The sequence below is a fragment of the Bos mutus genome, chromosome 22 (assembly GCF_027580195.1).
Source record: "Bos mutus isolate GX-2022 chromosome 22, NWIPB_WYAK_1.1, whole genome shotgun sequence".
NCBI classification, from domain to species: domain Eukaryota; kingdom Metazoa; phylum Chordata; class Mammalia; order Artiodactyla; family Bovidae; genus Bos; species Bos mutus.
Window position 1 is genome coordinate 2,909,598 of NC_091638.1, and position 144,179 is coordinate 3,053,776.

The 144,179-nt window shown below is 41.8% G+C and overlaps 2 protein-coding genes across 4 annotated transcripts; one reads left to right on the plus strand and one right to left on the minus strand.

The window, feature by feature from the left end:
* The first annotated feature begins 17,398 nt into the window (after positions 1-17,398).
* Positions 17,399-93,195, plus strand: CMC1 (C-X9-C motif containing 1). The gene is made up of 4 exons (XM_070360046.1): positions 17,399-17,579; positions 39,312-39,401; positions 89,714-89,804; positions 92,936-93,195. Exons 1-4 carry the CDS (start codon positions 17,561-17,563, stop codon positions 93,054-93,056), a joined length of 321 nt encoding a protein of 106 aa, XP_070216147.1. The 5' UTR covers positions 17,399-17,560; the 3' UTR covers positions 93,057-93,195.
* Positions 93,196-98,060: 4,865 nt separating this feature from the next.
* AZI2 (5-azacytidine induced 2) lies at positions 98,061-139,784 on the minus strand. 3 transcript variants are annotated; one of them, XM_005888954.3, is made up of 8 exons: positions 139,354-139,780; positions 114,259-114,479; positions 112,573-112,698; positions 111,709-111,808; positions 110,420-110,568; positions 106,052-106,110; positions 101,069-101,187; positions 98,061-99,020 (listed from the first exon to the last, which is right to left on the minus strand). In XM_005888954.3, exons 2-8 carry the CDS (start codon positions 114,472-114,474, stop codon positions 98,608-98,610), a joined length of 1,182 nt encoding a protein of 393 aa, XP_005889016.1. In that variant the 5' UTR covers positions 114,475-114,479; positions 139,354-139,780; the 3' UTR covers positions 98,061-98,607. The 3 variants fall into 3 exon arrangements, 2 of the variants coding, with proteins under 2 accessions (XP_005889016.1, XP_070216146.1); XM_070360045.1 differs by having other exon boundaries at positions 98,844-99,020; positions 101,065-101,187; positions 139,354-139,783; XR_011462003.1 differs by lacking the exon at positions 98,061-99,020 and adding an exon at positions 102,389-102,593 and having other exon boundaries at positions 139,354-139,784.
* Positions 139,785-144,179: the final 4,395 nt, after the last annotated feature.

Sequence of the window (144,179 nt, forward strand, 5' to 3'; positions counted from 1 at the left end):
TGTGGGAGAAGGTCTGGTCAGACCTTTCTGTTGTTAGTTCTAATCTTGTAAATTTGAGATATATGTTGTGGGAGTGGGTCTGGTAGAAGTATATAAGGCCTTGATTAGAGTAGTGAGTCGGAGAAGGCAATGGAACCCCACTCCAGTACTCTTGCCGGGAAAATCCCATGGGCGGAGGAGCCTGGTGGGCTGCAGTCCATGGGGTCGCTAGGAGTCGGATACGACTCAGCGACTTCACTTTCACGCATTGGAGAAGGAAATGGCCACCCACTGCAGTGTTCTTGCCTGGAGAATCCCAGGGATGGAGGAGCCTGGAGGGCTGCCGTCTATGGGGTCATACAGAGTTGGACATGACTGAAGCGACTTAGCAGCAGCAGCAGCAGACTAGTGAGTGGGGGCACTCTCTGTCCCCCTTCTCATGTCTATGTCAGAAGCTTTCTCTGGCCCTTTACATACTTAAAAAAAAAAAAAAATCTCTACTACACAAAAGCTCTTAAGTGGTTAAGTCTGGTCCCTGGTCCCAAGGCTAAAATCTTTTTCTTTGGAGATCACGAATCAGACACTGTTCAATGTAAACTATCACTGCCCAGAAAATATGATGACTTATGGCCATTTCTATTTCCTAAGAGTAAACTCTTTGATGCCCACAGTATTTCTGGGATTCAGAGAGTGTTAAAGTAATATTGTAGGACGCTTCAGTTCAGTTCAGTCGCTCAGTTGTGTGCGACTCTTTGCAACTCCATAGACTGCAGCATGCCAGGCCTTCCTGTCCATCACCAACTCCTGGAGTTTACTCAAACTCATGTCCATCAAGTCAGTGATGCCATCCAACCATCTCATCCTCTGTCATCCCCTTCTCAACTTGCCTTCAATCTTTCCCAGCATCAGGGTCTTTTCCAATGAGTCAGTTCTTCACATCAGGTGGCCAAAGGATTGGAGTTTCAGGTTCAGCATCAGTCCTTCCAATGAACAGCCAAGACTGATCTCCTTTAGGATGGACTCCTAAAGGTTGGTTCTCCCTGAAGTCCAAGGGACTCTCAGGAGTCTTCTCCAATACCACAGTTCAGAAGCGTCAATTCTTAGATGCTCAGCTTTCTTTATAGTCCACCTCTCACATCCATACATGACTACTGGAAAAACCATAGAATTGACTAGATGGTCTTTTGTTGGCAAAGTAATATCTCTGCTTTTTAATAAGCTGTCTAGGTTGGTCATAACTTTTCTTCCAAGCAGCAAGTGTCTTTTAATTTCATGGCTGCAATCACCATCTGCAGTGATTTTAGAGTCCAAAAAAATAAAAAATAAAAATAAAGTCAGACATTGTTTCCATTGTTTCCCCATCTATTTGCCATGAAGTGATGGGACCAGATGCCATGATCTCAGTTTTCTAAATATTGAGTTTTAAGCCAACTTTTTCACTCTCCTCTTTCACTTTCATCAAGAGACTCTTCAGTTCTTCTTCACTTTCTGCCATAAAGGTGGTGTCATCTGTATATCTGAGGTTATTGATATTTCTCCCGGAAATCTTGATTCCAGCTTTTGCTTCATCCAGTCCAGCATTTCTCATGATGTACTCTGCATAGAAGTTAAATAAGCAGGGTGACAATATACAGCTTTGACATACTCCTGTCCCGATTTGGAACCAGTCTGTTGTTCCATGTCCAGTTCTAACTGTTGCTTCTTGACCTGCATACAGATTTACCAGAAGGCAGGTAAGGTGGTCTGGTATTCACATCTCTTGAAGAATTTTCCACAGTTTGTTGTGATCCAGATAATCAAAGGCTTTGGTGTAGTCAATAAAGCAGAAGTAGATGTTTTTCTGGAACTCCCTTGCTTTTTCAATGATCCAGTGGTTGTTGGCAATTTGATCTCTGGTTTCTCTGCCTTTTTGAAATCCAGCTTAAACATCTAGAAGTTCACAGTTCATGTACTGTTGAAGCCTTGCTTGGAGAATTTTGAGCATTACTTTGCTAGCGTGTGAGATGAGTGCAATTGTGCAGTAGTTTGAGCATTCTTTGGCATTGCCTTTCTTTGGGATTGGAATGAAAACTGACCTTTTCCAGTCCTGTGGCCACTGCTGAGTTTTCCAAATTTGCTGGCATATTGAGTGCAGCACTTTCACAGCATCATCTTTTAGGATTTGAAAAAACTCAACTGGAATTCCATCACCTCCACTAGCTTTGTTCGTAGTGATGCTAAGGCCCACTTGACTTCACATTCCAGGATGTCTGGCTCTAGGTGAGTGATCACACCATTGTGATTATCTGGGTCATGAAGATCTTTTTTGTTTGATCCTTCTGTGTATTCTTGCCACCTCTTCTTAATATCTTCTGCTTCTGTTAGGTCCATAGCATTTCTGTCCTTTATTGTGACCATCTTTGCATGAAAAGTGCCCTTGGTATCTCTAATTTTCTTGAAGAGATCTCTAATCTCTATTGTAGAACATCTAACATTTACTGACCACCAATTACATGCCATACATTGGCTAGTATTTCCATAATGGTTTCTTTATGTGATATTGACAATACTGCACATTGGACATTGTTGGGAATTATTGTTTCTCATTTTTCAGAGGAGCCTCCTAAGGTTGTTCTATACTCCTTGAAATGGAAGGCATTATCTCCATTCCTTTGAAACTGAAAAAATGGTCTACTCTTGGACCAAAAGATCAAAGAATGAAAGTCAGAAAAGCATCAACACTAGAGAATAATGCTAATCAGGCCGTATATCACCCATTGTTCTTGCTTGTTACCAATAATTATTTGAAACTACAAATTATATGAAATTTCATCTAGTTGCAATAAAAACTGACCTCATTATGTAGTACCATAATTTCTGAGAGTAAGGAATGTTTTGTGCTGTTAATTCCGTTGTCCTGGTTAAAACTTTTAATTTGAAATTTGACATAGTGGCTTAGCTGTCATCTCTTGCATCTAGTTTACAAAAGTTCACAGTTTCCTGTTTTAAACCTATTTAGCTTATGGGAGAAATATACTATAATTCATACTTAAACTCAACCTACAAAACAAAATGAATCTACAAATTCAAGAAGTTGTTTTTGATCCTGAAAGTAAACAGGATATGCACTTTTTCATAATTAATATTTCCTATAGTTGGGATTCTATGTACTTCCGGTATAATTAAGGAAGAGTTGGGTCATTCACATCTTCTGAAAATCTAGCTTATGTTGCCCTCTTAATGGTAAATTGAAGAGACTATCATTAGCAGTATTTCATAGGTAGGTTGTAATTGACTATTTTTTTTTAATTTTTCAGCCCAGAGTTTTTCCCCTTTTATGATTTCTGAGTGTAATAAGAACGAGTTTGAAGCAGAAGTATAGTAGATGATGTCAAAGCCTTTGTCCCAGGCAAACTCTTGAGTTAAAGAATGAATAGAAGAATGAGTTGCGAAATGGTTAAATAATGACTGAAGATCAGTGGGAAGCGTTGACTGGTGAGCACTAGGGAAAAGGGTAGTAGGAGAGGGAGATCAATCAGGATTACAGTCGCCACAGCTGGAAGCGCCTTTTGTCTAGGATTGTAGCCGGGTTCAAGGAGCCAAAAACCAGATTAAGCAAAGTGTCTGAGCTCTTCTGGCAGCAAGTAGAGGCAGCAAGTAAGGAGACAGCTGGAGAACCTAGTCTGAACTTCAAGAAGGAAGTGTGTGAGCCAGAGACTGCTGGAGGGAGCCCCAGCCACAAGCACGATTTTCATTTTATTTAAAATTTTAAAATTTTTATTTGGCTGCTCTGGGTCTTCGTTGCTGCAGGCAGGCTTTTTCTGATTGCAGTGAGCAAGGGCTGCTCTCTAGTTGCAGTGGCTTTTCTTGTGGAGCACGAGATCTGAAGAGCAGGCTCAGTAGTTGTGGCGCTAGGGCTTGGTTGCCCCACAGCAGATGAAATCTTCCCTGACCAGGGATCGAACACATGTCCTCTGCATTGGCAGACAGGCTCCCAACCACTGGACTACCAGGGAAGTCCTATACATTTCATTTTAAAATGCAAATAATGAGAATCGCCCCCTCATCATTTATTTATTCAGCAATTATTTATTGAGCACATGCCAGGTACTAAACAAAAAAATGCTAAGCTCAGAGGCTATAATAGATATTAAAAACAGACAGGGTCCTTCACATTTTGGACCTTATGATGTACAGAGGGGTGGGCAATAATGAAGGAATTGCACATATTTGTGTTGATTTGCAATTACGATGAGTGCTTCTGCTTTTCCCCAAAGAGAGATGCCTCACCCCACCATGCCCTGTCCCAGGGTAGTGAAAAGTGTGTGAAAGTGTAAGTCGCTCAGTCATGTCCGACTCTTTGCGATCCCATGGACTGTAGCCTGCCAGGCTCCTCTATCCATGGAATTGTCCAGGCAAGAATACTGGAGTGGGTTGCCATTCCCTTCTCCAGGAGGTCTTCCTGACCCAGAGATTGAACCCGTGTCTTCTGCATTGCTGGCTGATTCTTCACTAGCAAAGTTTGGTCCATGCAAAAGGACCCTGTCCCTCCAATTCAGGACAATCCAGAAGGGCCATCCCAGCTCAGACCTCATGGAGTTGGTTAAGTCCTTGTTATGCCTACACCTCAGCTCAGTTTCCCCCTCTGCCTAAATCTGTTTCTTTCTCTTCTGCTCCCAAAGTAATGACCACCAGAGCACTCCTGTGTGCTAATCTCCACCTCAGAAATTGCTTCCCAGGGACCCCAGCCATAGGAACAGGTTGTATGAGATAAACATAAACATGCTCTGAAAGCTGGGGTTCTTTAGCTGAACCCGGAAACTGGCTACGAGCTCCACCGCTCATCTGCCTGCTCACACACTAGGAGAGAGCGGGCGTAGAACCAGGATGGACGGCTGATGACCCTGCTCACTGTCCTGACATGGACCACTCACAGATCTCGTCTTGAGCCTTCAGTAAGTCCAGTGTTCAAATGTGCTGAGACATGGCCTGAAATTGGAAGAAATGAAAACATCATTTGCCCCTCTCAAGTTACTGATCCAGAGCTTGAGTCTGTTGAAAATAAGAAGACTATGACAGTCACAGAAATAGACAGAGATGGACAGGATAAATAGCCTAGAAATGGATTCTAGGTTGGAAAGAGCTGAAAAGGAAAAGAGAGATTCTGGGAAAATGGGTTAGTTATTTGGAAAAAGAAGTCAACTTAGATACTCAATTCCTACTGCAATAAGATGAAATAAAGAGGGAGAAAAGAAATAGATGTAAAATAAATATACATTTTTTAACATACAGAAAACAGAAGAAATATAGAGGAGTAAAAGAAAAACAAAAATTATAACAAACAAGTGCCAAAAACCAAACAGAACAAGTCTTTATATAGGAAGATGATAAAATCTATAGAAAAAATAGTAACACCCAACTTTTAAATGTGAAAGAATATGGATAATCCATAGTAAAAAGCCTATCAAGCATACATGTATTTATTATTGTTAATGAGAGTCAATAAGTTGTAACAATATACCTGTTTGTATCAATTTAGCAAATATATTTAAAATGACTATACCTATTGTTCATAATTTATCCATAGCAATTGGCACAACAATTCCCCTACTTTCTAGAAATTATCCTTCAGAAATAAGCAGAGCTAGAGATGAAAGCTTTATTTTTAGAGTGTTTACCTCCATGTTAATTTTAAAAGAAAAACGAGAAACAACCTAAAACTTTGACACTAGATAAGCAGTGAAATAAAGGACGGTATGCACATTCAAGTCATGTAGTGGTAAAAAATTCACATGCCAACGCAGGAGACGCAAGAGACACTGGGTTCCATCCCTGGGTTGGGAAGATCCCAAGAGTAGGAAATGGCAAACTAGTATTCTTGCCTGGAGAATCCCACGGACAGAGGAGCCTGGTGGGCTATAGTCCATGAGGTCACAAAGAGTTGGACACAACTGAGTGCATGCGTACACACACACACACGCACATGTACACACGTGCACACACACACGTGCGTGCACACACACACATAAATTCAGGTCACAACAGGAAAGCGCAGGTAAAGAGTGTGCTAATGACAGTAGTCTGTTTTTTCTGCTTGGATTTTTATGTATTTCTGGTGTCATTTTGCAGTGAGGGAGAATTTGATGCTTTGGGAGAGGGTGACAGATGTTCACACAGCAGCAGAGAAGTTAAGAATGTTAACTCAGGGCCTTTCCTGGTGGTCTAATGGTTAAGAATCTGCCTTGCGACGCAGAGGATGTGGGTTTGATCCCTGGTCGGGGAACTAAGATCCCATATGCCTGGAGCAACTAAGCCTGCCTGAGACGACTAGAGAGTCCCTGAGCCGCATGGAACAGCCCCACGTGACACGATGAAGATCCCCTGTACCACGACTAAGACCTGCTGCAGCCAAATAAATAAATATTTAATGAAGAATATTTTCTAAAAGAAGAATATTTAATATTTAGTAAACTCTGGGTTAGATTTCCATGGGTTCCCATTCAGTTCTGCTGCTTTACAATCTTATTCTGTGGGCAGTGAGGGAACCAATGCTGGCTTCTGTATTAATTAGGACAATGAACTTGAAATAGCTTTAAAAAAAAGTAGGAAGCAATCAGCAAGTGCTTTTGTAGCCTAGTGAAAAAGTGAAAGTGAAAGGCGCTCAGTCGTGTCCAACTCTTTGTGACCCCATGGACTACAGAGTCCATGGAATTCTCTAGGCCAGACTACTGGAGTGGGTAGCCTATACCTTTTCCAGTGGGTTTTCCTGACCAGGAATCAAACCAGGATCTCCTGCATTGCAGGCGGATTCTTTACCAGCTGAGCTATCAGGGAAGCCCTTTCCTAGCCTAGGTCACATGCAAGTGGATTGTCTTGGAGTATAATCCTAGAAGCAGGAGTGAGAGGGAAGAATGGGGCTGGGAAGGGTACTACATGGACCCACACTACAGGTCACTGGGGCTGGATCCCTCAGGGCCTTCAGAACTGTCTGCCCAGGAAATAGGAAGCAGGACATATCACACACTAGATCCCAGCGCTCTCGATCAAGTCGGCCCCCAAGCACTAACTCCTCCTGCACGTCAGGTGGTGTGTGTGACAGCTGAGGGAGCCCTCGGGTACCCACTCCAAGGTGTCAAAGGAGCACATGAGTCACACCTGGTGCACTTAGGTTGCTCCTACGTGGTGATGGTTGAAATCTACAAAGCACTGGTGTCCACATGTAGGGGATAGGGCTCAGAGGGATACCAGACATGCCCCATACATGAGACTTTGGTGACTCAAAGAAGAGCGAGGACCCAGAAAGGCAGGAATAGAGCTGAATCCAATGAAACTAACCAGAAGTTCCAGTCCACCTGGACCTTCTCATTCTCGAATCTCTGTATCTCATTGGCTGAAGAGACATCACTTTTTCTCTGCATGATAGAAAACTTGTCTTTTAACGACTTCTACATTTTGCATCTTACAGTTTCATCCTCAGAAAATAAACTAATAGCATTAGACCCACATCTAAAATGTCCCAGGGCAAAGCATCATTGACCTACTTAAGGTCAGGCATCTTAAAGAAAGGTGTCATGTCAGGACATGAAAGTGAAAGTGTTAATCGCTCAGTCATGTCCAACTCTTTGCGACCCCATGGGCTATAGCCCACCAGGCTCCTCTGTCCATGGGATTCTCCAGGCAAGAATACTGGAGTGGGTTGCCATTTCTTCTCCAGGGAATCTTCCTAACCCAGGGATCAAACCTGGGTCTCCCACATTGCAGGCAGATTCTTTACCACCTGGGGCATAAAGTCCTCAAAATTAAAATTAATTTCTCCCTCCTCCTGGCTCCCACATTGTCTTCTCTCATGTTGGACTGTAATAATTTGCTTATGTGTTTGTCTCTCTCCCTCTGGACTTCAGAGTTCCTTGAGAGTAGGGACTTCATCTTCTTTCTGTTCGTTTTCCCAGGATCCAGCACGGTACATGGCACATAGTAGGTCCTCCGGTTTGGGGGAGAAGCAGATAATGAATTCAGCAAGTTTGTCCTCTGAAAGGCTAAAAGCACAGACATTTGTTGTAGGTCACGAAGGTTCTCACTGCTTATTCCTTGGAAATAAGCAAAGGATCCCAGAGATGTGTCCAGTGCAGCTAACTAGGATGCTGCTGACATTTCAGACTCACTGGACAACAACAAGCTCTACTCTTGTTTGCTTGTCAAGTTTGTCCACTCCTGTAAAAATCTCTATGGAGGATGATAGCATCTGTGGGAGATCGAGGTAAGAGATTTCCAGTGTAAGTCAAGTTGTAGTGTTATCTTTATTATGATCTTTATTATCATCATTTCTTTTAGGAAGAAGAGTCTCTGACCCCGGAGAAAATTGTGGTCTGTCTCATAGGAGGCCACCTGAAAAACAGTACACAGTAAAAACAAAACACAAAATACAGAAAGCCTTCTGCAGAGGTGAGAGGTGATTTTTTCACACTTTTTTTTCTCACCTGATAAGTGATAGGGCACACTGTTAAATCTCCTTTGAAGGGTGTTTCACATAATCTTGATTTAAACATACCATTACCTAGATTTCAGTCCCAAAGGCAGAGTAGTTCTGAGCTACTCTATCAAAAAACAAACAAACAAACAAAAACCAAAAACCAGAATATAGTGCAATAATAGTTCAAAAGAACAGTTTTTTAAAAACTACTTTTCATAGTAACAATAGCTAGAATTCGGGAACAGCCTACTTTGTGCCAGAAAGCATCAGTGACATTTGATACAGGTCATCTAACGCTCACATCAGTCATGTGGGGATGGTGTTATTGAGAAAACTGAGACTCAAGAGAAGAATTATTTATTAAATGGAGATTAGATACAGGAGGGGAGACAGGTAGGTCTTTTCAGCATATGAATGAGTCTCCCAGCTTTCAAGGTGAACAAGAGCCAGATATGAAAGACTTCACATTGTATTATGTCATTGATTAAAATTCAAAAGGCTTTCCCTGGTGCTAAGTTGGTAAAGAAACTGCCTGTAATGCAGGAGACGTGCATTTGATCCCTGGGTCAGGAAGATCCCCTGAAGAAGGAAATGGCAACCCACTCCAGTATTCTTGCCTGGGAAATCCCATGGACAGAGGAGCCTGGTGGGCTATAGCCCATGGGGTCACCGAGAGTCAGACATGACTTAGTGACTAAACAACAACAACAGAGTTCAAAAGCAGGCAAAACTAATAAATCCTCATAGAAGTCATGAGAGTAGTTACCTTTGTGGGGTGAGTCTGGATACGAAGGGTTATCAGGGAACCCTCTAGATGACTACAAGTGTTTTATATCTTGACGTGGATGGTGGTTCAAAAGCATGGACACATGTTAAAAAGTCATTCATCTGCACAAGTATCTGTGCCCTTTTCTATATATAAGTTGTACGTCTTAAAACGTTAAAAAGAGAAGGGGGAAAGGAATTAGAGTTCAGCTCTGTTTAGTTCCAAAGGCTCTCTTTTTCCACTATACACTATTTCCACAATGTTTCAAAAGTTTATGTTCAACATAGACTGTGGGATATTGCACAGAAAAGTCTCACAGATACTTTAATAAACTATTGCAAATAAGCTTATGTGACAGAAATTGCAGAGTACAGGAGTGGTTGTGATAGGATAATACAGCAGCTAGGACTGGTTTAGAAAGAGTTTTGTGAGCCTTGTTCAAGCAAAGTGTTTTATTTATATGGGGAACCACTGAGGAATTTGATATGACAAGCTTTATGATCATATTGCCATTGTTGGTGAGATGGATGAGAGACGAAGGATGGAGGGGTGCAGGAAAGGTCAGGGAGCAGAGAGTGGGTTGGAAAGCTATGGTCATTGTCTCTGTTGTTGGACTGCGAATGGCAACGGTGTGGTTTAGAAGAAACAAACTTCCTTTTAGCGGACATTGTGAGTGACTGGATGTGGGCAATGAAGTTTCCCAATGGCTCAGTGGTAAAAAATCCTCCTGCAATGCACGAGACACAGGAGACATGGGTTGGATCTGTGGCTTGGGAACATCGAGGAAGGGCATGCCAACCCACTCCAGTATTCTTGCCTGGAGAATTCCATGGACAGAGGAGCCTGGTGGGCTACAGTCCCTTGAGTGGCAGAGTTGGTCATGACCGAAACAACTGAACAGAACACACAACACAAAGATGGGGTGGACAGGAGCTCTGGTATGACTTGGTGGGCTAATTCCAAGTAAAGGGGGCTCTACTCACCTAGAGCCAGACATCCTGGAATGTGAAGTCAAGTGGGCCTGAAAAAGCATCACTACAAACAAAACTAGGGGAGGTGATGGAATTCTAGCTGAGCTATTTCATATCCTAAAGATGATGCTGTGATAGTGCTTCACTCAATATGCCAGCAAATTTGGAAAGCTCAGCAGTGGCCACAGGACTGGAAAAGGTCAGTTTTCATTCCAATCCCAAAGAAAGGCAAAGCCAAAGAATGTCCAAACTACCACACAATTGCACTCATTCCACATGCTAGCAAAGTAATGCTCAAAACCCTTTAAGTTACGCTTCAATAGTACGTGAACTGAGAACTTTCAGATGTACAAGCTGGATTTAGAAAAGGCAGAGGAACCAGAGATCAAATTGCCAATATCCACTGGATCATAGAAAAAGCTAAAGAATTCCAGTAAAACATCTACTTCTGCTTCATTGACTATGCTTCATTGACTGTGTGAATCACAACAAACTGTGGAAAATTCTCAAAGAGATGGGAATACCAGACCACCTTAACCACCTCCCATGAAACCTGTATGTAGGTTAGGAACCAACAGTTAGAACTGGACATGGAACAGCGGACTGGTTCCAAATTGGGAAGGAAGTATACAAAGCTGTATATTATCATCCTGCTTATTTAACTTATATGCAGAGTACATCATAAGGAACACTGGGCTGGATGAAGCACAAGCTGGAATCAAGATTGTGGGGGAGAAATATCAATAACCTCAGATATGTAGATGACACAACCCTTATGGCAGAAAGTGAAGAGGAACTAAAGAGCCTTTTGATGAAAGTGAAAGAAGAGAATGAAAAACCAGGCTTAAAACTCAACATTAAAAAAATGAAGATCATGGCATCCAGTCACATCACTGTATGGCAAATAGATGGGGAAACGGTGGAAACAGTGACAGACTATTTTTTGGGGGCTCCAAAATCACTGTGGATGGTGACTGCAGCCATGAAATTAAAAGACGCTTGCTCCTTGGAAGAAAAGGTATGACAAACCTAGAGAGAGTATTAAAAAGCAGAGACATTGCTTGGTTGACAAAGGTCTGTATGGTCAAAGCTATGGTTTTTCCAGTAGTCATGTATGGATGTGAGAGCCGGACAATAAAAAAGGCTGAAGAATTGATGCCTTCGAACTGTGGTATTGGAAAAGACTCTTGAGAGTCCCTTGGATAGCAAGGAGATCAAACCAGTCAGTTCTAAAGGAAATCAACCTGAATATTCACTGAAAGAACTTTTGCTGAAACTGAAGCTCCAATACTTTGGCCACCTCATGCAAAGAGCCAACACAGGAAAGACTGTGATGCTGGGAAAGACTGAAGGCAGGAGAAGGGGACAACAGAGTATAAAATGGTTGGATGGCATTACCAATTCAATGGACATGAGTTTGAACAAGTTTCAGGAGATGATGAAGGTCAGGGAAGCCTGGCATGCTGCAGTCCATGGGGTCACAAAGAGTCGGACACAGCTGAGCGACTGAACACCAACAGTGACGAGTAACCATCAGGGAGACAGGGACAAAGTGCAGTCCTCTGGGCAGAGGCTGAGGCTTGACAGCTTGTTGAGGCTCCAGGCAAGTAACTTGGGGTTCAGGGAAGAGCTAGAATGTTGTCATGGGCTTAATAGTGTATCCCCAATTCATATGTTGAAGTCCTGACCCCCAGGACCTCAGAATGTGACTTTATTTGGAGATAGGGTCTTTTAGAAGGTAATTAAGTTAAAAGAAGGTCATTAGGGTAGGCCCTAGCCCAGTACAACTGATCTTCTGATGAGAAAAGGAAACGTGGACACACACACACACTGCGAGAAGACCATGTGGAGAGATGGGGAGTAGGCAGCATCAACATGCTCGGACAAGCAGCCCGGAAGACTTGCCAAAACCTTGGATGCTGATCCTGGACTGCTTGCCTCCAGTTGTAAGAACACAAGTGTCTGTGGTTTAAGCCACCCCGCATGTGGTACTTTGTAATGGCAACCCTGGCAAACAAGCACAGATGTCATCCTGGACTTCAGGCCATTTAAATCACAGAAGGCACAGCCGTGGGCACCAGGGGCTAAATCACAGTTCAGAACGCAGGCAGGGCTTCTAGCCAAGAAGTGGTTCCAAAGTCCATCTACTGGTAGGGATGGGGCTGTTAACATTCCTCTGAATTTAATTCTTGTTGGTACAAAGACTGGGCAGAGCAGAGCCACAGGTGGATTAAAGGTACGGTCTTTCATGGAATCAACCTAAATGTCCATCGATAGATGAATGGAAAAAGAAGATGAGGTACATATACACAGTGGAATATTACTCAGCCATTAAAAAAAAATGCCATTGGCAGCAACATGGATGGATCAAGAGATAGATTATCATATTAAGTGAAGTCAGAATGTCACATGATATCACTAATATGTGGAGTCTAAAATATGACACAAACAAACATATGCACAAAACAGGAACAGACTCACAGAAAGAACAGACTTGTGGTTGCCAAGAGGGAGAGGGCTGGGGGAGGAATAGAGTGGGAGGCTGGGGTTAGCAAAAGAAAACTATTACACATAGGGTGGGTATACAACAAGGTCCTACTGTATCCATCCATGGATCCTCAAGGCAAGAACACTGGAGTAGGTTGCCATTCCCTTTTCCAGGAGATCTTCCCACCCCAGGGATTGAACCTGGGTCTACTGCATTGCAGGCAGATTTTTTACCATCTGAGCCACCAGGGAAGCCATTGTATAGCACAGGGAATATATTCAATATCCTATGATAAGTCAAAATGGAAAAGAATACAAATAAAGAAAACATTCACTTCACTGTACAGCAGAAATTAACACCACATTGTAAATCAACTATACTTCAGTAAAAAATAAATCACACACACAAAAACTGCAGAATTTTTAATTTCAATGATAGGCAGAGTTAGAAGCAAGCTGGGGCTGACTAACCATTTCAATTTCAAAAAATAATGAGATATCAACTCTGAGCAAAAAAGGATGCTAGATCCAGTCAGAACTGACTTGATAAAATATTTGTTTACATTTGCACATTCTTTGGATACTAGACCAAAAAATAAGTATACAGGGGCTTCCCTAGTGGTCCAGTGGTTAAGGATCTGCCTGCCAACACAGGGGACACGGGTTTGATCCCTAGTACATGGAGGATTCCACATACTGTGGAGCAACCAAGGCCCTGTGCCACAGCTACTGAGCCCGCCCACCGTAGAGCCTGTGCTCTGCAACAAGAGAAGCCCCTGCAATGAGAAGCCTGCACCACAACCAAGAGAACAGTCCCCACTCGCTGCAACTACAGAAAGCTTGTGTGTAGCAACAAAGAGTCAGCACAGCCAAAAAAAACACAAAACCCCAAATAAATATATGCATAGCATACCTACACACGTATTCCATCTACATACTACACATCTCACATGCTCTGTCGTGGGTCAGCCTGTCTTTGCTCCCTGGGGTCCTCCATCTTCCTCCTAACTTCCTCTCTGTCTCATTACGGCTCCCTAGTAATGAGGGTCAAGGGCAGATCACTTGAAGCATAAATCACCATGACTTTCTCATTGGTCTGTACACACCTAGAAATCCTTCTGGACTCCTTTCTGTTAAATACAATAGGAAGTCTAGATCCTCCCTTTATAATTACTCTCTGAGTCACCCTTTCTTGGTACATTTCACATATCCCAGTTTCAGTTATCTGATTCTGCCTCAACAGTTGCGATAGCTTCCTGACTCTTCTGCTCACCTCTTGGCTCTCTAAATCTGTCCTACAGAAAATCTTTGAAAAACAGCACTTTGACCACAATGCCATTTTCTATTATACTTGTTAGCCTTCAGCTGCTTATAGCAACACATTCAGCACCCTCTGTCTAATGCTTAAGGCTTTGGGAATCTGTTTTGTTTTTTCCATCTTATTTATACCCATCCTCACTTCCCCACATTCATCGAGGTGGTTTCAGGCATTGCCCACCCTGATGCCCGCAGAGCATTCATGAAGAGTATCCCTGTGCTTTTGCTCCTGTGTGTCTCTCCCTTCCCCGTCTTTTCCACGTCACACTGTCCTTCAAGAACATCTCGAACCCCAGAGGTGTCTGCTCCTTCTTCTCCTAGCATGACAAGCCTTCTTCTCTGCTTACCTGTGTTACCCATCTTTCAAAGTCAACCTTAATTTATCCTCATCTTTGACATCTTTCCTAACCACCCCGACACTCAGACCTTGGTGACAGCAACCGTGGGGCCATTAGGGTCTGATGTCTGAAACCCACTGATCAGTGATCCGTGGCTGACCAGTGGCTGAACCCCACTGATCGGTGGCTGACAGTTGCAGCTCATTCCCAGGACAATGGGCCCTCCTCCCTCTTCTACTCCTGGGGCAGTGAGCCCCTCAGTCCCAAATTGTGTATTCATAGTGTGATTGCTTACAAAGTTCCTTCGGTTTTGAATTGTCAATTACATTTCTATGATTTAACTTAAAAAAAAAAAAATGACTTCTCTTTCCCAGACTGTAAAGACTGTCCCCAGACGACCTAGTTTCATGTGAGGGAGGAGATGGAATATACTGTCTGGTACCAGGCAGTGAGGTGCTGTTTTTGCCAGTACTTCTCATAGTGTAATGGTCCAGCTGTCTGCTGCAGAACTACAAGCCTTATATTGCCCAGCTTTAAGCCCTAAGAAAGAGCCTGGAGTTGGTAACAGAGGCATCAATGGTTTAATGGACAGGGGAATCTTACACGTCTGAAGAAGGGCCCTGGACCAACGTCCCACTGTCTGGACAGTGGGCAGGATGTGGTGGCAGTCTTCGCTCCCCAGGGACAGGGGGATATTGTCAGTTCTAGAAATAATGGATGTCAAGCTGGCTCTTGGTTACCATGGAAACTAGCAGAGGGGCACGCCCTTCACCGTTCCTTGTATTAGAACAATTACAAGCTGGGGCAGGAGCAAGTACATAGCAAGGTCAGAGTAGCTGCAGGTGAAGCTGGTGCTGGTTGGGCAGGGGATGTAGAGAGCAAGAGAACAGTCATTTTGTGTGGCCTGACCATACACACAAAAACCATGATTTTACAGATATTCTTGCTTCAGTTCAGTTCAGTCTCTCAGTTGTGTCCGACTCTTTGCAACTCCATGAATCACAAGCACGCCAGGCCTCCCTGTCCATCACCAACTCCCGGAGTTCACTCAAACTCATGTCCATCGAGTGGGTGATGCCATCCAGCCACCTCATCCTCTGTCATCCCCTTCTCCTCTTGCCCCCAATCCCTCCCAGCACTACGGTCTTTTCCAATGAGTCAACTCTTCACGTGAGGTGGCCAAAGTATTGGAATTTCAGCTTCAGCATCAGTCCTTCCAAGGGACTCTCAAGAGTCTTCTCCAACACCACAGTTCAAAAGCATCATTTCTTTGGCACTCAGCTTTCTTCACAGTCCAACTCTCACATCCATACATGACCACTGGAAAAACAATAGCCTTGACTAGACGGACCTTTGTTGGCAAAGTAATATCTCTGCTTTTCAATATGCTATCTAGGTTGGTCATAACTTTCCTTCCAAGGAGTAAGTGTCTTTTAATATCATGGCTACAATCACCATCTGCAGTGATTTTGGAGCCCCCAAAAATAAAGTCTGACACTGTTCTTGCTTAGAATAAGGCTAAAGTAGGGAGTGTCCATTTAAGGTATTTTTAAAAATTCACTTTATTTAAATAAAAAATTAATAATGGTTCAAGTGATAGTTATGGCAAAAACTATGGAAGTGGGACACGAATGACTGAAAGAGTGTTAGATGGTATATTTATTTCTCACAACAACTTTGCAAATTAGAAACAAAAGTCCGGAGAAACGTTGGGACTTAGCCAACCTAGAAAGCGAATAGGTCATGAAACAGGATTCAGGTGAAGGTACTTACGTCTCTGACTAATGCTCTCCAAGGTTCCCCCTTTACCAGGATGCTTTTTTTTTGTATAAGGAATTTTTCGTTCAACTACTGACGTGTGTGACAGACTCATATTGTTTTTTACCCCACCTCATCTCCTCAAAAATATTTACTTCCTAAATTAAATCCTTCCCCTCCAGAATGAATTTGGTGTGTTTTTAAACACACTTATAAAACATACAGGGAACAGGGCCCGATTTCCTGCCTGGCTGAGTAAAACAGTAATTCTCCAGCTTGGCACCTCACCCTGCAGCTGTGATAAGGGCCGTTATGCCCAAATAGGCCCTTAAACGGAAGACCTGCTGAGCAGAGACCCACTTTCCCAGCCCTGCTCCACCTCGTCAGCTTCTCTGCCAACTGACCAGGCGGAAGCAGCAGCAGGGGAGGAGGGCCTGCAGGTAGGTGGGGGATCGTTTTTTTTGAAAGCCTTAAATCCCTCACAGGGAAGCAGCAGCTGCTCCTCGTTTTTCCAACATCTGTCCCATCTGTCCCCCTGCGCACCCCACCCTTCGGGGGCTGGAGCTAGCTACATGTAAGCATAAGAAGGGGGCCTTTCTGAAGGCTGCTTGGTGAATGGGTATGGGCATCAGTGTTACCCTGAAAGTTTCTACTGAGAAGGGGGCAGTTGGGGTTCTTGAGGACGATGCTATCACCTTCCTTCATTTTTCTCACACATTTAACAGCTTCAGTCGACAGAGTGGGGATTTGTAGCATCATCCAAGGGTATCATTTCACAGGACAGAAGTGCCCCTTGAGCCCACTTCCTACTTGTAACCTCCAGGAGAGGCATAGGCTTCCGATGGGGGCGGGGGCGGGAGCAAGATGCTGCATATAGTACAGTTGCTGCACCGCCTCGAAGAACTGCTCGCCGCATTTCGCAGCGCACTGCTCCTCACCAACACTGTGTTTTTCAGAATTAGAGATTTCATTTTTATCCAGTTGTTTCCCCCTAGAATTCAGAACCGAGGCTGGAACCTGGCAGGCCTGACACAGACACTTCTGAATCAACGAACGTTAACGAAGTGCAAACAAAGGAGCAGGCTGGCTTCTCAGGTTCGAAGGCAGGAATGCAGAGAGAGGGTTGGGATTGAATGGAGTCGTCCGGGGGTGTGGATGCCCGCCCGCAACCTCAAAGACCCAGGCGGGCAGCCGGCTCACAGGCTCGCGCCCCGCGCGCCTGCGGGGTCCAGGCGGCCACGCCCTCTCCCGGGGCTTCCCTCGGGAGAGCCCCTCCGCTCCGGTCACGCGGCTAGGGACGGGTCGGGAGTGCGCAGGCGCGGCGGGCGGCGGAAGTCGCGACCGGGAAGTAAGAGGCGCCGGAGCCGCCTCGCTTTGCGCAGGGCGCCGCGCTCCTCCTCTCGCCCCCGTGGGCCGCCCCGCCCCGCCTCCCGTGCGGCCCCGCCCCACACACTCTCGCAGGCGGCCGCGCGGCTGCCGCCTCCCGCGCGTGGACATGGCGCTCGACCCCTCAGGTAAGGCGCGGGAGGCGGGGGCGCGGAGCCGGGGGGCGTGCAGGGGGCGGGGCGGGCTGGGAGGCGCGACGCCGAGGCCGCCCCGCCCTCCCGGCCCTCGGGCGCTGGGCGCTGGGGTAGGGGCAGCGGTCTGACGGGGCTTGCGGGTGTTCACCTTCCTAGCGCCTGCCGCCTCGCCGCCATTCTCTTTGGGCCCTTGGGGTCACAGGCTCCTTTAAGTATCTGTGGTCCGACTCGAACGCACTGACCGGGACGGGGCCGTTCCGCTGGAAAGTGTCCCCAGAGAGCCGGTGGCTCGCCGTGACTTCCGCGCGCTACGCGACGCCGCCGCAGGGCTCCCCTCGGTACCCGGCGCTGGGATGCTCGCTGAACGGCGGGAGCGCTGAGGGGCTTTGGGACATGCCCTTCGTATCAATATTATACGTGTGAAAACTCAAGGCGTTGGGAGGAGGACTGGCTTCCAACCTTTGGAGAGCCAGAAGGGACACAGCCTCTCTGTGGGCCCGAGGAGAAAGAAGTAGACGAGTCTCGTGGCTGGGGGAGCCGAGTCCGGCTGGGACTCAGAGAACCCCATGTCCAGGCCTCATGGAGTAAACAGATACTTGTTGCGAACTCACTGTCTCTTCTAGGCCTTGGGAAACTGGTCTATAGGACAGAAAGACCCCACTCTGTCTAGATCTTGTGTTCTGAGGGCGCAAGAAAAGACATCCCCCCCCACACACACACACACAGACTTTACAGATAGTGGTAAACGTTATGAGGAAGATAAGCGGTGTCAGAGGTCCGGAGTATGGAGGAGATGCATAAGTAGAGATGCTGGGAAAGTAGATAGAACCTACATGTTGCAGTTCCGGAAGGCCCTGATAAGTGCGCATTTGGGCTTTTCTTGATGTTAACAAAAACCTATGGAGGCTTTTAAAGAGGGCAGTGACATGATGGCGATTTATACCTTTACCGCTCTGGTAGCGGTGCTAGCCTTGTAGAGGGGCCACGAGTGGAATGTTAAGACACACTGGCAGCGGTTCAGGCCAAATGTGTTGGTATGTGTTGGCCTGGGATAGTATTAGGGAAAAAATGGGGAGAAATACAAACCTTCAGACGTTTTGGAGGAGAAATTGACAGGACTCGCTGTTTCATTGAGTAAGGGTGGTGAGCAAAAGGGAGGTACGGAGAATTCCTAGGCTCTGCAACTGGATAACTGATAATAGATCCAACAACACGCTAACCATTGGAAACTCAGACGAGCAGACTCGGAAGCAAGATTGGAATGGAAAGTTAGAGACCGGACTCAGCTAGTAGGACTATTTTTGAAAAATTTCTTTGTTTAGACTCCAGAATACAAATATACTGAGGTCCACTCTTTTAATTTGTGTTTGGTTCATAGATTGAAGCATATAAAATGTTTTGATATTTGTTTTGCTTCTTACAGTACACAGTGGTATGTTTCTTGCTAAATGAGTAGTATGTCAAATGAAACTTATGTAGGAGCATCTATTTTCCCATTGGTTTATGTTAGATTTTTAAAAATCTTTATACAAGTTTGATCTTCATTTGGCAGTAGCCTTTAAACTAACTTTGTACGGTCCATTTTTCTCAAAAAACTCTCAACCCAACAATGCATACTTTTAAATGTAGTTTTATTTAAGCAATTTCCCTTTTTGTTAACCTTGAGGTAATAACAACACTCTTTGGAAGTTTATCAGCCGTAATTCTGTCCACTATTTACTCTTACTATTTGAATGCAGAGAGAAAAAGCTGGAGAATGCAAAACACCCAGAGAAGGTGACTGAGGAGAGAGGGAAAAAAAAATACTAGTAGCTGTTTGCACTAGCAGATGTTCAGACTTACTTTGCCCAAGCCTCTGGTGATTTAAAATAGTCCACAGGGAGTTCTAACCTGCAGAGTATTGCCAGGGCTCTGAACTCTCCTGGGTTGGGTTTATTGACTTGACCTTCAGCTTTGTTTTCTTAGCAGCCAGGGAAGTTTGCCTGAATCCTTAGCCCTAAGTGGGACCTTTGATAACACAGTAATGACTCAAGAAATACACAGTATAGGTCATTCTCCTATGAAAGGACTTAAGCAGTTTAAGTATATAGTATGTATATTGTATGTACTGTATATATTTAAAAATCCAGTCAAACTGAGGAGACTGAAATTTTAGAGGTTGTTTATTGATCATCTGTAGAAACAGTGTTACAGGTGACACCTATTTTTTTTTTTAAGATCTTATAAACATTGTATTGAGCAAAAAGGGAAATCACCAAATCAAATCTTATGTAGATTACAAACCATGCACACAAACAGCACAATCTGTTTTCTAAGGATGTGTGCGCTGAGTCATGCCTGACTCTTTGCAGCCCCGTGGACTGTAGCTCATGTGGTACTTGTTAAAGTAGGATTTCCGGAAATATAAAATGATTATTTATGGTAATACAAAGTGGATATTTATTCAAGATTTTCTCCAACTCAGTAGTGAGGGAACCAGTAAAATGTAAAAAACTACTTGAAAAACATTGGAACGGTAGATACATAGAAAATGTCATAGATCATTGGCTTAGGTAAAAGCTGATTAATTTCAATAGGGCTATGAAGTGTTACTTGGGGGGTTGTCTTTCCACTGGTTAGAAATTATTTCTGTCTCGATTGGACAGAGTTCTAGAACTTAACCTCTGCCCCTAACAAGTTGTAAACTAGCCCAGTCACGGGAAGCCCAGCCCAATCTGTCCTGAAAGGACATCCGTGAAGCCTTTGCTGCTTCCAGAGTTCAGAGAAATCATCTGACATAATTAGTCCTGGGTGACAACTCACAGGAACCTGGGCCTGAGAAGCTTCTTACTTTTCCTAATAACTAGGAGAGAGTTCTTTCTGCCCCATTTGTTCTTCTACTCTTTCCCCTTTGAGCTGAGTAGAGGGTTTCTCTTCCCATCTGTTGCTCAGTCTGCAGCGGGCAGCAGGGGAGACGTTTCTTTAAGCGCATGCGTGGTCTTTTGTGGCTCCCTCCGTGGGTGTTTTCTTCCGGAAACCTACTTGGGAGGAATGGGTAGTGAGCAGGCTCAGGGTGGGAAGTGGGCTCAGGAATTTCATGACATCCCATGAGTACACGTTTTGAGTGTGTGTATCCTGGAAGGATGGCATCTTGTCACTCTGGGAATACTTAGGTTGCACGGGTTCTTTCTGTGGTTCCCATGGAGATGGAGGGAGATGGGCTGTAGGTATACCAGCGCTCAGTCACTAGAAAAGGCCACTCTTGGAGTTAGACAGCTGAACAGGTTGGGAGGATCTGTTGCTGTTTTTTTCCTGAGCATTGTGTGATTAATATGTAAAAAAAAGAACAAATACTATAATGTAGCTGATTAGAAATTTTTTTATTTTGTAACTGCTTCTGTGTTTTTACAGTATCCTGTTAGATACAAATTACATTCATGGTTCAGAGGTAAACGTCTGACTTACATGTTTTATAAATTTTTAAGGTCAAAGCATGTTTGCACTACTGCAAAATACATTGTTTTTGTTTGCCTCAATTGATTAATTTCACAACCTGAAATTGTTCTCCGAAATTGAAAAGCCCTGGCATGAGCAGGGAGCACAAGGGAGAGAGAAGCTTTGAGGCCACAGCGGCACGTGTGTGGAGGCCCTGGGGTTTGGGCTGTGGGTCACAAAATGGCTCTTAAACCCATTTGTGGGGGTTGGATTTTATCCAGGAAGAGCAGGGTGACACTGCGAGTGCTTAGGGAAGGGAGTGACAGTAGGCTTCTTCTTCACTGTGCTTTGCTCTGACTTTTGATCAGACGGCGATCGAGATCTCAGGTGAACCCTCTGCATCGAGGTGTCAGACCTGGAGGCAGCGGCGAGGTCTGCTGCTAGTGGGTGGCTCTAACTTTGACCACCCAGCCAGTGTCTTGCCCAGTGTCTTTGCTGTCTTTTTCCTTTCCTATAATTAATAAGCACTCTGTGGGCTTCGCAGGTGGCTCAGTGGTTAAGAATCTGCCTATAGTTCGGGAGTCACAGGAGACAAGGGTTCGGTCCCAGGATTGGGATGATCCCCTGGAGGAGGGCATGGCAACCCACTCCAGTCTTCTTGCCTGGAGAATCGCCATGGACAGAGGAGCCTGGTGGGTGACAGTCCATGGGGTCGCAGGGCCAGACACGATTGAAGTGACTTAGCAAGGCATGGTGTGGGGAGACCACTGAAGACTATGTGGATGTTCATTCCTCATCAGAAAACTCGTTTTGATGGAGCCTCTGTTGATGATTTTTGCAGGATTCAGTCTTTCCTGTGATGGTTGCAAAATGATTTTCTACCTCCAACATTCTTTCCACTTAGATGGTTATCTCTCCATTAGACAGTTGTTGACACTTTGCTGTAAACAAGAAAACACTTTGTTTCTTATTAATATTATTGGCATGGATTCAGGAATTTGTTTTCTCAATGGTGTATCATTCGTCAGTGTAAATATTTCGGTGCTCACATTTTCCCAGATTTGGCCACCTAGAGTTGCTTCAGACCAGCTTCTGGGTCCTTGTGACGTGCTCCCATCTTTTTTTGAGCGTTTCTTTCACTTCTCACACAGAAAGTACTGGCCCCTCTGGGACCTCCCCAGCCCAGCCACAGGATTATTCATGTTTCGGACAAGCCCTGGTTCCTTTGTTTGGGTGGTCTTGGAGCACAATATGTGGGCCCCTGGGTGCCACGTGAGTTTTCCATGTGCAGGGATTGATCTTGGAGCGCAAATGTTCGGGGGAGAGAAGGGAGTAGGAGCTGAAGGGAGGAGGCTGAGTAAGGGTGTGGTATGGGGGATTGTCTAGCTTCCGAAGCAAAAGAATCGGCCTTTGTGACCCCCTGTCTGCCAGCCCTTGCCCACTGCAGGAGGAGGGAGAGGGGCCTGGAGAAGGAAAAGTTCCAGGTGCTACCACCCACGGCCCAGGCGGGGTGCTGGGAAGGTTGCAGGCGGGGTGAGCAGGCTCTCATTCTCCTCCGTCTCTGCTACAGGGAGAGACACCAGCAGTTCAGTTCCCTTCAGTCACTCAGTCATGTCTGACTCTTTGTGACCCCATGGACTGCAGCACGCCAGGCCTCCCTGTCCATCACCAACTCCCGGAGTTTACTCAAACTCATGTCCTTTGAGTTGGTGATGCCATCCAGCCATCTCATCCTCTGTCACCCCCTTCTCCTCCCACCTTCAATCTTTCCCAACATCAGGGTCTTTTGAAGTGAAGTGAAGTCGCTCAGTTGTGTCTGACTCTTTGCGACCCCATGGAGTGCAGCCTACTACGCTCCTCTGTCCATGGGATTTTCCAGGCAAGAGTACTGGAGTGGGTTGCCATTTCCTTCTCCAGAGGATCTTCCTGACCCAGGGATCGAACCCAGGTCTCCCGCACTGTAGGCAGACGCTTTATCATCTGAGCCACCAGGGAAGTCCACAGTGAGTCAATTCTTCACATCAGGTGGCCAGAGGATTGGAGTTTCAGCTTCAGCATCAGTCCTTCCAATGAATATTCAGGACTGATCTCCCTTAGGATGGACTGGTTGGATCTTCTTGCAGTCTAAGGGAGTCTCAAGAGTCTTCTCCAACACCACAGTTCAAAAGCATCAATTCTTCGGCGCTCAGCTTTCTTTATAGTCCAACTCTCACATCCATACATGACTACTGGAAAAGCCATGGCTGTGACTAGACGAACCTTTGTTGGCAAAGTAATGTCTCTGCTTTTTAATAAGCTGTCTGGGTTGGTTATAACTTTCCTTCCAAGGAGTAAGTGTTTTTTAATTTCATGGCTGCAGTCACCATCTTCAGTGATTTTGGAGCCCCCCAAAATAAAGTCTGACACTGTTTCCACTGTTTCCCCATCTATTTCCCATGAAGTGCTGGGACCAGATGCCATGATCTTAGTTTTCTGAATATTGAGTTTTAAGCCAACTTTTTCACTCTCCTCTTTCACTTTCATTGAGAGGCTCTTGGATTCTTCTTTGCTTTCTGCCATAAGGGTGGTGTCATCTGCATATCTGAGGTTTTTGATATTTCTCCCTGCAGTCTTGATTCCAGCTTGTGCTTCTTCCAGCCCAGCCTTTCTCATGATGTACTCTGCATATAAGTTAAAGAAGCAGGGTGACAATATACAGCCTTGACGTACTCCTTTCCTGATTTGGAACCAGTTTGTTGTTTCAGCCTGTAAATAACTGATCTGAGACTGTTAGGAATTTTAGTATGTGCAATGAGAGTTTGAATCAGGTGGGCAAGTCAGGTAGGAAGGAGGACCCCTGCGCACATATGAAAATACACGTGTGTGCACTGTGTCCAGGAATATCATGGGGTTGTGATAAAGAAGTGTAGGTAACACCGGCCTAAGATATACTTTATTGTTTAGTTGCAAAGTTGTGTCTGACTCTTTTGCAACCCCGTGGACAGTGGCTCCTCTACCCGTAGGATAACAGATGCCCAATTGTGCGCGCGCTCTCTCCTTTTTTTCCTTTTTGCCTCTAGGCCTTTGACATGCTGTTCCTTCTCTTTGGAGTGTTTCCCTTTCTGTCCCACCCTCACATCTAAGTCTTATTCCTTTTTGAAATCAGTTTCATAGAAGGCCTTCCCTGATGTCACTGCCTCCGGTCTTTATTTTAATATTTTAACAAAAATTTATTTTAATATATGGAATTTTAAAAACCACCAAAATGTCAAATAACCAGTGTGTGGAGTTTCTTTCATTCTAGATCTAGAATTTTTTCTTTGAGAAATAAAATGAAAGCTGCATGTATCAAATAATTTGAGAGATGAAGGAAAATCGGATGTGAAGGAATATTTACTTTTGTGGTGAACAGTTTCTTTGATATGGTTCTGTGTCTTTAACTTTGTTAGCATAGGGATAGGATAGGCTAGTTAATTACACCTAGATAGTAAGAGATTCTCCACTAGCCTGAGAAGGCTCTGTAAACAGTGCCAAATTGAATTTGGGAATGAGTAGGACTGAGGTGTTTCAGACTTTGCTAGTAACCTCAGGCCCTTCAGGAATTCTAAATGGCATGTTGTGATATTTGAGGATGACGGGGAGGGAGAGTAAGATGTATCAGATGCTAAGGCTGCTTCAAGCCTTAAACTTGTGTGTGTTTAAATACTTGCAGGTGTTCTCAAGGGGTTCTAGACTCAGCACAGAAAGCTCATGTTTCATTGACTGGATTAGTATGGTTATTTATCTCTAGGCATGTTATTGATGCTCAAGCTGAAGTTCCAATACTTTGGCCACCTGATGGGAAGAACTGACTCACTGGAAAAGACCCTGATGCTGGAAAAGACTGAAGGCAGGAGGAGAACGGGGCGACAGAGAATGTGATGGTTGGATGGCATCACCAACTCGATGCACATGTGTTTGAGCAAGCTCTGGGAGTTGGTGATGGACAGGGAGGCCTGGCGTGCTGCAGTCCATCGGGTCGCAAAGAGTTGGACACGACTGAGCGACTGAACTGAATTGAGGGGTGTTATTACCTTGTTTGTAGAAATCTCCTAGACTTGATATAAGTGGGCCACACAAAATGTGCCCAAATGAAAACATTGATTCCCAAGTTAACCTTCTCCCCACATCAGCCAGCTCCTTTTACATTTTTAGGTAAAGAGATTGAGGGAAAACATTTTTAAGAACAATCCTGTGTTGTGTTTTTGCTGGAGAACTCTTACTGATTTTCCATATTTTAATTAACTGTGTGTTCATCACTCAGTTGTGTCCGACTCTTTGTGACCCCATGGACTGTAGCCCACCAGGCTCCTCTGTCCTTGGGATTCTCCAGGCAAGAATAATTCTCCAGGCAAAAGGGTAGCCATTTCCTTCTCCAGGGTATCTTGCCAACTTAGGGATTGAACTGGGTCACCTGCGTTGCAGGCTTTTTTACCATCTGAGCCAGCAGGGAAGCCCTAAGCATGACTAATTTAAAGATGATTTTAAATGTTTATATTGCAGAATAGGGCACATCAATGTATCAACAAGCCCTAGCCTGATAATTGGTAGATAGTGGGCACCTAATAAATGTTTCTTAACAGAATGAATATCAAATGAATAAATATATTTTTAACTATTTGTTTGTATAATGATTATCAAATATGGAAATTTTACACATATTTGTCATTTATTACATGGTTTATTGAATTTTTACCATGTTCTAGGAGTAGGAGGGAATTATGGAGGTTAACGAGACGTGGTCTCAGACCTCATTACAGTTATATTTCATGCAGTGGTTCTTAATCTAGAATCTAATATAATTATTTGGGAAGCTTTTAAAAATACCAGTTCCTGGATGTTACCCAGAGTTTCTGATTTGACTGATCTGGAGTGGGGCCGAGACATCAGGTGTGGTTGTTAGTTGCAGCCAGAATCGACAGCTTCTGTTACCAAATTCTATCTGCATCCTCTTGCGTTGCCATAATAACGTTCTATAGACTGGGTGGCTTAAACAGTGCACATTTATTTTTTCGCAGTTTGGAAGGCTGGCAGCCAGAGATCAAGGTGCTGGCCGATTCAGCTGCTGTTTTTTCCTGTTCTTAGCAGGGCCACCCATCTGATTAGGGCTCTACCCATGTGAGCTCTCCTGGTGACTCGGATGATAAAGAATCTGCCGGTAATACAGGAGACCCGGGTTTAGTCCCTGGGTCAGGAAGATCCTGTGGAGGAGGAAATGGCAACCCAGTCCAGTATTCTTGCCTGGAGAATCTCATGGACAGAGGAGCCTGGCGGGCTACAGTCCATTGCATCGCAAAGAGTTGGACACGACTGAGCGACTAACACACTTTCATACACATAGCGTACATACGTGTCAACTCATTTAACCTTAATCACCTCTCCAACGAGAGTCATTTCGAGTTTAGGGCTTCCGTGAATTCTGCGGTAGTGGGAACACAGTTTGGTCCTTGGCAACCATTGATCAAGAGAAGGAAGTTTTTGTAGGAAGTGTGCTACTCTGAGTTCTAAGTCCACGTGTGATTAGAGCCGTAGTGTTTGTGCGTGAAACACGTTGGGGTTAGTGGAAGGAGAAATCACTTTCAGGTGCTGGGGTTAGGGAGCATTTTGGATGGTGTTAAGTGAGTGAGCCTTGATAAAGAAAATGAAGGGTGGGAGATGGAGAATGAAGGCAGCAGACTGAGGCGGAGTCTGACCCGACGGGCTGCTCACTGCCCGGCACTGCAGGATCCATCTGTGCTCTCTGAGCCTTGGGTTCCAAACCCCCGCCCCTGCCTGTGACGGTGCTCGTAAAACGACCCCTTCACCTCCACTTCGTCCTTCTTTCTGTAAGTAAGATCTAAGCTGATTGCCTGGTGGGTTGATTGATTTTTAGCCAAGGAGGATAATACAACCACTGGGATGGCAGAATAAGGATTTAAACAATAGAAATTTTAAGCTGAACTTCTGATCCTGGTGGGACTTTGGAATTACTAACAGATTCTTGAAAACGTGGGTCAAGTAGATTTGGTGATAGAGCAGCAGTGAGAACACAGCATAAAAAGCGCCAATTTAAAGACAGAGCCTGTAGGATTGCCTGGGCAGGAACGGGAGCGGAGCTTGCTTTGGGTGTTTATACGGCTTTTAGTGTTACCATTGTTCAGAGTATTTTCAAGACTCTTTTAGAATTTGCCTTCAGCTTCTACAGTACATTTATCTTAATATCTTATTATCTTCTCATTTTGGTAAATTTTTGTTTTGAAGATGAACTTGAATTTCAGCCACAGTTAGCCAGAGGCAGTCTGATGAAGGGAGTAGATGACCCTCCTTGGGCAACACTGCTCCCCAAGAAGGTTGCATTGTAGTTTTAACTGAGCCTGGCTCTAAAGGCCATCCTGAGAAGGATGTCGTGAGTCTCTACAAATGAACCAATTTCATTGCTTTTTATGGCTGAGTAATACTCCTTTGTATGTATGTACCACATCTTCTTTATCCTATTGTCTTTCAGTAGACATCTAGGTTGCTTCCATGTCCTGGCTGTTGTAAATAGTGTTTCAGTGAAGGACCTAGAGGCTGTCATACAGAGTGAAGTAAGTCAGAAAGAGAAAAACAAATACTGTTTATTAACATGTGTATGTGGAATCTAGAAGAGTGGTACAGATGACCCTATTTGCAGGGCCGGAATTGAGACGCAGACATATGGAATGGATGTGTGGCCCCGTTTGTGTGTCTCAGTTGCTCAGTCGTATCTGACTCTTTGCAACCTCATGGACTGTAGCCTTCCAGGCTTCTCTGTCCGTGGGGTTCTCCAGGCAAGAATACTGGAGTGGGTTGCCATTTCCTCCTCCAGGGGATCTTCCCAACCCAGGGGTGGAACCCACGTCTCTGGCATTGGCAGGCACATTCTTTACCACTACACCACCTGGGAAGAGGTGAAGGGTGGGGACAGATTGAGAGATTAGCGTTGGCATGTGTATAGTCAGTGGGAAGCTGCTGTACGGCTCAGCCTGATGCTCTGTGATGACCGGGAGGGGTGGGATGAGGCGTTGGGAGGAAGGTTTAGGAAGGAGGGGATGTTTGTATGCATATGCCTGATTCACGCTCCTGTACAGCAGAAACAACACAGCACTGTAAAGCACTTACATCCCCATTTTAAAAACTGTGAATGATTTGAGCAAGCATTGAATCTTTGAAATAAGTGAATAAGCTCTCAATATAAAAATAATTTCCCTACTCTATTATCAAAATGGTCCATGTGTTTTGTTAAATTTTACGGACTGTTGAGAGATGGAGGAGAAGGACCAGGAGAGCTCAGACAGCCAGAAGCCATTGAGGAGCACCCGTCAGTGTGGGGGTAGCCCCCCGTGTCCCAGACGGGCATCGGAGGGAAGGCACGTGAGTGAGGGATGCGTTGCTGGGAGGCCCAGGCGTGCTGTCGTATATTCCTTTCTCAAATGTCTACTTACGTAGACATGTCTCCTATAGTGACATGACTGATTTCCTATTAGCTGTCAATGGGAAATTGTGCCCGTAGCAAAAGACAGCCTTGAAGTTTTACCAAATAAAGTAAATGTGAAACCTCTTCACTGAAGGCATTATGGCCACAGCGGAGATCGCTGCGCTTTTCTAAAATTGGCAGGTCTTCTTGCATAAGCCGATTTCCTGCTTCGGTATGCTTTGAGACTAGTTGTCCCTTTCTGGCCTCATCTTGGTTAAAACAACGTGGGTGGAAGAGGAAGTTTTCACACCTCGCAATCTGCAGAATCTGAGGTCCAAGAAATAGGTGCTTTTGGGAACTGGGCACATGTGGTGTGAACGCAGTGGTTACTACCAGTGGGAGCTGATAGCACGGAGGAGCTCAGATGTGGCACAGCGATGGCGGGACGCTGGCGTGTGTGACCCAGAAGCTGAGCAGAAATAGGCACTTCTACCTCATTGATGTGCTTTCCGGGTCTTGTGAGTTCGAGATTGTAAAAAGTTCTATGGTCACCGACTGACCTAATATTTGATGTTTACTCTCCGCGAAGGTACTTTCTCAGCCAGCTGACAAATCAGGCCTTTTGCCTTTTCTAAAATAGTTTTCTTCATGGTTGGAATCGTTGAGCTCCTTTCTGATCAAGAAATATGAACTGTGACGTTTTGAATTTAGCTTGTTCAAAACGATGCTTCTGAAACCAGCATTCTTCTTGTCCAAGAGTTCCTGCAGGCTTCACAAGCTCTGGGACCTAGTTTACTGAAGTCCCCTGAAATAGAACACCGCCCTAGGGGAGGGCGTGGGTCATGGAAGAACTTTGGAACCTGCCCCTGGGTTATTCCTCTCTGTTAGAGTCTCCACATTTTTTTGTGCAAAATGGAATCCAGGTACTGAACTTGAGGGGCTTTTAGAAGACTGAAGGGCATTCCTGGCCTTCCTCTTGAGGTTTCATAACCAGAGGCAGCTGGACTGTTGGAAGGAGAATCTTTCCTGCTCTGTAGTTGCTTTTTTGTTTTGTCAATTCAAGTGTTGCTTAAAGGAAAGAGGATGGGACACAGGTCTTCCCTGTCTTTGTCTTCCCGGTCTTGGTCCCCCTGCCTCCCACGCCGTCCTCATCTTATGCTGTCATTGTAGAAGAGGGTGTGAGTGAGCTGGAGGGGACAGGAGGTCTGCTTGGAGCACTGAGACCAGAGTCCTCGCAGGCTCGGGTGTGAAGCGCACAGGGTGAAGGGGCCTTTGGCCAGCCCTGGTCCTGCTGAATGCCATCTACCTGGGCCCTTCAGTACAGAAGACGGACCCAAAGGAGAAACCATTGCTAATAAGAACACCTTTGCACATTTCCTACAAGCATTTTTCTGATTTTTCCTACAGAGTAAACAACGTCACGGTAATGTCTACAGGAACAAATAAAGGGGCAGCTAGGAAGTTCCAGAAAACAAAAAAGTAGCATTATCTAAATAGCAGTTACGTTAGTTGTGTTAGAACATTTTCAGTGCTGAAAGGCGTTCCTTGCCCTGCTGAGGCCACCTGTTTCTGGGGGAAGGTTCTGTGATGCTCTGAGTCGTGTCACTGCCGCCCTGTGGATTCAGGGCATGTACTGCTGTCGGTGGTTTCGTGTGATCCCAGGCGGCTCTGCTGGAGCATGTGAGCCCCAGAGCAGAGTCTGCACTGACAGAGTCAGCCAGGGAAAAAGGTAAAAATTGACTTGTATGTGGGTGGTGATAGAATGTCGAGGAGTTAGAGCTTTGAAAATTTGCCCTGGTGGTATTACCCTGATTCTTCATTTCAATATAAATTCATGTGACTGTAGAGTAGCAAATTCTCAAAATTTGATTTTTTTTTTTTTTTTGCCAGCTTTGGTGCAGATGTATAACATCTATGTAGCATATTGACACTGAGGGAATCACCCTGTAATTTTGTGAATAAAAAGTGCCATATCTATATTTGTAGTATCAAAGGAAACTTTGAAATACGTACAGAATCATAATTAATTAAAAATTGACTTTTAATGATTCGTATGCTACCAAGTGTTAGCAGAATTTATTTACATATATATATATATATATTTTTTTTTTTTTAAGCCTTTTATTTTTTGACTGCTCAGCACGCAGGATCATAGTTCCCCAACCAGAGATAGAACCTGTGTCTCCTGCAGTGTCAGTAGAGTCTTAACCCTGCCAGAGATTTAACACTAAGAGTGTAGAAAATCGAAATCAACATTCACATGATTCATATGATTTTCTTTGCCTTAGGAGGTTTTAGACGAATCATCAGAAGGACTTCTTATAATACATTTAAAAAATGTTTCAGGAAGACTGCAAGTTGTGGAGAGAAAGAGTGGATTCATGAGGCCGCATTGTAGATAAGCCGTCTGTCTAGGTTATAGGTGTGTAAGTGAAGGGAGGAGCTCAGATGCTGAAGCTGATTGTATAAACTAGATCAGCACGTCACGGTGTTTGTTCTCATCTCTTCAGTAGTTGCACTGTTAATTGTGCATGTGTGTGTGCATGCTCAGTCGTGTCCAACTCTTTCGTGATCCCACGGACTGTAGCCCACCAGACTCCCCTGTCCATGGAATTTTCCAGGCAAGAATACTGGAGCAGGTTGCTATTTCCTCCTCCAGGGGAATTTTCCATGTAAATCCATGTCTCCTGCATTGCAGGTGGATTCTTTACCCTGATGACTATGGTTTGCACTATAGACAAGGAGAAAGAGTGTGTGGAGGTGGCTCCAGTTTTATTATTTTTCTTCCAGTAGTTACCAGCTCTCCACTCACAGGGTGTCTCGTAGGAATCTCATATTCAGTTTGTCGAGTCAGAATTGGCGTACCCCTTGCAGTTCTTTTGTCTCCCTGCCTTGGTGAGTGGTCACCTTATTTCACTGTGAGATGAGACCCTGGGAGCCCGCCTTGCCACATCCTGGCTGCTCTGTCCGCGCAGCCCCGCCACGCCTCTGGGGCCGCCCTCTCAGTCCTCCCCTCTCTCCACCCATACTTGACAGTCCTTCTGTGGGCTAGTGTTCTTTTTCTCATCTTACAGCAGCTCTGGCGAAAGTAAGGAAGACGAGAAGGCATGAATCAGTAGTGTAGGCCAGACCTTGACTGTCTATGGCCTGGGCAGAATCTGGTAAGGCTGGTAGGCTGTGAATGGTTAGTAATATTTTCAAAGAGTTGTTTGGAAAAAAAACAACAACAAGGAGCATGCATGACAGAGGTGGTGTGTAGCCCACACAGCTTGAAATATTTACACTCTGGTTCTTAACAGAAAGTTTGTTGACCCCCTGGCAGGCAGTAAAAACTGGGATAAAGGTATAAGTGCAGTAAAGAGGAAAAAGTCACGTGAACATTTCCATATCATTATTTTGAACTTTTAGATGAAATGGATAGTTTCCTTGAGAAATACCAACTTACTGAAAACTGCAGTTGACTCAAGAATGAATAAAAAAACTTCGGAAAATTTGATCAATAGATAAAAGTCTTTCTGTGATTACCTTGGGGCTTTCCTTGGTGGCGTAGAGGGTAAAGAATCTGCCTGCAATGAAGGAGACCTGGGTTCGATCCCTGGGTCAGGAATATCCCCTGGAGACGTGAACGGCCACCTACTCCAGTACTCTTGCCTGTAGAATCCCATGGAGAGAGGAGCATGGTGGCCTGTGGTCCATGAGGTTGCAAAGTGTCAGGCACGACTGAGCGACTAACCCTTTCCGATGCACACGTACTCACAAAGCCTGACTAAACCTGGTACACACACATAAACTCAGTTCAGTTCAGTTGCTCAGTTCTGTCCAACTCTTTGCTGCCCCATGGACTGCAGCACACCAGGCTTCCCTGCCCATCACCAACTCCCTGAGCTTACTCAAGCTCATGTCCTTTGAGTCAGTGATGCCATCCAACAGTCTCATCCTCTGTTGTCCCTTCTCCTCCTGCCTTCAGTCTTTCCCAGCATCAGGGTCTTTACCAGTGAGTTGCCTCTTCTCATCAGGTGGCCAAAGTATTGGAATTTCAGCTTCAGCATCAGTCCTTCCAATGAATATTCAGGACTGATTTCCTTTAGGATTGACTAGTTTGATTTTCTTGGAGTCCAAGGGAGCCTTGAGAGTCTTTTCCAACACCACAGTTGGACTTGCAAAGAGTTGGACATGACTGAGCGACTTTTACTTCACTTTGATCAATGATTTAACTCTAACTGGATCTCAGAAATGTCAAGAGTGACTTCAGCGACTGAGCAACTTTACTTTCTTTCTTTTCTTTCTTCTTAAAGTCAACTGATTATAGCCTTCAATCACATCTGCAAAATATCTTCACAGCAAGAGCTGGATTAGTGTTTGTTTGAGTAACTGGGGACTAGCACCTAGGCTTGGAGAGGGCAATGGCAGCCCACTCCAGTACTCTTGCCTGGAAGATCCCATGGGCAGAGGAGCCTGGTGGGCTGCAGTCCATGGGGTCGTGAAGAGTCGGACACGGCTGAGCGACTTCACTTTCACTCTTCACTTTCGTGCATTGGAGAAGGAAATGGCGACCCACTCCAGTGTTCTTGCCTGGAGAATCCCAGGGACGGGGGAGCCTGGTGGGCTGCCGTCTATGGGGTCACACAGAGTCAGACATGACTGAAGCGACTTAGCAGCAGCAGCACCTAGCCAAATTGACCATAAAGCTGGCCATCACAGGTGGTTTCTGTCAGACTTTCACAGAACTGGTAATAATCTTTATCTTGTAGAGTGTTTCAGAGAATACAAAGAAAAGTCCCTAATTTATTGTTTAAATCATGTAACTTTGATACCAGAACAACACAAAGGTAAGAGAGGAAAGTCATGGGCAGGTCTCAGAATCAAGACAACTGCAAAAAGTCTAAACAGAATTGGAGTAGCCAAGGTGCAGGTGCTGCTGGCTGCTGCTCAGTGCTCTTCTAAAAGGTGTTGACAGTAAGAATTAAAAAAGGAAAATGCAGAGCTATCCTTATGCTTGTCTGCATGGAAATCGGAGCAGAATCTGTTGGCAGAGGATTAGAGTTAGAGTTCAGTCAGGTTGTATTGGGTTTCTGTGGTGGCTCCCATGATAAAGAATCTGCCTACAATGTAGGAGACCTGGGTTTGATCGGAGTCAGGAAGATCCCCTGGAGAAGGGAATGGCAGGCCACTCCAGTATTCTTTCCTGGAGAATTTGATGGACAGAGGAGCCTGGCAGGGTACAGTCCATGGGGTTGCAAGGAGTCAGACACGACTGAGCCACTGACACTTTTACTTTCAAGGTTGCATTGATTCAGTCAAGCCTGTATGTGTGTGTGCTCACTTGTGTCGTTGTGACCCCAAGGACTATAGCCCAGCAGGCTCCTCTGTCTGTGGGATTTCCCAGGCAGGAATACTGGAATAGGTTGCTATTTCCTTCTCCAGGGGATCTTCCCGACCCAGGGATCGAATCCGCATCTCTTACTTCTCCTGCATTGCATTGGCAGGCAGGTTCTTTACCACTAGCACCACCTGAGAAGCCTACGTACCAGAAATAAATAATTACGTTATTTATAAAAAGATACCTTTACCAACAGAAATGAGTCTAATGAAAGATGAACAGTATCTTGAAGGATGCTTTAAAAAAATGTTTTTACTTTTGCTATCTGAATAATGCTGTCCTAATAAAATGTAGTGGGTCCAACCAACTGCCACTGTGTAATACCACATTACCTGTGTGTTGGGAAAAGTCTCCTTGTAAGTGGACCTTCACAGTTCAAACCCATGTTCACGGGTCAACTGTGTTGGTTTGAGACTTTAAATATGAACATTTATGGTGTAAATTTCCTTATAAGCCCTGCTTCAGCTTTGTCTTACACATTTTGATATGTTGTGCTTTCATTTTCATTCAGGTCAGTGTCTTCTTTTAATTCCTCTTCTGCCTTATGAATTATTTAGCAGCAGGGTATTGTTTAATTTCCAGGTATCAGGAGATTTTACTGCTATCTTTCTGTTATTACTGTCTGGTTGACTCCATTCCATTTGGTTTTTCTATAGTGTTTTTGAATGTATTTCTTTGTCTTTTTTTTAGTGGTGGTTCTGAAGATTACCGTATGCATACATAGCTTATCACAGTCTAGTCAAATCAACATTTTATCTTTCAAGTAGAAGGTAGATATCTTACTACCAAAGTTGCTTTATCCTATTCCCTTTACAATGAAGTCATCTTTAATAGTACCTCTGTGTATACTGAGAATGCTATATTTTTTGCTTCTGTCAAAAATAAATTTTAAAACTCAAGAAAAAATAGTTTACTGAGTTTACCGTTTTTGTTGCCCTTTCTTCATTCCTGTTGTTCTGAGTTTCCTTTTGTTAGTATTTCCTTCCTGTATGAATAGCTTCCTCTAGCCCTTCTTTTAGAATAGGTCTGCTGGCAGGAAATTACCTTAGCTTCTCTTCAAGTGAGTTGTCTTTATCTTAATTCCTGAAGAATATTTTCACTGGTTATAGAATTCTTGATCGACAGTGCTTTTCTTTTAATACTTGAAAATACTATGCCACTTCCTTCTGGCTTCTGTGGTTTCTGATGAGAAATCCTTTGTCTTTTGAATTTTTCTTCCCCTATATTTCTGATACTTTGATGATTTTTCTTTCTCATTTTCAGAAGTATTAGTATGGTTTGTCTGGGTGTGTATTTCTTTGGGTTTTCAACTGTTTCATTGAATTGATAGGGTTCTGTCTTTTCACTAATTTGGAAAACTTTCAGTCATTGTTTCTTCAAATATTTTTTCAGCCTTGCGATTCTTCTTTCCTCTTTTTGAGACTGTGGTAAAATCAATGTTAATTTTTTTTTTTTTTTTTGGTCTTCCAGGTTCCTGAGCTTCAGTTCATTTTTTAAAAAGCCATTTTCTATTTTATAGCTTGGGAAATTATTATTGAATTATCTTCTGGTTCTCTGACTTTTATGTCATTTCTATTAGATTTTTGTATGTTAATGTTGTGTCTGGAAACCTTGCTAAACTCATTTACTAGTTCTAGTAACTTTTTATAGATTCCATTGGATTTTCTGTATAGATGATCATATGACCTTCAATTAACTATGGTTTTCTTTCTTTCTTTTCAGTCTAGAAGCCTTTTATTTTTCTTGCCTTGTTACACTGACTAGAACACCCAGTGTAATGCTTAATAGAAGTGGTAAGAACAGCCTTCTTTAGCACACTCTGTTTTAGGGGGAACCATTCCAGCATTAAATGTGATGTCAGCAGTAGGTTTTTCTATAAATGCCATTTATCATGTTGAGAAAGTTTCCTTTGGTTCCTACTTTATGGAGGTTTAAATTAGGAATGGATATTGGATTTTTGTCAAATATATTTTCTGTATCTGTTGTGATAACCATGTTTTTTAATATGATGAATTACACGTCTTCATTTTTTGAATATTAAATAAATCTTGCAATCCTGGGATAAAGCCCACCTGGTCATGAAGTATTATCCTTTTTTTTATTGCTGGATTCAGTTTGCTCATCTTTGTTAAGATTTTTACATGAGTATTCATGATGGCATATTGGGCGGTAAGTTTCTTGTAATATCTTTGTCTAATTTTGGTATCATGGTAATGCTGGCTTCAGAGCAGTTTTCTGAAGGAGTTTCTGTGGAATTGATGTTATTCCTTCCTTAAATGTTTGATCACATTCACCAGTAAGGGCTCTCTGGATCTGGAATTCTTTTGTGAAAAAACTTTTGATTACAGATTCAATTTCTTTAATAGATATGGGGCTATACTGATTATATGTCCTTATGAGTTAGGTTTGGTTATTTGTGTTTTTCAAGGAATTCGTCTACTTCATCTTTGTTGTCAAATTTATTGGCCTACATTTACAAATTAAGTACATTATTATTATATAAAAGGTGTATAATTTCTGATGTTTATGACCTCTCTTTTCCTGGCTAGGTTGTTTATCAGTTTTGAAAATCTTTTCAAAGAACCAGTTGTGGTTTCTTTGCTTTTCTCCATCATTTTGCTTGTTTGATCATTTTGTTTTCCATTTCATTGATTTATGCTTTGATCTTTATTATTTCTTTTCTTGTGTTTCTTTTCCTCTTTTTCTGATTTCTCAAGGCAGGAGCTGAAGTCATTGACTTAAAGACCATCCTTTTTTCCAGTGTAGACTTTGAGTGCTGCAAGTTTCTCTATCAGTACTATTTTAGCTGCATTACACAAATTTTGATGTGTTACATTTTCTTTCATTTACAAAAACTTTCTAATTTCCCTTTTCATTTCTGCTTAGACCCATGGATTGTTTAGAAGTGTGTTGTTTATTTTCCAGATGCTTGGAGATTTTCAAGAGATCTTTCTGTTACTGATTTCTACTTTAATCACACTGGTGTCAGGACACATACTTTGTATGATTTGAATTCTCTTACTTATTAAGATCTGTTTCATAGCCCATTCTGTAGTTTATCTTGCTAAATATTCAGCTGCTTTGAGTGGAATACTCTATAAATGTTACTTGGGTCAAGTTAGTTGTTGATGTTACAGGTTTACATGTATATTTAAATGTGTGTTTTCTAACATGGTTTGTATATTTCACATTTGTACATAACGGATTTGTTTCTTTTGATCCAAGTGTGTTCTCTGTTACTTCTTGGGGCAAATTTTGTTTTACAAAGAAGGTTACGCCAGTATCTTCCATCTGTCAAGATCTGTTTGATGTAGCCCTCTCTCCGCTGGGTATAGGCTGAGCTGAGCCCAGTGACTTGAAACCCACAGAAGGTAGCAGAAATGCGGCTGATGGCCCCCACAACAGGCGCAGAGAGAAGGCTGCTCTGCTTTCCCTTGGTTTTATTGGGCTGCTTGCTTCTGCTCATTACCTCCCTGCTGTGCCCTGTGGAGGTGATTTGGTTTCTCTTCCTCATTGAACTTGCCGTCAGTCTTCCCAGTCCTCGTGTCAAGATATATATGTGAAGAAAGAAGTCTTGGAGTAAACCCTCCAGGCCCAGCTTTTGTGGGTTTTGAAGTCAGAGCCTGTGGCTGGAGTCTCCCAGGTGAGCGCCAAACACAGAGGCAGAGAAGAATCAGTCCTGCTCCACCTACCTGAACGCCTTCCTGTAGGCTCCCTGTGCACACAGAAGGGTGTTTGTTCTGTATTCACATTGGATTAGCAGCTTGGCGTGTCTCACTGTTACAAAGATCATTTCTTTTTCAGTAAGATTGAAAGAGATAAACTTTTCAGTTCCTACATATCTGAAAATACATATTTTCCTCCCATTTTTAAAGTCTTCCTTGAATTTGTTACAGCATTGCGTCTGTTTCATGTTTTGGTTTTTTGGTCACAAAGCATGTAGGATCTTAGCTCCCCAACCAGGGATCGAACTCTCACCTTTCACATTGGAAGGCAAAGTCTTAACCACTGGACCACCAGGGAAGTCACTGAGAATATTTTTAATTTCACTCTTGATTGGCTCTGGAATTCTTGGATATAAAGTAATTCCTTCTCAGAGCCTTGAAGTTACTTCACCATCATTTTCTTGCATCCACATCTTGCCCGTGAAACATGATGTAAATCTGGTTCTTGTTTCTCTGTGTGTGGGGTGATTTTTTTTCCCTTTTGAAGCTTTTAGGATTTTTGAGCTTCAGACTTTCATCAGTTAGGTGATCTATGGTTTGTTTCTGTCTGAGGGCTCATATCTTTTTATTTGCCTCAGTACATTGATTATATTTATTTGAAAGTCTTATTTTCTGTACTCTTTAACTGTCTTAGGAGTTGTTTACTTCTTGATTCATTGTGGTGGGCTTCTCCCTTTCACTGTGTTGTCCTTATCAAATTTAGGTGATTCTTGGCTGTTTGGTTGTTGCTGATTTTATTTGCTTTTTGAGACGATGCCCCCTTACCCTAACTGCAAATGCTATATCACTTCATAGCTACATCCAGAGGATGTTGGGGATCAGGAAAAGTTCAGGAGTTCCTGGTCTTAAGTGTCACTAGATACATACTGAGAAACTTCCTCATCTTTTGGAGATAAGTGCCTGTATTTGCTTATTTTACCCAGTCTGAAGGCAGCAAAAGAGTGACCTACTTTGACTCCTGCTGTGGTTATTTTGACCACTGATGCTTTGGCTTCCTCCAGGGAAGTCTCCTCTCTGTTTCTGTTGCTTCAGAGTGTGGGGCATGCTTCCCACTTTTGGGATCATAAGATTGCCTGCTTTAATCTGATCCCATCCACCTTTTGCTTTTTGGAATTTCTGATTATTTGGATTCTGGGAGAATACTCACCTCTTTGGGTTTTAGGGCTCTCTGGGAATTTGAGGAGCATGCTGGGGGTAGTCTGGAGCAGGAGCCCAGGCCTCCGTGTTCGTCTGACTATGCTAGTTGTGTTTGAGACACACAGAAACCTCCTGTGCTTTGTTTTTCTTTGCCAAGGTAGTTCCACTTTTTCTTCTTCTGCCAGCTCTTTCTTAAGCTACTCATTGTCAGGTGGAGAAACTACGTACATATGTGTCTTAATCTTGGATCTCTTCATCTATCCGTGGGTCTCGGTGTTGATAAAAATTCTCTTCTTATGGATTATACGAATTAAAAAATGATAATGCTTTAGTCTATGACTTTAATTTTGTCAAGACTACATGGAATATGTCACCAAATAAAAGTGTTACAATGTAGTTTGCAGAAAGTTTTAGGAAGATGTTACCTATACCTCTCATGTTTTTTTCTGTTGTATTTAAAACAATGTTTAATGATTTTCAGTGACTTAATTACAGCTTCATGAGGTTATAGAAGAGTTACTTTTTAGTATATTTGCATAGGCTTTTATTTTAAGTAAACCAGAGTGCTTATTTTTCACCTAAACAGGTGGTTTACTTGAGACTTGAGACTTTATTAAATGAAGATTTTTTTTTTTCAGAGCAGCATCTCAGACACGTCGAAAAAGATGTTTTGATCCCTAAAATAATGAGAGAAAAGGCCCGAGAGAGATGTTCTGAACAAGTTCAAGGTAAGATTCAAATATTCATATAAAAATCAAATACGTTTTTAATAATATGATCTGAATTTAATCCTTAGCCTCAGAATGAAGTAGTCACTGAATTAATATGTATGAATTGGTTCTCACCCTTTCACTAAGATACCAGTATTTCAGCTTTCAGAACTTACAAGCAGCATTCATTTACAATTTAAAAATATTCTCCCAAATTCCCAGTAAAGAACATTTTTTCCCCCAGATGTACAGTTATAGAGAAAAAACTTGCATTTGTATTTTGGAGAAACAAGTTAATCTGGTGATTTTGATAGGGAAAGAAGAAACGTCAAATGTAATGTATACCTGTGTGTCCTCTGTCAACATATTAATAGAGGAATAAATTCTAAGATGATTTCCTTGGCAATGTTGCTATTATTGAATTATGAATGGAATCGCAGTGGTAAATACAGTGAGTCTGTTTTTTAAAAATTTTTCTATATTTTACAATTTTAAGTGGAAGGTATTTATGTAAATGCATGTACTAGGCACCCACATATGTCTGTGTTCTTTGGAAAATAGTTTTTAACATGAAGTATTCCTGTATTCTATAAATCTGGATATATTGTTGATTAATATGTAATATTACAGTGAAAAATATAAACAAAGGCATGGAAGGTGAAAATGAGACCTTAAATGATGGGTAATTAGAAAAGCAGATGGCGGTATTACTGTAGAAATGTCTTGTGTTAACAGTCTACCTCTTGGACTGGCCACGTCAGAGAAGCAGTGGCAAAGCCTTGCAGACGTGGACTTTCCCCCAGCTTCCCGTTTTCCCTCTGCCTGTGGCCTTTGCTGACGGACCGTAGTTACGCCAGGCGGGGCTGGCTGACTGCAGTTCCCCACACGTTTGTCAGCAGGAAGCCAGGTTGTATCAGCTATTGTTTGGGGACTATGTCAGGAGCAGTTGGTATCAGGCACATTCTTGTCCCTTAGATGCTGTCTCCTTAGAGAATAACCTCTGGGACTGATGGATAAAGACAATAAAAGAGAAGTTCCTCAGAATCAACACTGTGTGATGATCATTTCTTTTTCTTAAATGACTTATTATGAGCTATTCCCATTTTAAATCCATCTATAAATTAGGTTTGAATTAAATCCATCTGTAAATAAGTTTATTATAAATTATCAGGAATTTATCAGTATCATTTGATGGTCTTGCTTTCGTTATGACTTAGCTGTCTGATTGGAGCCCCTTCCCTGCCCCCCACGCCCAGATTCAGGAGAAGTTGCTCCGTTGGCACCTGCAGTGCGATTCAGTACATCCCTGGCGGTGGGTGGTCACGCTCACGGCCTCAGGAAGAGATCTTCCATCCGCCTCACAGAACTTTAAAAAATACAGATCCTGGTTCTGGTGATGGAGGAGAAAACTTAAAAATGGATAATAAAATTATAGGGTTAACTTTCACTACCAGAAAATTATTTACGTATTACTGATGTATTGGTTCAAAATTATAAACATTAGTTATTACTTATTCTGTTTTGTGAGTTTGCCCTGGTCTTCAGCTGGAGAAGAATTTGCCTGCAATGCAGGAGACCCCAGTTTGATCCCTGGGTCAGGAAGATCCCCTGGAGAGGGCATGGCAACCCACTCCCATATTCTTGCCTGGAGAACACCCATGGACAGAGGAGCCTGGCAGGTCCCACTTCATGGGGTTGCAAAGAATCAGACAGGACTGAGTGACTTTCACTTTATTCTCTTTTGTAACATGTTATTCTGATACTTAGAATGAAAGAAAGCTAGGCAACTCAGTTACAGACTGTTTACTCTCATGATTCAGATGAAAATGCAAAATGGTCCAGTGTGGGGTTCAGAACTACCTTTGCTTTGCTCTTGGACAATGAAACTTTGTTTTTGGCCTTTGAAATGAAAGAACTAGAGTGTAACTCTAAAAGGTTTATTTGTGTTACACACCTACTACTTTGTAATGGTACAGAAAAAATATTTAATTTTGCTTCTTTATCAAAACTTAAGTTGCTTACAGTGTTAATGTTAAGGTTTTCTTTCTTTCTTTAAAATCCTTTGAAGACTGAAAGCACCTTGAAATTTGAGGTTCATTTGAGTTATTTAAATGCATTTATCCCTAATAGAACATGTTATAACAAATGATCTTTGAGTATTTGGACTTTTATAATCCTATATTGATTTTTTTTTTCCTTTTAGGCCATATGGTCCAAAACGGTATTTTAGAATCTAAAATTGATTATTTTATTAAGAATGATCTTGCTGTTTAACCAGGTGAATTAGGAGAGCACATACACTGGCATTGCTCAGACAGGAGTAGAACAACTCCATTTAAACTGAACAAAAAGGCATAATGTAGAATCAGGAGACTTCCATTGTGATTTATTTACTGTTTATAGCCTTTGCTTTATTACATAATCATAGGATTCTATATAAAAGCATTATGCATCCTAATTGTATAGTTCTCAGATAAAGATATAGGAATTCTAATAAATGATCTGACTTTGTGCTAAATGCCTGAAACAAGATTATGTCAGAAAGCTTTTCTGTTTGATTTTTTTTTTCCCTATGTCATTTCAACCCGGCTGATCATAAGAATTGGGTCAGGCTGCCAGCAACTTAGGTTTGTGAAGGGAATGGAACAGCTTTTCCAGTGACAAAGAGAAATGAAATCACTTTCAATGAAAAAAAAGAGATGCCTCATTATAGTCAGCAACAGCAGTTATTGACAGCTACACTTCCTATTAACAAGGAGCATTTAACTAAGAGTTTGGCTGTTGGATCTTTGGACTTGATCTAATTTGCCAGCATTAATTAGTTTCTTTTGAGCACAGACACTTGGTGCTCACAGCTATAGATTTGCAGGGCTAATTAGGATAGAAAATTGAACAGAATGGGGTAAGGCATTAACCTTCAACCATTACCAGCTGGGACACTGATAAAGACCACAGGGTCCAAATGCTTCTATTGATGTGAAGAGCACCCTAATGAATATCAATTTCAGCCAGGTTGCTATATTCTTACTAGTTCTGTCTTCATTATAAGTTTTAACCCGCTTTCCCGATCCCTTCATTATCTATGTCTGCAACCACTGGGTTTTACTCTACACGGGTTCAGTCTGTGTTGCACACTTCACCTTCTGTTTAAACACAATTAAAATTTGTCTTAAGTAGTGGATAATGTTTAGAATGTTCCATGGTTACATCCCGTATTGCTTCTAAAATTTGACTTTTACCTATAATTACATGATTCTAATTCTATAGTTCATTATTTATAAAGTCATGGTAACTTCACCATTGCCATGTAATGAAAATTATAACCTGAAACAAGAAAATCTCAGCTTCAGGGTAACAATTAAGCAGTGTTTGTATTAAACTTGGGTCAACCTGAGAATCTTTTGTCTTTGTAAAATAGATATACTTCGTTGTTTCTTTTTGAAGAGAAAAAGAATGTACATCACTTTTTCCCTTAGAACTTAGTTTTGATTTGATGAATAAAGATGGCTTGACTTGATGATTAAATACAGAATTGAGAGTCCCAGTCCTACTCTTATCATTTCACAAGATGATAGACTCTATTGGTAGAGCATACATCAAAAGAAAGGCATTTGTACAGTTCATTTAAATAGAAAACTCAGCTTTATAATGTTCTTCTTTTGCCAATAGCAAAGCATGAGTAGCAGTGAACAGAACCACTAAAATAAATGAACAAAGTAACGATGAGGGCTGAGTGTACTGGGGATGAACAGGAGGAAAACTCTTGAATGATGGCTAGGCTCTGCCTTTCTCCCCACTGTGTCCCCAACTCCCAAAGGCCAAAACAGAAATCCCCTTCTACCAAGTGTGGCGGTGGAATCACTGCTTTTTCTTGAATCTGCGACATACCAGCAGACGTCAGGAGGATGGTTTGATGACCTCTGGGGATTACTTTTCACTGTGTGCCTTTTTCCACACATTTGACTCTTCACTGATTTCATGATTTATATTTTCTATGTTAGTAATATTTTTAAGAATATTATTTATCATATGTATTGGTAAAGTATGCATTCTATTGTTATATTTTTTAGAATAAAGCCTTCATAAGAGGAAGAGTAACTGAAGTGCTATGTTTCGTAAAAATTCTTTGTATTTCTTTGCTTTTTTGAAATGCATAATTAGCAGTTTATAATGTCTCTGTTGACTAGGGAAGTTTGCCTTAAAAATAGTGCGTGCGTGTACTAAGTTGCTTCAGTCATGTCTGACTCTTTGTGATTTTGTGGACTGCAGCCCGCCAGGCTCCTCTGTCCATAGAATTCTCCAGGCAAGAATACTGGAGTGGGTAGCCATGCCTTCCTCCAGAGGATCTTCCTGATCCAGGAGTCAAACCTGTGTCTCTTATGTCTCCCGCATTGACAGGTGGGTTTTTTTTTTTTTTTTTTTTACCACTAGTGCCACCTGGGAAGCAAGAACTTTTTCTGTTTTTGGTATGACAGATCAAGGCCAGTAAGGGACTTTGACATCAGCAGTGGCCTGGAACTTTCTTTAAACTGGATATGTTCTCCTCCTCTCTGACTCCTTTCATCCCTTGCACCTTCTTTTACAGTGTTTCAGTGTTTCTTTTGAATCAGTGTTTTTTGTGGCTGTCTTTTTCATTTGTTTGGAGAAGGCGATGGCACACCACTCCAGTACTCTTGCCTGGAAAATCCCATGGATGGAGGAGCCTGGTGGGCTGCAGTCCATGGGGTTGCTAAGAGTTGAACACAATTGAGCGACTTCACTTTCACTTTTCACTTTCATGCACTGGAGAAGGAAATGGCAACCCACTCCAGTATTCTTGCCTGGAGAATCCCAGGGACGGGGAAGCTTGGTGGGCTGCCGTCTATGGGGTCGCACAGAGTCGGACACGACTGAGTGACTTCACTTTCACTTTTTCATTTGTTGGCCAATAGGTAGCATTGGTTCTAAAGGAATTGTAACAAGTTTAAGGGTGTGGATTGTTTATTTGACACATCACAGAACTGTTGTTAAATAACACAGAACCTTGATAAAAATGCCTGTCCTCTTTATCAGTCACATCATGAGAAACGCTGGACTGGAAGAAGCACAAGCTGGAGTCAAGATTGCTGGGAGAAATGTCAATAACTTCAGATACGCGGATGACACCACCCTTATGGCAGAAAGTGAAGAAGAACTAAAGAGCCTCTTGATGAAAGTGAAAGAGGAGAGTGAAAAGTTGGCCTCAAGCTCAACATTCAGGAAACGAAGATCATGGCATCCGGTCCCATCACTTCATGGGAAATGGATGGGGAAACAGTGCAAACAGTGTCAGACTTTATTTTTTGGGGCTCCAAAATCACTGCAGATGGTGACTGCAGCCATGAAATTAAGAGACGCTTACTCCTTGGAAGGAAGTTATGACCAACCTAAATAGCATATTGAAAAGCAGAGACATTACTTTGTCAACAAAGGTCCGTCTAGTCAAGGCTATGGTTTTTCCTGTGGTCATGTGTGGATGTGAGAGTTGGACTGTGAAGAAGGCTGAGCACTGAAGAATTGATGCTTTTGAACTGTGGTGTTGGAGAAGACTCTTGAGAGTCCCTTGGACTGCAAGGAGATCCAGCCAGTCCATTCTGAAGGAGATCAGCCCTGGGATTTCTTTGGAAGGAATGATGCTAAAGCTGAAACTCCAGTACTTTGGCCACCTCATGCGAAGAGTTGACTCATTGGAAAAGACTGTGATGCAGGAGGGATTGGGGGCAGGAGGAGAAGGGGACGACAGCGGATGAGATGGGTGGATGGCATCATTGACTCGATGGACGTGAGTCTGAGTGAACTCCGGGAGTTTGTGATGGACAGGGAGGCCTGGCGTGCTGCGATTCATGGGGTTGCAAAGAGTCAGACACGACTGAGCGACTGAACTGAACTGAACAACTGAAATATGTTGCGTTTTACTAAATTCCAAAGGTAGATGAATTAACAAAAGAGGAACTTCAAATTAAGAATGCTTAGGATATCCTGGCAGAGAACTACCAAGGCATCATTAAAACTGATCTGAGGCCTACAGACTATGAATGGTCAAAGTAATCAGTCTTTCCAACTCTGTTACTTGAACCTGCCCCACATTTCCTACTGGTTGTTTGAATTGTACCTGTATCATCACATAAGTATTTGCCGTATAACTAGTTCACCAATGTTGACTCACACTGAAATGGAGATGCAGCACATCTTTAGGCAGGTTTGGATCAATTAGGAGGACGAGATATAAAATCATCAAATATGATGAATGTCTGTTATGTGTAAGAGTATGTTATGTAGTCTAAGGAGCATAAAGGGATTTAAGGCACAAGTCCTCTCTTTTGGACCTTCCCTGGATGTGTCAGGTTCCCTGGGCTTAGTACTTTCCTACAAAGGCTTATTGTCCTCAGTGCACAATCATGCTCACAGCTAAGGTTTATTACAGCAAAACCAGGCAAGGGAAAAGGTGAAGGTTAGAGGAGACCAGGCGCGAGCTTCCTTGAGTTCTTACTCAGTAAAGTCAGTCAACTTGAGCATAACTCTTCTGTGGTCAAATTGTGGGGACATGTGAAGTGGTGTCTCTGGGGAGACTCAGTAGAGGCTCAGGGAGTTGGTGATGTGGCAGTTTCTGCATAGCATGTACCAACATTTCAGACTCCCAGAAGGAAAGCCCATGTGGAGCACAAACCACATGCTTTACCCAGCTGGTCGAAGCACAGGGAGCGGCTCTTACCAATTAGGGAATAGTGAGAGTGCTCCCCAAATCCAGGTTCTGACACAGCTAAGGGTCAGCCTCGGAAGCACTTCTTTCTAAGGAGTGCAGTGTCAGGCCTGTCATGGTAACTCTTTCTTGCACACAGACACAGTAAAAGTTATTATGTTTAATAACTGTATTATTATTATTTTTTTGGTCATACCCTGTGGCATGGGGATCTTTAGTTTCCCAACCATGGATGGAAACCACACCCCCTGCTGTGGAAGTGCAGAGTCTTAACCACTGGGCCACCAGAGAAGTCCCTGTATTTAGTAACTTTCTAATAGTTAAATAATTATGTTTAATTAAAGTTATTATGTATGCCTATTGGGCCTGATGTCATGTCAGTGGAATCATGGGTAGTAGACCTCTGTCAGTCACAAATCCAGCTGAATGATTTTTAAAACAACTGAGCACAGTGTTTGATGGTCATGACTCATTGTGTAATTCTTGGTCACACTCATTAATTCACACTTCTGCTGTAGGACTCATGATTGTCTTGACTTATAATGGTTTCTGAATAGTGGCAATTTTATAATAAAATTATGTATACTTGGACATCAGTACTCTTGAATAATATGGCCAGTTCTTATTTCACGAAGAAAGATGCAGTGTATTTGTTTTAGGAGTTCAGCTAAATCTTTAAATGACTCAATTAGCAGGGAATATTGTTAGGGCATATAAATTTAGTATTTTTTTCTTTTTCTTTGGCTGCACCCTGCAACATGTAGGATATTAGTTTCCCTACCAGGTATCAAACCTGCACTCCTCAGTGGAAGGGAAGATTCTTAACCACTGGATCGCCAGGGAAGTGCTGAATTTAGTATTTTAAAAACTGATTTATGCAACTCATCTCCGAAGGTTTAAGAGTGAAAAGTCTATGTTTTGAACACAAAGCCAAAAAATTACATTGCTTGGAACTTAGAAATGTTGTTAAAATGAGTAAATATTATTAATATAAAGTATGAGTTATAGCTGCTTCTATCAGTACTTCATTAACAAGTTTGTTTTATTTTCCTAGATTTCTTAGCTGTTCAACTTTCAAATATTTTGCCATAATAGACTTAAATCTTGTCATCTTATGTGCAGTTAATCCAGACTTAACTGTAGTCTTTAAACAGTTCCATGCCTTGTTTATAAAATCTGAATATGAGATCACACTTCATTAAAGCTACCTGATGATTTTGAGTTGTGATTGCGATTCTTTCCAGATAATCAGGGACTGATACTCACAGCCAGTTATATTTTGGCTAGATACATTCTCATTAGAATCTTATATGTCCGTGGAAAAATTTTTGGCTTGTACAAAACTCTGGAATATGTTAAATTGATAGATGTAGAACTATTTAAGATATAACCAGTTTTGGGGGGGGATGGTCTAGAATTTGCAGCCCATCCTAAAGGAAATCAGTCCTGAATATTCATTGGAAGGACTGATGCTGAAGCTGAAATTCCAGTCCTTTGGCCACCTGATACAAAGAACTGGCTCATTTGAAAAGACACTGATGCTGGGAAAGATTGAAGGCAGAGGAGAAGGGGACGACACAGGATGAGATGGTTGGATGGCATCACTGACTAGAAGGACATGAGTTTGAGTAAGCTCTGGGAGTTGGTGATGGACAGGGAAGCCTAGCGTGCTGCAGTCCATGGGGTTGCAAAGAGTTGGACATGACTAAGTGACTGGACTGAACTGAACTGAACTGAACTAATAATATATAAAACAGATAAACACAGTACTTTTTGGTTTTATTACAAGTTATTAATTTCATTACATTTAAGGAGTCAGTACGTGAAAACAATGTTGTATTTCCATGAAGCAAATCTGAACTCAGATGTTATGGAATACAGTTGTAGCCTAGTGGGTATTTCCCAGTTCATTTTTGTGGTTTACTCTTTTGGGGGATGCAAATGTAGAGTAAATCCTAAATCACATAAAGAAGTTGTTCTAAATAGAAATGATTTCTTATAATTTACTCAAAGAATTGTTCAATTAAGTAGATATAATAGAAGTTTTGTTCTGAGGCTCAGAAACAAGTTTATCTGGCATCATATTTTAATATATTGGTTGTCTCCAAAGTGTTATATACTATTTGCATATATTTTAGTGTTTGTCAGCTTTTACCTGACTAAGATATATTTTGACAAAGCAAAACAGAATTTTCAGATGCCCTTAAGCACTTGAATGGGCCCTTAGGGTTATATGGAACATAGTCATTCAAAAGTATTTACTGAGTATTTCCAATGTGCTCCTCACCATTATATGAACAGTCAGTAAAACAGACAAAAATATTTGCCCTTATAATTCTTAGATTTCAGTGAAGGAAGGTGGTGAATACCTTAAGTTATTGTAAGAAAATATAAGTGATGTAGAGAGTAATGAAGTTGGGTCAGAGCAGTGAGGATGCTGGTGTTAGACGAGGCTGCAGTTTTTAGTAGGTGGTCAGTGTAGGTACCAAGGAGGTGACATTTGGACAGAATTCTTGTAGGAGGTGAAAAGGTGAGACATACAGACATCTCTGGGAGGAGCGGTGTGAACAGAGGAGTAGCACTTGGGAAGAGGCAGACGCAGTGGGCGTGGCTGGCATGTTGGAGGGGCGCTAGAAAGGTCCTTGTGGTTAGGGTGGGAAGTGAGAGTTCAGAGGGTGATGAGTGCAGGATCAGGGTCTTGAGAGCACCGAGGAGCCAAATGAAAGGACGTGATGGCTTAGAGCAGTGGAGGGAGGTGGGTCTGATGCACGAAGCGCCGCACCACTCCCTGCTGTATTCGGAGTAGATGGGTCAGGGTGAGGGCTAAGTGGGGGCCAGGTGAAGGATGTGCGTGTGATGGTCCAGCTGACGAGGTGGAGGAGCAGCGGGTGGTGCCAGGGAGCAGACCTGGAGTGTCTTTGCAGACAGGGTTGAGAGAGACCTGTGGTTAACAGAGATGGGAAACCTGCATGTCTAGAAATTTTATGATTTTATTTTAGCTTCTGGCAATTGATAGACTGGGAGTTTGGACACGTGAACTCTGAGGTGTCTGGTAGACATCTCAGTTTGAAGCCACTATATTGGACAGTGGTAAAAATTCATCACTCTTTTCAAGGGAAATGAATATTTACCCAGTTGTGGTGGGTCTGGTATGTTTCTAATGTTTTTGTGTAAGTTCTTTTAGTATATGTTTGACACATGGTGTTGACTTAGTGATAAAAACTGACACTTTTATTCCTTGGTTTTAAGATGCCACCTGGACCACTTTCCTTCCAGAGTAAATCGTGACTACATGATGTGTTTATTCAGCATACTGTCTGTAGTACTGCTGGCTGGGGACCTGGACTCACTGCATTGAAGAAGCTGAATTGGCCATTGGTGTCACATGACAGGTTGCCAAGGGTAGCGGTTATGGCTCCTCGGTGCTGACTCTGATGGTTTGTAAGTGTGCCGGCATGGTGGTGCTGTGGCTGCCGGGCGTGGTGGGTTTTTTAGGCGTTGATGCACTTTGTCTAGTACTTGTCCTTTCAGCCTGTGTGCTGAGTTTATCTGTGGTTACTGCTTTTTAGTTCTGGATCGTGTTTGCTTTGCTGTAAACTATTTATCTCAGACTTCACCTAGATTGAAAAGTCATTTTCTTCCAATAGCGTAAGTAATTGTTATTATTCACTTCACTTTGTGCACTTCCAATGCTGTTTTCTGTAGCACTCTTTCTGGGGGGTGTAGCCCTATGTATGTAAACTGTAGACCATTTATTTACTCATTAAAAATGCGGTCATACTCACATGGTGTGCTAATTTGGATTATGTGTTGAACTTAAATGTTTTAGTTTTATAATTTAATAGTTTCTACTATTATAGTTTAATAGTTTCTACTACTGTAATAGTTTCTACTTTTTTGATGTTTAGTTTTTACTAAAATTGAAAGTCTTCTTGATTTTCATTACCCTAGTAATCTTATGAAAAATACACTCAAAATATTATGTGCTAATTAATGGTTGATTTTAGGAAGGATTGCTAGCAAATCTGAACATGTTTTTTTATCATGCTAACTTTAAAAAAACATGATGTAAAATTGTGTACATAATTTAAGCCTAATGATAACAAAATGATAGATGCATATAGAAAAACATACGTTCAAAGTTTAATAAGTATCTGGAAATGTGGGAAGGAAGAAGGTGGATCGTAAGTTATTTCTTCTCCTATGTATGTTTTTTTTCATATTTTCCAAAGCTTTATGTTTTTATATTACTTTCTTGAAATAAACTTATGCCCTGTATGTGCAAATTACAAGTATGTAGCTTGATGAATTAAGATGTAGTAAACATGCCTGTGTCACCACTGTTGAAGCCAAGAGACAGAAGTGACCAGAAGTCACTTTCTCTGTGTTCCCTCCCGATCACTGTCCTTTTCCTCTTCCCAGAAGGGAGCGTAGATTAGTTCGCATGTGTTTTAATGTAAATGGAGTCATATGGTATGTGTTCCTTTGCGCCTCGCTTCTTCCACTGAACTTTGTGAGGCTCACCCGTGTCTTGCATGTAGTAACAGTCCTTCCCTGTCGTCGTCACGTGGCACCGTGCTGTGAACGTGCTGTTCCTCCGTTCTGCTGTGGTAGAGATTGAGGTCATTCTTGGTTTTATGCAGATAACTCTCCTGTAAACAGTTTTGTTCACGTTCTTTGGTACCTGTGTACGTGTATTTCTATTATTTATATACTTAGTAGTGGTATTTCTGGGCCCTGTAATGTGCATGATAGACTTCCAGATAACTGAACGCACATACACTCAACTTTTAAAAACAATCCATGAAGTAATATGGGAGGAAGAGAGTGGATTATGGGTGATTTTAAATTTTCATAGGTTGTTCTCCATAATGAACATATATTTCTTAAAAAATAAATCTATAAAAACTCACCATATATTTTATAATACAGTAAAGCTATAAATATATAAAGAGTAAAATTTTCCATATGTTCTATAAACGTATAGAAAGATCATAAACTAGGAAAATATTTCTAACATATGTGACAAATATTTGATATCCTTAGTATATAAAGATGTACTGTCCATGAAGAATCAGTGAATATCCAGTTTAAAAAAAAAAAATGCAAAGGACACAAAGCTTCTTTCTGATAAAGTACATATTATTAAACATATTCTCACTTTCAGTGGGTTAATTGAAAACCACATCCAATATGTAATTTGTGAACTTAATATGATTTAAAATTTCACAAGGGAGACTTTATGCTTCTGGCCTGGCCTAATAGCTGTATCACACACATCCTTCTGTAGAAAACAATATAAACTATGAACAAAATTTAAAGAGAACCACCTGAAGGCCTTGGAGGATAAACAAGAACAGATGGAATTCAGAGGAAGTCAAACACTGATGTTTGACTGAGAGGAAGCTGCTGCTGCTCCTGTTGCTAAGTCGCTTCAGTCGTGTCCGACTCTGTGCAACCCCACAGACGGCAGCCCACCAGGCTCCCCCGTCCCTGGGATTCTCTAGGCAAGAACACTGGAGTGGGTTGCCATTTCCTTCTCCAGTGCATGAAAGTGAAAAGTGAAAGTGAAGTCACTCAGTCGTGTCTGACTCTTAGCGACCCCATGGACTGCAGCCCACCAGGCTCCTCCATCCACGGGATTTTCCAGGCAAGAGTACTGGAGTGGGGTGCCATTGCCTTCTCCGGAGGGGAGGCTGAGACTGACCAAAACAAAAACACATTGGTCTTACTGGCTTGAAGAAACAAACACAGGGTTTGGTATAACTGCAAGCCCTGAAAAGTTTGTGTTTGTACGTGGAGGAGAGGGGAGGAGCATAAATCCCAAGGATTGAGCCAGAGAAGAGGAGCTTCGTACTCTGTGCATGAACTGTGGTCAGTCCTGAACTTCATGTGGGGCACATTCCAAGCAGCTCAGTTAAGGCTAAAAGAACTGAGCCAAAATTTGAGCTCTACTCACTGTACATTGTTGGGGAGACAGGCTTTTGCAGTTTGAGTTCAGTGAAGAAAATTGATTGTTTAAAGGAAAAAGAAAAAAAAATTCTTGAGAGAGACAGAACAGGATCCACACTTTTTACATGATATTCACAGTATTCATGATCAATGTGAAATTATTCAGTGTACACAGAAACAGGAAAATATGACGGATTCTTAAGTCAGCAGAGTCGAACTTTAGGATTAGTAAAATGATGGAATTAGCAGACAAGGATTTTATCTCAGCTGTTGTAATTGTTTAAGAATGTAATGGAAAATATGGTTGCAATGAATAAAAGGAAAATCTTAACAGAATCTGAAACGAGAAAGACCCAAATCAAAATTCTAGAACTGAAATATCTGGTATAGAAAACCGTAGAATAAAAATGACAGAAGGAGTGATGAATATAGTGATAGATCAGTAGGAATATTCAATCTTAAGAACAGAGAAAAGGTTAAAAATGAACAGACTCTCAGGGACCTGTAGGAGCATAAGGTTGATAACCTTTATAGTAATAGGAATTGCCTACTTATCAGAATGACTACAATGAAAACACTGACAGCATTCACTAAACATAGACCTGCCCACTGACCCAGCAATGCTACCCAGAAGAAGTGAAACACCTTTCATCCCTGTGCAGTTAGTACATACAGTAGCTCATCAGATAGCCCCAAACTGCAAACAACCCAGGGGTCTCTCAAAAGGAGAAAGGGTACACTCTGGAGGACTTATGCAGTAGATACTGTTCAACAGTAAAATGGAACATACTAGTGTTATGCGCGGTAGCACAGACGAATCTCGGACTGTCATTCTGAATGGCACTCTTTAAAAATATTGTGTTCTAGAACAGGCAGCATTTGTATGGTGTTCTGGAACAAGTCCCACTAATCTAAATGATGAATAGCCAGTTTAAAAAATGAGCAAAGGACACAAAATTTCTTTCTGATAAATCACATATAAATTTCCGATAAAGTACATATTCAGTTCAGTCGCTCAGTCCTGTCTGACTCTTTGCAACCCCATGGACTGCAGCATGCCAGGCTTCCCTGTCCATCACCAACTCCTGGAGTTTACTCAAACTCATGTCCATCGAGTCGGTGATGCCATGCAACCATCTTATCCTCTGTCGTCCCCTTCTTCCGCCTTCAGTCTTTCCCAGCATCAGGGGCTTTTCCAGTGAGTCAGTTCTTCACATCAGGTAGCCAAAGTATTGGAGTTTCAACTTCAGCATCAGTCCTTCCAATGAATATTCAGGACTGATTTCCTTTAGGATGGACTGGTTTGGTCTCCTTGCAGTCCAAGGGACTCTCATGAGTCTTCTCCAATACCACAGTTCAAAAGCATCAATTCTTTGGCGCTCAGCTTTCTTAATAGTCCAATTCTCACCACCATACATGACTGTAGGAAAAACTGTAGCTTTGACTAGATGGACCTTTGTCAGCAAAGTAATGTCTCTACTTTTTAATATGCTGTCTGTTGGTCATAGCTTTTCTTCCAAGGAGCAAGCGTCTTTTAATTTTGTGGCTGCAGTCACCATCTACAGTGATTTTGGAGGCCCCCCCCCCCAAAAAAAATAAAGTCTGTCACTGTTTCCTTTGTTTCCTCATCTATTTGCCATGAAGTGATGGGCCGGATGCCATGATCTTCGTTTTCTAAATGTTCAGTTCTAAGCCAAGTTTATTATTCTCCTTTTTCACTTTCATCAAGAGGCTCTTTAGTTCTTCTTTGCTTTTTGCTATAAGGGTGGTGTCATCTGCATCTATTTGAGATTATTGATATTTCTCCTGGCAATCTTGATTCCAGCTTGTGCTTCATCCAGCTCGGCATTTCGCATGATGTAGCCTGCATATAAGTTATATAAGCAGGGTGACAGTATACAGCCTGGATGCACTCCTTTCCCGATTTGGAACCAGTCTGTTGTTCCATGTCTGGTTCTACCTGTTGCTTCTTGGCCTGCATACAGATTTCTCAGAGGGCAGATCAGGTGGTCTGGTATTCCCATCTCTTGAAGAATTTTCCACAGTTTGTTGTGATCCACACAGTAAAAGGCTTTGGTGTAGTCAATAAAGCAGAAGTAGATGTTTTTCTGGAACTCTCTTGCTTTTTTAATGATCCAGTGGATGTTGGCAATTTGATCTCTGATTCCTCTGCCTTTTTGAAATCCGGCTTGAACATCTGGAAGTTCACGGTTCATGTACTGTTGAAGCCTGGCTTGGAGAATTTTGAGCATTACTTTGCTAGTGTGTGAGATGAGTGCAATTGTGCAGTAGTTTGAACAGTCTTTGGCATTGCCTTTCTTTGGGATTGGAATGAAAACTGACCTTTTCCAGTCCTGTGGCCACTGTTGAGTTTTCCAAATTTGCTGGCATATTGAGTGCAACACTTTCACAGCATCATCTTTTAGGATTTGAAAAAGCTCAACTGGAATTCCATCACCTCCACTAGCTTTGTTCGTAGGATGCTTCCTAAGGCCCATTTGACTTCGGACTCCAGTATGTCTGGCTCTAGGTGAGTGATCACACCATCGTGATTATCTGGGTCATGAAGATCTTTTTTGTATAGTTCTTCTGCGTATTTTTGCCACCTTTTCTTCATGTCTTCTGCTTCTGTTAGATCCATACCATTTCTGTCCTTTATTTTGCCCTTTATGCTAATAGCTGAGAAAAAAGAAGCTAAAGGCAAAAGAGATAGCAAAAGATATACCCATTTGAATGCAGAGTTCCAAAGAATAGCAAGGGGAGAGGGATAAGAAAGCCTTCCTCAGTGATCAATGCAAAGAAATAGAGGAAAACAATGGAATGCTAAAGACTAGAGATCTCCTTAAGAAAATTAGAGATACCAGGGAAAATTTCATGCGAAGATGGGCACAGTAAAGTACATATTATTAACAATAGTATAAAGTATGCTCTCATTTTGAGTGTGTTAATTGCAAACCACACCCAGTATGTAACTAATAAACTTGATATGACTTCCAAATTCATAACACACACCTGACTGCTAGGGGACGGGTTCTGATTAGAAAGGGACATTAAAGCAACTTTCTGGAGTGATTTTGATGTTTTGTGCTTTGATTTGTGTTGCACAGGTGTGTGCTTTTGTTGAGTATTGTATTTAAGATTTGTTTATTTCACTGTATATACATGTCATCTACTAGTAAAAATATAGAACTCTGATCATGCCCATCATGAAGTAAGTGGTGAGAAAATGTATATGAGCTATAACGTTGCTGAGGCTTTGGAGAAGCAGTTTCTACACTGCTGGCTTAGAATATAGATCAGCATGATGTCAGCAAAAGAGTTGGTAAATATTTAAAAAAATTAACAAAGATTCCTAAATATGGCTTCCCTGTGTGTGTGAAGGCAGTGATTAGAGATGTGCCATAGCGTTGGGTGTAATATAAAAGTCTGTCAAAAACTTTGACGTCAAGAGTTGATTGGTTATAAAGATTACGTTATCAGAAGTGATAATATACATATTGTGATCTTGTGACCGTAATGATTCATTTTCAATATGAGAGACTGGCATACTATGTAATTTTCACCCAGGGTTGCTGGTCTGCAGTGGTCAGCTCCTGCCCTCTGCCTGTGTCTCTCACTGGAGCCCAGCTGTGCGCATTTTCTTAGGTATTACCTGTGGCCCCTCTCACGCTGCTGTAGTAGATTGGAGTAGTTGCAGCAGAGACAATACAGCTCACAAAGCCTAAAATATTTACCATTAACTTCTTTGCTGAAAAAATTTCCTAATCCCTTGTTTGCGTGCATACATGCAATTGTGTCCAACTCTCTTTGACCCCATGGACTATAGCCCGCTAGGCTCCTCTGTCCATGGGATCATCCTCAGCAGGAACAGTGGAGTGGGTTGCCATTTCCTGCTCCGGGAGAGTCTTCCCAACCCAAGGATTGAACCTGCATCTCCTGCATTGTGAGGTGGATTCTTTACCGCTGCGTCACCTGGGAAGTACAATCCCTAGTTTAATTAGATAAAATTTTTAAAAATATAGAAGGCCTTGCCAAAAGTAACTAATTCATAAGCACAACACTGTGTGCATAAGTGTGACTGAGACCAAGTTGGTCTTTATCCTTAAGTATGGGAGGTGGGAGTTAGACTGGCAATGTGTGTGTAATCAACATCCATAGTTTTATTCTGCACTGGAATATCATATACAAGTCCTTACTTTCAAAATGCATAAATGCATAGTCTGTTTATATTGAGTTTTTTAATCCCCTTGATTCTACATCATAACCTTATAACTGGTTTTAGTGATGACCAGACTCAAAAAACATAGCACCAATTTAACCCTGAATTTATGGTATTAGACATCTTTCCCTATTTTTTGTATTAACTATGAATGTTTTGGTTGCTCTGTGATTGTAGCTGTTCTTAGTTTTCATGTGTTTTCATGTGTCTCTTTTCCTGAACCTTAATTTCATTTGCTTCCATCATGGAGGCTCAGCCCCAAATTATGTAGGCAAGCCTTCCAGTTCTTTTCCAGAGCCACAAAGATTCTTGGTAAACTCCTCTTGGGAAATGATAAATCCAAGTATATTTTTGCAGTCTTCATTCTCAACCCCCTTTTATCCTGTAAATCACACGATTACCCCTTTCCCTCTTTCCTGTTAGGAAAATCGCTCCCCTTGTGGCACACAAACTTTCCCTTCCACGGTGGTCTTTCCTGTGTGTTCCATCAACACGACCTTTGATTGTCAGATTTCAAATCTTGACTCTAATCTCCATGAGCAGAGATTGATTTGTAGTCGTCTTAGATCCCTGAGTTCACAGGATGATGTCATGTGAGTGATTAGCTTACAGTTTTAGGGAAGACAGTTGCCCTGACATGAAGCTGTGGTCCTTACCCAGCCTGTGCCTGTGTGCTCGGTCCTCCCCACCCTGGTGGTGCTCCCCGTGCACAGAGCTGAGGAGACACCCTCGATACCCTGTTTGAGAGGAAGGCCCTGCGTCACGACACATTTACACTCAAAAACTGTGTACAGATGGAGTTACAATGTTGTTCTAGTTAGCGAGTATGTATTATAGAGTATATATACAAGCATGAGAATTGGTCCTTTAAAAATCTTAATTTGGATTAAAGAACATACACATACATGACTCATCGAGTTATTACTCTAATCCTGCATATCAGCCAGGGAAATTCTCAGCTCATTTTTGTTATGTTGCTGCTGCTGCTGCTGCTAAGTCACTTCAGTCGTGTCCGACTCTGTGAGACCCCATAGACGGCAGCCCACCAGGCTCCCCTGTCCCTGGGATTCTCCAGGCAAGAACACTGGAGTGGGTTGCCATTTCCTTCTCCAGGGCATGAAAGTGAAAAGTGAGAGTGAAGTCGTGTCTGACTCTTAGCGACCCCATGGACTGCAGCCCACCAGGCTCCTCCGTCCATGGGATTTTCCAGGCAAGAGTACTGTTTGTATGTTAACTCTCATCATATGTGTATATTAGACTCATATATGCTCCGTTTTTGAGTTTCACTAAAAGAAAAGGCTGAGTCAAAGATTCCACTGTTAAGTGTATAGGTTAGTGTCCTTGATAGCTAATACACCTTTCACATTGGTATACAATAACTCTTTTTTTCCATGCCAATATTTTGAGTGGCCCTATTTGAATATCAAGACTTCTGCCTCACTGATGCAGAGTCAGCTTAGATCGGCAGTCAGGAAACCCCTTCTATGTTTTTGATCTTGAAGGAACATTGGTTTTCCTATAGTGGGTTATACTGGGACCTTTTTAGGGTTAATTGTCATTGGGTTGGATTCTTCACCTTTTTTCCCTATACATTTTAACATACCATTTAATGAATGTAAAGTTATGCAGAACATTTATATTAAATAGACTTGTTAAGTATGTCTTTCCTATCTGCTGCATGGTTCCTGCTGAGAGTGTTAATATTCAAATATCCATATATGATGTGAGTCATTCCGGAAGATGCCTAATAAGAATATACCATATTCTTCATCTTTGAATTATCACTGTTCAAGAATATATTCCATAATGATATTTTTCAGCAGTGGGTGGAATATCTCTGTTTTCTTCTATTTCCTTTTTGTTTTAAAGGAGAAGTTCCAAGGTTTAAGGAAATAGGTCATGGCATCTATAAACTGGTCAGGAACTGAAGTATATTATGAAATAAAAAATGAAGCTGAGTTGCCCTCTAGGGGTTCAGTTTTAACACAGCACATGTGGAAACAAGGTAATGAGATCTTGGGGGGAGGGGTCTGCCAAACAGGAAAGCTCTGTTCATTTTCTGTGGGGTGTGACCAGTCAAAGCAAGCTGACTTTGTAATTAAAAATGAGAACATCCCAATTTTGTAACCTACAGGCAGTTTAATTGAACATCCTTTTTGGGGCTTCTTGGTTGGTTTTACAGTTAGAGCATGTGTGCCAGACTAATTCAAACATCAACATATTTTCAAGAATCCGACCCACGAATTCTCTTCCGATGCTCCTCTGTCACCTCAGTGTCAGCTCACTAGCACTTGCCAGTCAGCTGCCTCCCCTCTGCTGCTCAAACCCAGCAGAGACCTCAGCGAAGTGGGTTCCTCATGAATCTTAGTGCAGTCAGGCTGAGGTGGTGGGTTTCTAGTGGCATCTTTGTGGACTGGGTCTTCTGGCCTGAATGGTGTCCAGCTTGGCATCACTTAAGGTCCAGTTGTTCTCTTCAGACTCTGTCTCTGACACAAAGTGCTCTACTTTGTAATTATAGAATTAGGCTCCTCACCATTTAGTCACTAAGTCATGTCCAACTCTTCTGTGACCCCACAGACTAGCCCATCAGGCCCCTTTGTCCATGGGATTCTCCAGGCAAGTATACTGGAGTGGGCTGCCATTTCCTTCTCTGGGGGATCTTCCTGATCCAGAATCAAACCCACATCTCCTGCACACGACTCCTGCATTGCAGGCGGATTCTTACTGCCGAGCTACCAGGGAAGTCCCTTACTGTTTAGTAAGAGGGAGCAATTTCTTTCACATTGTTGAAAATGTTAACTGAACTTGGACTTGAAAGTGAAAGTTGCTCAGTTGTGTCCAACTCTTTGTGACTCCATGGACTGTAGCCTGCCAGGCTCCTCTGTCCATGGAATTCTCCAGGCCAAAATATTGGCGTGTGTAGCTGTTCCCTTTTCCATGGGATCTTCCCAACTCAGGTATTGAACTCAGGTCTCCTGCATTGCAAGTGGATTCTTCACCATCTGAGCCACCAGGGAAGCCCAGGAATACTGGAGTGGGTAGCCTATCCCTTCTCCAGCAGATCTTCCTGACCCAGAAATCGAACTGGCATCTCTTGCATTGCAAGAGGATTCTTTACCAGCTGAGCTACCAGGACTTGAGTAAATGGCAAATATGGGGTTCGTGTGCAGATATTTAAATGTTTTGTGTGTTTCAGCACATTTCTATATCAAATGTAAAAATTCACATGGTTATTGACATATTTTTAAAAGATTAGTATGTATTGTATGTGTGTGCATGTGTTTTAATAATGCTCTTTGTTATTCCCTTTGAGAGGTGCTATAAAACTTTACTCCTTTTAATTTATATTTTCACTTCTGTAGTTGTATTGAGCTTTTCCCGTCTTTTTCTCATGGTTATGGAAAAACCTTGATTATTAATGTCAGAACCTGTTTTTTATCATTACTTTTTTCTTTTAAAGTTCAGGTTTTATTTAAATCCTTTAATACCTGAAACTCATTGGATTTTGATATATATGGTGTAGATTTGTGCTCTCTAGTTTGGTAGTCACTGGTCACAGAAGCGACTTCATTTTTCCTAGCACTGCCCAAACTTGCAGTGCTCACTGGCTCCATGTGGCCTGTGGCTGCCATACTGGATAATCCAGTCACTGATCATCTCTACCACTGGAGAACTTTTTTTGGACAGCAGTGGTATAGACATATGAATCATTCTTGTCAGTGTATTTTTAAAAACATCTTAATACTGGTAGTTTCCTGTGTAAAATGAATTGAAATATGTAAACATATGCTTTTGTATTTTCTTCTCTTTTAGCAAAAGAATATTTTGGAAATAACTGTAATTGAAACTCATCACATATGAAATAGTTTTACATATCTATATATTTAAAGATCAGCCTGTATTTCTGATCACAAGCTAAATGATATCAACTGTTATAGTAAAAATTATATATATTTGAAATATGTAAATATATCTCCTTTATCTCCATCTTGTGGAAATATATGTAAATCCTGTTCTTAAGAATGTTGTTAAAATGTGTTCATCTTTACATTGACTTTCTCTGCTCTTTCCCATTACTGTAAATGAAGCGTTTATTAACAAAATTTTAGGTCTTGTTCCAGGAGCCAACTAAAAATAATTTTAGATTTTATAATTACTATAAAGGGGGAAATATAGAACTACAAGCCATTTGAGTATGTTGGAATATTAAAACAAGGAATACAAACATTTTAGTCATGGTTGAGAGAAAAACACATCCGACAGCTTTAGCTTCTTACGTGGAGATACAGTTTGTTGTCATTAAAGAGGATTATGGTAAATATGTTTCTGTGATAAATCTATGAAGTTTCATAAATTGTCTCTTGCTGACACAATTTTTTTGGTAAATAATTTTTAGTTTTTATAGTTTCTAGTTTTTGAATGTACTCAGCCTTTTTGAAGATAATTATCATTATAAAATTATTTTTGGAAGTAAATTTTAAAATGGGCATTAAAATAATTTGTAAACTATAGCATTCTATATAAATGCATAAAATTATCTTCTTAAATTCTAATATGAAATATCAAAGATTTAAGAACATACTTCAAATCAGATTTATCAGAATCAGATTTATTTAAAATTTTTTAATTAAAATAATTTTTTTAAACTTTCTTAAGGATTTTTAACAGATTGTATTTAACTTAATATTTTGGCTTTTATATTTTAGCTTGGTAAGTTTTGTTTTTTTTTAGTTGACTAATATAATTTACAAAGTAGTATTAATTTAGAGTTTAGTTTTTATATGGAAAAGTCTATGAATGCTGTAGGAATTCTGAAAGAATATTTTAGTTAAATTCCAAGAGCTTAGGAAGAATTTTATGTATCAGATAGACTTTTTAGCTAGGTTAGATTTAGATTAACTTTAAAAAAAAATCCATTTATGTTATCAATAATTAGGGAAGAAATGGCCTAAAAATGGGCAATGTTTCAATTACCTATTTAGAAGATATCCCAAATAGGAGTTACAACATGAAAGCTGAATATAATGCAAGTTATCTGTGGTACAGTGAATAGAAATCAGCCTAAAAATAAGCCTAATTATAAGACTAGTTTAGGACCCTGTTTTGGTGCTTCTTGAAAGCCTAGCAAAAAAGGCCTAGACCTAATATAATAGAAAACAGGGATTTCCTTGCAGGTAAGTTTTATTTAGGGAAATTCTGGGATCTTAGAAATTTGCATTAGATGGATGTTTTGAGGTTACTGGTCCCAGTTCAGGAATCTTTCCGACTATATATGAGACCTTCCATTTTTGATACCTCTGCCCCAATTCAGACTTTTATTATTTATGCCCTCCTATATCTGATTGGTAGTTTTTTAGAAAACACCATTCTTGAAATAAAAATTATAAATACTATATAAAACTATAAAATTCATATAATTATATAAAATTATGAGTTATATAAATTTATATAAGAAATATAGAAAATATGAAATCCCTTCCACAAAATTATCCTGAATGTCAACATTCACACATACAGATCTCTCTGTGATTAAGGTATTACTTAAAATACATCATATTTTAAAACTGAATTTAGTAAACCTAAAGTAAAGTTTAGAACTTTACTTTAAAGTTTACTTTAAAGTTCTAAAGTAAAATTTAGAACTAAACTAAACTGAAAGATTTGCTGACATTCAGGTAAAATTTTTTGATTAAAAAGTGTATTACTTCTAAGTTTGCCTCAAATCTTAAGATTATATAAAAGCCATTAATAAACTTGAGTCATTGTTTTTTTTTTAATTTCATGATCTAGTTTGGGACAGTATTGAAAATATTGTACTCTCTGCACATCCTGTCTCCTAGGGTCCCAGTTTTTGTCAGTTGTATTTCCACATGGTCACAATGTATAATACTTGCTTTCTATAACTGAAAATTCAGTGCTCACCACATCTCCTCATTCCATTTTTTGTTCTATCCATTGTTTCATGGGCTAGATTTCATTGTCACTTAGCTTATTTGAGAAGAATCTTTGGACCCTAGAACCCTTACTGTCTGTCATGTTTGCAAGTGACTGCTTGTTGCCCTGCGCATGTATGAGATAGAGGATGGGTATAAAATTATGGTGTTCTTTCCCTCAGAACCTGGGATGTGTTGCATTCGTGATTTGTGAACCTGGATGTTGCTCTGGGAAGGCAGAGGCCAGCCTGACTTTCATCCCCTCCTCACCTCACACCCACCTTGCTCAGATGATGTGATTTTTCTGCTTGGATAGTAGAAACATTCTTCCTTTATCCCTGCGTTTGGCATCTTGGGTGTTGATTAGTCTGTATCAGTTCTTTCTATACTATGTCCCTTAATTTGTAGATTCAGTTCTTCATCTCAGAAAACGTTTCTTAAATTGTCATTGAAAATGTCTTTTTTCTTTGCCTGTTTTGAATTCTGTGCTCAAAGATGCTAGTCATCCTGGGAACTTGGACATGGGATTAACTCTTGGTGTCATTTTGGCTGCGTCACAAATTACCCCAAACCGGGTGCCCCCAGCTTCGCACACTGGCCATCTCACAGTGTCTGCGGGTCAGCGCTGCACACGGCTGCCTCAGTCGCTCACAGGCGGCAGGGGTCTCAGCTCACCTGTGACCTCAACCGGGGGTCTGTCAACAGCGCCCCAGCTGCTCGCCTCCTTCCTGGTCGCGGGAGCCGCTCCCACGGGTGGTTTTCCCCAAAGCACGTGAGCTGGGAAGGCAGCTGTGTGTGCGCACAGGGGAGGAGTCCTGATCCTTTCTCAGGGTGCGCCCTCTACCCGGAAGTGGGTGGCTGGTTCAGCCTGCCCTCCAGGCCTGGGCCCCAGGGGGCTGGCATCTGTCCAGGCCTCCTTAGAACCTGCCTCCTGCAGTAACCACCTGCTACACCTTGGCCTTCTCTACCTCTGTGGGACCTTTTTGGTTTTCCTCTGAATTTACCATGATTATCCCAAGTCATTTCTATTAAAATTCCCCACTTGAATTTTAGCTGTGTCTACTTTATTATTTATTAGCACTGTAATGGATTTGTCTTGGTCTTCAGTTTATATTTTTATCTCCTCCTTCATCTCGCTCTGTTTTATCAGCCATTCCTTGAAGTCTGGCTTTCTTGAACTTAGGTTTTTGTGAAGTTCTTATGTAGTTTGACATCTGAGATGAATCTTCTTTTCCTTCGGGCGTGTTTGCAGAGTTGCCCTGCTGCTTCTCTGAGAAGTTGTGGGTTAATCCTAACACTCTTGCCACCTTTTTCTGAGGTCTCTCGTCGCTTGTGGGAGCCTGGAGGAAGGCCGGGCAGTGCCTGGTTTCTGTTAAATAGCTTTCAGGGCCGTGTCCTCTTTCCCGTGGGGTGGCCTTTGGGTGCCCCTCTCTGTTAAGTTTGGAGCTTGGGGGGAGGCAGCAGCCCTGGGGGGTCTTCTTCCCCCGTTGGGTCCTCTGCAGGGGCTGGAGGCTTTTGTTCTAGATGCTTTATCTTGCTTTTGCTTTTTCCTTAGGATTTCTGTATGTGCCTTGTCTGCTGCTCTCGAGGTTAAGAGGCTGGCAGTGGAGATTCCAGGACTTTCTCAGCTCTTTCTCTGTGACTCCGGGGTTCTGCAGGTGGAGCAAGAATGGGATCTGAGCTGAGCTTTGTCAGAATCTTCTCTTTCTTTCTTTACTGCTCCTTTGTAAAGCTTAGGGTATAAGACCAGAGATACACCTTTTTTCTTGTGTTGTGAGAGCTAGCCAATGTTCCCTTTTCTTAAACTCCTTTTTGTTTATTTTTCTTTTTTTTAATTCGTTTTTTTTTGTTTGTTTGTTTATTTTTCTGAACAAGCAGAGCAGGAGCTCATACTCTTCCTGGTTGAGAACTCCTGGAAGGCAGCAGAGGCAGAATACACTTGCCCAGGGAACAGGTGTTGCTACAAACCAGCTCTCTGGGCTCTTGAGTGAGTTCTTTCAGCACCATTCTCCTTCCTATAGATTCAAGAGGTAGATTTAGAGACTTCACGTGAGCTTTTACCCAGGACCGTCCTCAGTATCTGTTGCTTGAATTGTTTTCTTATTGTGTAGACTGGCTTTCCCTGTCTGGAAGATTTCCTTTCCTTCCCCTTTCCTAACTTCACCCTGAGTGTAACTGCTCGGGAGAGCTTGCTGAGGTGCACAGTCTGGTCCATGGCATTCCCGCTGCCTCTAGGGTCCATGCTATACTCTTAGGTTCAGCATCTTCCAGGATGTCCGTGGAACTTCCCGGTGGCTCTAGTGGTAAGGAACACGCCTGCCAGCACAGGAGATGTAAGAGATGTGGGCTTGATTCCTGAGTTGGGAAGATCTCCTGGAGGAGGAAATGCAACCCACTCCAATATTCTTGCCTGGAGTATCCCATGGATAGAAGAGCCTGGCGGGCTACAGTCCATGGGGTCGCAAAGAGTCAGACATGACTGAAGTGACTTAACACACACATACGTAAGATGTCATTTTAGTCTGCCTTGCTAGTCATGGTCTCTTTCTCTTTCTTGAGCTTCAGCTCTGGCTAAATTTAAATATTTTCAGTTTCCCATTGGTTTCCCCGGTGGCTCAGTGGTGAAGAATCCATCTGCAGTGTAGGAGATGTGGGTTTGATCTCTGTGTCTGGAAGATCCCCTGGATGAGTGCATGGCAACCCACTCTAGTCCTCTTGCCTGGAGAATCCCATGGACAGAGGAGCCTGGTGGGCTATGTCCAAAGGGTTGCAGCGTCAGACACGCCTGAGATGACTGAGCATGCATACCCCAGGTGGGTTTCCAGGATGTAGCTAGACCATAACATGGCTGTGCATCCCTCGTGGTTCCTGACCTCCCAGGTTCCTGCTCCCTTTCTCTAGGAACGCGATGATTTGTCCAGACCCATCTCAGACAAGAGCACAGAGTCTGTGAGCTGCCACTGCGATCGTGACACTGACGTCCTGTCGTACATTGGCTTTATAGTCATTCTCTTCTAAAAATTTTTTTTAGTGTAATAAATGCAGAAATTTGTATTTATTCCTGAGAAATTTCACCTTTAATCAAAGGAGACCTTAGCAGGACTTGGTGATTGAAGAGATCACTGAGGAGAAGCCTGATGATGCCAGGGAGTCTGGTTGCAGAGGATTTGCCAGAAGCAGAGAACCTGGATGCCTTGGTCTGAGGCCAGCGGTTGTGAGATGTCCAGGAAGAGACTCAGTGTTCAGCAGAAGCTTTTCAGTCTTAGGTTTCTAATTACATTACAGCAAAACATACATGTTTTCAAAGTATTCTTATTTTTTTTGATATATATTTTTAGATTTTTTTAATGTGGACCATTTCTAAAGTCTTTATTGAATTTGTTACAATATTTTTTCTGTTGTTTATATTTTGTGTTTTTTTTTTTGTTTGTGTTGGCTGCGGGATCTTAGCTGACCGGGAAGCAAACCCATACCCTCTAAATTGAAAGGTGGAGTCTTAACCATGGGACCTCCAGGGAAGTCCCCAAAGTATTTTTTTTAACTCAAAATCTTGTTTTGAGTCCTGTAAAGTCCGTATTCATTTTCTTCCTAAGACCTTCCTAAGATATTTTGCTGTGTGATTAAATTTGAACTGTATTGATTTCAAATAAGGGAAGAGGATAATTATTTTTTTAAGAACTTATTTTGATAAGGGGTTAAAGTATGTGTGTACAAAAGTACTTATTGCCACACTGTTTTTAATAGCGAAGATTGTGAGCAGTCTAAATGTCCAAACAGACATATGCCCGTATATCTGTATAAGTAGATTAAATAAATGCTGTTACATCTAAAATAACAAAATAATTCGAATTTTCCTGAAATGAAATAAAATATTGTTGCCAACATCTTTTTAAAAAAATGGATTAAAATGTAAGGTTAGTGATTTTTTTTTTTTTTTATCTTCATGATAGTCATGTACAGTGATGTAGAAAGGGCTGCTCCAGGGCCCTCTGTTTACCATAACATGATGTATGGCCTGTGAGTGGTTCCTGTCTATGGGGTAGTTACATAAATGAATTCCATCAAAAAAGTTACAGAACTGGCACTACAATTTTGAGAGCTTCATCAAGTATTCCAGTTCCAGTTCAGTTGCTCAGGGAAGTGGGACATGAGGAAAAGTTAATGTCCCATTTTCCTCATATCCTATGAGGAAAATGGACTTTCCTCATGTCCCATTTTCCTTGTATTTTTTGGATCTCTTAGGTGTAGAATCACAAACTAAAATGTCTGGGACTTCCCTGGTGGTCCAGGGGTTAAGGCTTTGCACTTCCACTCCTGGGGGTGTGGGGTCGATCCTTGTTTGGGAAACTAAGATCTCACGTGCCTTGAGGCCTGGACAAAAAATCAGTTCAGTTCAGTTGCTCAGCTGTGTCCAACTCTTTGCGACCCCATGGACTGCAGCACACCAGGCTTCCCTGTCCATCACCGACTCCTGGAGTTTACTCAAAGTCATGTCCATCAAGTCAGTGATGCCATCCAATCATCTCATCCTCTGTCGTCCCCTTCTCCTCTGCCTTCAGTCTTCCCCAGCATCAGGGTCTCTTCAAATGAGTTGGTTCTTCGCATCAGGTGGGCAAAATATTGGAGTTTTCAGCTTCAGCATCAGTCCTTCCAATGAATATTCAAGATTGATTTCCTTTAGGAGGGACTGCTTGGATCTCCTTACTGTCCAAGGGACTCTCAAGAATTTTCTCCACCACCACAGTTTAAAAGCATCAATTCTTCAGCCTTCAGCTTCCTTTACAGTCCAACTCTCACATCCATACATGACCACTGGAAAAACCATAGCTTGACTAGATGGACCTTTCTTGGCAAAGTAATGTCTCTACTTTTTAATAAGCTGTCTAGGTTGGGCATAGCTTTTCTTCCAGGTAGCAAGCTTCTTTTAATATCATGGCTGCAGTCACCATCTGCAGTGATTTTGGAGCCCAGAAAATAAAGTCTGTCACTATTTTCATTGTTTCCCCATCTATTTCCCATGAAGTGGTGGGACCAGGTGCCATGATCTTAGTTTTCTAAATGTTGAGTTTTTTTTGTTGTTGTTGTTGTTTTTGCATTTTATTTTATTATTATTATTTTTAAATTTTATTTTATTTAACTTTACAATATTGTATTGGTTTTGCCATATATCAAAATGAATCTGCCACAGGTATACACGTGTTCCCCATCCTGAACCCTCCTCCCTCCTCCCTCCCCGTACCATCCCTCTGGGTCGTCTGAGTGCACCAGCCCCAAGCATCCAGTATCGTGCATCAAACCTGGACTGGCAATTCATTTCATATATGATATTATACATGTTTCAATGCCATTCTCCCAAATCATCCCACCCTTTCCCTCTCCCACAGAGTCCATAAGACTGTTCTATACATCAGTGTCTCTTTTGCTGTCTCGTATACAGGGTTATTGTTACCATCTTTCTAAATTCCATATATATGCGTTAGTATACTGTATTGGTGTTTTTCTTTCTGGCTTACTTCACTTTGTATAATAGGCTCCAGTTTCATCCACCTCATTAGAACTGATTCAAATGCATTCTTTTTAATGGCTGAGTAATACTCCATTGTGTATACGTACCACAGCTTTCTTATCCATTCATCTGCTGATGGACATCCAGGTTTGCTTCCATGTCCTGGCTATTATAAACAGTGCTGCGATGAACATTGGGGTACACGTGTCTTTCAATTCTGGTTTCCTCAGTGTGTATGCCCATAAGCCAACTTTTTCACTCTCCTCTTTCACTTTCATCAAGAGGCTCTTCAGTTTTTCTTTGCTTTCTGCCGTATGGGTGGTGTCCATATCTGAGGTTATTGATATTTCTTCTGGCAATCTTGATTCTAGCTTGTGCTTCATCCAGTCTAGCATTTCTCATGATGTACTGTGCATAAAAGTTAAATAAGTGGGGTGACAATATACAGCCTTGACGTACTCCTTTCCCAATTTGGAACCAGTCTGTTGTTCCATGTCCAGTTCTAATTGTTGCTTCTTGACCTGCATACACATTTCTCAGGAGGCAGGTCAGGTAGTCTGGTATTCCCATCAAAAAGTAAAAATTACATTAAAAAAGAAAAAGAAACTAAAATATTTGTATTATGCTACCATTGTGTATACAAATGATATTATTAATTCCTTACTTCAAGTTTTCCCTCCACATTTTCAGCAGGTCCAACCTCAGCAGCCCTGCAAAAAATAGGACCGACTGCGTCTACCCTCCCGTAATCCCCTTACCTCTCTCTGCTTTTTTCCTATAATTGTGCCCACATTCTGACCCACCTTACAATATTGTATTTCTTGTCTGGTTCTGTTGAGGACAGGGAGCCTGGTTTGTTTTGCTCACTTTTTCCAAGTGCCTAGAGTAGGTACATATAGAAATGTTAGGTATTTAACAGAAGAATGAAGTTGGAATATGTTTCAGTTGTTTTCCTACTGTTGTGGAGGATAAGAATTAGCATGCGCTAGGCCAGTGGCTTTCAAAAATTGTTTTCATCAGGCTTAACGTAAGAAATGTAGTTTAAAGTCAACCCAGTGTCTACATAAATAAATAGGCACTTTTGTATGTACGTATGTGTTTATATAGATGAAATGCATATCTGCTATTTCCTCTTTCATTTTCAAAAACAAGTGTTATTTGCCATCTGCTAAATTTTCAGGATCCATTAAAGGGGTTCAGACTGCAATTTGCATTGGGCAGTAGATAAACCAAGAAACTTTTTTATGTAAGTGGTACCCAGTTCTCCCTTTGTCTTATGTGACTGTTTGGAGATGTTTTGTTTTCATTTCAAATTGATCTTTGAGAGTATTTTTCGGGTTTCTGCATTAGCTGCTGTTTTGAGAAACTGATTCTTACAAAAACTATGGATACCTTATTTAGTAAAAATGTACTTAATTTATAATTTGTGCAGTTCCTCTCAAGTGTGTGTGTTTTTTAAAGTTTGGATTCATTTCTTTTTGAAGGAGGAAGAGAGGCAGTAGTTGGGAGACAGAAATGAAACTGCAGTGGAGTCAAAGGCAGCCATTGATTAATTTTGAGATCTGAATCACTCAGGACCAAGTGGATTGGGAACAGATTGTTAGAAATCTGAATTCCTATCTCCCCCAGCTGTTCTAGGATTTAACAAGCCAGGAATTATGCACATATTCAGTTAGCTAGAATGTGACAGATATTCCCCATGAAAAATGTAACGTGGAGACTCCTTTAAATGGTTGGTCGATTACCTTTGAAACTATGTAATATTTTACACTAGAACCAGAAGACCCAGGAAATAACTCTGACATTTAAAAATATGATGATTCTCTAGTTGTAAAGTTTGTACATTTTGAGAAAGCTCTTTTTAGCTTAATGTTAGCAAAGCAGCTGCTGTTTGAATTTACTTTGTAAAACACTGAATTATTCATTTCCATAAACAAAACTTCCTTAGTAATTATTTAGCATTAATTTATTTCTCTTTATTTCAGTCAACCCTGTTGACATTCTATTTTAAAATTAAAAATATTCTTTGTGGAGTCTAACGAATGTGACTCTGTGACAGCTACTTTCTCTACTTTCTTCTCTTTCCTATGACAAAAAATTTCAAATCCTTTTTATTTTTATACTTAGAATATTTTATATTTTAATTTAATTTTTATTGTTTATTTTTATTATTTTAATGAAAGTTACTAATAAGGTACAGGTCAGAAGTAAAATTATTATTTAGCATTGTTTTCTGTAAAGTGGCTTCTTAAGATCAAGCCTGATGTGTTTGACTTGTTAAATTTTACCACTCATATTATGCATGAGTATAACAAACAGTATTATATTGGATTCTGAAAATGTAAAATTATTAGAAGTATTTTAGATAATTATTCACTTGAGCAACTGCACTCACAGACTGCCTAAAGTAGGAGAGGAAAGGTACAGAATGTAGTGTTGCATTTCTTGGGATCTTCCATCTCTCTTTGCACACGCGGGGCCGGTCCTTCCCGTGCCCCGCTCCCTCTCTGTGGCACGGGGAGCCCCGGCACCTCACTGAAGTCTGCATGCTTGCCCCCCGGGTGGCACTGCCGCCTAGTGATGTTCGCTGTATTTTTCTGTAACTGCTGTTCCGTTTTCTGTGTCATTGCTCTGCTGCTCCATTGGAAGCTTCAGGAGGGCAGCACACACACTGCTTTTAAGGTCACTAAACGCCTGATAATGTCATAGAGGTGGGATGGAGTGGTGCAGTGGTAAAGAATCTGCCTGTCAAGGCAGGAGATGCAGGAGACATATCGATCCCCTGGAATAGGAAATGGTTACCCTCTCTAGTATTCTTGACTGGGAAATCCCATGGACAGAGAGCCTGGTGGGCTGTAGCCCATGGGCTGCAGAGCTGACATGACTGAGCAGCTGAGCACATGCACACAGTGTCACAGAGGAGGAAAAGAACCTCCTTATTCATGTCGTAAAGCAGCACCCCTCTGAGTGAAGCACCCCTCTTAACTCGGGTGCGTCTTGGAGCTCACGGTCAGGGAGGTTAGCCCACACGGTATCCACCCAGCAAGGTCTTGAAGGAAACGTAGACTCAGTGAAGAGTGCATTTTGATGCCCTGTCGTTGATTCCCAGAAGGAGTAGTCTCCATCCATCCCAGCCTTGTAGGACTGTGAAAAGGCTGAGGCCTGTGGAGTAGGAGGTTGAGGAGTTAGGGATGGGAACACCCTCATTGCATTCCTCTGCTTCTAGGGCAGCGATGCTAATTTGGCATCTGTAGGAGGCTTCTGCTTTAGTGGTTGTCCAGTGAGTGATGGTAGGACTCAAGGGGATTGCCACATGTGCGTATTTCTCTGACCTGTCCATGAGAGCCATGAAGCCAGTGACACAGACCATCCGCCTTCAGCCAGAAGCCACTGTTCAGGCGCAGGTGCTGTGTGTTTCGTGTTTCCTCTGCATGGTGTCCTAGAAACAAAGTTAAATGAGCTACTTAAAATTGTGAGATTTTACATAAAACAAAAATTCCAGGAAACCAGAAGGGAAAGAGACACATGTACCCCAATGTTCATCGCAGCACTGTTTATAATAGCCAGGACATGGAAGCAACCTAGATGTCCATCAGCAGATGAATGGATAAGAAAGCTGTGGTACATATACACAATGGAGTATTACTCAGCCATTAAAAAGAATACATTTGAATCAGTTCTAATAAGGTGGATGAAACTGGAGCCTATTATACAGAGTGAAGTAAGCCAGAAGGAAAAACACCAATACAGTATACTAACGCATATATATGGAATTTAGAAAGATGGTAACAATAACCCTGTATACGAGACAGCAAAAGAGACACTGATGTATAGAACAGTCTTATGGACTCTGTGGGAGAGGGAGAGGGTGGGAAGATCTGGGAGAATGGCATTGAAACACGTAAAATATCATGTATGAAACGAGATGCCAGTCCAGGTTCGATGCACGATACTGGATGCTTGGGGCTAGTGCACTGGGATGACCCAGAGGGATGGTACGGGGAGGGAGGAGGGAGGAGGGTTCAGGATGGGGAACACATGTATACCTGTGGTGGATTCATTTTGATATTTGGCAAAAGTAATACAATTATGTAAAGTTTAAAAATAAAATAAAAAAAAAGGAATTATAAAAAAAAAAAAAAGAAGAAGCATGAATCCGTGGGTCTGGCAATGCTCTTTCTATTCCTGCAAGGTAGACAGTATCTTGGATAAAGCAACAGCTCCACCTTTAAACATGGGGCATGTGCACTGGCTTAGTAGTCTCAGTGCTTGCACTGTGATTCTTATATACATGTGAAATATTTTATATTATAAATATTTATACACGTGTACTACATAATATGTACATACTGCTTATATTAGACAGTTATTTCTCTGAAAATACGTTTCAGTTATAAGAAAATCAAACAGATGTCTATATGGTTCAAGAAAAATAGGAAAGAGTCTTCCATGAAAGTCAAGAATATTCTTTGAGTCTGACGTGCAAATAGCCCGACTTCATGTCACATAGGTAGCCCCAGCTTCAAATTCTACAAGTTTCTGGAGAGTGGCCTATCTTATAAATTCTGGGTTTCATGCCCCTAGTTTGGGTCTCTAAGTAACTTCTTTGGCTGTTTCTCATGGGATATGAATTTTTGAAATCTACATTTCTAGGTTAATTTACTTAATTTTTTGGTTCTTCACATTCTTTTCTGGGACATGATAGGTAAGACATGAGAAAAGGTGCACCTAAGGTAAGTAACACCTATGAATTATTCAGTATATAGGAATAACCTCTATTGTGAGGTTTAAAAATAATAGATAATAAATGCTTCATATATTTTTATGTAAAATACATCTTTACAATAGACTATTTTACATATTATATATAATACATAATATATATAACGAGCAATATTTGGCATGCATTAAATACTCTAAATTTTATTACTATTTTCAGTTCTAATAATTAGTATATTTAACAGTGATTTTGCTTTCTTAAATGTATTGTTTAAAATTTGACATTTTTCTGTCATTTTCATATGAGTTGAGTTTGCTAACAAGACAAACAATACTTCTGTTCAATTGACCCAGTGTATAATTTGACTTTCCCCTTCTCCGTCTTGGATCTAAAGAGTGCTCAGGAGTGAAAAGGGAGGGAGATGTGTCTCATCTTCTCTTTAGAAGTGTAGGTTACAAGGGTGTAAGCATTTTATCACTTCAAGATTCACTAATTTTTATCCTGCTCAGCACGTCCAGCTTTTTTGGGGAGAGTCAAGCAGTGACTTGATTGTTTCTGGGTGTGTGCATGCTTTGTGCAGTGGTGATCACAGAAGGAGGATGACCTGAACAGAACTGTTTCTTTTCTTTGGCTACCTTGTAAATATCTGCGCCTGAAACGAGACCCCTCCAAGAGCAGTCAGTCTGTAATAAGGCACGTTCCTAACTACTTGAGCTGATAAATAGTGAAGTTTGTTTTAAAGAAGTCAAGTTTATTTTATGTCGATTTTCTATTTGCCCTGTATAAGATATATTTAATTACTTTATTCCATCTCCGTGTTCAGATTAATCAGATTCTGACTACATATTGGTGCTCAAATTAGAATAATTCTTTAATCAACTGTGTCATCCCCGCCATGGTAGACTAGAATGGAAAAGCTACTCTTGGCATATTGAAGACGTGTGCATTTTATTTTCTATTGTAATTTAAAAGTAAAATCAGAAATATTGATTTCTACTTGACTGGAGAGATGATTTAGTTTGAATATCAGTCTGATCTTAATCAGGTGAAAATTAATTGAGTTGGAGGTATTAGATATTCAGTGATGTTAAGTGAACCATGGTCAATCTAGAGAGAAGCTTTCTTTTGTACTATGTTAGAATTATCAAATAGCCTATGCACCACCATGTAAAATCATCTTTTCATGTTCATCTTTCTTGTCTCATTAAATGCACCACTAAATTCATTCTGTACCCAGTCTAATCTTTAAAGTAGCAAGCTAATAAACCACAATTTAATAGAAAATTAAAAGCATAATAATTTTGTCATAAAATGCTATTGTGGTCAGAATTTTCTAGTGATATATTTTCTAGTACCTAATTTTAAAAACCAAGTGACAAAACCTCTGTTTTTCAAGTATACCTGGGACTTAAAAAAATTAGTTTTACTTTTTTTCTAATATTCAACACTGCAAGAATCAAGTGAACAATACAGAATGATTTTAATGTTTATTTCCAGAAATAGTGTATGTAGCATTATATTGGTCCACCACACGGCATGGGCTTTTTATTTATTTTAAGAGTGTGATAGCAATATCATAAGTGTTGTGAAAATATAAATGGTGAGATAACACCTCCATAGGACTTGCCCTTAAGTAGTAAAATTGTAAAGTCTTTAAATAACCTGCAGCCTGAACGGAAAGGATGGATCTGCCTTGTTAACTAGGGACACTACACTTATTAAATGTCTAATTAAATTTAGCATCACATGTCTTCTGTTCTCTTTTTTTTTTCCTCTTTAAAACCGAGAATTGGGACCAGTTTATGAGCAAGGGAGCACGCGTTACCAGTGTTGGGTTTCTTGCATTTTGGCAGTTGGTGTGACCGTGTTAAATTAAAAGAAAGCCAGGAGTGCGGGTTTTGACGGTGTCTTTTTACCTTGGCTTAGGGCTCCACGTGGCATTGGTGGGGTGGGAATCGTAGGATCTCTGCAGCTCTGTAATTTGTGAAAAGGAATGCCCACATTTTTATTTGAGAACAGTCAGCATTTAATGAAATGAAGCCATCCAGGCAGAAGTGTCCATTGACTGTGAAGAGTGGGGTGTTCTGTTGCAAGAAAGACAGGTCCCTGCCCTTTGTCACTAACGGGCAGTTCTGAGGAAATGGAAGAGGATTGTTTAAAAAAAAAAATTGAGAGAGATGACCTCTCACTCTGCTTCAAAGCCAGACCTCCTCTCTCCCCCTCCTCTGCACAAAGGTATTACTTTATTCACTTTCCTTTTTTAAAATTGCATTTTGTAAGGTTGGCACAGGGACAGACTACCACAACACAATAGAAACCTGCTTCTTCCGTTCCCCCCGCAGACTCCAGGTTTTCTTCTGAGACCATGACGGTCACCCATCCCTTCCTGGTCCCCCGCCCCCAGCCCTTCTGTACTGTCTGTATAGGTGTGTGTGTGTGTGTGTGTGTGTATACGTGTGTCCTTGCTGTTTTCACTTTGAGTCTTGGAGATCATCCCCAATTGTGCACTTTCTTTAGTGGCCGGATAGAGCTTTGTGGTTTAGTATTTCTACTTAGGCTGTTGGTGTGACTCTGTTAGATTAAAAGAAAGCTGCTAAGTGGCTTTGCAGGGTGCCAAGGCTTTTTTTTACTTACATAAAGATATTTTTTGCTTCAGCTAAGAGAAGACAGGATGAGGAATGGCTTGTGATACGCCATTCTCTTAATGATTCTCTACAAATGACTTTTATTATAAGAAAGGAGTAGTCATAGTTATGTTTGTATTTGAATTGTCCCCTGTGTTTGGATATGAAGAACATAACTGTCTTTTCGAATGCTGTCTCTTGAAGGGAAATGCCAAACTGTGTCAACTCCTCTTTTGGAGCAAAGCAAGGTGTCCGATACATAAGAAAAGTTGACAGACCAGCAGATTAGAAAGAGGGTGAGCAGGTTTTGTCCACAGTCTGGAAACCACATCCGGCAAGGAGGAGGGAGCCACGTTCATGCTGGTTCTCACCAGGAGGAGGCACAGCAGGACTGTTACTGCCAGCGGGGTTTGACGGGGGTTGGCAGGAGCCTGAACTCTGGTTTCTTCCAGTCTCAAACCTCCCCCACGCCCCTCAGCACACGCGCACACACACACCTACGTGCACACACATCCCCCAACCCCACATTACCCCCTCCCCCACGACGGAACTGGCTCCCTTGTTCCGTAAGGTGTTTCTGTTCCCTCAGGGTTTGCACACTGAGGTGAATTAGGACTTTCTGAATTGAGGAAGGGTCTAGGCTTTGGGTTGGGCTTCCCTTGTAGCTCACTCGGTAAAGAATCTGCCTGCAGTGCAGGAGACAGGGTTCGATCCCTGGGTTGGGAAGATGCCCTGGAGAAGGAAATGGCAACCCACTCCAGTATCCTTGCCTGGAAAATCTCATGGACAGAGGAGCCTGGTGGGCTGCAGTCCATGGGGTCACAAAGAGTCGGGCACAACTGAGTGACTAACACTTGCTTACTAGGGTTTGGGTTAATGACATCTAAGTCCTTCCTTCTCTGGCCATTTCCACCTGAGGTGTTGAGAACAAGGTCCTTTCCTGGCCCCTCGTGGGAGGCAGTGAATGGTCACCACTGGCCCACCCTGGCCTGTAGAGCAGACTGTGAAGCCGCTGGCAAGCATGGAAAGGTGCCGCAGGCTGGTGTGTTGCTCGCTTTGCTTGTGTTGTTTACAGCGTTGATCCTGCTTCGTGTCAGGGGATGTGCAGAAACATGGTGCCTTTGTTGGCTGCTCTGATGGGCGTGTGTTCATGAATAGATCTTTTAACTTCAGAGGCTGGGGGGGGTTGGGGGACCAAAGGGGGAGCATGTAGCCGGCATGTGCGGCATGAACCAGATTGACTCACTTGGCATTTCTCTGGCTTTGTCACTGTCTAAGTCCTCCCCCTCTGTCACTGCTAGTGATACTCACGGGTTCTCCTGCTTGGGGAGGCTGACGGCCTCTTTTGTGTGTGTCTCATTTGGGAGATGGGGTGAGTTGGTGCTCTCCTCGGCCACTGCTCAGCTATGCTGACGTCTCCCTTTCCTATTCTGAAGGCTCTTAGAACCCCAAGCACAGAACTTAGCAGTTTCTTGTAAACTGCTTGGAAAAGTCCCTTTCTAATGTGTAAAATCCTTGTTTTAAATATTTAAATATATTTTATAGGCATTCTGGAAAAGGAGGTGTGGAGCCAGAGGGCAAGGTATCTGGCGTCATTTTATTTTAGATGATTGCTCAGGAGCAGAGCATCAGAGCTCTAAGCTGTAGCTTTTCTTCCCCCGGAGGTGGGGACCGGAAGGACTGAGCCATCCCACCAGCTTCCTGGGCCCGGTGCTGGCCCTGTGTGTGGTGACGGCGGGGCTTACGGCTCTGCTATGACCATGAGAACTTCTGCCCAGTGTGGAGGAGTCTCCCCTGTTCTCACTGTGAAGAAGAGTCAGTGGCATTCCATAGGAGTTACGGAGTTTTTCAGGAATTAAAGGCCCGGTTCCAGGCTAGTCCTTGCCGCACTGTCCGTTTTGGAAATGCATGATGTCGCCTACTGAAAGCTCGGTGTCCTTGTCTGGCAAATGCAGATGATGACAGTGCTTCTCTGTTAGGTTTTTGTAAAATTCAAGTGAGCTAATGAAGTGCTCATCGTGTCTGGTACATAGTAAACACCCAGTATATGTCCATTATTAATTTGATTTTGTTGCTGTTATTATTAACATCTTTAAATACGTTGCAAGAAAAAAAAATTATGAAATCACATAGGAAAATGGAAAAACAAAAACTCCACCCGAAATAAGATAGTTTATTCTATGGAGATATAGATCCTGCTGAGCAGTTAATGTATTGTTAGCCTTTGTTAGAAATCATCTCTGCTCCAAGAGCTACATGCTAAGGGCTCCTGGTCAGAATCACAGTTTGTGCCCACTGAGCTTCATTCCAGTCCGTGGAGATGAGCAATCTGAGGCTCTCATCACCAGCCTCCTGTCTACATCTGACCTGAAGTGCAGGGAAGAAAACACACTCAGGGCCGCCTCTTTCACTATGGCAGCCACTGCACACACGCCACTCTTTACCTTAATTAATTACAGAGACACATTCAGTCCCTCAGTTGCACTCAGCCACACTTGGAGCGCTGAGTCGTCCTTCATGGCTTACGGGGGCACTACGGGAAAGTGCAGAGAGCGTCTCTGTCATTGCAGAAAGTTCCACTGGGTCATAGAGAATAACATGACGATATTCATAATTTTAAACTATACTAAATTAAAAGTCGCCCAGTCGTGTCCGACTCTTTGCGACCCCATAGACTATACAGCCCATGGAATTCTCCAGGCCAGAATCCTGGAGTGGGTAGCCTTTTCCTTCTCTTTAAACTATAGTAGCCACGTATTTTTTAATGGGACATTAGTTTTGAAAGGTAAGCTTAATTTTAATATTTACTGAACTTATGTGTTAAATAAATAGTATCTATCTTATTAGGGCTTCTCTTGTGGCTCAGACAGTAAAGAATCTGCCTGTAATGCGGGAAACCTGGGTTCAATCCCTGGGCTGGGAAGATCCCCTGGAGGAGGGCATGGCAACTGACTCCAGTGTTCTTTCCTGGAGAATCCCCACAGGCAGAGAAGCCTGGCAGGCTATAGTCCATGTGGTCACAGAGTCAGACATGCTGAGCAAGAAGCACAGCACAGCACATCTATCTTATTAGCATGCAATCAGTATAAAAACGGTGAACAAGATAGTTTGTTACGTTTTTCATCCTCAGTTCAGTTCAGTTCAGTCGCTCAGTCATGTCCAACTCTTTGCGACCACATGAACCACATCATGCCAGGCCTCCCTGTCCATCACCAACTCCCGAAGTTTACCCAAACTCATGTCCATCAAGTTGGTGATGCCATCCAGCCATCTCATTCTCTGTCATCCACTTCTCCTCCTGCCCCCATCACTCTCAGCATCAGAGTGTTTTCCAATGAGTCAACTCTTTGCATGAGGTGGCCAAAGCATTGGAGTTATAGCTTCAGCATCAGTCCTTCCAATGAACACCCAGGACTGATCTCCTTTAGGATGGACTGGTTGGATCTCCTTGCAGTCCAAGGGACTCCCAAGAGTCTTCTCCAATAACACAGTTCAAAAGCATCAATTCTGTGGTGCTCAGCTTTCTTCATAGTCCAACTCTCACATCCATACACGACCACTGGAAAAAACATAGTCTTGACTAGATGGACCTTTGTTGACAAAGTAACGTCTCTACTTTTGAATATGCTATCTAGGTTGGTCATAACTTTCCTTCCAAGGAGTAAGCGTCTTTTAATTTCATGGCTGCAGTCACCATCTGCAGTGATTTTGGAGCCCCCAAAAATAAAGTCTGACGCTGTTTCCACTGTTTCCCCATCTAATTTCCCATGAAGTGATGGGACCAGATGCCATGATCTTCATTTTCTGAATGTTGAGCTTTAAGCCAACTTTTTCACTCTCCCCTTTCACTTTCATCAAGAGGCTTTTTAGTTCCTCCTCACTTTCTGCCAGAAGGGTGGTATCATCTGCATATCTGAGGTTATTGATATTTCTCCCGGCAATCTTGATTCCAACTTGTGCTTCTTCCATGGACGGAGGTTCGTGACATTGTACAGGAGACAGGGATCAAGACAGTCCCCATGGAAAAGAAATGCAAAAATGCAAAATGGCTGTCTGAGGAGGCCTTACAAATAGCTGTGAAAAGAAGAGAACTGAAAAGCAAAGGAGAAAAGCAAAGATATACCCATTTGAATGCAGAGTTCCAAAGAATAGCAAGGAGAGATAAGAAAGCCTTCCTCAGCGATCAGTGCAAGGAAATAGAGGAAAACAACAGAATGGGAAAGACTAGAGATCTCTTCAAGAAAATTAGAGATACCAAGGGAACATTGCATGCAAAGATGGGCTCGTTAAAGGACAGAAATGGTATGGACCTAACAGAGCAGAAAATATTAAGAAGAGGTGGCAAGAATACACAGAAGAACTGTACAAAAAAGATCTTCACGACCCAGATAATCACAATGGTGTGATCACTCACCTAGAGCCAGACATCCTGGAATGTGAAGTCAAGTGGGCCTTAGAAAGCATCACTATGAACAAAGCTAGTGGAGGTGATGGAATTCCAGTGGAGCTATTTCAAATCCTGAAAGATGATGCTGTGCAAGTGCTGCACTCAATATGCCAGCAAATTTGGAAAACTCAGCAGAGGCCACGGCCACAAGACTGGAAAAGGTCAGTTTTCCTTCTAATCCCAAAGAAAGGCAATGCCAAAGAATGTGCAAACTACCGCACAATTGCACTCATCTCACACACTAGTAAAGTAATGCTCCAAATTCTCCAAGCCAGGCTTCAGCAATACGTGAACTGTGAACTTCCAGATATTCAAGCTGGTTTTAGAAAAGGCAGAGGAACCAGAGATCAAATTGCCAACATCTGCTGGATCATCAAAAAAGCGAGAGAATTCCAGAAAAACTCTATTTCTGCTTTATTGACTATGGCAAAATCTTTGACTGTGTGGATCACAATAAACTGGAAAATTCTGAAAGAGATGGGAATACCAGACCACCTGACCTGCCTCTTGAGAAACCTATATGCAGGTCAGGAAGCAACAGTTAGAACTGGACATGGAACAACAGACTGGTTCCAAATAGGAAAAGGAGTACATCAAGGCTATATATTATCACCCTGCTTATTATTTTTCATCCTAAGCTCCCACAAATCAGTGTGTCTTTTTTTTTTTTTTAAGATGTTTTTGAAGTCTGTATCGAATTAGTTACAATATTGCTTCTGTGTCTTGGTTCTGGCCACAAGGCATGTGGGATCTTAGCTCCCCAAACCAGCTTAACCCTTGTACCCCCAGGGGAATCCCTCCAGTGTGCCTTTTATACTCACAGTACATGGAGATTCAGACTAGGTGCATTTCAGACCTTGCTTGGTAGCCTTGTGTGTACAGTTTCAGTTCAGTTCAGTTCAGTCACTCAGTCGTGTCTGACTCTTTGCAACCCCATGAATCACAGCACGCCAGGCCTCCCTGTCCATCACCAACTCACGGAGTTCACTCAGACTCACATCCATTGAGTCAGTGATGCCATCCAGCCATCTCATCCTCTGTCGTCCCCTTCTCCTCCTGCCCCCAATCCCTCCCAGCGTCAGAGTCTTTTCCAGTGAGTCAACTCTTCGCATGAGGTGGCCAAAGGTACTAAGTTTCAGCTTTAGCATCATTCCTTCCAAAGAAATCCCAGGGCTGATCTCCTTCAGAATGGACTGGTTGGATCTCCTTGCAGTCCAAGGGACTCTCAAGAGTCTTCTCCAACACCACAGTTCAAAAGCATCAATTCTTCGGTGCTCAGCTTTCTTCACAGTCCAACTCTCACATCCATACATGACCACAGGAAAAACCATAGCCTTGACTAGACAGACCTTTGTTGGCAAAGTAATGTCTCTGCTTTTTAATATGCTATGTGTAGGTTTTAGAGGGCTATAAACCTAAGCTGACCAAATGGAGATAACTGTTTGGTATTGAATTCCTTTGTGCATCTGCCACTATATTATAAGTACATTGAAGTTAGGAACCATATTTGGTATTTAATGAATGCTTGATTAAAGAAATAAGTGTCCTGGAAATAACGTGAAGTGAAGTCGCTCAGTCGTGTCCGACTCTTTGCGACCCCTTGGACTGCAGCCTATCAGGCTCCTCCATCCATGGGATTTTCCAGGCAAGAGTACTGGAGTGGGGTGCCATTGCCTTCTCCCTGGAAATAAAAGCTATGTTTAACTCATCTGTGATAAGGAGCAAGGATTTTTGTTTGTTCTAATCCTTTCCCTGACCTTACGTGAATCAAAGATATTCCTAGACAGCAGAATGTCACAAAGTCTTAACATAAAAACTAACAGGTGACTTTCTCTCCTCATCTTAGCATTCGACAATCATGAGCATGCCTTCTTTAGTCCATACTGTCCTAGAAAAGGTAGTCATCTGTGGATACCTTTTATTTATTAATTTTTCTATTTAAAGATCATATTCAAAACATTTTTGAAAGAACAAAGGAAGAGTGATCTTAAAAGTTTAATAATAATTAAATACAGCTGTACCAGTTTTTATTCTGTATTTCCCGGTTATAAAAGTTTTATACTTGAAATGGTCAGTGTTGCCTGAGTGAAGCTAAGCGTTGGTTGTGAGCCTGAACACACCTGTCTTGTCAGTACTGCACCAGGTTCCAGCACACCTCCAGCTGGCCCTCCGCACTAGCAGTCCTGGGTCTTCTTGTGCTTGCTTTCATAAAATACAATGCTTTTGTAAACATCGCTGGCTACTAATTTTTTTTTTTTTGTAGAGAAGATAGTCATCTTTTTTGCTTCTTAATTTTTAAAAATTTTAGTTTTTTGACTTATACATCCCGTCCCACAAATGCTAGTTCCTTGTGATCATCTTTGCTTATAAGCCAGGCCTGAGTATTTGGGTCACATACACACCAGCACGGGAGAACGCCACCGTGGGTCCCTACCACGTGGGGTGTGCCGGTTCCTGTTACAGGACACCAGGTGCCTCTTGTTAGGTGACCGATGGGATGAGGAGGCCTCGTTTCCTTTTTGTCCTGCAGAGTTTGTTATTTACTCATCAGTTCCTGATTTTTGAGAAGGTCATCTGGGATACTGTCATCTGAAGATAGTAGTTGGTGGTTGTATTCATAGTAGGTAGTTTTGTCGTCGTCAGCAGAATCTGGAGCTCTGCTTTCAGGTCTTAGCATGCATTTTCTGATTCATCTAATAAGTGAGAATCATCTTTTTGTTAGTTTTCCTTCTTCTGCTACAGGCAGTGCAGTTAGTTCATTATGGCGGCTATCACAAATTACACACAGTTAGTACCATAAAACAACACAGATGTGTGACATTACACTCTAACTCAGAGGTATGACACAGGTCTTTCTGGGTTAATATCCACATGTTGGCAGAGCTGCGTTCCCTTCTGGAAGCTCAATGAGAGAGTCCGTTTCTTTGCTTTTTCAGTTTCTAGAAACTATCTTAGCATGAGCTGCTTAACAAAAATAACATAAACTGATGATCCATAAACAACAAAACTTCATTCTCACAGGTTTAGATGCTGGAAGTCCTAGCATCCGTGCCTCCCTTTTCCCTTTCTCAGGACCCTGGTGATTCCTCTGGGACCCCCTGGATAATCCAGGATAATCTCCTTATTTGGTTGTAGCTGATTAGTAACTGTAATTCCCCTTTGCCATATAACCTGACATTCATTGGGTTCTGGGAGCAGGATTTGGAAATCTTTGGGGTCTCTTATTCTACCTAACATAATCAGGAAGTGAAAAAAAAAAAAGATCTTAACTGTGTTCAAAGAAAGCAAACATTAAAAAGACTCCTTTTCTATATTGATAAATTATAATGTAATATGCCAGATGATCCAGTAAGAAAACTGATAAAATAGTGGTTTATTTCACTGTTGAATCATTCTTCTAGCTGATTCTGGGCTTCCCTGGTGGCTGAGAGGTTAAAGCATCTGCCTGCAATGAGGGAGACCCGAGTTCGATCCCTGGGTCAGGAAGATCTCCTGGAGAAGGAAATGGCAACCCACTCCAGTATTCTTGCCTAGAGAATCCCATGGGCGGAGGAGCCTGGTGGGCTACAGTCCACGGGCGCAAAGAGTCGGACACGACTGAGCGATTTCACTTTCTTTCTAGCTGATTCCATCATTATGTTTTCTTATTTTAGTCAGTTTTAGCATAGTTGAAAATAACTGATGAGTCATGATGAAAGAAGTCCTAGGATGATCTAGTAAAAAGTTTCAAAATGTAGGAAAAAGATCATTGAGTCTATGTTGTATCTTATCTTTACACAAAGTTCTAGTGAGTCCATATGATAATTGCAAGATAGAAATGAGTTTTATTATATTACAAAGTATCTGTTTTCTTTGGTTTTTTGGAAGGCCTCAGAAAAAATGAAAATCAAAATATCTTTAAAATAGTTAGAAATTAAAATTGGGTCCAGTGGACCCTGATCTCTACTCAGAGGGTCAGCCTCTTGGTCCCCTTACCTTCTGTGATGCCCCGAGGTCCTCCCGTCTTTCAGGTGCCCGTGTTTCCACTGACCCTTGAATATTGGCAGCCTAGTGGTTACCTGGGCCCTCTTTACTTTTCCTTATTTTTCATAAGTGACTGATGCCACACCAGTGTCTTCCACTTGCCTCAGCCCGACAATCCACTTGGGTGTTTCACGGGCTCCTCCCAGCTGGACGTGTCTGAAGCATGCGCTGATCTCTGCCTTCCAGCTCGCGTAGTTCTCTGCAGAAGAAAGCCTGATCATGCCGTTCCGCTGTGCGGAGCCCCTCTGAGGGCTTCCACTGCCTCAGGACGGAGCCCGACGCGGAACGCCGCCTGCGGTCGTGGCTGGCACACGCCCGCCCTGCCCCACCTCCCGTCCCCAAGCGGAGTGAACGAGTGGCGTTTTTATGAGCCTGTGTATAAGTACTGAAAGAATGCATGAAAAAACACTTTAATCAGTTAATGCCTGTGAAAGCCTGTCCTAACTCACTGGCTAGTGCCTGGTACACAGTAAAGAGAAGTGTTAGCTGTTGTTGTTACTATTACGAGGCAGGAATGTAAGTGACTTTTCATTTTCATTCTACTCCGATAATTTAAGAAATAAATGATATGAGATTAACATATACATATTACTGTATATAAAGTAGATAATTAAAAAGGACCTACTTACTGTGTAGCACAGGCAACTCTTCTCAATACTCTGTAATGACCTATGTGGGAAAAGAATCTGAAAGAGAGCAGGTATGCGTATACGGATGACTGACTCTGCTGCACGCCTGAGACTGACAACGCTATTTGTCAACTATACGCCAGTATAAAGTAAAAACTAAAAAAGGAACAGATAAATGAGGTATTTGCAGCTGGATCCTCTGCTGAGCGTTGACGTGATGGCATTTTGGTGATTTCCCCGTCTGCAGTGTTTTCGACTCACCTTTGGAAACGGAAACGTTTTGAAGGCGTGAGTTCAGTTAGGAAGTCACTGTTTTGGTGACTGAGCCTCGAGAAAGATGAGGTGGCTTCTGCGTGTTTATGTTTTCCATTGAGTGATTAATTTTATGGATCTCTCGAAAAACTGTCTCTGAAATTTTGTTGTTGTCAGAATGTTTGCTGGCAGATCATTTATCCATCGTTTCAAGTACATTTCTGTTTTTATTTTTATCTAGTTTCCTATAAGGAAGCAGTTTTATGCTTAAGATTTCCTGTTGTGCAGTTGATGAAATGTTTTGAATTGAGGGTGATTTAAAAATCTTCTTGCTACATTTCTTCAGTAAGCAAGACCTCCTAAATGTCTTTCTTTTCGATTAGATTGAAGTTCCAGATTTAAAAGTGAGACCATCAAGATGGTGGTTTAGTCATAGAAATATTACACAGAACTTACATGTCAAAAATTCTAAATTACATTGGTACCTAAATAGAGCTCTGCTTTTTATAATGCCTGAAACAAAATAGGTACTTTATTAAGTACTTCACTTATTGAGGAAATAAAAGTACTAGAAAGTTAGAAATAAGTGCTATGTCTAAAGATAGTTGTGTAAAAATTCATAAGCTCAGGATTGTTTAGAAAATATAAATTGTTTGAATTATAAAAGGAGTGGTTCAGAAATAATGAAACATTGGAATTACTTCTTTTAATCTGGTATGTTTTTAAATTGATATCTCTCATTGAATGCTATCGTCCTACCTGGATGACTGTGTCTGCCAAATTGTATGTTGCTTGAAACTGATGACGTGTGGAAGGTCAGTCTTCCTGCTCCCATCCACACTTTGTTGCTCATCCTCGGCTTCATCAGGAAACCTAATTATGGCAGTTATTTAAATATTAACATACATTCCAAAGTTCATAAATTAAATGAGTGAAAAGCAATGAATTCCAAACCATTTCTCTCTTACTGCTTTTATATGGAGTTTCCCTAAGTTTTTCTTATATAAACTGGAAATTATGTATTCTTGTACTTAATTACAGTATGGTTCTTTTGCCGATTATCTTAGACTAAAGTTGGGAGAAGACTTTATCTCTGTTTTCTCTAGCTTCACTTGATGCAGATTTTATCCTGCTCACAGAATATGTTTCCCATCGTTTATTTTATATGACATTCAGTGGTTTCTTTCAGAGAAAGGAATTTCAAAAGAAAGAATTTCATGTTCTTGATATTTTAAAGAAAAAAGTCTTGAATGCTGTCTTTAAGCCCAAACTTCTTTAAAGTTTGGAATAACTTTTAATCATCTCTTTACTCTCACTCTTTACTGATATTTATTTGCATTACATTAAGGTATATGTAAGTGAATGACAGTTCATTTTCATAGTGGTTAAAGGTGAATATTTATTTACAGGTGTACAAACTTTTTAACACTTAATATTGAGAGACAGAAGTGATTTAAATTGGGCTTGTTTCAGAATACCATTGTAGAAATCAGCTGGCGACATCACCATCATATGAAGGTTTGCTAATGTGGTTTGAAAGATGGATCCTCATTAAAATAGTGTTGCTAAACAAGTGACAGAAACCTTACAAACAGCTTGAGGCTTCGGGCCAGTCACAGTTACTCCTGAGGAGATCTGGACAAGTGTGAAAATGCAGAGACTGTGCCTTTATGGCCATCGGAACACACACGTGCTATCTGGAGCCACTTCCCTACTTGAGGACATTTTTAGTCACGTTAGAGAAAACAGGTCTTAACGTAAGTCAGTGCCTGAGCGTTCGCTTGTAAATTTGTCAAGTGTTAGAGTACTGAGTGTTGAATTCAGAGAATATACTGTTGGTAGGAGCCCTTGCATTCGTGTTTTCTGGAAAGGGACTGGGGTTTGGTCAATGCGCACGTGTTTACGAGGGGAGGTCCCTGATGCCCACGATCTTTCTGTGGATGCTATCGTCCGAGTGAGCTGGTCCAGTCTCCGAATGACAGTGGGGCTGCGAGGAGCCAGCCCACGGCCCGTCACCACCGTTGAACATTCGTCACCTCTGGATTAACTTTGTTCACGCTCCCATTGAGGGTAGCTCATGCTTTAATTCTTGCTTAGGATCGTAACCCTTGCCTCTGGAAAGGCAGGTCTTCGCATCAGGCTGTGTGGAGAACAGTACCGTGGAAGGATGCTAATGACTTCCAGAGTGCAGGCTAGTGGGCTTTCCAGTGGGCTTGCTGCCTCTCTTCAGGACCTCCGATGAGAAGGACCTGATCCTGCATTGGCTTTGCCTTTTTTTAAAAGAGAAATGTTTTTTCCCTTTTTTTAGAAAAAAATAGTTTTACGTGTTTATTCTTGGCTGTGCAGGGCCTTTGTTGCTGTGCAGGCTTTTCTCCAGCTCTGGTGAGCGGGGGCTCCTCTCTGGTTGCGGTGTGTGGCTTTTCCCTGCGGTGGCTCTCTGGTTGCGGAGCACAGGCTCTAGGGCACACAGGCTTCAGTAGCGGTGGCACCCAGGCTCTAGAGCGCAGGCTCACAGCAGTTGCGTTGCACAAGGCTTAATTGGTCCACGGCATGTGAGATCCTCCCAGCTCAAGCATCGAGGTCGTGTCTCCTGCGCTGACAGGCAGGTTTCTTTTCCACTGAGTCACCAGGGAAGCCCCTGCTTTGCCTTTTTGCGTCGCAGAGGACACAGGAAGTCTCCTTTGCTCTGATTTGGCCACATGCCCAGCTCATCGGCACAGAGACCACAAGAGCGTGTGTCGATGAGTGTAAAAGATGCCTGATTCAGTTCAGGACTCAGAGCAAATGGTCGCAGTCCTGAGACTGGTGAACATCTAGTTCACGGAGCCCGTGACCCGCACTGGAGCATCGCTGCCCCACGGCTGTGACCAGACGTGCCCTCCGTCTGGAGTCAGGCCCCTCCCGCACCAGCAGGCCTGGTTTCCGCCCGTCCACACCCCGCAGACTGCGCTGATGCTGCAGACAGACGGACGTCTGTGCCTGAGGCCTCTCGGTCCAGCACAGCCCCTCGATGTCCGTCGTTTTCAGTTTGCTTGTGTTCAAAGCCACTTGTTACACATTATGTGTCTTCATGGGGACTCCTGAAGTTACCTGCTTGTTTTAAGATGATTATAAATCATATTCCATAGTAGCTGGAAGGGTAAGAAGAGAATCCAGATAATTTTATACTAAATGATGATACAAGCTTCTTGGTGAGGGTGGTGTCGTATTTTAAAGTCTGACATGGACATGGCTGGTTACAGATGAGGTGGCCGAGGCTGGGACTAGAGACCACTGGGGAGGGGGAGGACCGAGACAGCTGGGGAGAGTCGCTGCTAGAGAAGGGGCGCCCCGTGCCTGACCCAAGGAGGGGCTGAGGAGCAAGCTGGTCTGCCCCAGCACAGGCCAGGTTGAGCAGCGGGCGCTGTGACTGGACTCCGGCACCAGGGTTCTGTGGGTCGGGGCTCCTGAGAAGGCAGGACCCCGAGGGGGCCAGTAGGATTTGAGGGGCAAACTGCCAGAATGGAAATGTGATAGAAAGCCATTTAGATTCTGGGTCACCTCAGAGTTGACTCAGGAATGGGATGGGAACCCTGGGGTCAAAGTAAAGGACCATGGCAGGTTGTCTGAAGGAAACGGGGTTGAAGGATGCCATCAGTAGTCATAGAAACTGGACCCCAGGAAGGGCTGTGTCTGATACAACCCCCTTCACTCTCCCTACTCATCTCTTCTGGAATATACTCTTTTATTTTAAAAAATTGGGAGTATAGTTGATTTACAATTACAGCAAAGTGACTCCGTTTTATATATATATATGTTTATGGGTGTATATGTGTGTGTGTGTGTGTGTATACACATATGTTTATGGGTTTCCCTGGTGGCTCAGTGGTAAAGAACCTGCCTGCAATGCAAGAGACACAGGAGACGCGGGTTCGATCCCTGTGTCAGGAAGATCCTCTGGGGGAGGGCATGGCGACCCACTCCAGTATTATTGCCTAGAGAATCCCATGCACAGAGGAGCCTGGCGGGCTACAGTCTATGGGGTTGCAAAGAGTCATACATGACTAAAGTGACTGAGCACGCACACACGTATCTGTGTGTGTGTGTGTGTATTCTTTTTAAAATCTTCTTTTCCATGGTGGTTATCACAGGACACTGACTGTAGTTCCCTGTGCTGCACAGTGGGATCTGTTGTTCATCCATGGAGTACATGCTTCCTCTCTGTAGACAGACCTTGGGGATGCTGTGGTTTGCTTCCAGACCAATGCAAAACACTCAGCATCACAGTAGAGCGAGTCACACGCAGTCTTTGGCTTCCTAGTGCATATAAAAGTTATATCCACACTGCATTGTAGACTATGAAGTGTGTAATAGTATTACATCTAAAAAAACACTGTACATGCCTTCAGTAAGGATACTTTATTGCTGAAAAATGCTAACGCTCCTCTGAGCCCTGATCCTTGAGTGAGTCGTAATCTTTTTGCAGGAAGCGGGTCTTGCCTTGATGTCGGTGGCTGCTGACTGATCAGGGTGGGGTTGCTGAAGGTTGATGTGGGTTTCTTAGAATAAGAGAGCAGTAATAAAGTTTGCTGCACAGGACTCTTCGTTTTAGGAACGATTTCTCTTCTGCCTGCAGTGTGCCAGTTGGTGGCATTTGATTTGGTGGAGAACTTTCAAAACTGGAGTCAGTCCTCTCAAAGTCTGCTGCTGCTGCTTTCTCAACTAAGTTTCTGTAATATTCTAAACCCTCGGTTGTCATTTCAGCAAGGTTTATAGCATCTTCCCCAGAAGTAGACTCCATTTCAGGACCCCACAGTCTTTGTTCATTCTTAAGCAACTTCTCTGGTCAGGTGTGATCAGGAGACGAAGCAGTCCATCCCATTTTTAGGCTCCACTTCTAATTCTAGCTCTCCTGCTGTTTTCTCCGTGTCTGCAGTTACAGTAGTAACGTCAGAGATCACCGATCACAGGTCAACATAACAATTGTAGTACTGACAGAGTCTGAAGCACTGCGAGAGTTGCCACAGCGTGGCACAGAGACATGAATGCAAAGCGGCAAACGAAGTACGTCTGAGTTAGAAATCCTGCTTCACCTCTGCATTCCGTGTGTCACTGTGAAGCAACTCCTTCTTTACCTCAGGGCTCCCCTCCCTCCTTTCAGATCTACCACCTTTTATTCACGTTCACGTCTTTTGTGGAACATGTACTGTGTGAGTGCCGAGCACAATCTAGGCCAGAGATGTTAAATGAATGAAGATTTTAGAGCTGTTTAAACTTACAGAGATGTAATTACAGATCATTTTTTCTCTTCCAAATTTTTTATTTCAGATTTCACTAAGTGTTGCAAGGACTCTGGAGTCCTTATGGTAGTAAAATGCCGGAAAGAGAATTCTGCACTGAAAGACTGTCTAACATCTTAGTAAGTAGTAGCCTTGGTGTTTGTGTTCCTGCGTGTATGTGTGTAATGTGTTGGAGGTGAGAGTGTTATTTAACTCACTCTGTGTCATATATTCTGTACTTTTCCCCCACCAGATTCATCGTATTGTTGGCTGAGTCTAAAATTTTAATTTGGTAAAGATGCTTCTACAAGGGGCACAACATATTTATGAAGGGTCTTTTCAAGTTATGTGTGTTTGTCAGCATTTTATCTGATTAAAATATTAGGTCAGCCATAAAAATACATGATTTTTCATAGGATTTAATAAATGCCTTTTCATGAACAGGTTAATCTATTGAATATATTATGCTTATGTTTATCTTTTAATGAAAAGGTAATTTTACCAGCCTTAGGATCTTTTGGATGAATATATTTAACTTCTAGGAGAGTTGTAATAAATCAGACAAAGGAAACAAAGGTATATTTAGATTTCTGAAGTTAAATTACTTTAAAAAATAGTTCTTAAATGTGCTCACTGATACTTCATTGTAGTTTGTTGAGTCTTAAAGTAAAAGTGTGTGGAGTTCTTTGAACGCAGGTGCTTTCTGCTCGTCGCCCCAGATTTCATTATCACCCACGTTTCTGACGGGGTGTGGCGGGTGCAGCGCTTTCGTGAGCAGGGAGCTGGCAGTCGTTGTGAGATCAGACGACCGTGAGGTCAGAACAGATCAGTACCTTCTGTACTCGGCTCCCCTGGCCTGCTAGCATCTATGTCAGATACTTCTTAGATGATTACATAAAAAGAAAGTGGTGATTATCTGAATCTTAAATTGTTTACTTTTTTGATAACAAATAAGGTACACATGGATTTACGTGCTCTTAGAATACTGATTATCTGCATTTATAGATACGGAAACATACTCCAAGTCCACTCTTTTCTCAAGTTAATCATAAATAAAAACAATTCTAATAGCTGCTCTTTTTTATGAGCCCAGACCTGCACTGAGCATTTAACTGTGGAGAAATAAGAGTTCTGGTCCCTGGTGCCCCCAGGAGACACTGGATGCATGTGGGCCTCTTGCACGTCTGTGTGACTGTTAACTTCCCTGGGCACCTGACTCATGGCTTTTGACAGCTCAGTTTCAGTCTCCGTTGTGCCTGTTGCTCTCGGTTGGGACAGGGTGGCCCTGAAGCTGGGAGCAGGACTGTGGGGAGGGCAGCAGGCTGGTCTCCCGGGCCCCCTGGGGTTCAGCTCTGCTGTGCCCTGGGCAGGGTCCTTGCGCTCCAGCAGGAGATCATTCCTTACGTGGAAACACGTCACTCCAGCAATGGGGACGTAGAGGGTATCGATACCAGGTACTCAGAAGACGCCGGCTCTTGTTAAAAGTTCGTCTGTGTTATTTTCAGCTTTTGGTATGTGAATATTAATCATTGGAATATCCCGCTGTCTCTCGCCCTTGAGAGGGGGAAGAGAGGTCCTAGACCATCCGGGGGGCTGGGGGTTGGGGGGAGGCTGCCGCTGCTTGGAAGAGAGAGGAGCAGAGAGGAAACCGAGAGGAAGGACGGGAATGTGGGAAGGGAATGAGAGCTGCTGAGGAAGAATTCTACTTGACCACGAGTCTCCACCAGGTGGCTCAGTGGTAAAGAACCTGTCTGCCAGTGCAGATCTCAACCTGCCAGTGAGATGCGGATTTGATCCCTGGGTCAGAAAGATCCCCTGGAGAAGGAAATGGCAACCCATTCCAGTGTTCTTGCCTGGAGAATCCCTTGGACAGAGGAGCCTGGAAGGCTATGGTCCATAGGGTCACAAAGAGTTGGATACGATTAAAACGACTTAGCACTAGCACAACAAGTCTCAGCAAACTTGAAGAAATACTGTGTTTTCGTCTTTGCACAAGAGGCGCCTTTGCCCTACCTGCTGCTTTGCCCTACCTGCTTTGCACAAGAGGCGCCTTTGCCCTACCACAAGAGACACTTTGTGGGTGGAAGCACCACCCTCTGGCATCTCTGCCCAGTGACACGGGAAGCATCGATGGTTCGTGTTCTTTCATTTCCCCCATCTCATCTCGCTCGTCCCTCAGTAACCATGTCTGGCTTCTGCCCTCACCACCTGGAGCTGTGTTTCCAAAGGTTCCAGCATGTGTCTTTTACATTCTTTCTCTGTTACTAGACCCCCTTTCATCCTGTCTGCCCAGTGTCTCTGCCTACTTCTTCTCCATCTTTTCCTCCTGAACCTCTTCCTGAAAGCTACTTCCCCAGGGTCTCCTCTCCGTCTTCAATCTGAGAAAGCTCAGTCTGCACCCCGTGAAAGTCAGTGCTTCCTGTGGTCACGGCATTTCTCTGCTTTCTCCTGTGGGTCCTATACTGAACGCAGCTCCTCTGACTCCTGCCTTGTGTCTTTGGGAGTTCTGATCGTCTGGGATTCAGGATCTTCCTGATTGCATTTCCCCAATCTCTCCCAGCTCCACTGCATCCTTTTCACCAGAAAGTTGACTCCTTTAGATCATTGGGCCTTGTCATTTCCTGTCTGGATTATTGGAGTATTTATTGGGCATTTGGCCTGTAACCTTGCTGGCCCCTGGCGCCCCTTGGCCTGTGTGTGGTCCACAGTGCCCGGGTGGGCAGATTGGGCTTCTCATGGGGCAGGAATGGATTGCCATGATGTGGCCCTCGCCTTTCCAGCTGCCCCTCAGGCCCTTTGTCCAGCCCGTGACCTGTCGTGGTACCAGCTACACGTAGTTCTCCACACATCTCGGCTTCCCTCGTCTGTGGGTTCTTCCTCCGGGGCCTTCTGTGGGGATTGCTGTTGGTCCTTCAGAACGCAGCTCACACGTCTCCCGACAGCTGCCCGTTCTCCTCTTTACTCTGTCCTCCCTGGTGCCCCGGGCCACACGGCGTGCTGTGTGCATGTCATGGTGACGTCTGCTCACACGGGGCCCTGCTCCCCACTGTCCTATCCTGGGACATTGCTATTCAAGGAAGAACCGTTATTTTTTTTTTCCTTTCATTTGGTAGCCTCATCTTTACAATGAATTTATGACTATGACTAAAACAACCAGCTTGTAAAGATTGTGCTTGATGAACTGGATGTCTGAATTTATTATTAAAGCAGGCTTATCTTACATGCTTGCAAAGTGATTTGCTTTAAAAGATTTTTGTTTTCCTTCTCGCAGCTATAAAGATCCAGCCTTTTATGAAGAATGCAAAATGGAATACCTGAAGGAAAGGGAGGAATTCAGAAGAACTGGAATTCCTACCAAGAAAAGGCTACAGAAGCTTCCCACAAGTATGTAGGCAAATATTCAAGATGATGCTCAGGAACGCCAGTGTTCATGGAAATCAGTCACCTGAAATAATGGACTCAGGGAAGTGCGTTTCCTTTATCCTTAATTATGGAAATAACTTTATCTGAAATAAAGATTTTTTTTTTTAACCTCAAAGTTATTGACTGATAAGAGCAAGCAGGGAACTGGGACATGGTTTGCCTGGTCGTAATAGGTTTTAAATAGATGGTCTCACAACTATAGTTCTCTAACAGTGACAATGAATTTTAGGTTTCCACACAAATATTACTCGTCAGTGTATGGACTCATCATGGAGCCAGAAGTGACTAAAGGAGAGCAGGAGCCGACAGTCTCCAGAGGAGTCAGTACCTGGGCAGTGTAGCAGGACGGTCACGAGCCCGGCTTGACCACTGTATTAATAACTAAGCAGTTGGGATGCAAGTAGTCTCCACAGTTACCAAGACTGTGGATGTGAGGATTAACTGTGTTGCAGCTAAGTAGAATATGCAGGACCGCGTCTTGGACGAGGTAAATGCACTTCAGTGACTATTAGTAGAAGGCTTATTTGGAAACAGATACATGCTTATACATGAATTAGTTTTACTTTTTTTTTTTTTACTTGGCTGCATCAGGTCTCAACTGCAGTGTGTGGGCTCTTTCATCGTGGGGCACACTCTAGCTGTGGTGCCTGGGCTCCGCAGCTGCAGCACTCAGGCTTAGCTGCCCTGTGCCTTGTGGGATCTTAGTATCCTGACCAGGGATCAAACCCCTGTCCCAGGCAGGGAGGGTTCCAACCAGTGACCAGCAGGGAAGTCCCTGCTTACATCTTTAATAGAAAACTTCCTAAAATGTATTAACACTCCATGACCTGACGTGTTAATTCTGCCACTGAAAATATTTTAATGTTTTAAAAGTCTTCTTTATAAGGATGAATGGGCATTTTGTAACATAGTGATGAGTGTAAACATTTTCTGTCCCAGTGCAGTGATTTGGTTGCAGGCTTTTATATTAAAAGTTGCTTTTTTTTCATACAAGCTGTTAAGTCTTCACCATAGCCACTGCAACTAGTTTCCAGCTACTTTATATGTATTTACATATATGTATATATATTTATACGCATTTACGTAGTTCTTATTAAAATCACAAATAGAAATTCCTGCCTAAGATTTAACTTAGGCCCCAGTCCCATGAAACAGAATGAACAAGATTATAATCTTTTTGGTTTTTGGCTAAAATATCTGGTTTGTAATCTGTATTTTCCAGATACAAGGAAACTTTTCCCTTCAAGCTAATTACGACTTACAGCAACTTGGTAAATTACACTTTTGTTAAGTAGAATTGAGACATTTTCCTTTTCTACATGGTCCCTCTAGAAACTGGAAACTCTTAGGTGCCCTGCACCAGCACCTTTATCAGGCAAGGTGCAGAAATCTCTTAGGTATTTTGGGGACCTCAGAAAGAGGGGAACTCACCCACACGTGTAGGTATCGCACCACTTGTGTACAGATGAAAAGGCGGGAGACCAGGGCAGCAGACACCAGTGTGGGGTAAGCAAGCCCGTGCACTGCTGGGGGCCTTTTTCTGTCGAGCAGTCCGATGACTTAAATGAAGAAAGGGAAAGATACTTTGAAAGCTACATACAACCTGTGGCTATTCTGTAGGGGCCAGCTTCGTTTTTACGTGGACAGTTCAAATGTGCGGATGTCACGTCCTTACCGCTACTGGACAAGACTAGCTTACAGAACACGTCCCCTGTGGGAAGCACGTTCCCGTCCACTGGCACCCCTCTCGCTGGCCCCCACCGCGCATGCCCCCTGACCCTGGCTCTCCTGGGCAGCTGCAGGCCGCTCATCTTCCATCCTGTGTGAGCTGTCTTCTCCAGAGGGCGCTTCTGGATGAGAACGTTGCTCTGTTCCCTAGGACTCGGCCCTTGGGTGGTTGAGGTCTGAACTCTCCCACTCTGCCCCTCAGGTTTTCAGGGAGTCACATCCCTGCTCTGCTTACAAATTAGGTTCCTTTCTAGCAGAACTTCAGTTTCCTTTTAGAGAAGATGTAACTTCTGTTTTAGGTAATGAGGGGATAAAGAGGCTTTTTTTGTTTATCAATGTTCTTTTCAGTCTAGAGTTATGGAAGTGCAGAACTGGGTTATCCTTATAAAAACCTGGAGACTACGGACTTCCCTGGTGGTGCAAAGGTTAAGACTTTGCCTTCCAGTGCAGGAGCTGGGATCCAATATGCTTTGAGGCCGAAAAAACCAAGACATACAACAAATGATATTGTAACAAAGACTTTAAAAATGAGAACAAAAAAAAACCCTGGAGATTGAAGACATTTTCAAGTGAATCTTTTGGAGCAGGGGTCCCTAGCCTCTGGGATCTGAGGCGGAGCTGATGTAACAGTACAAATAAAGAAATAGAACGCACAGTCAATGCGATGCACTGCAATCATCCTAACCATCCCCCAGCCCTATCCACAGAATAACTGGCTTCCATGAAACCAGTCCCTGGTGCCAAAAATATTGGGGACCACTGCTGTGGAGTAAGTTCCAGCTAGTGGGACATAAGTCAACAAAATTTTCCATTTCAAATAAGCCACAGATGGGCCACCCTCATTTCTCTTTGAATCTCACCATTAACAGAAATGATCATAAAGGGTGCATTTAAAAAATTATGACTGGGGAAAATATTGGGGTGTTAATTTTCCCTACAGTTTTACATCATTTGTATAGCTCTTTGAACTGCAGGAACATCAACCACTGACTTTCTAGCACACCTGTTTGACAACTACCTTACTGTTCAGATGCAAAAGCACTGTCTCTTCGAAAGTTGATTTAACAAGATGTCTTGTTAACAACTAATAATTAGCACCAACCCTGAAATATTTAGGCAAGGACAGTATTTCACATCTACTTCAAACAAAAATAATTTAAGTAAACAATGTCTTCGTATTGTTCAAACCATTAATCAAGCCATTATGTCATATGACTCATTTTAAGGAACATTCCCAATCTTGCTTTTGGAACAGACAAACCAGTAATCTACCCTGAGAGATTAGATACAATGCACAGCCTACACCGCCATGATACAGCTTCTGCTGCTTTGTTATTACACAGGTAGTTGCTTCCCTCAGCTGAAGCCTGGAGCCTCCGATTAGTTTTATGCATATTGGGTTTTGTTCTATTACTTGGCAGGAGATCGTACTCCCCTGAGTCAGCTGTGTTCATTGTGTTCATTGGTCAGAATAAATTTCAGCATCTGACACCAACTCCATTAATCACAGACAAGACTGAATAAGTGAGGAAGATAATAGAAATATCTGGCGAATGGTGAACACTGTTTATATATGGATGCTATTCAGTTAGTGTATTAAGAGATCTGAAATATTCTTTTTGAGTCCAAGGTGTTTGAAACTGTCAAAAAGGATAAAAGCCTTCTGACATCAAACGCTTTATCTCAGGCAAAAGATGTAGGAATTGAAGACAGTTATTACTAATATTCTTAATACTATCACCCTGAAATACAGAGGAATTTCCAGATGAAGTCATCCTTACCATTACGGGTCAAACCCATGTCTCCTGTGGGTCCTGCCTGCGTGGGCAGGTGGATTCTTGGCCACCGAGCCGCCTGGGCAGTGGTGGTGGTTCAGTCGCTAAGTCACGTCCAACTCTTCATGACCGTGTGAACTGCGTCCAACTCTTCACGACCGTGTGAACTGCAGCCACGTCCGTCGTCCCTGTCCTTCACTGTCTCCAGAGTTTGCGCAAACTCATGTCCACTGGGTCGGTGGTGATGTCTTATCCAACCATCTCATCCTCATGTCGCCCCCTGTTCCTGCTCTCATCACCTGGGAAGCGCCACCATAACATCAACACAGCAAAGAACTGGGTTTCTAGAATTAAAATTCCTCGTTAATTAAAAACCACTTTCTCAATAAGCAAATCATTAACACTTCAAAATAAAGTCTAACCGATGAATAAGCTGCTCTATGTTAATGGCGGGTGTAGCCCCTTTGAAGCAAACAGCTTTACACAGTAACATACCCAGTGGAGTTTTCACTATATGCTGAAGATTAGATGGAAGCCTGTGTGATGCTGTTCCCACTTCTACCTGGATAATGTACATGACTGTAAGTTTAATTCATACAACATACAGTTTTTCAACTATTTCATCATTTTTTTCAGTTAAGACTTGAGGGATGTATTAATACCAGGACAGAGTTGGCTGCAGTGAGGTAATTTCAAGTCTTAAAGTCTAGATGGCAGCTTCAAATTTTATCAACATTGTGATTAAAAAATGATGCAAACTAGTACAGCCACTATGGAGAACAGTGTGGAGATTCCTTAAAAAACTGGAAATAGAACTGCCTTATGATCCAGCAATCCCACTGCTGGGCATACACACTGAGGAAACCAGAAGGGAAAGAGACACGTGTACCCCAATGTTCACCGCAGCACTGTTTATAATAGCCAGGACATGGAAGCAACTTAGATGTCCATCAGCAGATGAATGGATAAGAAAGCTATGGTACATACACACAATGGAGTATTACTCAGCCATTAAAAAGAATACATTTGAATCAGTTCTAATGAGGTGGATGAAACTGGAGCCTATTATACAGAGTGAAGTAAGCCAGAAGGAAAAACACCAATACAGTATACTAACGCATATATATGGAATTTAGAAAGACGGTAACAATAACCCGATGTACGAGACAACAAAAGAGACACTGATGTATGGAACGGTCTTGTGGACTCTGTGGGAGAGGGAGAGGGTGGGAAGGTTTGGGAGGATGATATTGAGGCGTGTAAAGTATCATGTGGGAGGCGAGTTGCCAGTCCAGGTTCGATGCACGATGCTGGATGCTTGGGGCTGGTGCACTGGGACGACCCAGAGGGATGGTGTGGGGAGGGAAGAGGGAGGGGGGTTCGGGATGGGGAGCGCATGTGTACCTGTGGCGGATTCATTTTGATGTTTGGCAGAACTAGTGCAGTTATGTAGAGTTTAAAAATAAAATAAAATTTAAAAAAAAATGATTTTAATCTTAAACTTTGAGACACAATAGCACATATAGATGGAGTAAGCCAGATACTGTTGTTCCACTGTAATAATTTTCTTATCTGTACACATTAAAAAGTCAGCAGGAATGTAATCTGTTCACATTTCCATCTGTTCCTTTATGCAACTTAATAATGACTCTTCTCTGATATGGTTTCCTTTTTTATTTTTATGTTAGGCATTTCATACGCTTTGTAAAACCATGTCTGCAAACTTTCAGTTCCATTCTCAATGTGAGAGGCAGAAATTTACAATTAGCATCAAAGGTAGAATTGTGATTTTTAATAAGTTTATTAATTTATTAAGTACTAACACATATTTGATTCTTAGCCAGAATACAGAGCTGGAGGGTGTTCTTCCATACTGAAAAATCAACTACATAATATGGTACATTATGTGCAAATGTAAATACTGAAAAACTCTCCAAAAATTTAATCAAAATCTGCTTTGTTTGCTAATGATTTTCCCAGAAAACCACTGATGAGAACACCATGAATCTCTTCAGAATTAATGTTTATAATGGCAGTTTTGATTATGTTGATCCAAGTAATGCAGTGGTGGCAAGTTGGGTAAAGGCAAAGGTTTACTTTTCATTTCCCCAAATGTCGTCTCACTTGATTTAGGAGGGCTTGGGAATACCCAGGAATTATCTTCCAGGGAATTTCTACTGTAAGAGTTGTGTTCCTGAAAGTTTGTGCCATCGTGAGGAATGGATCGCTCGTGATCTGTCCACGACTGGAGAGCTGCCTTCTCTGATAAAACCTTTGCGTCTCCTGGTAAGGGGGAAGGCGTGGCATGGCAGAGCGTTTTGCCATTTGGTGAGAGGGGGGCATGTCTTTTGTAAGCTGCAGTAAAATTCGACAAGTGCAGTTTTGTGCTGTCTTTACCCAGGTCTTCCATGCATCCTGCTGGGGCGCAAGCTGAAAAGAAAACACAGGCTAAGCATCAGCTGTCTGGCAGTTAGAATCATAAAATAGTAAACATCTGGTTAATCTGGTCACTCTAGAACTGGAAATGGACATTGCCAAATCAGTGCAATCACCGTGGCCCTGGGACTTGAGGGATGACAGATGCCCTCAGTTCAAATTTACCTCTTGGTAAATAGCTGATCTCTCGTCTGCAAAATGGACACTGTAATCTTGCCCTGCCCGTATCACAGTGAAGTTGAAGAAATTACTATTTTAAAAAACTGGAAGGTGGTCCAAAAGTAAATTTTCCGAGGAATGATTATATTGTGAATTGTTGAGACCTAAATCAAGTTTATATATATACATATATATATATAAATATATGTATTGTTATATATATATATAAAGGCTTTTATGAATAAAATAGTTTAAAAACTATAAAATCATCTTTTTTCTTATAAATGGTAAATGTTAAATCTGCTATGGTCACAATATAGTTCAAGTTAAAAAAAAAGCAAAAAACCCCGGTGTTTAGTAACATGTCATGGCTTAGAATACAGACCACAGATGGCACAGAGGCAGCGAGGGCCTGCCCCTCTGCCTGCACCTGCCCGGGGATGCGAAGCTGAAGCTCTCCCTGAGCCAAGGGGGCACCATGTGCAATCAGTGCCTGACTCCAGTTTTAAAGAAAAGAAACTCAACCACATGATATGGTAAGCTCGCTACTGCCCTTTCTCACGGGAGGTGACAGTGCTCAGCTTCTGGACTGTGGTGACACGTGGCTCTAGAGAAAGGTGACCGCAGCTCGTCTCGTCCGCTCCGCAGAAGACTGAGTTCTGTGGAGCAGAGTGGTGGCCCCAGGCCTGGCGCTGCTGTTGGAAACGTCCAGCTCAGAAGCGACACGACAGTGAGCCGTTTCCACACAAGAGGACAGCACTGCTCCTTTACTACTTTCTGGAAGTCAGAAGAGTTACAGGAGAACTCACTGAAGAATTACTCTATGAGTCTCTCTCAAGAGAAGTGCTATTTCTACCATCAACTTAAAGTTGTCTCCTGTGTAACCCTGGCCGCTGGAAAATCTAAAAACAGAATGAATCATAAATTAAGTTGGAGCCTGCCAAAGCACCTTGTTGCTCTGCTGATCTGTAATAACTAACCGTAGAAAGGGAAAGGAATTCTCAACTTCTTTCCTGTCTCATCCTGTCCCACTGTCTCCCGCCCCACAGTAAACATTCCAGAGAACGAGTCATAATTCTCTTGTGCCCTCTTTGTTTCTGAGGTGCAAATAATAATTTTAAATTAACGATTTTTAAAAAAATATAAAGTTACTCTCATGCCTTGAAAGTTTAGGACATTCAAATTTACACTGCACAACTGTACAGAACTACATTATGTAATGAAAGGTACAAATGCACTGATTTTTCTCTGAGGTATAAAAAGTAGCTTTGGCAAAGTACCCACTACTAGTTAACAGAAAACTCAAAAGGTTTAGTCAGCTAAGCAGTTAAATATGAAAAAGCAATGAAAATTTTTGTTTGGTTAGAAGGGCTAAATGAATAGCATCTAGTCTCCATTCGAAATTATCGTTTATGGAGAGAAAAATTAAGTTTACAAAAATGGAAATAACCAAACAAGCAATTAGAGTTATCTTTTTGAAAACAATGTGAAGAGCTAAGTCTTTGGCATATTTTGAAGCACGGGAATGAAAAGAGCTTTTGGTGTCTTGCTGTCTTTTTATTTTAATATATGAAGTAGTTGTGGTAAAAGGTCAACTAGAGCAAACTTCACACCTCAGCCTTGAACACATAAGCAACACTCGGCTGCGAAGAAAGCCACAAGGGGAAAAGAATGCAGTGCTGAAGAAACACATCAGCAACACCTTCATGTGTGAAGCTGACCGGTCTGAGGCTGAAGACAGAACAGAGAATGGGAGGCTGTGAACACACTACATAACTTGCGCTTATCAAACCCATTTGATAAGATTTCGATAAGATACGATCAAGAGCTGCTCTTCGGGTAGTTCGGCTGGAATCAGCGGTTTCCGGCAAACACTGACTTGCCTTTCTTGATTGCAGCTGGGGTTTTCAGCTTTCTCAGTAGTTCGGCTTGTACTTGAGTCACCAGATGCAAGTTAGACATTTCTCTCTTCAGTTCCCAGTATGCACTTTGCATATTGTCACTGAAATACAGGGTTTTATTTTTTAATGGTGGTTATTCTATATGGACAGAAGGGAAAAACTTTAACAGAGAAATGAACTTACCTGCATTTCTGCTAAAATTAGTTTTGAAATAACAAAATAAAACCTCCCCATTAAATATTAGTTGAAATATTTAATTAGAGCATTATATAACAAACGAAAAAGATCTTATTCACAATAATAATGACCTAATTTTTATCAATGAACTGAACTGTGTTAAACAGAATGGTAATATAAAAAGTACTTTAAACGAATTTAATAGTTCTCAGTATTCAGATTTTATGATAGTCTACAAGGTGCAGTGGTGTTTAATAGTAAGGGCTATGTTCTTCACTTCCAAGTCTGACCAAGAATTCAGTGATGTTCATTCATGTATGGATTTTAAGTTTATTAATATAGTTATCTTTTAATTGTTGTTTTGATGTTGTGAATGCTGTTACCAATTGCTGAGTGTATACCCAAGCCCACATTAAAATACAATCGCGGTCTCATGTGTCCCCTTCTCTCTCGTCTGACTGGGCTGTCTCAGATGCCGGCTCTAACCAGCGTGACACGACAGCAGGAGTCACGAAGGGCTGCTGACTCCTGGCCGAGAGGAGGCGCTGCAGAGGCTCGCAGAGACAAGGACTGCACAAAGCCCCATTTCTGCCTTTCAAAGCATTTTCTGCAGTTACCTGGGAGGTCATAAATCAGATATTTTAAACCTAATTTTATTGAGTTTTATCTTCCACTAAGCATTCTTATTTGGATAGTCATGATTTTTTTTTTTTAGGTTCTTAGTTGCCAGCTAAATAAATTGAAATCCTCAACACATATTCTTGCTTTGTTGCATGAGAATACATAAAATGTTAACTGTAAGAACAAATGATCTCATATTGTTCAAACAAGCACTACTGCCTCTTAAAGATATTTCAAATCAAATTAAACAAACATGTCACTTCAGGTTCAATTTTTGTCTAGCATAAACAAAAACCTTTGAGCAAACTTCAAGGATAACACTCTTGATATCTAAATCTAATATCCTAACTATGAAAACAACAGATATAATAAAAAACAGTTATTTTAATTATGTAAGGCTACATACATTTTTGGTCAAAATATTCCCATTCCATTCAGACTATAATTCTTTCAATAGAAGCAGGAGAATAAACTTTACATTGCTTTTGAGAATAATCTACTTACTTGTTTTAATCTGTTGTAAACATCGTTTGTTAACCAGTAGTCTAGTTTTTCAGGTTTTTGACAGGTGTGAGAGAATCACAAAAATTAGTGAACCGCCTCTGCTTCAGCAGTCAGCATCTGAGCTGTGTGCCACTCTGCGTGTCTCACATAGGCACTGTCTTAAGTGTGAAGAGCCGTGGGTTCCTGGCTGCAATTCTGGGCATCACTGTGCTTCCCCAAAAGAGTTACTCAAGTTACACAGCAGCTAAGTGTGTGTAAACACTGTACATGTGCTAATACATGCAGTCATGACATGAATCATACAGCTTACAAACAGCATTTATTATTGACGTGCGATGGTCAATCAGTACCTGACTTGGAGAAAAGCAAATACAGTACTCAAGACAATGTATGGATACTGGAGTATCGGACACCTCATCATTCAACAAGGCTACTTGAATAAAGTAAGAGAAACAAAAATAATGGAGGTGTTGGGGCAGCTCTAATACACATTTTCCAATTCAATTTAGTAAAGACTGCTTATAAACTATGTTAAACTAGAAACTATGTCACCAAGTTTAACATACGTCTACTAATCTTTTTCTTTTGCCTTGAATGTCACCTGAATTGAAAACTACAGATATAAAGATCTAATTATTACTAAGTGTAAGCTCTCCCTCTTGTGGATAGCAAAGTAATGGCAGTTACTTTACGCTTTACAGTTAATATTAAAGTCTTCAGCAAAATCCTAATGATATAATTGTCTATAAAGAACTCATAAAAACGACCTTAACAGTGAGATGCAACACCCAAGTATCCTGAATGAGAACCGTAAATGACAAAGCAGAAGCGACATGAGACATGAGGGTAACGGTGGCTGGGCAGGTCCCACATGCTGGACAGGCAGCTCACCCCTCACCCCAGCCTGGCGGCCTGGGGGCTCGCTGGACACAAGGAAGCGGGGGCGGGAGAACTTTCCGACTCTGACAAGCTGCTGTGATCCAGTCCCGTGACTGACTGCCACCATTTTAGGGTCACATTTTCACACCATCCTCAGCTTCATCTTCATCACACTGACTGCTGACACAACCTTATAATGAAGCCTGCCTTATCCACATCTCAAGGGGTGGACAGACGTCCAGCTTACATGGTAAAAACGGTAAAAGCTCAATTTTCTTAACTGACACTGTCCATTCAACTCTTTAATACTGAAATGAATGTGCCTTCTACAAGAAAATCTTTTTACTTCAGTCCTATTTTTCTTTAGCTTTTGAAAATTTACTGAACTACGCGATTCCCCAGAGGAATTAAAATACAAGTACGGGACAGTCTCAGCCCAGAACTCAGGACTTAGGAAAGCACGTTTAGATGACTGATTTCCTCAAAAAAGCTTCTTTCAAATATTTTTAGTTGTAAGGCACAACAGGCAATCATTTTACCCTGCATCCCACACTCTGGTATGTTCTATTCTGTTTTATTCTCTATTTTTAAAATGCTTAACTCATAAAATTTCACGATCATTAAGGCAACACAGCACAGTGTGAAAAACACCAACATATTCCCTATCTTGGAAACCAAGAATGTGCATTTAAGTGACCCCACACCTACATCTGGCTTCAGAATTGAGGGCAGTAACCTACAGGTAACCCTAGCCAGCACACTGGCAGGGCAGTGGCCAAGTTTCTGACAGGTAGGGCAATTTTTGTTGAATGACATGTATACAACGAGGACCATAAAAAGGCCTCCAGTAATTCAAAGGTTCACTCAGGAATAATACTGTATCACCTTGTTCACCCTGCAACATGATGAGGACGTGCAAAAAAAAAAAAAAGTTTTCCAAATAAATGGAAAATAATCCTTAAAAATACCTAAACTGGTAGCTAATGGTTTTATGGAAACATGCTATGTACTTCTCTCTCCTTATATAGTAGACTTATCATCTGAATTATTCCATTTAAAAGTGGATGCCGTAACTTGCAAAGATTAATAAAACAGGACTATAAACTGGACATAGGTATAAATGATAAATTGAAGGAAAAAACAAGATAAGACGCAGTTAGGAATGAGACTACATAAAATTTTATGCATGGTATTAAGTTTACCAAAGGTAAGTCACAAATCAGGTTATTAATTTTCTAGCTGCTTAACCAGAAGATGGAAAAGCGGTCAGTTCCACAATCCACACTGCTACAGGTTTGCAAAAAAGCACAAATGGGCCTGGGCATGGGGAGCCATTAGGGCTCGCTTTAATCATACAGTTCTTTATCACAGAAAAACTCTTAGACTGAACTGAATTCTAAACTCTGTTTCTCTTAGTTGATATCCCCTGAATTACTACTGAGCTTTAGAAAACTCAAAACAGTACTCTGAAGCCACAATTATACAGTTCTATAGCCTCAGAAGTCAGACTCACCTCCTGCGGCTGCCTCCCTCTTCCAAAGCCTGCAGAGAGCCTTCTCTGTCTTGTCAGTGCTACGGTGCCTTCAAACACACATCTTTTTGGTGGGTGGGGGGCAGCTTTTCCCGTTATTCTCAAAAGAAGTGACCCCAATCATGTAACATTGCCCATGAACGGATACAGAAGCCTGTTCTATACCATGCACTTCTAAGAAAGTATTTACATAAGCCCCTTTATTTGACCTACTCTGATTCTAACATGCCTCTTTCCAAAAAACGGTTTAAGAAAGCTTGTAAAAATGACAAATACAATAAATTAGTACGGGGAAACCTAGGTTGACAGGAAAAATGGGAAGTCTGACACAGAAGACATCTTTGAAAAATAATTCACAAGGACAGGGTACTAGGCGTGTGTTTTAGAAAGGAAAGGCTTCCTTGCTGTGAGTGTAGACAGAGGTGGAAGGCGTCAAGTGGAGGCAGGGCAGGGCTGAGCAGCTTCCAGCCTACGGCGCCTACAGCACTGCCGGCCCCCACACCTGCAGAGGGGGCGGCCCTGCCTCTGGAGAGGGGCTACACGGGCTTTCATTCAGCTCTTTTCCCAACTGAGCGTTTCTCTCCACTGGGTGTTTGATAGGAAGAATAGGTATGAGATCATTCAGTAAATTCTGGAAGCCGAACAATCCAACAATGAAGTCAAATGTGTGTGTTTCATTGGGTGGACGTGTCCATGAAGAGGGGGTGCTAAGACAGCACAAAAAAATCATCAGATAAAACAATGCACTTACGTTGATGAAATTAAAATGAGATATGTACTTAAGAAACAAATGCCTAAAGTAACACGTATACACCCTGACAGCTACTTTTAGTCTTACCCTAAGAAGATGGCTCTCTTAAAATTCATGTCACAGTAAAGACTAAGGCTGTCCACGTTTGGCCCTAAAACAAAGTGATACTGCCACGTATGGAAATGCATAATCTTCACGTAAAACTCAGAATTTACTACAGAATACTTCTGCACAGCTAGCTCCCTAATATTCTATCTAAAACAGTACTGAATGTTCAAAAATTTTATCTAAGGCATCATAATAATATGCATCCTTCTACTGCTCAAGTTCAAGCCCATTGTTAAGGAACAGTTAAATATTTTCATAAATACACAGTGATCAGAGATTTCATGCAGCACTCAACAGTGTCAACCTGTTTTAAGGTTAAATCGTAACAGAAGCAACCTAACACAGTGCCGGGCAGAACAAGGTGTGGCTTCTAAATGCTGGAGAATGTTCGTACCTTGAAACGCTCAGTCTCTGCAGATCTCTGCAGTTCAGATTGTCATCCAGAGATGGATCCTGTCATTGTTTAAAAAAGTTTAAAAGTTGTCATCATTACCTTCTATTAATTCTCAGTACTTTACTACTCTACACATGCTTCAGCTTTTACAGAATACATCTATAACCGTAGATCTTATATTCAATGTTAATAAAGTAACTCCAAATCTGCCAGATATTTCTAAATCATTTCTAATTATTTAAAGTCATTAATGCTTTAATTTTCTTTAAAAAATACACTTGCTTTCACATAAAAGCCCTTTAAGTTGTACAAAATATATTTCTGAAGATACTAACCTGAAATCTATACTAAAAAAATGGTAACATTTATCAAATTACTGTTTGTTCAAGGTATAGCTCAGTGAATTCCATCAGAAAATGGAAGTTTGTTGGTATTTCACTTTTGGTATTATTACAAAAAAGTACTCAAATTTAACAGGTTACTGTTTAAACGATCAGCATAAATGTCCTCTTTCCCTAATAAAATGATAGGGAGAGGATTTTATATAAAGTCCTTATATACTTTCAAGTTTTAGTAATTTAGGTTACAGACACAAAAAGAACCTATGAAAGGTATTTAAAAGTGAACTTAATACATTTAAGATAATTCTATAACACACTATTTGCAATGCGTTTCAATTTGAGGTCTAGAACAAATGAAAATGACAGGCAGCCATTCTATTAGCGGAAGTGGCCCGTATAAACTGAGAGAATAAAACTTCATTTTACCATTTCTTGTATCATTTAATGATATAAGTGGAACACTAAAAAGCACAAAAGGAATTCATGAGTCCTCTCAATCTGGGAGTGTAAATCATCAATATGTATCATAGAAGTTAAAGTGTCTTTGGATCTGACTGTTCAGAAAACAGCAGCTGAACATGGCAAATGATTAGCTGCATCCCAAGGAGTCCTATGGAACGGGGACACAGAACTGGTCCCTGAGTCAGAGGAAGTCTGACCACGAGTAAAGGACGTAACCCTGGACCTTTTCCTTTCCATTTCCTCACAGGAAATGAAGGAATCAGATCAAGTCACTTTTAGTTTCTCTGTATAATTAATTAAAAATACATGTTTTACTTACAGTATTAATTACAGTATAGTTATTTGTTCAGTCGCCAAGTTGTGTCTGACTCTTATACATATATGCATAATGGAAACCTTCCTTGTTTTTTAAAACCAATTAAAAAAAACACCAAACACCAAGCAGTTTGGGTTGGTAAAGTATTTCTCCAGCTATCACCTAACAATCCAGAAAAGCCTAATGTAAAGTAACAAAAAGCACAAAGGAATTGTCTCTAACATGCACAGACCCTGTCCTGGCCAGTTCTTCACCGCCATGTTCTAAAAGCAGATCTGCTTCTCCACTCCTGCCATCTGATGTTTGAAGCTTTGCATGAATAGGCTCAGAGCTACAAAATCCTGGGAGACACTGTTCCAGTTAAACAGGTCCCTGTGCTTCATGACTGCGCAGAACCTCCAATCCACACAGCAAACCGGGACTCTAACGGGGCTGACGCCAGCCACCACAGACGTCTATGCCAACTCCATTCGACCAGGGTTCCCAATACTTTGGCCCTAGTGTCTTCTTCTCAAAGGCCTCACTGTTCTGAATACAAATGGCTTGAAAACCAGAGGATATAAGAAGTAAAGAAGGCCCACAGTGGAACTGACCCAAACCCTGACCCCATTAATATCAAACACTATCTACCAAGCTCATGAAGTACTTAAAAAAAAGTAAGCCCACCAAAGCCCCACTATTCTTTCATGTAGGATGTTATTTCATACTTCAGAGATGTTACTATTTCACAGGAAGTACCATCTTAAAAATATTTTTAAGTATGGCTGCAGAAGATTTAAGATTAGTCATATGAACATAAATTTCTCTCGTTGGCTTGCTCTTTGACTCCCACGTTCAAGAGGACTCTGATAGCAACACCTTTGAAACAAGACTGAAATGTGCACATCCCACAACATCAAGATTTAAACTTGGAACCCTTGATAAATTTCCACTCCATCTCTCTCTGGTTTGTCTTTGGTTGTGAACACTGTTTACTTTAAACTTCCCTTCCCCTAACCATTCTTATGAAGGAAGGATCTTAAATTCCTTTTTCAAAAAATAAAAATTCCTCCCTTATGTCACCTTCAACTCTTAAAGTTTCTTAGTCTCTGAGATTCAATTTCATCAGCAGTAAGACGAGTGATTTCTAACGTTTCTTCTATCTTTAAAGTTAAAAGTCTTTCTGGGATTTGTGAAAGATGAATTAAGCTAAAAGCAAATTTAATCCCCTAGCGCCACCTAGTGGAAAACGTAAATAGTGAGGATTTAACTGTGTAACACTAGTACACAGTCACACCCCTTTGGACCCCTACAGTGCTGCTTTTCTGGATTAACCTAACTGGATTTTTTGGAAACACACTTACTTATTGAATAAACTATGTAATAGGCACCATGCTGCTTTATATATTACCTCACTTAACTTTCATAAAAAGTAGCTAGTTAGTGTCGTTAGAACAGTTAAATGACTTTGCTAATGTCACAATTAATAAGCAACACAATTAAGAACCAAGTTTTTATGACTCTATGGTACTGCTTTCTACTCTATAAGGAGATATCCATTATTTATTAAAGCTACTGAATTATTTCAAGTAGAATGTATATGCTGACAATTGTAATTCAGAGCTTCAAGGTGCCAATCTTTTCTTGCAAGCACAGAAGCAGAACTGGGCTTGTGGGACAAGATGCTGGAGCTGCTGAAGGAATTGTGTATGCGGTCACAGGTGCAAAGCTAGGAAAACCAATTTCAGATGTCAAGTAGGAAAAATCTTTCTTTTGGTTCTAACAGGAGTTGAGGCTAATTTTTATAGGTGGTATTTTCCCTTTATCAGGCCTGGGGGCTGCAAATCAGGTTCTCCCTGTCCAGTGCAGAGGAATTCACTGGGTAAAGGCCAAGGCAGGATGCTGTATTATTCTTAATGCCCATCTCCTTCTTAACCAGTGGTCACCTTCAGTAAAGACCACAGTACAGAAGGGCCTGTTAGCTCATCTAAGGACACGTGGGCTTGGGGCAGAGTGCCGGCGGGCAGCCAGGCAACATGGGGGAAGCAGTGGCTGCCCAGGAGAGCCGAGGGTGGGGGCCCAGCTACTCAGGAGTGCCAGGTACTCTGATGGGCAGAAAGGCTGACCCTGAGAAACAACTGTCCAAGAGGCTACCTTAGATTGCAATATATGAGTGTACAGAATGTATATAGTGGCCACTGAACTCTAGAGAGTAGTTAACTTTTCAATTTATTGTAATAATTTTTTTAAACTTTGCATCTAGAGCATTGCTCTCACTCTGCTTTGCTTCTCTATCATTCATTCCTTCTTTTTACCCTCAGCCCCTTCTGTCATGACATCTGAAGACACATATCCAAGCTTTTAAGAACTCAATGTAAAGCTGTCCCTCAGTGTCCATGGTGGTCTGGTTCCAAAATTCACAGTGGGTACCAAAACGACTTGGAAGTCCAAGTCCCACGTTCGCCCCTGCATATCTTCAGGTCAGCGCCCATGGACTCAACCAACAACCGGCGGCCCAGTCGGCAGCCACCTCTGGAGGCCTCGATCCACAGACGTGCAACCTGCAGATTTACCAAAGACTGACTGCATGTTTCTTGGAAAAAATCTCTGTAAAGTGGACCTCCACCGGTCACACCCACACTGTCCAGGGGTCACTGTAATAGCAGACAGACCCTGAATGATCTGAGAGGCAACTTGTGTTTCAGTGGGTGACTTCAGGCTACACACACCTTAGCAGCTCAGCAGGGTTTTCTGTTTTGCTTTCCCTGCCCCTAATTCTTGAATTCTCAGTTATCTGCTGAAAACTAAAGTTGTTCTGAAAGTATTAGACTTCTGAGAATTAGTGGATGCTCAAAAGTTTTGTTTTAATAATTATAAAAATCAAGTTTCTTGTATGTCTAAATTAATCAAATTATTAAAGTGGAAAACTTAAAACTTGAATTCTCTTTAAACTTTACAGAGAAAAAAATGATTTAAGGAGATTGAAAGAAAGGAAGCTGAAAGAACAACTTTAATTAACTAATAAGGTTTTTAAAAAATTAGCTTTTAAACAACAGAAGCATGTAATTCTGGAATTATGATAAAAGCATACAGTTACCACATTTTAGCAAAAATGATTAAAGAGGAAGATAAAGGTGAATTTTCACAGAATATAATAATTTTCTAAGTAGTTACAATTTACGCTGACTCTGTGGTCTAACACCTAGTTATAAATCCTAAACAGGACGCACACAGCACGATGGGCTTCTCAATTCAGTGATTCGGTAGTACCGTTTGTTTGGCTTTCTGCAGCTCTATTCTGAGATCTCTACATTCTTTCCTCAGCAGTTCCAGTTCCTGTTCCAAACCATGGATCTTCAGGTCGCAGCTTAACTTTTCCACCTCCCAGTTTGATGAAGGAGGATTTAAATTTCTTATCACTACAAAAAGGATGGACATTAAAATTGTTATTTCTGACTTCTACATGGGTTGCAGTTCAAAAAAGATTATGTTAGTAAAATGGAGGTAAAAGAAAAACCAATATAAAACATCTACAATTAAAGTGTTTTTGAAAGACAGTAAGTACTTTCAAGTGTCTATGCTAAGATATTAGCAATCTTATTTTATACAACACAATAGAACGTGTTCTATTGTGTCATCACCCCTATTTCTGATTTCTGTTTAGATAACAGCAAATCTGTCAGCCTGAAACTTTAAAATACACAGCACATATCAAGCATACGCTGAAATGACAGATCAATTACATATACATGTGAAGGTTAAGACAGTGATTAAGAATGAAATGAAGTGAGTAAGCTGAGGCTCACTCAGCTAATCATCCCACCCAGTCCTTGTAGAGAGGACAAAGCTTGACCATCAGGCCTATAGCATGACTTCTGAACAATTTCATTCATAAACATTCCACTGTACAAATGCAACAGCACTGGACACGGACTAACCCTTCTCCGTATTAAGGGATACCCTTAATAAGGAACCCTTACCCTCATTAAGGAACTAAAGACTTAGTTCCTTAGACTCTGTCCATAGAAAAAGGCCCACTCACCTGCCATGAGAGAGCCCCCCTCAACCTCCCGTCAGGCCTCTCAGAGGCCGCGTCTTGAGCTGTCCCCTCAGAGCCTTCTTGCATGGAGGCAGGCTAGCACCCACCCCCACTCCTAACTTCTCAGAAGCATAGCATCTCAGCGGCACATTTTAACAACCTTCAGAAACTGGATTAAAATAAACAAAAAAGCAACTGTAACTACTCCATGACAGGGTGTCCAATGTGGGCAAGAGGCTTTATAGAATATGGGATTGTATTCCTTTCTTCATCTACTTCATCACAAACCAGCCCTGAATCAACCATCAAATTTTCTCTAGGAAAAGTGCAATTTACATCTAAGGAAAAGTTAAGAAGGATTTGATATTTGGTAAAAGCAGAACACAGAAATTAACATAAGCCCCCAAATTAAAAAGTCAGTCCTTAGCACACAGACAGAGAAAACTGATCATGGCTATAACACATGGATGGAAAACCGTATTGATCGCGGTAGAATATTTGTAACAAATAAGCGGCCTACCCTGCTGAGTTTCCACCTCTGTCCTCAGCTGGAGGAGTTCTACTTCTTTAGATTGTAGCTGTTCATTCAACACTTTCAAAGATTCAGAGTTGTCTTTATTCTAGTTAAGTAGGGAAAATGCCACATTACAGTCAATAAAATCTAAAGATTGGTATTACATTATATATTCATTTTCAGGCAGATTTGAAAAAACAGATTCCAGCCTTTTAAAAGCAAGGTGGGAAACTGAATGCAGTTTTCACCAATCTTTTTCTAACTTAGGACATTTTTTCACTGGCTTAAAAAAAAAAAAAAAAAGAAAAGTGATAAACTCTACTACTACTACTACTACTACTACTAAGTCACTTCAGTCGTGTCCGACTCTGCGACCCCATAGACGGCAGCCCACCAGGCTCCCCCGTCCCTGGGATTCTCCAGGCAAGAACACTGGAGTGGGTTGCCATTTCCTTCTCCAGTGCATGAAAGTGAAAAGTGGAAGTGAAGTCGCTCAGTCGTGTCTGACTCTTCTCGACCCCATGGACTGCAACCTACCAGGCTCCTCCGCCCATGGGATTTTCCAGGCAAGAGTACTGGAGTGGGGTGCCATTGCCTTCTCCGGGTGATAAACTCTACTGAGTCACAATTTTTCAAAATAAGTTAGTGGTGTTAGATGTACTTAAGACCTAAACATCATTACAAACCAACTACTTATTTTGTATAGAAGTAAGTAACAAATATTCCTACTAAAAAGTTTTCTGCTTTTGCCTTGAGCAGGCAAATTTTTTGTCTAATAAATGTAAATATCTCGTATTTCTAATTTTAAACCTCCTGAAGGAGAAAATTCATTTGCAACACACAGATGCCATTCTTTACAGACCAGCCTACCATTTTATCCAGCTTGCTTTTCAGATTATCTCTATCGATGCAGACCTCTCGGTACGCGTGGTAGGCTTTATTTACTTGTTCCCGTCCCACAGAGCTTGTTTCTTCATCCTTTCGAGCTCCTATAAGCTAAAGGCATAAAATCAGAAGACAAAGCTTAAGAGGATGTTCGACATCAGCGAATAAGTCAGTCTTCTGATGGCTCCGCATCTCAGTTTAATTACACTAATGCAGGGAATAAAGCCTGAACTACAATTAAGTGAACATTTCACTTCCATACATTTATGCTTTAGTGATTAAGAAAGTAAAAAGCACAGAATAGATATTTTAAAAAATCTCCGTTTATGCTTTTCCTTAATCAGTATCTTATACTTTGCTGTGCCTTTTATAATTCATCATACTAAAATACTACATCATTCTTTCATGGTGCTTCTCTGTTTTCCAAGCTAGAACATACTATTTAATTTCTATCATCGGAAAAGTGAATATCAATTTAGTGTGTACTTGACACTTTAAGGAATAGAAGTGTTAGTTCATTAAGTGCTGTATTAATGCAGAACAAATTATTAGGATTGTTGATCACAAAGTAAATACTTCCAATATTACTTATCACATTTTTCTATTGACTTTTAAAATAAAATTAGAGAAGGAAACGGCAACCCACTCCAGTGTTCTTGCCTGGAGAATCCCATGGATGGAGAAGCCAGGTAGGCTGCAGTCCATGGGGTTGCACAGAGTCGGACACGACTGAAGCGACTTAGCAGCAGCAGCAGCAACAACGCCAAACTCCAAAATGTTATCTTGTTTCACTCTATCCCAGTATGTCACAAATTTATTTAACAGTCATTAAAGAAAATTCATATGAATACTAAGAAATCAATTATTTTTACAACCGAGTCCTCCTTTTCTTACTTCCTGCAAATGAGTCAATCTCTACCAAACTCCATCCTCAAGTCTGTACAGTTGGATCATTCCTTCTCATTTTGTGGAAACTGTTGTCTGTAACACACTACACGGAAGAGCTGAGGATCATAAACTATGATCTGAAGAAACGTGAACTGAGTTAAACTTTAAAAGTAAAGGATGAGTGAGGAAGATTTCCCAATACATAAGCAAAGCAGATCTGAGGATTTATAACTGAATTAGCTACCTGGCTTATGTATTCCGTAACATGTAGGATACACAGTTTCTGCGTGAGAAAGGTGCAAACAGAGGACGTTAATTCATCAGATACACACTTTCTTATTAACGTGTGTATGAGAACAAAGAGAATGCTGAGGTAAAGATGTCAGTCCTGGTGAAATTTCAGTCCTGACAAAAACACTATTAAACATATTGGAACAATGTTCCAGGAACTTCTTCCCTTCTTGATATATAATTGTTTGCATAGGTTTAAACATCCTGAATGAAATACACACAGCTAGGAAGGTAAGGCAATCTGAAAGAGGTAAAAAAACATTTGAACTTTAATCCCTTCATGTTGCTAAATCGTCTTCTGCACACATTCACCAAGCATGATAATATGTGAAACACAGAAGGCCAAGTAAAATGTCCAGGGTTTTGAGATTAGCAGTGACTTATCTTTGGAAATTTGCTACACTCATGGATGACAGAGCAGAGAAATATTTAAAATTTCAAATAGTTTGAATTATTAAGTCGTAAACATAATGAAGGTGATAGACAAATTACCTTTTCTTCCAAAATTCTGATTCTTTTTTTTAAGAAAGAGTTCTCTTTCTCTGAATCCTTAAGTCGTTTTTTGATGTCTTCATATGCAGTGACGAGGGCAAAATGTGAAGCAACAGATTCATCTCCTGAATATATTGAGACTGGAGTCACTGGGTCTCTCCTGTGGGCTTTTTCATGATTCAGAATACAGATGTCATCTTCCACCAGTGCATCCATGACAGCTGTTTAAAAATAAAGACATAAAATAGCAATGTCTCACTGAATAAATAAGCAGAAAAAAGTATATTGAGAGCATAATACGAACACTGCTGAAACGTTTAAAATCTGCCATTTCTTTTTTCTTACCGAAACACAGTTGATGTATATGTAAGTTTCAGGTGTACAACATAGTGATTCACGGTTTTAAAGGTTATATTCCATTTACAGTTATAATACATTGGGTATATTTCCTGTGTTGTATATGTTCCTTCAGGTCATTTATTTTATACACAGCAGTCTGTATCTCCTGTCCCGGTCTGGCCCATCCCCCGTTCCCTCTCCTCCCTGGTAACCACTAGCTTTCTCTCTCTACCTGTGAGCTTGTTTCTTACCTGTCATATATTCACCAGTTCATTTCTTAGATTCCCCACGTGAGTGACGCCGTACAGATTTCGTCTTTCTCTGACTTATTTCACTAAGCATAACACCCTCCAAGTTCATCAATATTGTTGCAAATGGCAGAATCCCCTTCTTTTCTATGGCTGAGTCGTATCCCATTGTCCACATGCACCATATCTTTTTTCTCCATTGATCAGTCAATGGACACAGGCTACTCCCGTATCTTGACTATTGTAAATAGCGCTGCTATGAACACTGGGGTGCATGTTATCTTTCTTCATTAGCGCTTTTACCTTTTTGGGATATACACTCAAGAGTGGACTTGCTGGTTCCTATGGTACCTCTATTGTTACTTTTTTGAGAAAGCTTCATACTCTTTTCCACAGTGGCGGCACCAATTTGCATTCCCACCAATGCTGTACAAATGATCTCTTTTCTCTACATCCTCGCCAACATTTGTCATTTGTGGTCTTTTTGATGATGGCCATTCTGACGGATGTCAGAATTGTGGTCTCATTCTATCCCACTGTAGTTTGAATTTGCATTTCTCTAATTAATGATGCTTAGCATCTTTCCCCATGTCTGCTGGCCATCTGTGTATCTTCTTTGGAAAACTGTCTATTCAGGTCTTCTGTCCATTTTAAAATAAGGTTGTTTCTTTGATGCTGAGTTGTGCTATTCTGGATGTTATCATTATTGATTTTATCATTTGCAAATATTTTCTCCCATTCAGTACACTGTCTTTTCATTTTGTGAATGATTTCCTTTGCTGTGAAATTAAGTCCCACTTGTTAACTTTTGCTTTTGTTTCCTTTGCTTTAGGAGACAGATCCAAAAAAAAAGAAAAATTGCTATGCTCTATGTCAAAGAGCATTCTGCCTGTTTTCTTCTTTTATAGTTTCAGGTCTTACGTTTAAGTCTTTAATCTATTTTATTTTTTGGATATGATGTTCGAGAATGTTGTAACTTCACTCTTTTACATGAATTGTCCACTTTTCTTAGCACCACTTACTGAAGACACTGTCTTTTCTCCACTGTATAGTTTATTAAAATTTTTTTTTACTGAAGTATAGTTGATTTACACATGTTCTGTTAGTTTCAGCTATACAACTAAATGATCGAGTCTGTAAAGTTTGTTTTGCTTTATTTCAGACAACATGAACATTAAGGAAAGGGTGTGTGTGTGTTTTTCTGGGTCTGTTCTGTCATTGTGTATTTGCTTTTCTGATTTTATGATCGAAAGCTTCAAATTGCTCCCAAGTCCGATGCTGTAAAGAGCAATATTGCATAGGAACCTGGAATGTCAGGTCCATGAATCAAGGCAAATTGGAAGTGGTCAAATAAGAGATGGCAAGAGTGAATGCCGACATTCTAGGAATCAGCGAACTCAAATGGACTGGAATGGGTGAATTTAACTCAGATGACCATTGTATCTACTACTATGGACAGGAATCCCTCAGAAGAAATGGAGTAGCCATCAAGGTCAACAAAACAGTCCGAAATGCAGTACTTGGATGCAATCTCAAAAACGACAGAATGGTCTCTGTTCGTTTCCAAGGCAAACCATTCAATATCACAGTAATCCAAGTCTATGCCCCAACCAGTAACGCTGAAGAAGCTGAAGTTGAATGGTTCTACGAAGACCTACAAGACCTTTGAGAACTAACACCCAAAAAAGATGTCCTTTTCATTATAGGGGACTGGAATGCAAAAGTAGGAAGTCAAGAAACACCTGGAAGTAACAGGCAAATTTGGCCTTGGAATATGGAATGAAGCAGGGCAAAGATTAATAGAGTTTTGCCAAGAAAATGCACTGGTCATAACAAACACGCTCTTCCAACAGCACAAGAGAAGACTCTATACATGGACATCACCAGATGGTCAACACCGAAATCAGATTGATTATATTCTTTGCAACCAAAGATGGAGAAGCTCTATACAGTCAACAAAAACAAGACCAGGAGCTGACTGTGGCTCAGATCATGAACTCCTTATTACCAAATTCAGACTTAAACTGAAGAAAGTAGGGAAAACCACTAGACCATTCAGGTATGACCTAAATCAAATCCCTTATGATTATACAGTGGAAGTGAGAAATAGATTTAAGGGCCTAGATCTTATAGATAGAGTGCCTGATGAACTATGGATGGAGGTTCGTGACACTGTACAGGAGACAGGGATCAAGACCATCCCCATGGAAAAGAAATGCAAAAAAGCAAAATGGCTGTCTGAGGAGGCCTTAGAAATAGCTGTGAAAAGAAGACAAGCAGAAAAGCAAAGGAGAAAAGGAAAGATATAAACATCTGAACGCAGAGTTCCAAAGAATAGCAAAAAGACATAAGAAAGCCTTCCTCAGCGATCAATGTAAAGAAATAGAGGAAAACAACAGAATGGGAAAGACTAGAGATCTCTTCAAGAAAATTAGAGATACCAAGGGAACATTTCATGCAAAGATGGGCTCGATAAAGGACAGAAATGGCATGGACCTAACAGAAGCAGAAGATATTAAGAAGAGGTGGCAAGAATACACAGAAGAACTATACAAAAAAGATCTTCATGTCCCAGATAATCAAGATGGTGTGATCACTCACCTAGAGCCAGACATCCTGGAATGTGAAGTCAAGTGGGCCTTAGAAAGCATCACTACGAACAAAGCTAGTGGAAGTGATGGAATTCCAGTGGAGCTATTTCAAATCCTGAAAGATGATGCTGTGAAAGTGCTGCACTCAATATGCCAGCAAATTTGGGAAACTCAGCAGTGGCCAGAGGACTGGAAAAGGTCAGTTTTCATTCCAATCCCAAAGAAAGGCAATGCCAAAGAATGCTCAAACTACCGCACAATTGCACTCATCTCACACGCTAGTAAAATAATGCTCAAAATTCTCCAAGCCAGGCTTCAGCAATATGTGAACTGTGAACTTCCTGATGTTCAAGCTGGTTTTAGAAAAGGCAGAGGAACCAGAGATCAAATTGCCAACATCCGCTGGATCATGGAAAAAGCAAGAGAGTTCCAGAAAAACATCTATTTCTGCTTTATTGACTATGCCAAAGCCTTTGACTGTGTGGATCATAATAAACTGTGGAAAATTCTGAAAGAGATGGGAATACCAGACCACCTGACCTGCTTCTTGAGAAACCCATATGCAGGTCAGGAAGCAACAGTTAGAACTGGACATGGAACAACAGACTGGTTCCAAATAGGAAAAGGAGTACATCAAGGCTGTATATTGTCACCCTGTTTATTTAACTTACATGCAGAGTACTTCATGAGAAATGCTGGGCTGGAAGAAACACAAGCTGGAATCAAGATTGGTAGGAGAAATATCAATAACCTCAGATATGCAGATGATACCACCCTTATGGCAGAAAGTGAAGAGGAACTCAAAAGCCTCTTGATGAAAGTGAAAGTGGAGAGTGAAAAAGTTGGCTTAAAGCTCAACATTCAGAAAATGAAGATCATGGCATCCGGTCCCATCACTTCATGGGAAATAGATGGGGAAACAGTGGAAACAGTGTCAGACTTTATTTTTGGGGGCTCCAAAATCACTGCAGATGGTGATTGCAGCCATGAAATTAAAAGATGCTTACTCCTTAGAAGGAAAGTTATGTCCAACCTAGATAGCATATTCAAAAGCAAAGACATTACTTTGCCAACAAAGGTTCATCTAGTCAAGGCTATGGTTTTTCCAGTGGTCATGTATGGATGTGAGAGTTGGACTGTGAAGAAGGCTGAGCACCGAAGAATTGATGCTTTTGAACTGTGGTGTTGGAGAAGACTCTTGAGAGTCCCTTGGACTGCAAGGAGGTCTAACCAGTCCATCCTAAAGGAGACCATTCCTGGGAGTTCATTGGAATTACTGATGCTAAAGCTGAAACTCCAGTACTTTGGCCATCTCATGCGAAGAGCTGACTCACTGGAAAAGATTCTGATGCTGGGAGGGATTGGGGGCAGGAGGAGAAGGGGACGACAGAAGTTGAGATGGCTGGATGGCATCACTGACTCGATGGATGTGAGTCTGAGTGAACTCCGGGAGTTGATGATAGACAGGGAGGCCTGGTGTGCTGTGATTCATGGGGTCACAAAGAGTCGGATACAACTGAGTGACTGAACTGAACTGAAAGTCAGAGTTTGACATGTCCAGTGATTTGTTTATACCAAGGATTATAGGAAAGTTAGGCAAAAATAAATGTGTTTTACTACAAGTCCGAGTAGGTGAAAGCTACTATTCAATCATTCTTCACCAAGACCAATTTAAAAACTTCTAACCATGTAGGGCAACTCCTGTTCTTAAGTTAGATTCTTTCTCAGTTTATTAAAAAAGTTAAGAAGTAAGACCTGCTATATTCCCCCCCAAAGTGGGAGATCCTCATGACCATAATTAACTCCTGCTGTTTCCAGCGCTAACTGCACTTTCTCCTAATGATGGATAAAGAGGTAAAGTTTTCTTCCCCTGAAGGGTTTACTTTCTTCTCTCTGGATTCAACTCTATTCCAAAATAACAGTAAACATCATTCCAATCACACTGCTAGTAGTTGAAATCCTCTTATTTCCTGTCGAAAAAGAAATATGATACTGTAACCTCAAGTGGGCATGTACGTTTCCATCTAAGACTCTGTCACACACACGTTATGCCTTAAAAGAGGAACAGCAGAGTAAGAGTAACGGCTAGGTGAGTTGACAGGCTGCAGTCTAGTGTAAGGAGGTGAAACTGTGCTCATCTTAGACATCTGATACACATAATATCTTAACAGCCAACCGAATGGACAGGATTTATTCAACTGCAATATTTTTTTTCCCCGCTAAAGGAGTAAGTCAAATTGCTCTACAGAGTTGAAACAGATGGTGACCCACAGTTTGTGCACCTTGAGGATCCGAGCCTTTATGCCTTTGCTTTGCACAAAGTTCTAATTAGATCAGTGGTGTGATTTCCTACACACGCATTTTTATCACAAAATAATGCTTTACTCAGCAAGGAAAACCCAGTGTGGGAGATAGCTGTGCAGTAAAATAGTTATTATGCCATAAAGGGAAGGAATATAGTTGCAACAATACAGAATGCTATAGAGACTGAGAGGTGGGGAGGAGAAGGAGTTTCCAAAGGTAATAGGGAATATCAAGTCACTCTCAATCCTGCTATAGGTGAAGAGGGTGGTTATGTTTATTGTACTTACAGTACTTAAACTTTAACCCTTTGCTGCCAGCAGTGGTAACAAGGTCAAAGGCTTTAAAGAGTATGGGGAGAAGGGACGAGGAGGAGAATAACAGGAGATGAGACTGGAAAAGCAGAACAGAAACCAATGAAGATGGTCCTTTATAATAAAGAGACTATAGGATTTGATCCTTGTTCTGTGGAATTTAAGAAAAACTTGGAGATGAGCCAAGACTGTGAAGAACACATATACAACAACTATACAACATTCATAATCAAATGAACTACTGAGCACTGCACAACGTCGTTCACAGATGCTATCCCAGTTAATTCTCATGATTACCTATGAGGTAGGAAAATCCTGTTGGACCCATTTCACATCTGGGAAAACGGGGGCCCATAAAGATTATCAAGTTAAACCAAGATGAGCACAAACATATGGATTTTAGAGCCTGAAATATTTAGAGCCTGAAATATTTTCCCTCCCCAATGAACCATTTATACACTAAATTCATCAAGAACTACAAAACTAGTATCTTAAATGGAAGGGAGTGTAACGACTTAACAATGTCACATTTGATAAAGTATGATAACTGGTCATTTTAAAGACAAAATATGTAGTCGGATAGCTTATTTTATATACTTACATCTGTTGCCTATTTATTATTTATAAATCACCCAAGTTGCATATAGCCTCCCTCTAAATATAAGACAGTATTATTTGCCTAAAAATGATTTTCAAGTTTTGTATCATTATTCTATGTATTTATTCTACGTACTCTAAACATGACTTAGAATCCGCTGTCCTGAGAAACTACTTATCTGTCCTAAAAAGTATGAGAAATAGCCAAGCACAGCAAAGAGAAAATTCACTATTGCCACGCAGTAAGCTTACTGTTCCAGTGACTGCCATTCAAATTTATTATGAATGAAAATGAAAGATTTGATTCCTATCCTTGCAATAATAAATATAAGATCAAGTAAGTATTAGAAACATTAATGCTTATCATTAATGCTTATTAATTGGTGTGACTCCATACACACCCAATTTCTAGAGAGTGAAAGCTGCGGGGCCAGGGAAAAATGAGATCTTAGAAAGACACCAAATAATACAAGGCAGGCATCCCACTGTATTTATCCCCATACTGAAAGGAAAACTGCTTTCAAAGTAACAAAATAGGCCACGTGTGGCCTTTGGCTTTATTGCTTATGCAAGCAGCCTTCCTCGACCTCACTGCGACAGAGAAGTTAAAGGGAGCTTCAGCAGTCCACATACAGCAAAGTCAGATTCAGGTTCACGTACTTTGTGATGTAAAAAGCATTTGTGATAGTCACAAATATCCAAAGTACTGGCCTGGGGAAATCTGATTTTCTGGATAAAGGGTAAAAGCCTAACTGGCTATTATAAACCTAACGAACTAGACTAAGGCAACTTTAACACTTGTCAAATTTTACCGTATACTGTAATCTAAGTTTATTTATCATAACTTAAATTATCTTAAACAAACCTGTGTTTATTTTAATCTTTACAAAGTGAGTGCCATGAGCAGGATATCATTATCAAACATAAGAAAGATCAACTAAAAAAACTGTCTTGTATAATAATATTCTAAAAAAACTGAGCTGACCTAGAGTAGTGTTTGCAAAGTGACGAATGGACAACTACTTTAGAATCATTTGGGGTTCTCTTCAAAATTACTGATCGCTAGGCTCCAATACAGATCTATGCAAATCAGAATGTTGGAGTAAAAAATGTTAAGCTGAATTGTCAGTAATCAGTCCTTGTAATTTTAAGTCCCATTCCAATTTAAGGAATATACTCTGCAGTATTAAACAATGAAACTCCCAAGAACGATTAAAAGGAGTTCTGGTCACCCAATTCCAATGTGGAGGCAGCGGCATCTCCACACCATCAACTGCCAGTGCTCTGGACACCAGCTGGGGGCCCACAACTCAACTCAGACACTGTTTACTGGACACGGCATCAGACTCCACAGGTAAAGGGCTCAGTCCCACGGTACCTGCCTCCACTTCAGAAGCCAATGGCAAGCCCAGGATGCTACCTGTACTTCTGAGGGACCAGCTACAAGCTAGAGGTTCCACTGGTTCCCTCCAGTTCAGGATGCCAATCACCAAGTCCAGATTGTTACCTGTGCTTCTGACCAACTGGCTATAAAGCAGAGGTGCTCGTGACTTTCTTATATTTGATTACTCAAACCCATTTACTCACTTGATTACTATTAAAATATATGAACCAACAGCAGATGTAGACACAGACAGGGTGAGGTGCTGAACAAAGGAGCCTCTGCCCTTGTGGGGTTGGCGGCCAGCACCAGGCACTGAAAACATTCTGGTTCACCCACGTGGAAGCTCTCTGACCATATCGTCTTAGGTTTTTAATAGAGGTCATAAGCACGACCGACTGAATCCCTGGAAACTGACTCAGCCTCTCTGACACCCACCTCAATAGCCCAGGTCAGGGGGACTAAAAGTGCCAACCCGCTAATCAGCTGGTGAGATCCTCTGGCAAACAGCCCCCATCCCTAGGCAGTTTCCAAAAGTCACCTCACTAACATAAATCCAGGCGAGGTGGAAGCTCTGCTCTGCGTAACGAGACCACACATTCGGACAAAAGATGCTCCCAGGAGTCACGGAACCATGGATAAGACCAAACATACGTGTGAAATATACTTTGGGCATCTGAGTGACTACGTGTGCATTTCTTACAAATCACAGCATCGCCAATGTTAACAGAGAAAGATGGAGACAACTTGCCAGAGGAGGTGGTAGAAAAGAGAGCAGTAGTTTCTAAAGACTACAGGAGAGACATAAAGGGGAAAAAATTCAAGCGTTACTCATCAGAATTATTTTAGGAGACCTTGAATTTCAGTCTTGACTACAGTCAACACCAAGAGGATCCTCAGTTGAGATATGCTATATATAATGAGGTAAGAGACTAGAAAAAATAGAATTATCTTCCGACACCAGATTAGTCTTTTTTCCAGAAAAAAATGATTATCCTGTCATATTTAAACACCCTAATATTTACTATTTATTAATCACTAACCATATGCCGCGTACAAGTGTGTTTCCCCATAGTAGGAAAGCAGAATTTACCACCAAAATACGTCTCTTTGGTCATTTCCTAAGAAACTGCAGAAGTAGGGGGAAAAACTATGAAAACCAAGTAGTGGTTATCCTTTTGTAAGAAACATTTACATTTATATGGGAAATCTCCATCTGTAAGGCTGCCGCCCTCTCTCTTTGCCCTTCCTCTCTCAGTGAGGGCTTTGGGTACTCTGTCAAGTTACTCAGTTCTCCTGGGTCTCTCCCGTGTATATACGTGTTATTAAATTTTTGTTTGATTTTCTCCTGTTAAACTACCTCGTGTCAATTTAATTCTTAGATCAGCCAGAGAAACCTGGAAGGTGTTAAGGCAAGACAAAAAAATTCAAACATGAACGTTTCTTCAGCCCCTCCGGACCTCCTCCCTTCCCTGTGCATGTATATTAGCCAGACCTCCTTAGGAGAGAACTTCCTTCCTAAATTTTCCTAGGGGCCAGCATGACCCACGACCTACTACTCACTCTGCATCTGCAGATTTAGACTGTATGCTGCTGCTAAGTCGCCTCAGTCGTGTCCGACTCTGTGTGACCCCATAGATGGCAGCCCACCAGGCTCCCCCGTCCCTGGGATTCTCCAGGCAAGAACACTGGAGTGGGTCGCCATTTCCTTCTCCAATGCATGAAAGTGAAGAGTGAAAGTGAAGTCGCTCAGTCGTGCCTGACTCTGTGCGACCCCATGGACTGCAGCCTACCAGGCTCCTCCATCCATGGGATTTTCCAGGCAAGACTACTGGAGTGGGGTGCCACTGCCTTTTCCTTAGACTAATACATCACTTAAAGTATAACCTTTTGTTTCAAAAACGTGATCATGCTCTGACCTCTAATAGGTGGAGCAGTCCTTAAAGCGTTCTGAAAGAATGTCTCCCGGTACAAACTCCAGGTTGGCTCAAATAACATTTTCCATTTCTTTCTTAGATAGACTTGCTCATCTTTTCATTGACATGCATATATTACCACTAGAGGACACCTGGAATCTACCTTGAACCAGTGCTCAGAACCAGCATAGGCTCCCTGAGCCCCACTAGCTCAGGTATTCTGGTGAGTTCTCCTGATATATGGGTCTCATCACTTTTAAGTGATGATCTTAAAAATGTTATTCAAGCTGCTTTACGTTATTAAGTCTGAAGGATGACTGTGAATTTCCTAGGCGGGGGACCTAAGGTTTTTGTCAGATTTAAATTTTAAAAAAAAGTCAATATATGGTCTGACCAAACTTTTGCTAGTGAAATGAGAGAATGAATGAATCCCGCTCTGAAGAAGAAGGGTCACCTGCTCCTAAAAACCTAGTGGAAGTATCTGAGGACCAACCATCACGATGCTGCAGTCCTACGAGGTAACCCACTACAACCATTATGGAAGTACAGCTCTTCCAAGGGTGCATGCTGCAAACTCCCATCGTCTTGTGCTTTAGATGCCAAAAACTTGGCTTCTGTGAACTGGTGCTAAATCAAATCTCGGAGACAGGGTTTTGGGTGAAGAATGGGGTTAGTCAAAAAGTAAGTTTGGGTTTTTTCCACAACATCTTACAGAAAAATCTAAATGAACCTCTTGGCCAACCCAACAGAATAGAATAGCTTTACTGCTTTGCCAGGGAAAAGGACACAGAAGGCTCCTGCCCTGAAAACTGTCTGTCTCCCAAACGAAGATTTAATGAGGCACTTCAGGGCAATGGTTCAAGGGCGGAGCTGCTGGTAAGATTAGGGAGTGTGCAGGGCCTGTACTCCACTAATCTGGCCTCAGGTAACACTGCTGAGATCCCCCGGTTCTTCCGTGGTCTTTCTCTGGTACGAATGCTGACATCTTGAAGAACTTGAAGACACTGTTACTGTGCCCCCGAGGTGGAACCGGGGCCCTGCTCCAAGGCTGCGCTACTGTTTCTTGGTTGCCCATCCCCTGTCTTTAAACCCATTCCCTTCCGGGATCATTGCATTAGCAACAGTTCAGAATCTGCCCTTTGGAATTCACAGCAGAGACTGGCGTCAAGAAAGCCTTCCTGCCCGGGAGCCCCACAGAGACCTGTTTCATCCTGAGCACTCTCAGAGGATACACTGTAGGAGGGAAAAACCGAGAAATGTTAAGAGTGGAACTGGTCCAAGGATGAACAGCACACGTCGCATCCACAGTCCCATCTTTACAGAGCTGTTCAGAGCATGTCTCACATCTGCACTAAAGCACCAACCTGATAACGGGGAACTTCGCCTTAAAGACCAAACGGCTCCTAGACAGACTGCCATCTATGGGAATACGGCTGGGCTCAGACACGCTTACAAGGGCTTCCTTAATTAGGAAATAAAGTAATCCTGCCCATAACAGCCAAGATGGGGCTCTTTTTTGGCATTCCAAACCTGATCTTTGCACGCACAGTTAGAGAGGCCAGCAGAAGGTAAACTTGTACCTTGTCAGTCTGTTGCCTGGAACCCTGCCTGCAAGGTCTACTAGAAACAAGGGTGGTAAGAGTTCTTCTCATTTCTAGAGAGATCAAATAAAGATGGTGGAGAGAAGGATGTGTGCTCATCTTCTCCTCCAAAGGCACCAAAATCACAACTAGCAGCTGAACCACCATCAACAGAATGACACTGGAAGCCACCAAAGAGCGATACCCACGTCCACAGGCAGAGGAGAAGCCACACCAGGACGGGGGTGGGGGGGGCACAATCATGATAAAATCACTTCCACGCTTGCCAGATGGGTGACCTACAAACTGCAGAACAGTAACACCAAAGAAGTTCTCCCACTCTTGTAAAGATCTGGAGCCCTATGTCAGGCTTCCCAGCCTGGGGATCCAGCAAAGGAACGTCCACTACAAACTGGCAGTCGCCAAGAGCATTTTCCAGCAAGTGAGCGACAACAAGGGCATCTGGCATCTGCCTCTGCGGAGGCTGAAGCCTGTGCTGCTGCAGCTGCTGACCTGCAACACCCCTTGAATTCAGGGTGGAGAGTGGGGCCCTCTGTGCTCCAGGGAAACTGGTATAACAGGTCTTTAGATACTTATTTTCAGGAACTTCTTTCATGATCCCAAGAGATCCTTAGATCTCTTCCTATCTAGAAAAGCACTCAATCCCTTTGTGGTGACATTAGCTCCTTATATAAAGTAAGAGTTTGATTGCACTGAACTCCCCTTTCACCAAAATCTCTTATATTGACTTTCCCCCACTGCCTCTAACTTTCTCAGAGCTACCTGAGGTGCTGTCTCCCGGGCTGTAGTCCTCATTTTGCCCCAGTTACAACTTACCTTGGAACTCTCATGCTGTGCATCTTTTTAGTCAACAGCGACTAGGAGTCTCAGGGAATCTGACTTTGAAGGCCAGCGGGATTTGATTTCGTGACTTCCGAAGGACGGGGGGAAACAGACACTCCGGTCTTGGAGGGCACAAACAAAATCCTGCATGCACCAGGACCCAGGGGGAAGGAGACTGAACCAGACCCACCTGCTAGTGTTGGAGGGTCTCTTGTGAAGGTGTCGTCCAGCAGTGGCTGCCACAGGGACAGGGGAACTGGCAGCCGCAGTCCTAGGAGGTGCCCCTTGGTAAGTGAGACCTCTTGGAGGTCAATACTGAGCATACCATAGAGCTCATCACCTCAGGCTGAACAATCAACAAGGAGGGAGCACAGCCGCACCCATCAGCAGATCCTGGATTAAGGTTTTACTGAGCATAAGCCTGCCCAGATTTCCCCACCAGGCCCTCCCATTAGCCTCATCCACCAGGGGGCAGACAGAAGAAGCAAGAAGACCTGCAATCCCACAGGTTCCAGACTGAAAACTACAACCACAGAATAATTGAAATGAAAAGGCAGAGGATTAACTCCCAGGAGAAAGAACAGGACAAACCTCCACAAAAAGAACTAAATGAAGGAGAGCTAGGCAACCTTCCAGAAAAAGAATTCCAAATAACGATAGTGAAGATGACCCAGGATCTCAGAAAAAGAATGAAGAAGGGACGAGAAATGTTTACCAAAGACCTAGAAGAATGGAAGAACAAATAGAGATGAAAAGACATCAGTTCAGCTCAGTCGCTCAGTCGTGTCCGACTCTGCGACCCCGTGAACCGCAGCACGCCAGGCCTCCCTGTCCATCACCAACTCCCGGAGTTCACTCAGACTCACGTCCATCGAGTCGGTGATGCCATCCAGCCTTCTCATCCTCTGTCGTCCCCTTCTCCTCCTGCCCCCAATCCCTCCCAGCATCAGAGTCTTTTCCAATGAGTCAACTCTTCGCATGAGGTGGCCAAAGTACTGGAGTTTCAGCTTCAGCATCATTCCTTCCAAAGAAATCCCAGGGCTGATCTCCTTCAGAATGGACTGGTTGGATCTCCTTGCAGTCCAAGGACTCTTCTCCAACACCACAGTTCAAAAGCATCAATTCTTCAGTGCTCAGCTTTCTTCACAGTCCAACTCACATCCATACATGACCACTGGAAAAACCATAGCTTTGACTAGACGGACCTTTGTTGGCAAATTAATGTCTCTGCTTTTGAATATGCTATCTAGGTTGGCCATGGATGTCTGGGGAGGCCTTACAAATAGCTGTGAAAAGAAGAGAAGCGAAAAGCAAAGAAGGAAAGGAAAGATATAAACATTTGAATGCAGACTTCCAAAGAACAGCAAGAAGAGATAAGAAAGCCTTCTTCAGTGATCAATGCAAAGAAATAGAGGAAAACAACGGAATGGGAAAGACTAGGGATCTCTTCAAGAAAATCAGAGATAGTGACCGACCGCGGACGGGGCGTAAGGCGGCAGCTGTGCCGCTGTGGGCGCCGCCGGGGCGGGCGAGTCCCCTGTTCTCGGCCAGTGGCGCCTCAGAGCAGCCCCTTGAGAAGCGGACCCCGGAAGAAGGTCAAGGAATTGCCCAGTAGCAGTAATGCTGCCCAAACCCGGGACCTATTTCTTCTCCTGGGAGGTCAGTGCTGGCCAGGTTCCTGATGGGGACACACTGAGGACATTTGGCAGGTTGTGCAGCTACGACATGACCCAGTCCCAAGTAACCCTGATGGCTCAACTCAGATCTGACCAGCACCCAATCCTCATCTGTACCAAGTTGGTGGAGCCGTTCCAAGCCCAGCTGGGCTCCCTCTACACTGTCCTTGGGGAAATTTTAAAAAAAAAAAAAAAAAAGGAAGAAAATCAGAGATAGCAAAGGAACATTTCATGCAAAGATAGGCTCAATAAAGGACAGAAATGGTATGGACCTAACAGAAGCAGAAGATATTAAGAAGAGATGGCAAGAATACACAGAAGAACTGTACAAAAAAGATCTTCAGCTCCCAGATAATCACGATGGTGTGACCACTCACCTAGAGCCAGACATCCTGGAATGTGAAGTCAAGTGGGCCTTAGAAAGCATCACTACGAACAAAGCTAGTGGAAGTGATGGAATTCCAGTGGAGCTATTTCAAATCCTGAAAGATGATGCTGTTAAAGTGTTGCATTCAATATGCCAGCAAATTTGGGAAACTCAGCAGTGGCCAGAGGACTGGAAAAGGTCAGTTTTCATTCCAATCCCAAAGAAAGGCAATGCCAAAGAATGCTCAAACTACCGCACAATTGCACTCATCTCACACGCTAGTAAAGTAATGCTCAAAATTCTCCAAGCCAGGCTTCAGCAATATGTGAACCGTGAACTTCCTGATGTTCAAGCTGGTTTTTGAAAATGCAGAGGAACCAGAGATCAAACTGCCAACATCTGCTGGATCATGGAAAAAGCAAGAGAGTTCCAGAAAACATCTGTTTCTGCTTTATTGACTATGCCAAAGCTTTTGACTGTGTGGATCATAATAAACTGTGGAAAATTCGGAAAGAGATGGGAATACCAGACCACCTGATCTGCCTCTTGAGAAATTTGTATGCAGGTTAAGAAGCAACAGTTAGAACTGGACATGGAACAACAGACTGGTTCCAAATAGGAAAAGGAGTACGTCAAGGCTGTATATTGTCACCCTGTTATTTAATTTAACTTATATGCAGAGTACATCATGAGAAACGCTGGGCTGGAAGAAACACAAGCTGGAATCAAGATTGCTGGGAGAAATATCAATAACCTCAGATATGCAGATGACACCACCCTTATGGCAGAAAGTGAAGAGGAACTCAAAAGCCTCTTGATGAAAGTCAAAGTGGATAGTGAAAAAGTTGGCTTAAAGCTCAACATTCAGAAAACGAAGATCATGGCATCCGGTCCCATCACTTCATGGGAAATAGATGGGGAAACAGTGGAAACAGTGTCAGACTTTATTTTTCTGGGCTCCAAAATCACTACAGATGGTGACTGCAGCCATGAAATTAAAAGACGCTTACTCCTTGGAAGGAAAGTTATGACCAACCTAGATAGCATATTCAAAAGCAGAGACATTACTTTGCCAACAAAGTACCGTCTAGTCAAGGCTATGGTTTTTCCTGTGGTCATGTATGGATGTGAGAGTTGGACTGTGAAGAAGGCTGAGCACCGAAGAATTGATGCTTTTGAACTGTGGTGTTGGAGAAGACTCTTGAGAGTCCCTTGGACTGCAAGGAGATCTAACCTGTCCATTCTGAAGATCAGCCCTGGGATTTCTTTGGAAGGAATGATGCTAAAGCTGAAACTCCAGTACTTTAGCCACCTCATGCGAAGAGTTGACTCATTGGAAAAGACCCTGATGCTGGGAGGGATTGGGGGCAGGAGGAGAAGGGGACAACAGAGGATGAGATGGCTGGATGGCATCACTGACTCGATGGACGTGAGTCTCAGTGAACCCTGGGAGTTGGTGATGGACAGGGAGGCCTGGTGTGCTGCGATTCATGGGGTCGCAGAGAGTCGGACATGACTGAGCGACTGATCTGATCTGATTTAGGTTGGCCATAACTTTTCTTCCAGAAATTAAGCGTCTTTTAATTTCATGGCTGCAGTCACCACCTGCAGTGATTTTGGAGCCCAAAAAAATGAAGTCTGACACTGTTTCCCCATCTATTTCCCATGAAATGATGGGACCAGATGCCATAATCTTCGTTTTCTGAATGTTGAGCTTTAAGCCAACTTTTTCATCTCCTCTTTCACTTTCATCAAGAGGCTTTTTAGTTCCTCTTCACTTTCTGCCATAAGGGTGGTGTCATCTGCATATCTGAGGTTATTGATATTTCTCCTACCAATCTTGATTCCAGCTTGTGCTTCTTCCAGCCCAGCATTTTTCATGATGTACTCTGCATATAAGTTAAATAAATAACAGGGTGACAATATACAGCCTTGACAAACTCCTTTTCCTGTTTGGAACCAGTCTGTTGTTCCACGTTCAGATCTAACTGTTGCCTCCTGACCTGCATATAGGTTTCTCAAGAGGCAGGTCAGGTGGTCTGGTATTCCCATCTCTTTCAGAATTTTCCACAGTTTATTGTGATCCGCACAGTCAAAGGCTTTGGCATAGTCAATAAAGCAGAAATAGATGTTTTTTTGGAACTCTCCTGCCTTTTCCATGATGCAGCGGATGTTGGCAATTTGATCTCTGGTTCCTCTGCCTTTTCTAAAACCAGCTTGAACATCTGGAAGTTCACGGTTCACGTATTGCTGAAGCCTGCTTGGAGAATTTTGAGCATTACTTTACTAGCATGTGAGAGGAGTACAGTTGTGCGGTAGTTTGAGCATTCTTTGGCATTGCCTTTCTTTGGGATTGGAATGAAAACTGACCTTTTCCAGTCCTGTGGCCACTGCTGAGTTTTCCAAATTTGCTGGCATATTGAGTGCAGCACTTTTACAGCATTATCTTAAGGAATCAACAGCAGAATAACTGAGGCAGCAGAACAGATGAGTGACCCAGAAGACAGAGTGTTGGAAACCACTGCTGCAAAACAGAATATTGAAAAAAGAATGGGGGAAAAAAAATGAAGACAGCCTACGAGTCCTCTGGGACAAGGTTAAATGCAACAACATTCACATTCTAGGGGTCCCAGAAGGGGAAGAGAGAGAGAGAGAGAGAGAAAGGACCTGAGAAAATATGTGAAGAGATAATAGCTGAAAACTTCTCAAACACGGGAAAGGAAATAGTCAACCCAGCTCAGGAAGTGCAGAGAGTTCCAGGCAAGATAAACCCAAGGAAGACCCCACTAAGACACATAGTAATCAAACTGACAGAAATTAAAGACAAAGATAAAATCTTAGAAGAAACAAGGAAAAACAACAAACAGCAGACAATGGAACTCTCATAAGGTTTTCAGCTGATTTCTCAACACTTTTCAAGCCAGAAGGGAATGGTATGATATATTTAAAGTGATAAAAGTGAAGAACTTAAAACCATGAATACTTTACCCAGCAAGACTCTTGTTCAAATTTGACAGAGAAATCAAAAGGTTTTCAGACAAGCAAAAGTTAAAGAGAATTTAGCACCACCAAACAACCTTTACAACAAAGGCTAAAGGAACTTCTCTAGGCAGGAAACACAAGAGAAGGTAAAGACCTACAAAGAATAAACTCCAAACAATTAAGAAAATGGTAATAGGATCATATAGGTCGATAATTACCTTAAATGTAAGTGGATTAAATGTACCAAAGACACACAGTGGCTGTGTGGATGAAAACATATGCATTTATGTACTTCCACTTACATCACTCTACTTAACCCCTCCAATTGTAATTATTTTATACTGTTAGGATAATCATGTTTCCATTATGGTTGGCAATTTTATTTTTTGTGAAAACTGATTAACATCTTTTACTATTGTGATTATATAACTATTGTTCATTTTTAATACCACTGTATCATGATTGGTCAACAGCAAATAATAGAATTCTGTATCACAAAAGCTACCATTTAATAGAAAAACCTATAATCACTTTTTAAAATCTGGATGTACATTAGCATTATCTTGGAATTTTTTGAAAAATACAGGTGCCTAGGTATTGTTTTTCCTCCAAAGCTCTAGGAAGGACTCTAATGAGCAGCCATGTTTATGAACAACAGGACTATATGATGATCTTTATTTCTAGTTCTTTCCACTTTGTTTCACTTTTTCTATTTCATATTCAGTGCTCCCATTTCATTTAGTTTATATTTTCCAGTTTCTCCATCTTTTGTTTGTTATTCTTCTTCCTCAAGCCTTTATCAAGTGTAGCAGAAAAGCTTTTGCATACATATATACATACCTATATGTACAGTATAATATATATACTAAAGAATCTTATGAATTTTTGCTTAGCTAAAAAATTTATGGTATTTTGATTCCACTTGTTTGACCAAGTATGAATAGAATGATAGATTTGTAACTATATTCACTCAAAATTTTGATAATAGTTCCATTTATTCTGGCATCTAGTATTACTGTTAAAAGTCTAGAATGCTTATTATTTTTAAAAAAACTATTTGAATGAGGCTTGAAACTTCTAATCCAATTCTGAGAATATCAAGAAATGCTATGTCATTAAAAACAACAACAACAACTATTAACTAAAGTACAGATTCTATTCAAGCCCACAAACTTTATGCGAGTGCCCATCACTGCTTTCCCAGCTTAGTCAAGAGCCCACACTGCACTCAGCTGCACTGAGCACCTTCAGCGGCATACCACAAACTCTGATAAATTCTCTTTTCCTTTTTATTGTTACAAATATTTTCTAATTTTCCTTGTTATGGCTTTTTAGATACATCCATCATTTAAAAGTGGACATCTAATTTCCAAATACCTGAGGTTTTTAAAGTATCTTTCATATCAATTTCTCACTTAAATACTTTATTCTCTGCAATCACCCTCTGTGTTTGCTCAGTCTTTAAACCTTCTTGAGGTTTTCAATGGCTAAGTTAGAGATCTCTCTTGGAAAATGTCACATTGTACTTGAAAACACGTGGTTATTTTAAAATATCTTTTGATACTCATTTCTAACATAATTCCACGTGATAAGAGAACAGACTCTATGATTTAAAAATCTTTAGACCAAGACATTTTGCACCTTGTTTTATGTCCGTGGATATGTTCCAGTGTCTCCTGGGAACTTGAACATAATTTGTATAAAACCTGTATAAATCTTAATTATGTTGAATTGGTTCATAGGGCTTTTCAGGTCTACTATATCCTTCTACTTTTCTGCCTACTCATTCTATTAATTTTTGAGAGTTTCACATTGAAATTCCAACTAAAAATCTTAGTTTAGCTACTTAAAAAATAATTGTAATATAAAGTGGAACTATATGTAACTTTGTTTTGTATTTTCCAAATCTCCTATAAATGTGTTATCATAATTTCACAATTTAAAAAATAAAAAATTTAAATAAAAGTTTTTCTCATTTCTAAAACTGAATTATAGCAGGAGAAAATATTTGTAGGGCTAGCTCCTTGGTTCCTTTGAATGAAAAAGATTTGAAAGCTGTTAAAATTCAGGAAAGCTCCCATTTCAAACTATTTTATCTATTTTAACTGATATGCAAGAAGCCCCAGAAGGCTTCAACATTCCAAAATAGCCTCACTGAAAGATTTGTTGTAGAGGGCTAATTAAATATTAATGCTATAGACGGTAACTAAAATAAACAACAAAAAAACCTCTTTAAAACTGACAATCCTTGATTGGGAAACCAAGATCCCACGTATGTGGGCAAAGACTGATGTAACTACTGCTCCAGTCTATCCTGCTCTGAGTGCCCACCACAGGTATCCTCTGTCTGAACTGCCTTCCACCTGGGTGGCTCAGATAGTGAAGAATCTGCCTGCAATGTAGGAGACCCGGATCTGATCCCTGGGTTGGGGAAGATGCCCTGCAGAAGGGAATGGCAACCCACTCCAGTATTCTTGCCTGGAGAATCCCATGGACAGAGAAGCCTGGCGGGCTACAGTCCATGGAGTTGCAAAGTCAGAAATAAAATTCAACACAAGTAAGATTTATACATGTGTGCGACTGAGCACACATGCAACCACATCTTTTCTTTCTACCTGATCCCTCCAGGAACTGGAAACTCTTAGGTTTCCAGCACCTTTATCAGGTAAAGAGGTGCATGAACCTTACCTAAGAGGTGCATGAACCTCAGGTATTTTGGGGACCTCAAAGAGAGGAATTCACCCAAATCTATAGATATTGTAGGAAGAATATGTGGCAAACTCTTGGTGTTATTTATCTGGCCTTGAGAGGCCTTTAGAAGGTTTAATCTAAGATTCCTTACGAAAAGTTCCGATATAGCCTACTTATAAGAGGCTGTGTGGTCAATTGGGCTCCCCAGGTAGCTCGATGGTAAAGAATCCACCTGCCATTGCAGGAGATGTGGGTTTGATCCCTGGGTCAGGAAATTCCCTGGAAAAGGAAATGGCAATTCACTCCAGTATTCTTGCCTGAGAAATCCCAAGGACAGAGGAGCCTGACAGGCTACAGTCCAGGGGGTTACAAAGAGTCAGACACCACTGAGCAACTGAGCATGTGATCAATTAACCATACTTACTTCACAAATAAGTCTTAATTTGGCTATATTTGGTTGTTATGAAGGTAATTTCACAGAGAAAAAGATAATGCATCATTGGATATTAAATTCTAGTTTTGTTAACTGAGTTTTTTTTTTTTTTTTTTAATTTACTGCCTAAGACTCACTTCTTAGATGGCTTCTTGTTATATTACTGTAAAATTGAATCAAATTATTAAAACAACACTCTATGTTTGCTTCTAAAGCCTATCACAATAATCTATTTTTGAATGAAGATCTCACCATGACTTGCAACCAAGGGATTATGCGCACTGGAAAAGACGTCAACAAAAGACTCTCTACAGCTATGGAGGACAGGGCCCATAGCAGGCCTCCACTCCTGAATGAACTGTAACGCCTGTTTCTGACACCCGACTTTGACTAACTAGGATCAGCACCACCAGACCAGGATGAGAAAACGACACCTGAAGTGGAGAGCTGACCCAAAGAGCCAGACCGGGCCTTCACACTATTACTTTGACAACTGCTCACACTTTTGCTTATAAACCCAATGGATTTCTTTCTTGGGCTCAATCATTTGCAAGTTTCAAAAATCAACCCAAACAAACCATAGGTTTGTGGACCTTTGTCCAATATTCCTAGGTTTCCTTGGTGGATTTCTCCTCTCCAAGGCTCTAACTGCTGTTAAGTTGCTTCAGTCGTGTCCGACTCTGTGGGACCCCATAGACAGCAGCTGACCAGGCTCCCCTGTCCCTGGGATTCTCCAGGCAAGAACACTGGAGTGGGTCGCCATTTCCTTCTCCAATGCATGAAAGTGAAGAGTGAAAGTGAAGTCGCTCAGTTGTGTCTGACTCTTCGAGACCCCATGGACAGCAGCCTACCAGGATCCTCCATCCATGGGATTTTCCAGGCAAGAGTACTGGAGTGGGGTGCCATTGCCTTCTCCAAGGCTCTAACTGGATGGTCCTTTTTTTATTTTAGAAGTAACTCTAATACTATACAAACTACCCACTGCTTCTAATGCCACTACGTGGGATCTTCTTACCTGGCCAGTTAATGACACGTGTTCTGAACCTGGCCACAAACACTCTTTTTCACTAGATGCTAAGTACTGGGTAGCTCCTAATGAACCTAATGGACTTATAGAACAAGTTTATGGCCCCAGCTCTCTCCAGGTTGGTCAGAGCGCTCACAATTGGTTTCCTCCGGCTTGAAGGTCGTCTATGGGTAGCCTTTGGAAACAAACCTCCCAATTTGCCTTTAATGCTTATATGCGGGGTTTCTATCAGTTTTCCAACGGTAAGACCATTTAGCCAAGATATTTGTTAACCCATCTTACAAAATATTCGAAAAGCCAAATTTCTACTCTGAATGTTCCTCTTCCCAGTTTAGAACCCATACTAGGAAAATGCTTCACTTTAGGGGGATCTTGGCTTAAACATTTACTACTGACACTGTTACTTCTATCATCAATTCCTGCTCCTCTACATTTTTGGCCATGTAGCATGGTAGGCAGGATCCTGGTTTCCTGGTCAGGAATCCAACGCTGCAGTGGAAACTAGTGTACTAACCACTGGACTGCCAGGAAAGTTCTTCTATTGTCAGTTTGATCACATCGACAGTTTTCTATAGATTAATGAACATGCACAATGCACCTGCAAAAAGTCCTATCAGACACTGGAACTGATCATTAGTTCTTGCCAGACACCTTACTGGTACAACGCCCTAAAATGAGCTATTAAGACCCAACGCCAAAGGACATGATGGACCTAGGGCATGTAAGCACCCGCCCTGGCACCAGGGAACCAAATATTTGATCACCAAATGCTATCAAAAAATTAATGATCAAGTGGGGGGAAACTGATGAAATAACATTCATATTTTATGACGAGAAAAATTTAAACATAAAAATTTTTTTCTACCCTTTTGAGCCTCCTCCCTTCCTTTAATGTGTGCTGTGCATTTGCATTAACCAGAACTCCTTAGGAAATAACTTCCTTCTTAATCTTGTAAAAGGCCACAATGACCCATGACCACTTATTCACTTTGTACATTTAGATCTGGACTGTGTGAACTGTCAGTAATATGTCATTTGACGTATAATCTTCTGTCTCAAAAACATAGAACTATACTTTGACCTCTCAGAGCTTTCTGAAAGACTGTCTCTTGGATTGCAATCCCTAGTGGGGTCGAATAATATTAGGACAGAGGACTGTTTCTTCTGTGTATGCATTTTCCTATTTCTCAAGTAGGTACTATCATTCTAATACATAAACAAATCTTAGAACAATTAAATACCTTACTTACACCTACATAAAGAATCAGCAGCGAAGGTCAAATGTGAACCCAAATAAGCCATCTTCCAAATGTGTGCTCTTAAAACCACACTCTGAGAGGCAACACAAAATGGATTCTTATTTTCCCAATAAGAATCTGGACAAGGCAGAACTCAGTGGTAGGAAAAACACTGGCCTGAGATTCAGAAGCCCAGACTCTAAGATCTGGCACCTTGATTATTGATTAGTTTACCTATCCAGATCTAATTTTTCCCACTATTTGTGGGAAAATGCCAGGGTTGAATAATATCACTCAGATGCTGCCTTTCTATATTGTGAAAACAAAGTGTTAATGCAAACATGGTGTGGCAACCTAAAACAGAATTCAGTTTTACTATGAATTGAGTAAAAGAGATACTACACATAATATGTCATGTCATCACCAAACTTGACTGAAAAGGTATTATCACACAAATGAGCACACAGAGCCTTAAAGAAGTGAGGTAAATTTGTCTATAATCACCTGGCAGTATAATAGAGCTAGGGTTTGAGTCAAGGCCTATTTAATAGGCTCTTTCCTCAACTTCAAATTGCCTCCTGAAGTGAATGTTACCTAGAATTTTCATCATCTTTCTAATCCTCAAAAGCCAGACTATCCCTACTTCATAAAATCAGCTCATAAGATCAGTCAATATACTACAGAACAAGGATTAAGTCTTACAGAGGAAAACCAATACTTGCTTCTTTTTCTATTTTTAATGAAAGAATTAAGGGAAGGAATGGTCTAACTAGCTTATAAAGAAGGGATCATCGAGTGCCTTTTTCAAGATACTATCACTCAATCTCAGAGGATGAGATGATTGGATGGCATCACTGACTCAATGAACATGAGTTTGAGCAAGCTCCGGGAGATGGTGAAGGACAGGGAAGCCTGGCCTGCTGCAGTCTATGGGGTCGCAAAGAGTCAGACGCAACTGAGCGACTAAACAATCACCACCACTTAATCTATGTACCTCACCACTCAAAAAGACCCTACAACCCAGTGAAAGCCCAAAAACGTTCTCGACATCAGATACACAGTAGGAAAAACCCCATTATCATTTTTATAACTGCTTTAGTTCAGAAATCAGTTTGTATGGCCAAGGAATCATAAGATTCTTTCTGGGTTAGCATAGGAGTGAAAGGCAGTCTACTTCTTCTCTTTCCTTTTATAAAGTACAATACATCTCAATGCAACTGAGCATATGCTCTCATAGTGATAAGACAACTGTATTTTAATCCAGAATACATGTACCAAAAGAAAGAAAAAACATTGTTTCACTGATTCCATTACTTCAAGGATTATGAAGTACTTCATAACATCATTTTATTTAATAATCATGACAACATTCTGTTTTGGCATGTCAGGCAGTGTGCTTTGACTTTTAGGGGACCTAGCTCATTTGCTTTCCATAACAATTTTTTAAATCTGCATAAGACCTACCAGGTGAGTAAGAATTTCCTTATATAACAGATGGAACGATTTAAACAGTGGAAGCCAGTAATGAAAAACTGCTAGCTGACTTCTACAGCCAGCAAACTCCAGGAAACTGCTTTGATGCCTTGGAGAGGAAGCATTATTCCCATTTCAGAGATAGGGAAAATGGAGAGATTTGGTTTCCTACCCAGTGTCAAGTGAGTAGAAAATTCAGCACTCAGATTTTGAGTTAATGTTCTTACTTAATCCAGTGCATTTCCCATTTCACTATATCTCTTTAACATTAAAACCTTACCTTTGTTTACAACTTCCCATTTTACAAACAACATCGCATTAAAATTTAACAAACCGGGGAAGAATGCACCATTCCCCCACAGGTTGGTGAATTAGATATGACAACTCTAGAGAAATGGAACGTAAACCATGCCTTGAGATCTTGTTCAAGCCAATTTAAAACTCCAAAACATAAAAAAAGCAAACGTCTTTTAGGTTTAAGAGGCATGGATCAATTTCAATCCTAGTAGGTCACTGACTTTGATAATCTCAGCGTATCTCTAACACAGGATGGACCAATCAGTTTTCATCTGTAATTCAGTTTCTGTATTCTCTTTCACTTCCGAGTATCTATCTGAGTTCCCTGTTGGTAGGGATGAGGGACTCAGTCTATCTGGCATGTGGCAGTCACTCAACAAATGATGGAAAACCATCCTGGGTACATAGGTCAGACACTGGAGAACCAACGACTACGGACTCTTAGTCCTGAGTAATGTAATGTACATCGCCCAAGGCAAGACCATCCAAGCCTCTCTTCGGTTTCCAATTTAAATGCGGTCTCACTGGATGACATAAAACTGAAGGGGCCCCTGTACAGCAGAGAACCGGCAGAAGACAAACACTCGGGAGAGGCGAGAACCAAGCGGGCCCGGCCCGGCTCACGCGAGGGGATGAGATTCGGGATGCCAGCTGGGCACCCCTGGTGGGCACCCGAGATGCCCAGCGGCTGGGTACCCCTGCCAAGGTTTGGAGAAACGACGCGTCTCTTTCCACCGGCGCCGACAGCGGAGGGTGGTCCCACCATCCGCACCCTCTGCCGGACCAAAGCGGCTCACTCACCCAGAACACAGGCTCCGTGGGGCCGCCCAGTTTCGATTCCCCAGTGTTTGGAAACGGACCGAAAACAAACCGGGTCGCCAGGGGTCACCGCGGGCTTCCGGTTTCCTCGAAGACACAGCCGCTTCCCTGACGAATGCAGCTGCTCCGGGAACGCCGCGGAGGGACTCCCATTTCTCCTGCCTCGGCGGTGCCGGGGCCGGCGCGGCCGGCTAGTGGGCTGCGGCCCGGAGGCTCTGGAACGTGGGCCGAGCCGAGGCCGAAGAAGACCTGTTACCCGGCCTCGTCAGCGCCCGCCCCTGCGGCGCGCCGCGCAGGGGAAACGCCGCAAAAGGGCCGGCGGGAGGGCGGGCGGCGCGCGCCGGAAACGCGGCCTCCGGCTGTCCGCAGCTCAGAGCCAGGGCCGAGCGGGCAAACCGGAAGTCAGGCCCGAGGGAGCACCGAGGGCGTTCGCTAAGCCGGTGCCGGGGCGGGGTCGGAGGGGGCGGTGTACTACGTGTCCCGTGAGCGTCCGCGGCGAAGTGGGCGGGGCCGTCGCGGCCGCGCGTCCCGTGAGCCTCTGCGGCGGGGTGGGCGGGGCGCGGCGACGCGGGAAGCGGAGGCGCTGTGGGGTAAGACTCTAGCTGCCGTGACCGCGGTTGAGCCGTAGGCCGCCTTCTGCGTCGTGTGTTTCCTTGAGCGTCCGCTTGGGGGTCCCCGAGCGTCGTGTCGTGTGGTGGCTCCGTAGGGTGACGCTATTTGGGGTTTCGGGCGCTCGCCTCGCCCTGGCCGGGAACGAGTAACCTGTAGCAGTACACTCCTGTTGAGGAGGCTTTAACACCCCGCCGGGTTTCGGGGCGTTGCTCCGGATACCCTAACTGTTGGGAACGCGGCTCATATTAACTGTGAGGAAGCTGTTAACTTCGGGATGTAGCCTGCTGCGCTAGGGTTGTTTGTAGAACATGGACACATGTGCTCCGTCGCTTAGTCGTGTCCGAGTCTTTGCGACCCCACGGACGGTAGCCCACCAGACTCCTCTGTCCGTGGAATTTTCCAGGCAAGAATATTGGAGCGGGTCACCCTTTCCTTCTGCAGGGAATCTTGATGAATACCTAGGAAACACTACCTCCGAAGCGTTTATAAACATATACTTGTTACAAAATGGCCATTTTGAACTGAGTTCAGCACTCTTGACACAAGACACTTTTTTCAAAGGTCTTGTTTACAGGCTGTGGTAAATAAAAACAGGTATCCCAAGAGATTCTCCCCCAGCTTTCCCCACCTCTTCCTGTTATCTCGCCAAGGTCATGATGTTCTCCATCAGGAGTTGCCCTTGAAAGCCCCAGAGTGAGGACTGGCTTCAGCGAGGTTTCCTTTGCCCTGGGGTAGAATGGATTTCAGAGCCATATCCGAACAAAGAATACGGTCCTTGGCACAACTCCTGACTGTGGCTCAGCCTGCTCCTCTCGTTTTTAAACAATCTTGCGTCTTTAGAGCTGCTTCAAATCTTTTGTTTAATTAGGCAATATGTTAAAACAGTAAAAAAAAAAGTGCTGTTGTGTTTTGTTCTTTCTTAATGGGAGGTATATATATATCTAAGCTGTGAGAAGTAGATACTGTTAGAGGAAAGAGAATATGTCTTTTAAGAAAAATATATAAAGGGTATTTTGGGTTAGTGATTTAACTTCTGTATTATTAAAATCATACCATCCTAGGGATTGTGTTTACTGTGTCTCTGCCCTGTGTTTTGTGACTACTGTGTATGTGTGGCTCTTCAGTGTTAGCAGCATGGAATTAAGATGTCAGAACGTATAAGTTGAAATTGCAGTGTCTCTTCATGTATCAGCTTCAGTGTCATTTCATCAGTATTGTCTTAAAACCATTTTTCTTCCCATCCCTCACATCCATCACATGTTCACGTCTAGAGCTTTAGGGTAAGGGAATGGTTTCAGTGGCAGAGATAACAAAGCAGGTTCAAAGATACTACCAAAAATGAAAAATTTGGTGTCTGGACCTACATAGTCTGTTTTCCCTCTTTCTTCCCATACCTCATCACTCACCCTGCGCCCCGTCCCCACCCCCGACCCCAGACCTCCCCTCAGAATCAAAGTTCATAACTTCTGTTACACTGTGTGTATCTGAGATTGTGTGTATCCCTGAAACAGCAGTCCTCAGACTGGGCATCATGTAACCCAGACCCTTAACCTTGTAAGATACATGACGGCTTTCCAGGGGGTTACATGCCTAGTCAACTCAGTCATGTCTGACTCTTTGTGACCCCATAGACTGTAGCCCACCAGGCTCCTCTGTCCATGGGGATTCTCCAGGCAAGAATACTGGAGTGGGTTGCCACGCCCTCCTCCAGGGGATCTTCCTCAACCCAGGGATTGAACCCAAGTCTCCCGCATTGCAGGTAGATTCTTTACCGTCTGAGCCACCAGGGAAGTCCAAATGATAGCTTTAAGTGTATTAATTTTCAGGTTGTTAAATTGCATGTTTCTTCCTGAAAATTGATCTGCCTCCGACTGTGCCTGAACTCGGACACTTCTCCCCTTTCCTCTTCGGTAACTGTCTCTCTCCCACTCTATAATTAAAGTAGTACCTTTAATCTGACCTAAATCTGTTTAGGAAGTAAATGATTCTAATAACTGGATAGCTAATTGTTTCCTAACAATAGTAATTTCCAGTGGTTTTCAAAAATGTTACAGAAGGACACAGTTGTCTGCTGATTTAGAATAATTTTATGGCATACTCCTATGTGATTTTTGGTCCATAGTTTAGTAGTTCAGAAGAGTGATTATTGATATAACCAGGAATCCTTCTTTTCCTAAATATTTGGAATGAAAGAATACAAAATGTAAGACTAGGATCAGCTTGAACCCTGTTTCTATTTAGCAACAAATAATATGATTCTGAAATGAATGACTTCATTGGAGGGAGGAGGAGCTATCCAATTCTAAATGAGATGCATTTCCAATACAAGCTGACTTAGGATATTTTATAATGATCATAATTAGAACTGTTTCTCATTTGATAAGTACTGCTCTAGTAAGTAATATAACAATACTGATGACAGTTCTTAAATTTATGTTCTCAGGAATTTTTAAATATACTGTTTTATGTAGGGAAATATGACCAAAGTATTTGCAAACACTGAAATGTGTTGGGATAAGCTTATTTTGGGGAAGTGATACAGAAATATGAGTTCAAGGAGAAAAGGAACAAGATCAATTTCCTAACTGTAGAAGGAGATCTTGTTCATGTGCTGTTCAAATGAATGGGTTGATAGTAGATATCAAATTATTATGGCAGTTACATTCCATTTACAAAAAAAGATATATCCTTCTGTCTCTAGCAGCTAGCCTTGTCCTGAACAGACAGTGTGTACTTCATAATAACTTTTTAACCTGAAGTGCTTTATAGTCAGGAGGAATTAGCTTCTGACAGCTTTCATTTAAAAAAACAAAACATGAATGTCATAATTATAAATGCAATGACTTTTTCTTTGAAACATATGTAGGTGAAGAAAAATTTAATAATCGTAGGAAGTCTTTGATGTAAGGAGTAGGGAGAAGAAATACGAGAGGAGCTGCCTAACAGAAGAACAGCAGCAGAGGCCCCAGGATGGGCTTGGTGGATTGTACAAAGGAGGGAAAAAGATCCAGTAGGGGGAATTCTGTACTTACAATGAAGTAAAAGCAACCGTTTTCTGAAGCTTGAGACTTAGACTCTTACTATCTGAGATATGAATTCATTAGTTTATTCAATACTTGATGTTAGTCGCTCAGTCATGTCCGACTCTTTGTGACCCCATGGACTATAGCCCTCCAGGCTCCTCTGTCCATGGAATTCTCCATGCAGGAACACTGGAGTGAGTAGCCGTTTCCTTCTCCAGGGGATCTTCCTAACCCAGGGATTGAACCTGGTCTTCTGCATTGCAGGCAAAGTTTTGGAGGCAAGTTCTTTATCATCTGAGCCACCAGGGAAGCCCATTCAATACTTAACAAATATTTATTCAGAGCGTGCTGTGTGTCATTGTTTTAGGCACTGAGATGAAACAGGCAAAGTAGCTTTTTAATTTATCACAGAGAAATCAGTCACATAGACAAAATCTATGAGAAATTTAACATGATAAGAAATTCTCTCCCGTTCAGTTTTGTCATGACAGTTTTTGTAAGTGTCTATGAAGAAAATAATCTTCTTTCCCCTATATAAAATGGGAAGAGAGGAAGAAATAATTCTGTTTTGTGACTTGGACGTATACACTATGAAAATCAGGAAGATTAAGTGAGTTTTTCAGAAGAAAGACATTTTTATAAAACTACCAAATAAACAACAGAGAAAGGATGACATTAAGCTTCAGTAAGATCTATAGAAAGATAGATTTTTCATAATCTATTTTTCAAACATTATGTAGCAAAAGAGAGGGAAAATTTCCAAACCCATTTCACAATCCATGATATAAAAGTGAAATCATTGATTTTTTTAATAGTTGCAGAATTAAGATCACAGTTTCCTACTGTAGATTTTTCAATTGTCTATGAATAGTCAGTTGATTATTAAAAGTCCAAAAACAAAATGATGTTTTTTTTTTTCATTCACTTATGTTCTTTCTCTTGAGAGTCTTCTTTTGTCATTCCCTTTGACTTTTATAGCTCCTTCCCTCTCATCCTATAGTCAGTCTGTTCAACTGATTTTGTATATTTTACCTGTTAGCTCATCTTTTGGATCTGTTTCATAGTCTCTACTGTGCCACGGTTTCCCATCTGTCTATTATAATAGTTTCTTCTAATTCTTTCTTTCTTTTTAGCTTCCAGGTCATTCTTTACAGGATAGCTAAATGATCTTTT

What these genes read in the sequence shown, in the direction of transcription:
- CMC1 (XM_070360046.1), top strand. An exon ending in ATGTTCTGAACAAGTTCAAG is followed by an intron (nt 39,402 to 89,713) that starts GTAAGATTCAAA and finishes TTTTTATTTCAG; the next exon opens with ATTTCACTAAGTGTTGCAAG. An exon ending in AAAGACTGTCTAACATCTTA is followed by an intron (nt 89,805 to 92,935) that starts GTAAGTAGTAGC and finishes TCCTTCTCGCAG; the next exon opens with CTATAAAGATCCAGCCTTTT.
- AZI2 (XM_005888954.3), bottom strand. Translation starts at nt 114,474, where the DNA reads ATGGATGCACTGGTGGAAGATGACATCTGTATTCTGAATCATGAAAAA. An exon ending in TCAGAATTTTGGAAGAAAAG is followed by an intron (nt 112,699 to 114,258) that starts GTAATTTGTCTA and finishes TTATGCCTTTAG; the next exon opens with CTTATAGGAGCTCGAAAGGA. An exon ending in CCCAGCTGCAATCAAGAAAG is followed by an intron (nt 99,021 to 101,068) that starts GCAAGTCAGTGT and finishes TTTTCTTTTCAG; the next exon opens with CTTGCGCCCCAGCAGGATGC.